General features: G+C 38.3%; 1 protein-coding gene across 3 annotated transcripts; it reads right to left on the minus strand.

Moving 5' to 3' along the window:
- Window positions 1-2862: 2862 nt before the first annotated feature.
- SNX7 (sorting nexin 7) lies at window positions 2863-52458 on the minus strand. Of its 3 annotated transcripts, XM_067538395.1 has the most exons (10): window positions 52241-52458; window positions 39449-39631; window positions 36767-36877; window positions 36194-36358; window positions 34958-35159; window positions 31809-32008; window positions 27784-27870; window positions 13181-13333; window positions 9909-9974; window positions 2863-3270 (listed from the first exon to the last, which is right to left on the minus strand). In XM_067538395.1, exons 1-10 carry the CDS (start codon window positions 52442-52444, stop codon window positions 3190-3192), a joined length of 1452 nt encoding a protein of 483 aa, XP_067394496.1. In that variant the 5' UTR covers window positions 52445-52458; the 3' UTR covers window positions 2863-3189. The 3 variants fall into 3 exon arrangements, with proteins under 3 accessions (XP_067394496.1, XP_067394497.1, XP_067394498.1); XM_067538396.1 differs by lacking the exon at window positions 9909-9974 and having other exon boundaries at window positions 52241-52455; XM_067538397.1 differs by lacking the exons at window positions 2863-3270; window positions 9909-9974 and adding an exon at window positions 11005-11342 and having other exon boundaries at window positions 52241-52457.
- Between the last annotated feature and the right edge of the window lie 65074 nt (window positions 52459-117532).

A 117532-nucleotide genomic window follows, 5' to 3' on the forward strand; every position in this document is an offset into this window, starting at 1 on the left:
TCAACCACCTTGTCTCTCTATACTCTGTTCAGATTTTCAAGGTTTTGGTCACTACCACAAGGGCTAGAAACAAATTTTTGTTTAAAGTGAACACTTGGATTCTGCAGTTCAATTGAATGGGAAGGAGTGCAGAATCCCCAAAACAGAATGATGGTAATGCTGGCTAAATGCATCTAAAAGTTTGGATTTTTTACTCAGCCAGACCCTACGTGCCTTAAAATCCATTTAGTTTGGGGTTCATCTTTCTAGAGTCTATCCAAAGTCAGCAGACAGCAAGGAAAATACAAAAAATATAAGTGGATAAGCCCTGGTGTTAACAGAGTAGTTGAAATATTTTGTAAGCTTTAACCTAAGGAAAACAAAGACAACATGAAAGGAAGCTAAAGGAAAAGTGTCCAGAAATAGCACTAAACATGCAATAAATTGTCTGAAAAGTTTCTTGAGAAGGATTCCAAATGGTATTCAAGAGTGCAAGTTATATAATACGATAATGGTAGTGATATTTTCATATTAAAATATCTTGTTTCTACTTTACAATGATGCTATTAATGGATCATAAAAACAAAATCTGCTATAAATTATGCAACTTAAAGAAAAACCCATAGAGCAGGCAATATATTGGTATGAAGGAACACCATTAATTGATGACTAATATGTTATTTCCTGCCACAATGTATGGCTTTGTTAAATCTGAATAGTAAAATGAAAAGTAAATAATGAAAATACACCAAAGCCCAAATTTGTTAAAATACTAAGTGCTGCCAATGTCCTCTCTTTACTGTGGAGGTCAGAGACACAAATAGCCATTTTTCAAATTTCAGAGTTGGTAACGTTCATCCTTCATATAATCTTGTGGATCTGTGATGCCCAATAAAGGAGCTTCCTGGAGGTTATTCCAACAGCACTTGCAGAATCCATTACTGAAAATACATATAAGGTTCTGCTAATCAGAGATCACACGTTACCACTCTTCTCTTCTGAGCTTGAATCACTGACATTCTATGTTATTTTTCGGTTACATATTCACTCCTTTGACTCTTTCATCCATTGTACAGGGCCAGGCTGTGCTAAAGACCTCTTTCCTGAGCTATGCTCTGGCTGGCATATCGGGCACTGATGCAACTTACCTTTTAGGAGTCCCATATTGTGCGTATGGTCAGCCAGTGCACATGACTTTTCCAAAATTTGCTGAACACCACCACCACCACCGTTGGTCCTCATACTGTTTTATAAAGCACATCAATCAACAGGTCAGGCTGTTGTCTAGCAATAATGAGCCTAATGTGGGCAGCGCGACATGAGGCATCCATCGAGTCAATCCAGCAACTGGAGTTAGTGCAGAATGCAGCTGACCTTTTACTAGTGCTTCATGTGGACAACATATAACACTGAGACTTCTGGAAACACGCTGTTTGTCTGCAAGTTTTCAGCTGAACACAAAGGGCTTAGAACAAGCTTCCTGACACTACCTCTCTCTTTGCATATTATGACCTCAGTGGTAATCAGAGGTGGAATCCCTTAATTGGGGGTGGGTGGTGGTGGAGTTTGCTAGCAGATTATTCTCCATTAAGAGCCCTCATTTGTAGTGCTCACTGTCTACATCCTGGTCACCAGAGCCTGGTATTTGTTAATCTTCCATAAAACTAATGTTTCCCTGTCAGGTGTTCTTGGAGTGAGTGGGTTAAGGACTATGGGATAGTTAAATATGGGGTTATAAATATACATCATGATGGGCCCAGATCCTGCAAACCCATGTGTGAGAATTCTCACCAAGTTCATGGTGTCTGCAGGATTAGGGAACACAGTAAGCAAGCATTATACTATTGTATGGCTAGTTCATTATATATGCAGTGAGTTTTTCATATTGTATTATATTTTTTTAAATCTTGTAAAAGTACATAGGGCCAGGAAGAGGTGCTTAATAGACATGAAAATACTGAGAACAACAGATAGTAAATAAAATTGTTATGCAGGTTTGGTAAGCTCATCAAATTTACTCCTTAGTAAATTTCAAGTGGCTCTGAATTCTTTAAATGTTTATTAATTTAAAAGAGCATCTGTTTAACTTTTCGCACAGAACACATTGATGTGAACTGCTCCTCTGTTCCACACAAAGTGTTGTGGAATGCAGATTATTGCACTGTGTCAAGTAATATTTTGTTGCCCTGAGATCTTATTTTTGGTGGACATCAGGCAATATATCTAAAATTAATTTGGGATGTCAAATAATATCTTTTGATAAGTCATTCTCACAACATTGTGTCTCTATGGTACTGCAAGGTCTGTGCAGATTTTAGAGTCAAAACAGCTCCTGCACACACTTTAAGAAGTTAACATTCAACTGGTGGTAAAGTTCCATATAAACCAAGAACCAAAATTCCAAATGTCTGCATAAACTGCTCTTAATAACTAAATTCACTACTTTAACCTCCAAAAAGTCAGTCTCCAGTTTTCTGAGGCTACCAGAAATCACCCCTCCCCCACCCCACCAAATATATATATATATAATTAATTTCTAAATTAAGTAGTTTTTGATACAATTTAAGTATTGCTCAAAACTTCCATAAAAATTTTACCCTAGCATAAGATCACAACAGAAAATTTCAAAGAGTCTGATCTAGATTTTGTAGAGCAAGGGAAGGTCAAAACCAGACTTGTGATAAAAGCTAGCTACCACCTACACCATGGAGATAGACCAGCGTAATCAATAAAAAAATTAATGATCAACTACCTGAAAATTGTTATATGTTGTTTTACAAAATGTGGGAAATTTATCTTACAAATAAAATGCAACAAAGCATGCTAAAATGGAAAATTTAATTCTTAATGATTAGGAAAGAGGATTCAAACAGAATTTTTTTATTAAACTTTTTATTAAAATGGAGCGCTTTTTTTTTTTTTTTACATATTTAAAATATTTTTATCCAAATTACACAATATTTAAGAAAACAGTTATATGCAAACACTTGCATAAAAATGTAATATCATTACTGAGTAATATATAGCAATATATAATATGATCCAAAAATGTAGGTCAGGACACTAGAATACCTGAGTTTTCAATTGGCTGGTTTTCCAGATGTCACTGATTCTTACAGTTTTATTTCATAATGTATCTGATCTCAGATAAAGAGCACTTCTTTGGTTGGGAGAAACTGCACTGAAGAGGAAGATCAATCAGAAATATATTCAAGGCCTATCTTCAGAATCTTCTTCCAAGTGAAGATCCACTGTTTGAGATGTCAGGAAGGACTCCCATGTAGCAAGGCACTTAAAGAAAACAGATACTTATGAATAAGGATATTTTCTGTAATACTGGTAGCTCAGGAGAAAATTATAAAAGACATATATATATATATAGTGAGAGAGAGAGAGAGAGAGAGAGTGTTTACCACAAACTGCTTCTGTGAGGAGTTACAGTGAGGAATAAATATGGTTTCCTAGACAGATCAGTGTTATGCTGTTAGTTAACATGCTGAGCTATGAATACAAATCACACTTAGATAATGACAAGCACACACTGCAAGCATCACAAATGTCCATATTAGCATAAAGGATGACATGGTAAGGAGTTTTCCATTAATTATGTTCTTCTTTAATCTCCCTCTTTATTTACAGGCAAAGATATCTTCCAAACAGAGTGCATCAAATTAAAAGGAATGTAACATCAAACTGTCAGTTATATAGTTCCTTAGCAATCTCTATGGATTCATACTTGGAGATCTAATATCCTTTCTAAGTTAAATTAAATCCATTTGTTTCTAAATACTCATAGAAGTCACAGGTTTTTCCATGCATTAAAGAATAGAATCAAAAGGAGGAGGAAAAAACATTGCTTTTCTAAGACAAACATATATCTCTCCTCATAGCAAAACCTATTTTTAACTTTGCAAACTATTTTTCATTTTATGAACCAATGTAGTACATATTACTACAAACTATCCTAAAATCTTTTTTTGGCTCCTGTTGATTTGTATGAATATCTGTAGCTCAGAACATGAAGTTGCTAGGCAAACCATTTTAAGTCGCAGGTGAATGTTAAGGTTTCAGCAGCATGTCTCATAGAAAACCTATGATTAATGTTCTGTGTGTGCACCAAGTATGTCAGTCACTACCCAAAGCTTTCAAACTTCCAAAGTTTCTGCCACCTAGAGTGAGCCATTAGGAAGGTGTTGTCAATATGTTGTGGTAGCTTTATCGCTGTTGCTGCTGCAGGAAAACCTGAAATTGTGCATACTTTCATGAAATGTAGCTCTCTTACCCAGACATCTATTAATGCAGAAGAGTAACACCTTAATTACTACTTACTTTACACATTGTCTTTAAGAAGAATCTACAAAACTGATATTAAATATGTCTTCTGAACATCTATAGGGAAAATTGTCTATTATATTAAATCCTGAACATATGCTCCATTTACTCAAACTTAGTATTAATTCCAATTGCCCTGAAAACGGCATTGTTCCTTGTGTGAAAAACTTCTACCATAAGCTATTCAAACTACAGTAGTTTACTACACCTGAATAAAATAAAATACGTAGCATTCTCCTTGCTCAGAAGTAAAAAGGTCATGATAGTTGAATCTCGCTTTTGTCTCATTTTTCACATTCATAGGGAAAACTATCAAAACTCAGCCATGAAATCTCTATTTATTAATAATGATAGATTTGTAAGTGTCACAAAAGCCCTGGATTCCATGATTTTCAGGTTTGTTTGTTTGCTTGTTTTAAAGTGATCAAGTCCTGGTATTCCTGGATCCTTGCATTAAGGCAGGTAAGGGGAATGGTGAAAAGATCACAAGTAATCTTGAAAGAAGATCCTGAAGGTCAGGATACAGAAGCAGCACAAGAGAACAAAGAGCAGAGGAATGGATCAATGACAAACACAAGGGACAAGACCCATGGATTTATGAAAAATGAAAGAAACATGGGCTCAAAAGGATGACGTAGGATATAAAGAGTCACTACTGAAATGCCCAGAAGATCAATAAAAGGAAATATTTAGAAACCTTATTCTGTATGGGTCCGTGGTTAGTACAAAACATACTAGTGACTCTAGGGTTTGTATTTATTCAAAAGGTCGCATATATCACCCCTTCTGCTAGAGAACCCTCTGACTCTCTCTTGATCTTTCCCTCCTAACAAAGTCCCACTTCCCGCTTTCTCTGCTCCAAGAGGTAACCTTGTATCTCCATTCAGGAGACAGGTACTTCAGTTTTGAGGGAGGAAGGGGAATGAAACTATTAGATAGGAGTCATGTGAAGAGCTGCATTTCTGTGTTGAATGACTATTTTGGGGAAAGGTTACTCTGAGATGGAGAAAAACTGCTGCATAAAAGGAGAGAAACAGCAAAAAGCAAAGGTGCCAGCTGACTTCTGGGTAGAATTTAAGGTGGGTTTTGACACTCTGTATGAAGTCCCTAATGGATGGAGTTCTTATAGAGTCTCTCCCCCCCCTCATATAATACCACAGCATCTAAGATGCTTGAGTTGGAGGCTTCCTCCTGGTGTTAAGTGACCAGGGGATGGCTACTGGCAGGGTGTTTTCCAGTGATGATTCTAGATTCTCGGACCTTGGTTCACCAGTGCCCAGACTCGATTACCTTCATGTAACGTTGCAAGACACATCTGTTTTCCTAAGCTTTTTCTGCAGTTTGAGGAGGGTGCTGAGTCAGGATATGTATTGAGTGCTGTTTGCTGAAGAGTCTTTGTTTGGTACTGGGTCGCTGTTTCTTGAACTGTGGTTTAGAATTTTGTCCATGTGGCTAAAGATTTCAGAGTTCATACATCTGAGTAACTTAAATATAAATAGCAGCACTGGTTGGAAGATAAGCGTGACACTGTATTACCACTGCAAATTGAGACAAAACATAGGTTTTTAAACTAATTCACAGTACATTTGCTCATCTTTACAGAAGCAGTCTACTGAAGTTTTTCAAGCAAAGATGTAAAGCATCTTTTTAGTTATTCATGTTATTCAATTTAATTTATTCTCATTTATATAACCAAATACCATTTTCCAAAATATAGAATTTACTGTGGTTCATTTTGCTGCCAGAAATCACAGTGGTGCTGCAGCTGACTAGATTTATAATTTAACCATACCAACACAAAACTAGATCCCTGTGCCTTAGGCTCAGTGAAACATGAACTGCATAAAATCACATTACTTTAAAATATGTACTTTAACCATTCTTCCAGACTTATTTTATTTAGTTCTTCTAGTAGAGAAAAAGAGGAAATTCTAAATAAAGAATTATCAACAGGCTTCAACCAGGAAGATAGAGAAAAATATTAATAGGAAGTTTAACTTGCATGTATAGAATTTGTAATTTTGAATATTTGAATATTCATAAAATTATAGTAGATCACAGCAAAAAGCTAAATATACAAACTTGGAACAGCAAGATCTTAAGTAATCTTACTTTATATAAAGCTAAAATGAATGTACATTTCATTAGAGACTGTGGTTACATATTTATTTGCATTATTTTTAGATAGAATGCTGAAAAGGTCTCCATATTGCACAGCTCTCTGTCTAATTCACAATAAAATATAAAAATAGAGTGCACAATAATAATGGCAGGAGCAGCATGAAGTATTTAAAGATGCATAATGGTTTCCATTCCTATTCCCCCCATCTTCAGTGGCTAACGCCATTCTTAAAAAAAAAAAAAAAAAAAAATTAGGGGAGGGTGATGTTTTCTAGATTGAGTTGGTTTTTTTTCCATGGGATTGTGCATGTACACTTCAGCAGTTCTTGAGCACAGAAAAGAATGTGGGAGACAGAGGGATAGGAAAAAGCCACTTCCCATGATAAACAAAAGAGCTTTACTTTTAATTCCTATGGTTGAAATGACTGGAGGTTGGAAGGTGAAATCTGGCATCAAAACTGAGCCCTTCTGGAGGAAAACAAATTTTGATTTAACCACGTTTGGAATTAAAAAAAAAAAATCTTACACAAAGCATTTATTAAGATTATAAAGTAAAGCATTCGTAAAGCTTATAAAGCTCCTAAGGTACATGTGAGGCATGTGAATGTGCAGCTAACATAGCTATATAATCTTATGACTAATCAAATGTGTCAATATGAAGACATTCAGGGTGTACTACAAATCTCATTTGTTTTTTAAAAGTTTTTTCCTAGGGAGAGGAGATTGAATAAAGTTTTGGAATTGGAGGGAGAAGTTATTTAGGTACGTATGTGGCTTTTTTGCCCCATTTTGCATGTGTTTATGATTGTACAGCAGCTAGGGTTGTGGATAGAAACTTTTCTATAAATTTGAATCAATAAATAAAAGATTAGTACAAGAAAATTACTTAAAATCTCTGAGAACGGCAAGCAATTTCTGCACTGATAAGGATATGACTGCCCTACCCATGATAAAGCAAGCTTTGCTTCTGACTAAGCTGCAGTGGCTGAACAGGATTACTTTGACACATGAAAATAGTAAAATTAGAAGCTACTTTTAAAAACCAAGCCTCATTCGTGCAGAAGAAAAAAATATTTTTCTCTCAGTGCCAAAGTTTATGAAATTTCATGTGTCATATCTTATGAAAGGACTTCTACTCTCCACATGGAGTGTCTATCATACACTGGAAAATGCAAGCTCTGGGATGTACAGTAATTTGGTCCTACGATGGCTAAATCTTGCTGGCCTTTAGGTTTTGTTGCAAAGCCCAGCCATTCTGGCTGGTTCTGACTTCCCTGTTTTAGATGAAAGAACCGGTTTCCATGTTTTGAGGACCTGCATGCTTATTGGATTGGACTTGTTATAAATGCTTTATAAACAGTGGGAACTCTAGTCCTGCTCACGCATAAGACATGGCATCATAATACTGGCAGGATGTGATGCTTGACAAGGATTGTACTTTATGGGTCTTTGTTTATTCTTCTTTTGGATAGCATGATATCTGTCATATCTACGTAACAAATGACTTGACTGAAAAGCCAGCTATGCCTGAAGACATTCCTGAGGTCTGACCTCACTGGTGGAAGAATAAAAGAGAATACACGATCCATTTTTTGGATATGGTGTAGCCATATGTTATCCATGAGTTCCTTAACCCAATGTCAGAGGCCTTTACAAAAAATGTATGTGTCAAGTACCATCACACTGGTTCAGCTGAACAAATAGGGCTTTCTAAGTAATGTCTTACAAAGCTCTTTTTATACAGATATATTATGATTTCTTTGAGAAGTCTGGGTGGGATAAGGAGCATGTGGAGATGGAGATTTCAGGCCTATAGAAATCTATGAGCCACTTTTCCTGTCCTGTGAAGATGTCCTAGGAATGCACCATTGCTGGTGACCTGCAAATTATTTTAAAAGGGTTTGTACCCTTTTCTGCCTCATTATAATGCCTGAAAGAATTTATTTAGAGGGAAAGATATTTGGGGGGTTGGGAGCGGGGTAGAAAACTTATAAACATTGGGTGCCACCATCATTTTATCTTAACAAAATGTCAACAATACAGTAGGAAGCAGAAAAAAAATCGCTAGAGATATTCAGAAATGAAGCATTTCACAACAAACATATTCCTTCAGCCTAAAACATCAGTCCATCAACAGTGTATAGTAGCACCCACGGGAGAAGGGAATCAAGGAATCAACATGGTACTATAGCATATTTCATGCAATAAATAATGCATTCTTCTGTGCAGCAAGCTCATTTTTTAAAATTTAAAGATTTTGAGCCCTATTCAGTAAGAATCCCTATTCAGTAAAGCACCTAAGTACGATTAATTTAAACATGTGCTTATGTCTTATCGACTTTACTGGGAATTATGCATGTGTTTAAATGCTTTGTTGAACACAGACAGACTTTACGTACATGCTGAACTGCTTTCTCAAACTGAGGTCTTCCTGATTACTCAAGACTGACTGTTGGCAGACCACCTACAGTGGATGCACACTTAAGCTCATTCTTGGCTGTTAAATAATGTTAACTATACATGTACTGTAAAATAGTCAGATGGTACGAGCCTCACCATACAGTCTAGTTCCTTACAGATCTTAAGAGCACCATATAAACTTATGGCATTTTATATTTTTTATTGTTCATAATACAGTAACATCTAAAGACCACAGGTATAGGGTTCTGTTGTGCTAGTAGCTGTACAAACAGCAGAAACTCCCTCTGCTCCAATTAGATGACAATAGTAAATAAGCTTGAAAGTAAATTAAATACCCCTGTTCGCTTCAAATCACTACACTCAGTGAAAATTAGTTCACAGGTAAACTTTTAATCAGCACTTAATAGAATTATATTAATTCCACATAAGGGGGGATAAAGACATACACTTTTACACTAGCTAAGTGATGCTTCATGTGTTGACAGAAAAATCTTCAGGCAAAAGTAGTTAAGAAAAAGCTGAACAAGCATAAAGTGATATCTTTTCTCTTTTGTTAAAATATGGGAAAGATCTGAGAAATATACAAATGCATTTTGTCAAGCTGTGCTGCTGAACATGATAATCTTAGTTTTCATTGTATGTAGAGGCATGGCAGGAACTGGGAGAATTACTTACTGTACCCACCAGGAACACATTAACTCTCTCTTTATCTCTTTTTGGTTTTCAAAAGTTTCAAGGGGTCTCTAAGAGGCAGTAGTGATTTCCCTTTAGAGGTGCATTTGGGAAGTCAGAAAGCCACAAGGACTGGGAAAAGGAATAACTAGAAGGCAGATTAGTGCAGAATGAAGGAGAGGGTGTTAGGGAGTTAGGTGGAGAGGTGGAAGATGTGAGCTGAGCATGAAAACAACAGCAGAAGCTGGATGAGTAAGGGGACCTTTCTGGGAAAAGAGAGAAGTGAGGAAAGACTAAGGAGTATCAAGAGAGGTGAGGGAGCCAGGAAGGCAAGAGATGATTTTGGAGGTAAGTAGACAGAGGAACTATCAGGTGACCCATACCAAGAGCATCATCAGTAGCTTCCAGCAGGTGAGGGAACATGCTTGGACTGGACATCTGCCCTGCAGCTGGAATAAGCAGTATATGGGTCAGTAAAGAAGACAGATGGATGGGCAGGAAACAGAGATGAGAACCAGAGAGCAGCTGCTACAAAATCACTTTTGTAAACATCAAATGGTGTGTCAGAACCAAGAGGGATTAATTTAACCAACTTTAAATTTGTGTACATATGAGAATGGATGATTCAAGTATGGAATGCAAAATTTTTCACTGAGGTCACCAGTTGATATCCAATGTAGGTTGGGTGGAAAATGAAACTCATTACCATCAGACAGCTGTTTGGTAGACTGAGTGAGCGAGTGGTTACCAATGTCAGTGAGATCAGAATCTCGCCCATTAAGGAAAGAGACAAGCTTTAAAATAAGTGATGCATTTAATAATTTCTGTATTTGATATTTATTGATTTCTGAATGGCAATAACCATTGATTGAGCAGTTTCAGATTGTTTTTAGTAGACAACAAAAGATAACACCACTACCGGCACCCTTTGAGAGCTGTGTCAGCAAAACAGCAAAAGGCTGAATGCACATGGATGCTAAACTATCCTTTAAAAGACTTTGTGGTCCTATTAGAATGGGGTTAAGGCATACTGCTGGGCAATGTGGCAAAATTTCATTTCCTGTTATGTCTATTCTTGATACAGCACTTCAGTTTCTTGTGCTGCTAACCTGGCATTATTCTCAAGCAGTATATTTGCAAAAAAGTTAATATGTACAATTTTGCTTAATGAATTAGATGGGGCAACTGGAAACACCACTTTGAAAGATTTTTGTTTTCAAAAGTTTAAAAACTAAGCAACTGTGAATGAGCTATTTATGCGTTAAGGAAAAATGCTGTTTCTTATGTTGCCCATATAAAGGAATAAACTAAGATTTTAATGGGAACTATGAATTACTATTGGCTTGCTGCTAAATTAAGTGAATTAACATTAAAATAAAGATGATTTTAAAGTTTAAATGCTTAAAATAAAGTGTTAAATTAGGCACAGAATGGTTCCCCGAAAAGTAACAAGTTACAAATTAAGACTTCAGGTTTCTTTTAATTTTTTTAAATAATCTTTTATCGGTACTTTCTGAAGTACAAAAAAAATTAAGAAGTGCCCATGGCAGATTGTGAGTGCAATCTCAAAGACTGGACATAGAATTCTTTAAAAAGAGAATGAAGTAGAATTTTGTTTATTGATTGAAGCATAGGCAGCCTTCTAATACTTGTAGTGTTGTTATCAAAAGGTTACTTGGTCTCATTCCTGAAAGTGCTGATCAGTCCGTGCAATGGCACAATGTTTCTTTGTTCACTGTTTTCAAGAACAATACACCTGTAGTCTATGTACGAAGGCCACTGACAACTGCCACTGCTTCTTCAAACTAAGTGCCAACCTAAAAGAGAAGTTCCAAAAACCCCCATGTTTGTAAGCACCCACATTTTACCACATCTCTAGGACTTCCTGTCTAAATCAATGTGCAGTACATTTTCTACATATTAAACATTGTAAAAATTATTTTTAATCAAAGAGGGATTGATACATTCTATGTAATTTCCTTTTATGATCACAAAACCTAGATAGAGAGCAGTAACAGAAGATTTTTAACAATGTAGTTCTATCCAATTTAGTTACAGTTGCAACAACTTCATTTACACTAATTTAAATATCCAATTAATATTAAAAAAAAAAAAAAAAAAAGATGCATCAACCTGACCAGCTGGTCAATAGCTTTCTGTGAAGACTTCTTCATAGTTATAATGGTAATTAACAGCCTTTACACCATCTAATGTTCATAATCTCAGTTTCATCCTTCAGGTTTTTTTGATATTTAAAATAAGCCCTAACTAAACTAAGACGATTTCTTTTCATGAAAGAGAATCCAGGGACTATATCTGTGTCTCAATTTATCTACATGTGAACAAGATATTCCTTTATAGTTAACGTTTATACATATTCTTGATGTTAAGTCAGAGGTCACAAGGTGATTAAAAAAGAGAAGGATACCAAAAATCTTTACTGTCTGATTTCAGCAAATACTTTGATCTTAATATATAACAGCAGATTGTCAATGTCTGTGCCTCCCACGGACAATATATTAATTAAGTGGACCTGATTGTCACAAGCTCTGTCTTTTCAATTATATTCTATTGCAATGATTTGTAAAATCAGGACACAGTCATCTGTTTAGGGCAAGCCAATAAAAGCTCAGAAAAAAGAGATTACAAAGTATCAAAATTGTATTAATAAAGGAAACAAATGATTTTTTCCCAGTTAACAAATAGTTTGCTGGCTACATTATATTTTTGAATATAAAGAGAAGATTTTAAACAAAAAACAAATGAACATAAAAGATGAAAAAATCACACAAATATCGAGCCTACCAGGATTCTTACAAAATGTGCAGAGAACAACACAGTTTTGATTATGAAGATGCTTCACAGAATACTTTGCAAGCCTTGTCAAATGTTTTCTAGTTCTCCTTATAAATAAGTATATACACTCTCTTTAATTAGAGTGTATATATACTTGTCAAAGGGGGTTATTACAAAGACCATTAGAAACCATACATTTGCTGATAAAAGTCTTGGGATGACACCTTTTGCATTCCAGAGTAAGAGAGACTTTAGTTATGTAAAATCCCAGTGTATCTATTTGTTGTATACCATTACATAAAGGACACAGCTTTAGTAGACTTAATTTTTTTAAAGTTTATAACGTATTCTCCATGTAATTTTCCCAAAATTTTATCATCGCTATTTTTTGTCGCTTGTTTGCAATTTGAAGGATATCAGAGGTCTTTCCTAGTTCATAAAGTACTGGGAGTACAGTTAATTTTAAAAGATGAAAGAAAAAATTAGTTTTCTTTTATACAAAATCATTTATATGAGTCAGTTTCAGGGAAGGATCCTTGTGCAGCCCTAGTAAAAGGTTTTCCAACTGAAATACAGTAGCTCACACTGAACAGAAAAAAATATATGTTCAAATGTTTGTGCTTAGTAAAACAAGACTGCCCTCTGTTGATGATGAACTCAGGATCAGCATGCCTGGGCTTAAGTAAAATACATACCATGTATACTGGCCAATTAAAGATCAATTTGAAAAAAAATATTTAATTTGAACTTAACAAGTTCAAATGAGGATACAGGCAATTATTTTTAGAAACAATACACTTCTAAGCTGAATCAAAATAAATAAAAAGTAATAAAAATAAAACAAAAGGATGTGTTTTACCTGTTCATAATAGTGGATATTATTTTCGGTCACATTAAGAAATGCTGTTTTCATATCATGTTGCATGTTTTGTTTCCATCTATCCCAGTCAGCTTTCAGAGCATTATTGGCACATTCTACTTTATCTTCAAGTTTTCCAATCTCTTCTGTAAGCTAAATAAAAATGTTTAGTTAAAATTATTTAGAAACAGTCATTATTTAAAATTTGCTTGAAACCTGGTGGTCATAGAATAGTAAGCTGAACAGGATACAAGAACATAGTATAATATTAAACTCAGGGTGAAGAAAGTCCTGTTCTTAGATTTTATACAAAGCAAGTACCTCAATACGATTTCTCAACTAATATGACACAAAATCCAGACAAGAATTAAACTGTTACCAAAAATAATCTTGTCAATTGTAAAGTTAGTCTTGGTACCATTTGCACTTAAGAACAGATATGGATTTCCCCACTGCCAAAAGAAATACAAAACAATACAAGACACACTCCACCACTGTGGGACTTTATGGAAGCAGAATGCAATTATTCAAACTGGAATTTGGCCAGGCCATCTGAGACAATTATTCTGGGGTATTTAATGATATCAAGCGGTTGCTATCTGTATCTCCTCTGAAAGAGAATTCAGAGAGAAGGCTCTTGTATGCTTTTCTTTTAAACTTTCCACTTTCCTGTATTCCACCTTACAATCTGACTGAGGAACTAATCAGCCTGGGAGAAAAAAAAATTAAAATGAGGGTCATTCTGAAGAAATGAAAAGCCTTCCCAGGGAGCCTGGATTTGCAACCTTCAGACTGGTGAGCAGATAGTTTCTTCTAATTCCTATAGATGCCAAAACTGAGTGTTGAGCCTGGTGAAATATGAGACATTTAACAGGGTAAGGTCCTCTACCTAATGCATCTTCTAGCTCTCCCAATAACTGCTCTTACCTTTTGTACCTATTTCAATTTCTGAATCAAGCATGACAAATCTGGCAGGCAGCAAACATGGAGATAAGAGATAAATCTTCTAGTCATGGAACAAATGACTGTTCTGGGATGGCACAATGACCACTGGTAATATATACACTCTTTTCTGAAGTAAGTATCTTTGTTGTTGTTGATTTGCTTTGGTTTAAGAGATTAAGTGCAAGTTCTTATCTTGATAGAAAAATTTTCTGCTAATTCTTCAATGAGTGAAGAGCCAAGAATGAGAAAACTGAACACAGCAACTAGAACTTACTGAAGGAAAATAAATATAAACGTTACCCCAGTAGACCACAAAGAGCCAAAGTTCTATATTTAGCAGGCGCACAGATGAAGAGCAGCTCTGCAGGGGCTTAGCTGCAACTCTGCAGACTGAAACTCAGCTGTGCCCTAAAGACCTGGGAAAGTCAGGCAGAAATATTGCCAGTAAAGCAGCTGGTAGTTTCGTCCAGTTCTAGGGGAAACTCCACCTCCTTCTGTTCCCTTCACCGTGGCCCAGACCCCATTATGTGCTCTTCTTATCATGCATTCTGCTTCTCAAACATTCTGCTCTCGTCAGGTCAAGAGCTGAATAATTCCTCTGAAGCTAAGAAACTCGAAGGGCAAAATATCTCAATATGAACCTCCAATTTTTTAAGTCTGCAATAACCACTGAGGCCTTTAGATAATTAGGATTCAACTGTAATTTTACATGCACAGAATGTGTCTGAATCAAAATTCAGACCACACCAGTGTGGAGAGCTTGAGGTGTGCACTCAGTAATCTAAATCAGCCATGAAGAATACTGGTCCAATATAAGTGGTGCCCTGCAGCACTGCACGCTTCTTTAGAACCTCAGTAAATGACTGTCTGAAACCCTAGCACACCAAGAGACTGCATCTGCCATCGTGATACTCTGTGCTGTGTCCATAGATGCTGACAGCACATGAAAATCTCTTGCTGTAAGAAAAATACTGCCTTTGTAACCAAGTGGAGACAACCTGAATTAACCAAGCAGCCCCACTACCTGAAACATTTCCATTATATGAGACTATGTGAAAACGTCTCTTTGCTTCCTATATATCTTCAGTGTAACACGTCACCAGTCTTTTATGATACAAATGGCTGGGCCCAGTATGAAACAGCTACATCAGTGCTCTCATGGTTTTGCCTCTTGCTTTAGCCATCACAAATAATCTGTAAAAGCAAGATGTCCAGAGAGCCATAAAGAAGACATTAGAGCTACTGTATCAATGGTCATGGACCCGATTCTAAAGCCTAATCAATCCACCATGTTGTTGGGAAGACAGTGCACTCCCTAACAGCATCTGGAATCTATCAGGTTCTGTCTCAGAGAGCAGACCATTACAACAGGTCCTTCTTCCCGATGGATAGAAGCGCCTCCCCTCCCCCAAGACCAAAGTGTAGAACATAAAGGTTGGTCTGTTAAAATATTATAATCCTCACCTTTCTGACCTCCAATCTCAACTCAGATTAGATTCACAATGGGGCAGGCTATACGAGTAGAACCATACTTGTGTGGCCAAGGGGCCTGAGACACCGTATCCCTGTGGGCACAAAAGGTGCAGGAAGGCTGTGGGCCTGGCTTGGTAGAGCAGAGACCCCCAGCCACAGGGGAGGCCAGTCTACTGCTGAATGGCTCCAGTCCAGGGCCGGCAAATGGCCCCTGCAACTCCTGAGTGGGTCTGTGACTGTAGTGTTGCAGGGTGCTTCCTGCACAACCGAGGCCCGAAGATAGCATATCCCTGCAGGCGCTAGATGCAGGGAAGATTGCACTTGCCAGTTCTTTTGCTGGGTTTTTTTAGTCAATTTCCATGTTTCTGGTGAAAATATGGTTTACTGACAACTAATGGTTTAAAATGAATCCTTCCAAATCTACTCATAAATTGTAGGTGCAGCAGCCTTCCCTTAGGCTGTCCTGGCTGTCTTAAGGTATTTACTCCATGGCTGATGACACACTTGTGTAGCACGTTCTAGGAAACACATGCTGACTATTTCTGCAGCAGTGCAGTTGCAGTCTTAAGGGTATGTCTCCACTGCAAATAAAAGGTGTTTTCTTAAATCAGGTTAACTAACCTGGGTTAAAACAGCAAAGAAGAGACAGCGATTTGGTTTTTAACTCGAGTTAGTGGCTCAAGTTCAACCCCAGGCTCCTATAGGCTTTAACTCAAACTGCTAACCCAAATTAAAAGCAGCGATGCCATGTCTTCACTGCTATTTTTATCCGAATCAGCTAACCACTGGTTAAGAACAAACCTTTTTTTGCAGTGGGGACATACCCTTCAAGCTATGTTCTGGCTCCAGATATGCAGCATACACATCTTCCAATGAAGTCCATGGAAAAGTAGGACCGGCAAGTGTGTGTCAAGGCCAGAATTTCGAACTTAAAGCAGTATGTTCTATTTTATTATTTTGTTCAACGAAGCTCAAAATCTATGTGTAACATACCAGAAAACAAACCAAAAATCAACACTCACTTCAGTAGAGAGCTACTGAAGCCAAAAAAGCTAGCCAGAACACTGGAGATCAGGAAATAAAGGCCTGGTCTCTAAACAGTAACATGCACGTAGTATGTTGCTGATCTATAAAATACCTTTTTGTTATTACAATTTATCCCCAGAGGTAAAACTTGGCTATACATATATTTTGTTATGCCAGCCTTACTGAAGCAAATAGTTTGATAGCTTAAGTCTCTTACAGAGTGATCACAGCAGAAGAACAATATAGAGTTCAATGGACATTTCATTATCAACCAAGAACTCATATTCCAGACTACGGGCAGGGTGAGAAAGTTAGTTTATTATACAAAGCAGTGGTTATTCCCAACAACGTCTTTATTTGACCTAGAAGTTTCCACAGCAAAACCACTCAACACACTGAAGAATACATTATGCAGACTCAGCTAACCCAATTATAGCACGCAATACAGCTTCCTTCTGACCCAGCATTTCCCAGTAAAATTCCTTTTATTGAGGCAGCAAGAGTTGCATAAATTTCTATTTGGCTTTTAGGGGCAGCACATGAATTAAATAAAATGGTTTATGTTGCATACTAATAGTGAACCTTTCCAGCCTGGTATTAAAGTAAAATATATAGCCTAAATACAATAAAAGGAATGATAGGAAGTTACAGAGCTTCACTTTTATGCTAGCTCAAATCCAGCCCTGAACAGTAGAACCAAAAAGCTAAGATTTAATGGTTATTTGGTGGTCTAGGTTAAGTAAATTTCTGGTCTTCATTCAGGTTAACTAACCCCACATCAAGTAACAAGGTGTACTAATTAGCACATTTGTTGGCAATTCCTGGAAAGAGGCCAGGAATTACATAGGCATGAAGACTAAGGTCATCTTTCCAGAACAAGGCTGAGCTACTTTGGAGGGCATGGTGGGGTAAATTCTGCAAATAATCTAGGATTCTGGAGGACACCAAGTCCCCAACCACCAGAGGAATTGCATGCCCTCTCTTGTGAATTAGAGGTTTTTTAATAATAATGCAAGTCTTTAGCTTCCAGGGCCTAAAATCTTAACATATTTTTCAAACAGATCCTAAAGCTCTGTTCTCCTATCAGAACAGAAAGCTCACTAAATCCTACATTTTGTTGCAATGCAATGCTGCTTCAATGTGTTTTTTATCATGCAACATCACAAAATAAACTCAAAACACCAACCACAGGCACATGTGGTGCAACAGAGCACACCATTAAGCCTGTTCCTTCCTCTGGCATCCCTGTTGGACACAGCCATGTTATCGTATTCTTGGAAGGTTCCTCATTCCCTCTACTCTTTCTTGTCCCCAAAAGATTTCACATTTTTCTATCCCTACTTCCTCATCTAGTGCCTCAGTTCCACCTCTTCCTGAAAGATGGAACTGAATCTGTTGTGGCTGGTAACTGCCTACTTGCCAGTGGAATCTGGCAGAGATACCGACAGGCTAGGAAGGGGATGGCAGTATAAACAAACTCTACTCATAATTTATAAAATTAAAAACAAAGCCAACATTAATGCAATGCAAAGACTGCACAAATATAATTACAAAAAATGAAACAAACATGTTGTGGTATTTGGGTAACATTGTAGGAACCTTAGCTTTCACATTTCATAGGTGAAATCTTGGACCCATGACTCAATTTGAACTGTGCAACCTTAATGTTGTATCCACACTTTAAAAAAAAAAAGGAGGGAGGGAACCACAAGATTGCCTATGGTTAACATGAACATTTAAATGGTCTCAATTAATTTTGAGTTTCATACCTCAGTGGAGCTGAATAGGGTGGAGGTATATTCATGCCTTTGCCAGTGCTATTTGGCTGAAGACAATCTTCTGTAAAGCTATGTTTAGAAAGAAGCAGCACAGGATCACACTGTGATACCTGAATCTCAGTAATGTAATGGTAGAAAATTAATACTTTTTAAATGAAAGCTTAGAATCTGCAGAATATTGTAAAATAGAGCAAAAATCAGAGGAGGCCTAATACTGAAGGATTTATGATTCCCTCCCCCCACCCCGGTCTTCCCATACTCCACCTCAAAACTAAGCATACTGTGTTAACTACTAAATAACTTAAACTTGGATAGGTGAGGAGTTGCTATGGTCACTACAACCTATAAATAATTATGAAGTGACACATAAGTAACTATACCAGAGTAATACCCTTTTTCTACATTATGAAACTTTGATTTTAATATATCGTACCATGTTTGGTAACAGGTGGCACTAAACTCTAGTTTGTGAAGGAGAAATAATCCACTTGACAAAAGCATTGCAAGAGACTGGAATGTCCCCCAGAAATAAATGAATAATACAATGTTTACAATTTAAAAGATATTTTGAAGGTGCTGAATCAGTTGCTGAAACAAAAGGGATGAGGACAAGACAAAGCTGATCTAAAACAATTATAGACTATCGTGAAGACACCACAGAACCGAAAAAAAAAAAGAAAAAAAAAAGAAAGGGATGGGTGTGGGGCCTGGAGTGCAAGAATCTGAACTGCAAATACTACAGAGGAAAATAAATAGGCAACAAAATTCAAATAGCTATTGTTGAAAGATATACAAAGTTGAGCCTAAAAACACTGTGGGGCCCTGTTACCTTTAGTATATTAAATGGGAAACAAAAGATTCTATTGTAACTCTGAATTCTATGCTAAGAAACACAAAAAGTGAACAGAAGTAGCCACTAGACTATTTCTGCTTTAAAACAATTGTATTTTAAATGAGTTACCTTAAGGTTTGCATGCATTCCTGGCTTTAAAATGTATTCCTTTAAGGAAGTTTACTGTGTTTAGCAAAGATTATAGATGAAGAGATCTTTATTCTGTGTATTTGAATAAAATATAGATGCTTGAAAATTAGGCCTTAGGAATCTAGAACATTTACTGGCTAATTTAAAAAATGTGATAAATACAATAGTATACTTGCAGTACTTTTAATAAGCATATTTACATAACACACTAAGATCAAGTAGTATGACTCCATAATATAAGTGACAAAATTAAGAAGTTACGATTATTTCAGTAGAACTGACAAAAACACTGGATGTACTTCCTAAAGCAGGCTTTGCAATATCGAGTGGTCTGTCATCTGACTTGACTCTTTCTAACCTCTCTTGATTTCAGGCCATGTTTTTTTGCCATCAGTGGGATATAAACCACAGAATGCTGACAGCAAGACCTAATTCATTTGTTCCAACAAGATTCATAACTGCAACTTTGGCATTTTAGATTTATTTTCCAGATTTTTTTTTAATAGTTATCCCAAAATAAACCTTCTGTGAAATCCCACACTTAAACCAAATTCAGTACATTTTTATGTGAAAACACAGCAAGGGTAGCAATAAATATTCTACACTATTGATTTTCTTCAGCTATGTGTTAAATCCCATTAAGGTTATATTGTTATGCAGAGAGACAGGGTTAAATACAACGAGCTTGTGTTTTTGATTTACTCAAACAGAAAACCTTAATGTCATAAAGTTCACTTTGTGACTCAAACCTATTTGAATGAAATCAAAAAGCCTCATCTATAACAGCTGAATTGACCTCAAAATATTTTGTACCCTATATAACCTCCTGTTTCTTAAACCATTCAGTGGCCAAGAACAATTTAAGAACCCATCTAAAGATTTTGCACTAGCCTTTTATCAGTACTAATGGCAGTTTGTGATTCAATATCTATGGCAGAAATGTTTTTCAAATTAGATTAGAGTTCATGCCACTCATCATCAGCAGAATTTTTTACTACTATATTGCACTGACAAGTTCAATCTGACATGCGTGGAGATCATCAAAAGTTATACAAGATCTGCTTAAAAATAACTTTAAAAACCATACAAAATAGAGCCAAGCTCAATGGTGAACATTAATTATAATGACAGCACCAGAGTAAAGTGCCTTCTCAATCGTAAGCTTCCACTTTCAGGCACTTCTTTTTAACAAAATACTACATCCTTTTATGCTTCACTTTTGTTAAAAACTTCAGCATATTTTTTAAACATAGTGGAAGTCTTAACTATTTAAAAGTCATCTGAATAGGAAAAATGTTTTATATATTTTACAAAAAGAAAACAGTTCAAAACGTTTTATGCTTCAAATGTGCTAAATCAGTTTCATTTTAAAACTTCAAACTTGTCAATGACTTAGTCTTCATTGAGAACACACTTCTTAAGACAAGCTGAACAGTTTGTTTGCTTTTAATAAAAAATTAATTGTATGCATTATGCATGAACTAACTTTTTAAACTTGACCCAAAGTAAAGCGCATATGTTGTATTTGCAGCTCTGCATCCAAAATCAATCATGATTTCATTTTGAAATCAGTTTGCTACATGCCACATAGGGTATGTCTACACTGCAATTGAACACCCAGGGCTGGCTGAAGTCAACTGACTTGAGCTCATGTAGCTCAGGCTAAGAGGCTGTTTAATTGCAGTGTAGATGTTCTGGCTCAGGCTGGAGCCGATGCTCTGGGACCCTGCGAGGAGGAAGGGTCCCAGAGCTAAGGATCCAGCCCAAGCCTGAATGGCCACACCATAATTTTACAGCCCAAGCCCCGTGAGCCTGAGTCAGATGAAAGAGGCCGGAGTGGGTGTTTTATTGCAGTGTAGACATACCTATACCATACCACTGAAGTCAATGGGAATATTACGGTTTACTTCAATAAGAACAAAATCAACCCGTGTTAATTTAATTTTTCTGTTAAAGCAAATTCAAAATACAAAAAACATTTATATAGACTCTGTAATGCGGGAGGTGCTCAACAGACAAATAAGATTAAGTCTCTGACCCAAGAAGATTAACTTTAAATAAAAAGGGTGGGAGAAAAGGGATGTGACTAAGAGCAAAACTGGCTGAGTAGTGAAGTTTAGCACATATCTTGTTCATTTTACTACTATACTTATTTACTACAGAATGGTTAGGCTCAGAACATATATACAACTTATCAGCTGTGGTTCTCACAGCAGTCATAACTTGGTGAAGTTGCACAAATAGTATGTGGCATAAATTAAATAGCACTTGCCGTAATATAAGTTCTTAAGAGAACCTAGTTATAATTGTTTTAAGAATCATAATATTGAATTATTTGATTTGTGCATGGAAATTCAACTATAATCTTGTTTTAACACCTCTGTTAATGGTATGTTGCTGCTATTATTTTAGTTTGGCTGCAGGGTCAACAAAACAACAGTGCACCAATTTTTGTAGCCAAGGCTACGTTCACAACAAGAAAAAGCATTTTAGTTCTAATTAAGAAAAGTTCTTGAGAATACAATTACCACTCAGTTATGTAACATGGAATGTGAAGATCAGATTAGATACAACAGACATCTGTTCTAGAGCTCTAATGAAACTGCCAAGCAGAAAAGGTGCAGTTTTCCTTTATTTTTTCACTTTTGAATATGGTTCTTTGCTCACTCTTCCCTTTCGCATATTTTTTCTCTATACTTCTGACTGATAACCTACTGGTAATCTCTACACTTCCTACTGGCAATCCCACTAAACAAAGGTCCATTATAGCATAGAGCAACTCAGTTAGGAATTATAATTTCATACAATTTATAAAGGAGAGGCAGACACTATTGCTGCGCAAGAAGGATATAGGTTTTTAGGCTCCAAGTCAGGACTTCAATTGTCTCATTGATTTCAAAATGTGTATTGACTTCAAAAGGAAAATTCATATATGTGAATAACTTTAAATACATAAGTATCAGAACAGATTGGAAACATGCCAATGATTTAAAAAAAAAAAAAAAAAAAAAGCTGACAATGCATCAAAATCTAAAGATTTGCAAATATGTGTTTTGACTAATTTCCAATGTATCCCAGGAAGATTTCTGTCAGATCATCTTCTGCTCAGCAACTCAGCAGCCAGGGCTTTCAGGCTCCCACCTCCTCAGTCTGATGGACTATCAGGGAACCAAGAGCCTGGAAGCCCTAGTTCCCAAATTCCCATTTCCTCGGCAGCCCAGGCTCACAGGGCTTTAGAGATCCATGACTCTGAAGAAGCTTGGTAGGTGGACTGCTTAGAATCTGGGCTCCCACTTCTCACCATTCAATCTCACAGAGAATTTCTAAATTTGGGGGGTTTGTTGCAAATCAGAATGCAACCAAATTGCAAAATAGTGAAGTCTTCCACAAAATGAAATTAGCTTTCTCCTTACAGCTCTAATAAACACCTTCCTGAACTTATGGCCTTGATCCAAAGTTCATTAAACCAGTAAGAGTCTTTCTGGTTACTTTAATGATCTTGGACCAGGCCATCAATCAGCAGTCCCTCTAGTTTCAAAGTAGTTTTCATGCAGGTTTATTTATTCTGATATAGTAAGGATCATGTAGCAGTCTAGCAATTGTAGACTTTGCTACCCAAATAATAGTGGTAAGATGAAGATCATGCAACTACTTCAATCACTGACCATGCTAGGTCCTTTTTTGTTTACGTTCTTCTACATTTTTAATGGCATATAAACTTGGTATGTAAACTAAGGAGGGAAGATGAGAGAAAGGAAGTACTGAGCAGATCAAAGACAGATGAATAGACACAGCAGCAGCAGAATGAGAGGAGAGTAAAATAAATTCTTACTTCATGAAAACCAAATATATGTATTGTCTCCCAAGCCTACAAAGAGACTAGAGTTCAGTTACAAACTACGTAACAAAAACATATGTACATCATTCCGGAATATATCGTAGGTATCAAGAGACACCAAATAGTAATTTTGTTTTATGTTTAGTTCACTGCCAAGAAATCAAATGGGGAATAAAAAACATACACATTTTAAGTGTCAGAATATTTGAACACATTACATGAAAGCAGATTATGACACTTCTAACCAAAAGCATTTTGTGTCAAATCTTTGCTGTGTAGAAACAAATGCTGTAACTTTTTAGTATTTATTTTTATATACTGTTTATAATGTATATTCATTAAAATAAATTATTTGAAAACATTATTTAGGTTGCAAAGTCAAGCACTGAAAGAATAGGGAATGCCAGAATTACAGTTTCCTGCACAACTTTATTTTTGCCCCTTTGCATGTCCATCCCATGGAGTACAGAGGCAGGGGTCCTGTGGGAAAAATCATGTAAGCGAAGACTATCATAATGCAGTGTATGGTGGTTGTAGTAGTGTTAAGGAATGTGCATGTGGCTGGAAGAATAGAATGTAATAAGTGTGCACAAGGGGGGACAAGCAGGGGCACTGGCCTCCCCAATAATCAGCAGGGGGCATAGAGTTCCTCCGAGACCCCAGCAGTGGCACAAAATGTGCTCCTCCAAAAGTGCTGAAATTGAATTTCCTGTAGCCTAACTTCTCCTTACTTTTGTGGATTTGTGTTGGGGTGGGGGCATGTGTAGCAACCCTAACTGCTTCACAACAAAGGGTTGGTTTTTTTGTGTTTTGCGGGGAGCTGGCAGCTACACTGAGGGTGCATGCTGAGTGATGGGGACACATTTGTGGCAGGGCAGAAGTGCAACTGTTGCACATAAACACTTATGTGCCAGCTGCTGACTATGAACATTTCTGCATTGTAGTATAAAAATCAAAAAGAGCTTAGCTGTTTACAGAGATCTGGTATGTGCCACAAGAGTTTATACATGGACCAGAGAATATTTATTTAGCTGCACCACTGATTCATATACTTTCAGCTCTGACACATAGCTAAAAAATGATCCAAAATGGGCATCAACAAAATCTAAATATTGTATCAGATCTACTTTAGACAAATCTAACTCTCATATTTTGTGAAGACAGACTGTGATGGGACATATCCCATCCCACTGATAGACTGACTAATAGCATTCATGCAATTAGGCACACCTGCAGAACAAGCGCTACCTGGAGAAGGGGAGCTTAAAAAGGTGGAGGAGGAGGGACTGCTAATAAGCTCCAGTAACAAGGGGCACTCAGTCTGGGGTAGGTCTAGCTTCCTCTTTTCCTTCCCTCTATTTGGGGGCCAATAGACATTGCAAGCCTGATAGGTGCATGAGGCCATGTAAAGCTGATCCCAGACCAGCAAACTGTGGCGGGACCTGGGATGCACCACCAGGAACTAGAGGCGATTGAACTCAAAAGCGCCCCTGGGAGTGAGCTGAACTCCTGCTGGGAACAATGAGATTGCTCTGGAGTGGAGGGGTTCCTGTTGGGGACCCAGGGCAAGAGACTGAACGAGCCAAGCCCAGGCTGAGCATCAGACTACTACACAGACAGGCAAGGTTTTTAAAAGGTATCGGAATTGAAAGCTTTGGCTGCTAAGGACAAACATTAGTAAGAATGCAATTTTGGAGAATTCCTATTTAAAATTTATACAGAGAAATCAAATAAAAGCTGAACAGAAAGTTGAAAGGGAATAACTACTGTGGAAGTGCAAACCAACAGGCCACCTATTTCTAGAGAGAAACCAGGAATTTATATCTTATTTGCCAGTGACATCTTGTGTGATTCTGGGCAAGTCACCTAGTCTCTCTGTGCCTTGGTTCCCCATATGTCAAATTGGAAAGGGCACTGTATAAGTATTTCAGATAGACAGAAGCCTATCATAATGTTCTTCCTTTCAGTAAGACATAGTAAGCACCAGTACGTTTCCCTGCTATACTAGCTTGTTCATTGCAAAGAACAAACTGTGCTACCTTGGCAGTGTTCCCTTTTATTACTTTCCTTCAGCCTTTTCTACCTACTATTTCCTAATATAAATTAGCAACACTCATACCCTGTACACAAAGGTAATTTCTATCAAGGTCATTTGGACATCAAAAATAGTTTGGCTTGCCTGCTAATTTCCTATTTACAATAGGTTTCAGGCAGTTCTGAAAAGTTGGGTTATGTAGACAGAGGAAGAACAAAGCCATTGGTGAGCAATTTAACACTTCCTACCCATCTTCTTGGCAGCATGTTGCCTAAAGAGGGCTTCTAAAGCTGTAAAGAGTCTACTAGAAAAGCAACTACCAAAATAAACAGAGCCATAATGAGAACCAGATAGAAAACCCATGGAGACAGATTGCTAGACGTGTGCTCAGTGAAGAAATAAGCTAAACTGGTATCAGCCATCTTGTCTGCCCTGCACTGCAGCTGCTCACATTCTGAGGCAGTGTCGCAAAAGAAGCATGATCTCAAAGTAAGAAATTAGCTTATAATATAAAATCTGAGGTTCATTGCTGGAACCAAAATTAAGTTACTGATATTAAAGAACAAGCCTGAGAAATAGTCCACAGTAGTAGGAGCTTGGACACCTTGCTCCACCACTTGCTTGACAGATCTCTATTACCCACTGTCCCATGCAAGAGGAGAAACTCAATCGTTCAGTGATGATATTCTCATAGGAGAAATGCCTCAGCTCATGTCATCTGATAGACTGTTTTGGATCCAATACGAGAGTGGCTTGAAAATAAGATTTCTAGACTAACTTCTACCTTTTGTACTACAATTAAATAGCTATCTGGGTTGGCAAATGATTTTTTAATTGAAAGTAATTAAGTTCCAATCACAATTCTCTCTCAAAGCATAAAACTGTATCAGTTGATTTTTACATAATAGGATTGTTCTTGTTTGCAATATGTGATATGGCACTGCATCAGTTTAGTATATAACACAGTAGGCCTGGTTTGCTCGGTGCCGCAGGGGAGCGGGACGGTTCTGAGTCTGGCCAGAGCGCAGACTCCATCAGGATCGCTTTGAGGCGAGCGTCCCGCTCCTTCTGGGTGTGAGGCTTAAACGCCTTGCAGATCCTACACTTTTCCCTCCGATGCTGCTCCCTGAGGCAACGAAGGCAGCTGTCATGAGGGTCGCTGGTAGGGAAAACCTTGCTGCAGTCATCGCAGGCTTTAAAACCCGTTGAGCCCGGCATGGCTTAACAGAAAGCCCTGAAGGGCAAACTTATCTTAAACTCTAACTATTATCTACTACTTAAGAAAACAACAAACTCTAACATACTAGACTAACTATCTGGGATTGCTACCTGCTTCGAAAAGCAAGGGGCAGACGTTCCAGCTACCGTCAACGGGCAGAAAGAAGGAACTGAGGGCCTGCGGGGTCGGCGGTGCCCTATATACCACGACATGAGCGTGGTACTCCAGGTGGCGCCTGAGCCGACCCTACGGGGCTTGCTAGGGGCAAAAAAGTTCCGGAGACTAGTGCACGGGGCGCACACTCACCTATGTTGGAATGGATATGAGCAATCACTTGAAGAGAGAAGCTATTATTTCGATTCCTAGGTATTTGACTCTCTCCCCAAATCAGGTACTTAAGATTTCCAAGTAACACCAATTGCACCCTCAAATTTATTACCAACTGCAAGCATACGAAAGTTGATCAAGCTTTCGAAATCTTACCCAGTGTCAACGGAGGAGATATTACAGTCATTTTGTTAGAAACTATTTAAGACATTTCCCTATTAAAGCCATAGGATGGACTTCCCAAAAGCACTCAGTACTTGGCCTAATTCTGCTTCCACTGAAGCCAACAGGACTCTTACCAGTGACTTCAATGGGAGCAGAGTTAGGTAGATGTCAAGTGCTTTTGCAAAGCCCACGAGTATTATCTAAAACAAAACTCAAACCTACGAAGGAAATAAGACCAAGTGTCCATATTTAAGGTCATTCCTGAAAGTGATGAATATGAACCACTGTAACACTAATGTGGTTACAGGCAAAAGTAGCTTGAAGTTGCTGGCCAAGCTCAGAAAGTAAACATTAAAATGTGAAAGTCTAAAGGAATAAATGGCAGTCTTACAACGATGAAGTAGTCAACTTACAGCTTTATTGCCAACTGTCTAACTTTGGCTCCTTGTTAGGGAGAACCAAGAAGCTACAAACCCTAAAAACAGCTTAGGAGACTGAGCATGGAGATACCCCACCTGTTCTGGTGACAAGGGCCTAATTTTTTTTTTTTAAATAAATAAAGCATAAACAAGGAACAAGTTTGACCATCCTAACTACCTCTTCTAGGGCATTTCAGCAGCTGTTAATACATGTATGTATCCATTCTTATTTCCTGTGTAGTGCATGAACAAACTCTTTTAGAATAGGTCAGGGAAGTGTGCAGCCCCAAAATATGGCTTTTCAGGGCTTGCTTTTGTCAGAGGAACTCCTAATTTTTAATCAGAATAGGGTCCTTCGTGATACAATTTAACATTCAGAAAGATGTACATACTTACCAGATCCTTTTCTGCTTTTTTATTGGATAAAGCATCAACTTTGGAATCAAGCTCTGCTTGAGTTTGGTCCCTTCTTTTCAAAACACCCTTTAAAACATTTGGATGAAATAGATTGTATTTAATTGTAATAATCTGTTTACAAATACATCTTGCAATCAAGAGTACACTTAACATTTCAGAAAATGTAGAGATTATGCCTTCAATAGAATTCTCGGATTTAAAGATATTGGCCTAATATGACTATTCTACTTAGATAACTTTAAAGCATCTATTGTGGATCTGTTTTTATAATCCCAATTTTTTACTGAAAGAATTGTTAAGAATCCTGCCAAAGCCAATGACAACGAGAATCTGTCAGACTATGTCGCTACAAATTATAAAGTAAGAATTACACAGTGAGTCAGTTTATGGAATAGTCATACTATTTTTAATCCTTTACAAGAAACATGATTTAGAGATGTCCCATTACTGAAAGTACTTTGTTTGAGTAAAAGTAACAGCACAAGGGATAGAATTCAACTCAAATGATACATCAGATACTACAGGAAATATGAACATAAGGCTACAATGTTATTTTGTATGTGCCAGAGTTTGGTGGTAAAGGACGAGGAAGATTATCAAAATTCTTTATCTGAAAATAATCAATTAAATCCATCTACGTTAGCAAGCCCACTTTTATTTAAAGTTGAGGCTAATTCAATAGATTTGATTCTTAGCAGAATGGCAAAAACTAATATAAAAAGGGAGGGAATGTGGTCAGACTACAGGACCAGTAACTATGAGAGTTTATATTCCAAACTGCTGTTGATTTGCTGTGTGACATCAAGGAAGTCAGTAAAATGGTCTGTGCTTCAGTTTCCCCATCTATAAAACTGAAATTAAACTTCCCTCACAGAAGTATTGTGAAGTTTATGTCTTTTTAAGGGGACTCAAAAGAAAGATACTATTTACATTTACTATGTAAATACAAATTTCAAAACTTTCTCTTTGATAATCCTGTATGTTACCTTGTCCCAATAGGTTCTACTCTTTAATTTAGATATGCTCAGAGATTTACAGTATTCATCCGTAGCACAGTACGTGTTGAACAGTAGGACGTAACTAGTCCTAGTTAGAAGTTTATTTTACATATGCTAGTTGCCAAAAAGCTAATGTTGAAAAGGAAATATCTTGCCACTTTGACGAGTACACCATGATAAATCATATTCAACAAGATGGTTTTCAGACAGACATTACCCCGAATTTTTAGTAACTGGTTTTGGTCGATTATAAATAATACCATTCAGTACCTTAAATTATCTCCTGTTTGATTACAAATATAAAATATATGGTACTAAACGTAGAAAAAAAGCAAGTAGAAATGGGTTAATATTCCTTTGTATAAAACTTTTTCCCCCTTTTACCTCCTCTTTTATCCTATATAAAACTATAGTAGAAACTATTAGAAATTCTCTATTAATCTGCCATTATAACAAATATCTATTCTAATTCCAAGGTCAAATTAATAATTTCAGTACTAGTGTGTGCCAGCTATTATCAAATGCTGATTTTTGTAAATGGTGAACACAGAGAATATTCATTAGTTCTCAATTATCTTCATATTTTTATTAATTTTATAAGTCAAATAAACAAATATATTATTATGCTTCTACAAGTTCCTCTGCTGTTCTAATCAGTAGCACATAAAGGTTTACAAGTCCTCCAAATAGCAGTACTCTGACCTAAAACAAATTTCTTGCCTGTTAACTGTTTTCAGAGACATAGTGGTGGTTAAAACCCACTTTCCCCTGGTTTGTCATGTCTTCTGTCACTCAAGGAGGAGGGGTCCATTTCAGATGCAAAGATTTTTAGTTCTGGAACCACCTCTTTAGGATCAACTTGCATCTGCTTCCCCATTCAGCACTTCCAAAGCTGACAAATATGAGGATTATCCTGCCTTCCTGACAAAACCTTTGCCTAGGCATGCATTCTTATGAGGACATCCTGAGATGTACTAGCACTGCCATGCCTCAGAAAACAGGTTTTTCCAAAGTGTGGCTGCCATCAGTGCATTCTTAGTCTACCTAGGAGGGCCTAACCAGGTGCAAGCATGGAAGAAGTGAGCACTAGAAAAAAATATCCAGGGTGAAAGAAGGGAGAGAGATTAGCATGGAAGAGGTAGGAAGAAGTCAATGGGTGAATTGCTCATGCCTGCCTAATATTGCACTGGAAGGATTGCACCAAGAACTCAGTACACCAAAAGGTATGAGAGCTAATGTAGAGACACCGAGGCAATATTAATTTGAGAGGTGTGCATGAAAGGCCATATAGTCACTCTGCAGTTTGTCCACAGAATCTCTCTTTTCAGCCCACAAAAAGCAACTGTTCTGATGAGATGGGCATAGAAAACTGGCAGAAGGACAGGCCAAACTGCAAAGAAGAGAGTTCAATGGAAGTAACAAATATCATGACTGGGGAGAAAGTTCCCCATTCCCACTCCAGACTATCTTTTTATACTGAACAATAAGATTGGGGGAAGAGAGGTGTCACCTGCTATGACTGCTATCTCTCCAACCTTCAGGCAAAGTAATAGCTGTCTCCTAGGACAAGCAAAGGATAGAAATGAAATCTAAAGTCTTGAAGGAGCACAAGATACATAACGTGGTCCCAGGATGGAGGTTACTATTTGCTATGGTGTGGATACCCAGTACAGAGGCTGCCACACTGAGGTAATTAACTTCGCCAGGCCACTGTCTCTCTCTCTGTGATGTCTTTAGTGCTATCAGGAAAGAGATGGACAATGCAAAGAAATCAGCCCTGGGCCAGATGACTGTGAACTCCCTGTAATGTTAAGGCTTTGGGATCTCTATACAGGCTGCAATGCTTGTCCTAGCTGGTGATTTGCAATGGATGCAGAGTAAGAGAGTGTTGGTTAAACTGTCCATCTAGTGGAACACCCACCCCATTGTGGAGTGGTCTTTCTCCTAGAATGATTTGCTTACAGATTTGTGCATGCTGGGATATAAAGCACTCTCAGGAGAGGACTCTCCCAAAAAGGAGCCACATTTAGAGCACCATAGCTATTCACAAATGCCACTATCACAATGTTGTTGATTTGAATGAGGACAAGGACATCTAGTCAGGACAGTACAGCCAGGCAGACAGCCCTTAATACTAGGATGTAGATGTAGTGGTTCTGATCTTTGCCCAACCAATGTCCCTTAACTGACCTACACTGTGTTTTTATTCACCAAGACAGTTTCTCTACCAATTCTGAAAGGTAAAGGTTTTCCTAGTTGTCTCCCACCAATGGGAGAATCTGTAAGAGAAACTGTTATAAGGACCTTGAATGGAATAAAATGCATGGTACCAGGCCCTGGCATTGAAACCTGAGGGTCCATGGGGGACATTCATGTCTATTCCAGAAGTTCACTGCTATTCTGGAAAAGAGAAGTCAGGCTCTTAAGGTTTAGAAACATCTCCTGGGAGGGAAAAACCTTCCTTTACTTTGTGTATTAGTCTGCATTCCTAGATGAGTCCATATTTGGACAGAGACAAGATAGCTCTTCTGTATTCATCATGAGTTGTGGTTCCTTGAACCCTTCTACAGTCAGGATAACTGCTCTCTCCACTAGCATGTAAGGCTTTCCTAAGGTGAGACAATTTCCACAAAAAGGACACACAACCCCTGAACCCTTAATGTTGCTGTTATGAGGAACTAGTTGTAGGAGGAAACTGAAGAGGAGTCACCAGCGTGAAATAAATCTTTTCAAGACTGGACACATCTTGCCTGATTAACAGAGGAAAGAAGAGGAAAAAAAGATTCCATGCAAGAGGGCAGCCACCCTCAGGAAAAATATTTTTTGCCTTTATTTTTTTTAAATAAGCTTTTTTTCCCTCTGCAAGTCATTTATGTCCTCAATTAGTAGTAGAAAGACACACTGTAGCCCGCAAAGAGTTAATGCAGAATCAATCACAAACAAAGCAGACTCTCTCTTCAACGGTCTCTCAATACACTGGAATAAGTAACACTTAAGTAGTCTTACCGTTAATATTTCACTGTAGAGAACATATTCATGTAGAACAGGCAGCAAATTTTCTGATAGTCCTGCCATCTGTTTTTCAGTAGCTTTGCAGCACTTGTCAATGCAGCTAGCAACACCTTTTAGCGAATCTACTAGATCTTCTTCTGATGCACACCAAAGAGTATAGATTGGACCATATTCCTTCATTTCATAATAATACCCTTAATAAGAAGATACGTGCATATTAATACTCAAGTCAATGGTAGATGCAAAGCACAGAAACTGAGGCTAGTTTAAAAATTTGGCCAAATGATCCCCAAAAGAGGGAGATGTTACAGTAGCAAATCTTTCTTCTTCTTTGTTATTGTTGTTTTTGGTCAATGGAAACATCTCAAACTTGTACTCATTAATGCTATAAACAACATATTGCTAAAAATCAAATCAGTGAAAAATGATCTTTTTGAAAAAGTTGTACACACACCACAGATTCAGCGGGCGCACTTAAGTTCATCCCAGTTCTGGAGTACTAGTTTATTATTACTACCTCTTCTAATAGTATTTCTCTTTTTAAGTATAGGAACATCTTCAAAAAACATTTACTAGTTCTATAGCTCAATAAAACTTTGTAAATGTGGCCACAATACAGTCTCAGAAAAAGTAAGGTCCAGATACTGCCACGCTCATAGAACTCTACTTTGGAGTAGTCTCATTAATTTCAATAAGGTACTAAAGATGAGAGAGGCAGAATCTGGCCCTATACAATGTGTTCTAATTAGTAATGTTCATGTGTGATGGATCAAGGTAAATTGAAGTGGCTAGATGATGCTGGATCAAGTCCACATTGCTCTAATATCCCTTTCTAATTTGATTCTGACTGCTGAGGTTTTCACAATCCCTCCACTTTTGCTGCTATCTACAACTTGGTCACAGCTGACTAAAGAAACATCCAACAGAAAGAGACATGAAGTAGCTGTGTGTAGAGAGAGATGCTTGTTTTGAGTTTAGTTGGTCAAAAAAGCCTGTGAAATCTTAATGGAAAATCCTAGATGGGGCTACAACTAGCAGGAAGCATTACTACTTGACAAGTGACAAATGGTTCATTGCTGCAACAGAATAAGCTCTGCACATGACAAGTGTCCTGCAGATTACTGTTGGGAAAGGCTAGACAGAGCAACATCTGGGAGCACGTGAGAGTGCATAAAACTCCATGAGGCTTTACCACAAATATTTTGGTGCTGGTACTTTAAATGCGTACCAGGAACTTCTCCTCATTATACACCTACTACTTCTAGAGAAATGAACTGCTAAGACAAAAACACCCCCAATCCCTTTGATCAATATGTATTTCCTTTATGCAAGGAACATCCAGTCTGGTCAGGACATGCTGAGATCTGGAATGACAGAGTACTACTATAAGCTAAAGGAAACAAAGCCTTAGTTATTATGGAACACAGTGCAGCTATTCAAAGTATTTTTACATGCATGAGAAAAACCTAAAGTATTGACCAGTGGGCTTTTTAAAACATAGGACCAGTGTGATATCAGATTCTAGCTCAGAAAGTATATAATTTAAAGATTCAAGTAGGTATGCAAGCTACTGTTCCATTCAGAACAAACTGTTTTCTTGATAATCAAGGAAAATTCTAACAAGAACATAAAGTTCAAACAAACCCTCTGACAGATGTAATGACCAACGAGAAAGGTATTATTTTTCAAAATTCTCTTTCATGTGACAGAATAAAGATGCAGAATGAACCAAAAGAATGGATGGGACAGTGTTACATGTTCTGAATTAATAAGGCATGTCAAATAAATAAAACTTTAACTGGGTTGGTTAGGTAAGACAAGCAATCAGAACTTCCTACAGCACTTTACAGAATACAGAAAGAAAAGTATACTTTACCAAACCCTCTAATTGGTGAAGAGTTGGGGCTTATTCACTTCCAACTAACTTGCCAAAACTCATCACTTATACGCTAGTTTAGGACAAAGAAAATTTCTTTGTAAGGAAGGAAAAGCTACTTTCCTACAATTGATCCCACTATGTGTTCTGTTTTTGATATTTCTATTTGACTAATAACTTATGGAATTTTTATGGTATGTCAGTTTACAAGACAGATCAGCTAAAGGAATTTCTAACCCAGTCATATTACTAACAACATCTGTGGCAACAAGCAATTTCTAATGAGTAACAAGTGTCTTTCAATGGGTCATTACTTCATAAACCACTGAAAACATCTGCAGTAACAAATATTCCTTATCAATCATAGAACATATTTATATTGTAAACACCCTTCATCATATTGTTCATTACAACACATATCTATAGTAACAGGCATCTTTTATAGTCACCAGGGAGCCCTTCCTGAACATCTCAACAGCATTTCATTGTTGATTCTATACACTCCAGTATTTGGATACACACACACACAGACTAAGGTTCAAAATAAATACAAAGAACTTCTCAGTTTGATAGGTAAATTAGATTTGTAGATACAAAAATCTTGAATTTATACACGAAAGGGATTCTGATTAATCTATATATAAAAGAATTTCTAGGGGTTTTAATATCTACAAACAGCTGGGATTCAGAATGTGATTGGCATTATGCCAGTAGGAAATAAACGTTTATATTTCACTTTAAGTAGTAGTCACCTGTATACAACAAATAGCATTCACACAGTTCTTCCAATTAGTATGGTGAAAAGCCAGCCACACATTTAGGTGTTCTTAATTTTCAGTTTCTTGTCAGCATAGTTGAACTACCTTCCCTATTAATATATTATTTATGCTGATTGTGTCCGAGGAGATTCCAGATATGTCTCAACAATGAGCAAGGTAAAAGTGAAGTTATCAGCAAGTTACTTTCCTTCTTCTCTCTTGACAAATGAGCATGCTACTTCTGCAGTCATCCTAACAATGTCAAACCAACCACAAAGGCTGCCAGATGTGGATCCCCACATAAGTTGCACCCTGGGCTACCAGGATTAGCCATTGAAGGAAACAAAGTAAAAAAATAAATAAAACAAACAAATCATACCTTTCTTATTCTGTTTCTTTTGCTAGAAAGCAGTGTTTTGTCTGGAATAGTGAAACTGAACTAACTTATTCAATATATTAATTTCTGAAGTCAATAAAAACAGAAGCTTTTGTTCATTATTTCTACTTACCCTTTTCTTCCTTGTAAATTCTTTGGGATATTTTGTCTAGCAAGCTTATTTTCTGATTAAATGTTTCCATATAGTCATTTATATCTGTAAACATATCAGGGCGATTTTTAACTCCTCCTTTTACTGAGGATGCTACAGCTCTTACAGTTTGTCCCATCCTGCTAAATAAGCCAGGGCCCTGCTTCTTGTGAGATGAAAGTTCCTAAAAGTAGAAAATACCCTTGTGAATATTTTAATGTTTTCTACCCTTTATTTGCAATTAAAGAAAAACAAATTAAAACAATAAAACTACACAGACATATATATAACTACTTTAGGTTTTCATTTGCTGTTTAGATTTATTATGAAGTTATTAGTTATGTAGCAATTAGAACCCTTTACTGAGGCACACTCTCTTCCTCCTCACCCCCTTTGTTAATTTTTCTTTTTGTAATGTGATAGAAGGCTGTGTGGTCAAAATTAAAACATTCTGTGTCACAGGCTAGCCCTGCTCTATGAAGCAGGGAGCATGGAGGGGGACTAGAAGAGAAGGATTAAGACAGTACAAACCTCTTCCCCTTTCAGTCTTAAGGCACAGCCAGCCAGCATGCAGCCTTCTGGGCAAGGAAACAGAGGGCAACACGTGCAGGGAGGCGTCATCCAGTGGGGAAAACTATTCTCTTACTGTGGAAAGCAGCCCCTCTCTCTCTCCTTTTTACTCTTCTTCTACTTCTATAAATTGCTAGTGGAATGTTTGGTTAAGTTCAGAACTGTGCTCTTTGGAGAACAAAATCCTTGCTTTCTTTTCCAGTGGATACATTTTGCACAGCTACAGTGGGCAATTAAATGGTGGTTTATTGGCTGCATTGTCAATGAACAGATTATTATTATGTTTAAAGAATAAGAGCAAAAAGGGAGAGAAATGTCAAGCCAAAAATTTATTTTAAAATCATACACATTATATAATCCTGGACATTTAGATGGATAGCAAGAACATCCAGGATTAGAAGAGTGAGAATAAAAGATAAATAGGAGTTTTGGAAGGGATACTAATCCTCATGCTCCAGATCATAAGACAAACTCTAACTGATGGGTATCAGAAACAAATTTTATAGCTACCTGTTGCAGGATTCCTCACACCTTCCTATGACACTCTATAACCAGCCATGTTTGGTAAGAAGATATTGAATTATGCAAACCCCTTAATAAGGTAGTTCATAATTTCTTATAACTATGCATTAGAAATTTTTTTTTTACCCAGGCTTGTGCCGTAAGAAATATTTTGAAGTCTTCATTAAAAGTCAAAGTTGGATGCTCAGCAATTCGGTTCAAAAATTTATGCAATGCTTTCCTTCGAGTCTCAATGAATTCATCACTAAATCGTTCCACTATTCCTTTCATTATAAATTTTTCAGGCAATGGCTGAGGGGGAAAATAAATAACACATTTTATAACTTTGCATATTAGGTATATTACAATAGTTCTACTACCCATAAGATGGTAGACACAGCTTATACAATTCACTGTGTAAAAAACAAATTATAAAATTAACACTAAGCAGTTTTACAATCTGGTTCTAGCAATAGCTAGTGCATCAGAATAGATAAAAAAATCAGCGAAAGGAAAGGGAGATTAGGTTAAAGAAAAGAGAAATGCCCTTATTTTTCTCTGAATTTTGTAGATCCACATAAAAAATTAATCAAACTACATTAGCTTCTCAATGTTTCTTAGACACCCAGAACCCTGAAAGAGACTTCTCCTAACTCACTACAGATAAATGGAACCATTTAAAACAAAATACAAATGTAACACAAAATCTAGCAAACCTACAGGAATAATGAGTGTTGGGTGTGCTTCTTCAAGTCTGCTCTTCAACCAAAGGAAATCTTGATAACGTCTTCGAACTTCATATTCACTGGAGTCAAACTCACCACGAGATGTCTGAAAATCATAACCACAAAATTAAGATGGAAAATCTAAAAGTATACCTGCACTGCAAGGGGGGAGGTTCTCAGCTGGGGTACACTTGGTCTACTTGAGCTAGCGTGCTAAAAACAGCCATGTAGCCAGGATAGCACAGGAGCAGGGGCCAGCCATCTGAGTAGAAACACATCCAGACTCCCTGGATGCATACTTTGGGAGCTAGCCTGAACCACCATTTGTGCTACCCCAGCTACATTGCTATTTTTAGCACAGTTGCTCAAGCTCAACTAGCACATCTGTCTACCTGAGCTCGGAATCACACCTCCCAGCTGCAGTATAGACATATACTCTAAGAATATGTACAATATTTAATAGTGTAGATTGATCATTTTGGAATAAAAATGAGAACTCTCAGGAAAAAAGTTAATTAATGTCAGTTATTCAGTGCTTGCCAATTACTATTCTTCTAGTAAACTGATCTAACCTAGTAAGAGGTTAAACAAAGTGAACTTCTAAAAGGAAAGTGAACTTCTACTGTGGAAAAAAAAAGGAAGTGCCAAACTGTGCATAAGAAATATCTTATAAGAATCAACCTTCTAGTTTTTTCCAAAGGGTTCCAAACATTACCTCAACATGAGATTTTCCTTCCAGTTAAGATGGATATGGTCTCAATTTAGGTTGGTCTCTTTAAAGTGACGAAAAATCCGAGTTTAAGGAATGTCCATTTTGTAGCATTTGAATAAACTGAAAATAACTGAAGCATGTCCCTGAGATTGGCTGCTATCAATCACCTAGCCACATGTTTCAGATGTGAAAACCCGGGCATTTCATATAAACCAGGGGTGTCCAATCTACAGCCTGTGCATCATACATAGCCCATCAGAGCATTTCACAAGGCCCACAGCTTGCTTCAACACAATATACTAACGGACGATTCATTAGCGTTTTGTCATTATATTTACTCCATTTTAGTTTACACAAGTGTGTAAACAGGCGATACTGTACGTAGAAACAACCTATCTAAATACATAGGAAACAAGCTAAACTTAAAATATAAATCAATACATGTGACATGAAATCTTATTAAAATGTGTGGAATCTGTTTGGCCCACACAAAACTGTGCTTAGGTTTATGTGCCCCTCCTGTGTAATATGGATGGGCACCACTAAAACTATATATACATTAGGATTTAATGGCTTGCCCTACCCATCACCAACTTCAGTTTTGTACCCCACTAATAGAACCTGCAGAGGAACATTTAAACTAGTAAAATTGCATGCCTATTACAGCGCTGCCAACTCTAATGATATTATCAAGTTTCATGATATTGGTGTGGTTTTTGCTTGTTTGGGTTTTTAATAGGGAGGGGGGAAACTAAAAAAACCCTCCAGCTCCTGGAGTCAAGAAATTACAAGAGAATGTCAGCTTTAATTAAAAAAACAACAACAACAACAACAACAAACCTCCTAGCCATTAATGGTTGCAAAAAAGCTTTACAACATGATTCAAGTGATTTCTAAAGGCTCAGAATCTGGAAATAGAAAGAAACCCCCCACACTCTATTTTCCTTAATCTTGTCATTTCTGAGCAAACCTCTGATGGACTGAGACCTGACTCATGATTTTTGAATGCTTAGGGTTGACAACAGAGCTTTCATATCATCATGAATTTATACTTCAAATTAATCATGGATAGGAAAGAAGGCAGAAAACATCCCTCCACTCCCCTTCCCCACTATTGTCCCCTCTCCCTACAGAAGCCCTCTCTCTTCTGAATAAACAAAGGGAACAATTTTCATTTGAAAATTTGTTGTAAATGAACTTTCAGCAACAAGAAGTCAGAGTAAAATAAACAAACGTAGGAGTTCTCAAGTGTAGGCTGTGCAGTACTTGCTGATAATCCCCAGGAAACTGGCTGGGCTAATAATACTGGCTTTTCTCCTCTCCAGATGACAAACTGAATTCAAAGACAGCTGAAAACACATTAAATAATTTTCTAATATTACCTTTTAATTTAAGAAATTGCTGTAGTTGCATCTGAAATGTTATTAACTGTGAATGGGGGAGAGGGGGGGAGGAGACTTTTCTTTGCGCTAGAAAATGATCCCAGTACAGGAAAGCAGAATTGAAAGGGTGGGTAGTGAACAAGGTACCACATATTGACAACCAAGAATAACGAGAACTTCGTTATGGCTTTCCCATGCTCCACAAATATTTATGCCAATATAGTCTCTTCAAACTGCATCAGGTTCCTATTGTTTCATGTACTTGTCAAGGGACACAATAGCAAATGCCAATTTCACAGAAAAGGCTGATTTTGCAATAATTAAAATAACTTTAGTTATTCCTTTAATGATTTCTACAGCACTCAGTCAGACAAATATTCACATGAGTAACCTTACTCAGGTTAAAAATGTTTTTAGAATCTAACAACTAGTTTGAAATACTTCAATACGGCTGTTAACTCACTGGAGAATCAGAATATAATTTCAAAATGTTAGAAAGGTTACTATTCCAAACCCTTTAAAACACTAACCCTTGCAAAGTTTTACTGGACACAAACTATCAGGACTACTAATAAAAACTTACCTTTGTAGCAACTCTATAGGTAATGAAAGTCTCAATAGCAGTAATGTGACTTTCAGGATCATCGACTGTAATGAAGAGATCCCTTAATTCTGGCTCATCTTCAAACTTGTATTGGTTTATCATAGAAGACGGGGATGTTGGTATCAAAGGACTGAATGAGTTTGCCTCGGTCAGTGATATATCCTATAGATAAATAAGACATTCGAAGAAATTCTCATTAACATATAAAGGTGCAGGTTTCAGACATCAAAATAGCTCTGAAGTGAACAGTTAAGATGGTAAAAGAGAGAGCAGATAAAACTGTTAAACTATACAACAAACACGCTTATTGTCCTATTATCCTTTTCAGTACTCAATTCAATGAACAGATAAAAAAGCAAGAACGAGACCGATGAGAGAAAAGCAGAACACTACATTTGATGATGACACTATGGATGAGTGAAAACAGAAGTCACCTACAAATACCCAAACTAGTTAAACTAAGCACCCACTAACTGTACAAGAAACTTACAGTTACAATCTTATTAAAGTTGTTAGAGCTCAGTTAACCAGGACTTGAAATCTAAATTACAAATACCCAAACTAGTTAAACTAAGCACCCACTAACTGTACAAGACACTTACCAATCTTATTAAAGTTGTTAGAGGTCAGTTAACCAGGACTTGAAATCTAAATTATCTCTCACAATCTGACCAACGCCCTCTTTTTCTCTCAGATATTTTATGAAATACTGATATCCCATTATAATTTATGTAAAGATGTTTATTATCCATAATATGTTTTAAAGAACCTTGAGTACAGTTTTTAATTGGAGGATCCTTAAAGTTGGAAGGATCAGCAGTATAAGAACTAAGTGTGGTTTTTTTTATCCAGTGGTACTAAGATTTATGAATTACAATTATATATACCACCATGACTGAAAAACAGACATCTCTAGAATAAAGATAGTAGCTATTAAAAACCAGCATATAGCAATGCTATGGTAGATAGCTGTTTAGGACAAAGATGGAAGGACACTGCACCCTAATAAAAGAATTCCTCTCCAATTTTAGTTAGAAAGTTATATTATTACATTGAGCAGCCTTTTTTCAGTAAGTGAAAAGAGTATAAAAATCACATTTACCACTTCCATTGTCTGGCTATGTAGAATGATGAACAGGAGACATTAGATGAGGTTTAATTAGGCCACAATTTTATTCCTAAATGTCAGTCCAATAATGATTCAGAGAAAGGAGCATATCTAGTAAATATTCCTTCCATCAAAGTACAAACCACACGAGACCACACATTTATGTTAAGAGATCAGACAAGATTGATATAACAAACCTCACACTCATTACATGCTCAGCAAACCATTAAGGCTTATGCGGTTCCTACAGCAAAAAAAAAAAAAAAGCATCAACTAGTCCATATTTTTTGCCAATCACAGTCTTACAAGGGTCTCACTACAAAGCTATATTCTTCTTCCTCCAGCTTCAGGTGGCTGGCAGCTTTATTCACTTTCTATGGGGACATTCCAGCACAAATCATGAACTTGTTCTTGCTGACTCTCAGCTCAGTCTGACTCAGAGGGTCAGTATTTTTTTTTCCTTTTAGGAACCTCTCACTCTTCAGGACAGGAACTATATTTTATTCTGCATGATGGATTGGTTCATGTCTGTATCAAACTGGGACCTTCGAGTGACACTGTAACTGTCATGTTGAAGAATGTGACCTATATTTTGAGTACGTAATTGTAGCTGCATAGAGCCTTCAAGGACAGACCAATGGAAGCTTACTGGACACCTCCCTGAAGAGCTAATACAAGAGTCATCAACTGTGACAGTCTTCCAAGTAAAGGGTCCAGCCCTGAAACAATGGTTCTGCTATAGAGATGAGCCAGGTTTTTCCTAGTTTGGACTCCACAGTAGCTGGGACTTACTAACCACTCAACTGGAGCTCTTACTGGGACTTACTAACCACTCAGTAGCTGGGACTTACTAACCACTCAACTGGAGTTGATCAGTTCATCACTTGAAAAAGGGAGCAGAAACCTTGTTTAAGGTCAGGATCTGCTTTCAGGGCTCTCTCTCTCTCTGGGCCAACCATCCCCAGATAGCAGGATTGCAGGAGGTAGAGGGAATAGTGAATGACCGCACCAAAATGGGTGAACATAGATTTGGGGGAAACAACATAGAGGCTTTTGTTTTTCCCTAAAGGTCTGTAAATCTTTTATGCTTTAGGAGTAAAAGTTACTGTGGTTAAGACACTCCTGTAGCAAAGCCTGTGTTCCTTGCTTTAGCTGCCACATGGTTTCTGGAGAGTTAAACTGTAAGCCAGAGGTAAGCGCTGGGGGAGCAGGCATAAGTGACTGGGGAGCTATGGGAAGTCCCGGCACTGGTTCGGGGCCCGAGGCAATTGGACTATGGAGTCCCACATCCCAAGGAAGGATGACAGACAGTGACAGTACAACCTGCCTTAGAGGCTCAGAGTTAGAAACAGTGCCTAGACTCTGCCCAGACCCAACTGCCTTGGAAGCACATGGGATCCAAAGGTTAAGTCCAATTACAACAGACTGGGGATACTCCACTAGAGGGACTCAGCTGAGCCTGCAACACTCATTTTGTATTAGCAAAATAGGGCCTTGCACCTGACTGGGCCACCTGACATCACCACAAGCACAAATAAATAATAGGTCCCTTTACTTATAATGAGCTATTTAAAATAATACAGAAACAGCAAACCACTGCTCTAGAGCACACAACCATTTCTCCTTTACATAGTAAATGTTTTACAGTCTTTTTCTTGTAGGCACAGCCAATCTCAAAACAGTATATGAAATCCCAGTTTGTTCAGCCAACAGAGCTATGGAATGACCAGCCCCATGGTGTCTATTCCCTTTCAAATAAACTACTCAACTATAGTAGGTCAGGAGAACTGCCCTCCTCATGGTCCACCAATTTAAAAAAAAAAGGGATGTGTGTGAGGGGGGAAGAGAGAGGGGAAGGTTGAGAAGAACTTGCTAAAGTAGCAAATGTAAGATCATCATTGGTCAACCACTATGCTAGCATCCCTTCTCCTGTATTATTCCAAGAATTACTCACTACTAAAGTTAATGTGCCAAGATTCCTCCCACCTTTAAGTGCAATTTTTTAAATAAGTAAACAATAGTGAGACAGAAGATTAGAGAAGAATGAAGTTGCCTTAAGACCTTCAGTAACTATTAATTATTATGCATGAGCTTAACCGTGTGCCTAGCAGAGTGATTTTACTGACTTTACCTAGTCTCGCCCCAGACATTTCTACTCCATGAACGGCATACTGCCTTCAAAAGCATTCTATTTACTATGGCACCTAATCAGTATTGGTTTGAAGTGTGGAGGAAGAAAGAGGAGTTGTGCTTTTATATTTGCATAACTGCAGTTGGCTAAGTATGGTAACTTACGTGCAGAACAAAAGCCACTTTAAAATATGCTAGATTGGGACACCAGCGCGAAATGGCCATCTGCTGAAGAGTGACACAATTCAAGACTTCTGGGGAGGGGAGAAGAGAGCACATCACCACGGAAGGGATTTGAGTAACCATGTACAGTAGTTGAGAGGGATGTTCAGTTTGTGGGCCTAAAATTAGACCAGCCAGCTGTGTTTTGGTTGGCAAGTTATGTTGTCATCATTCATCCTATTTATAAAAGAACACAGGCAGACTATTCAAGTATGCAACAATTCTGCTGTAGGAACCTAGAAGGAATATAACACATGTTAAAACCCTGTTGACTCACAGGAAAATAGGAAGGGTGAAGGGAAGACAAAGTTATCCATGATTATGAAATAAACAGCATATCAGGTTTATTATTGTAGGGTAGTTTTAGGGTTAAAGGCATCATCAATTTTGGTAGGCAAATATATCCTCCTTCAAAATGTGTAGTGTTCTTACTTTATCCTCCCCTGATGCTTTTTATTCCAGTTGACTCCCTAAAATCTCTTTAAAGTCCCGTAGTGCAAACACACAAATATTACAATATGCTGGACATGCAGCAAATGTGGTTACCACAGGAGCAGCAATCAGAGCCAAGCATCTGGATGGAGCTTGCAGTCTGCCTCACGCTATATGCTGCAGTTGTGGAGGAACAGAAAGAAGCTGCCATTAGAAGCCTCTGCAGATTAAGTGCCTGGGACTACAAGAGCAAGAAGGAAACCATCATCAGTGGCCTGACCAATTAGAGCCTGTTCTATCAAAAAGGAGAGCTAGTGACAGGCTACTCAAATACCTATCAGACATACTGGAGAGTTGGAAGTTTTCAATAACCAGGTACAGGATTTGTATAGACCATATGGGAAACAAGAGTTCAGGAAGAAACTGAGAAGGAGAAAAATGCAGGTAAACCAGCACTGGGGAGATGCAGGGGGTGAGGGGAGGGAGGAAGAGGGGTACAGGATTCACAAGGAAAAGTAAAAATTGGCCTGGGGCTTTATGGTTTTAAGTGCAATTACTGAAGACATAATTTGAGTACAGAAGATGAGGCTTTTTTCATGAGGCATGGGTAAAAAGGTGGTGCTTCAGGCATGTAGGGGTCAAGAAAGAAGCAGTTGCTCATTCTGAAAGTTTACAGATTCAGTTTACAGATGACTGTTTCAACAACTGGTGAAGTGTAGAGTAAGTTTCAATACATAACAATATTTCCTGTCTTTATGTAAATGTCAGACTCCTTGATAAAATACAGCACTCCGCAGTACTGACAGTCAGAATAGATTTTCCAAGCTCTCTCAGATACTGTGGCTGACTCAGAGAGGATTTCTCCACATGAATAGACCTGGCCGGGCATAGTGAATTTCTGAGAGGAGAATATAGTCAAGAATTTGAGTTGGTCAATAACCAAATTCCTGGCAGCTTTGATTAACACTGTGTCATCCATTAATAATGTGGTACACATTGATCAACATAACTTAGTAAGGAGTATCATGTGTATCACGAAATTCAAGAAAGCAGAGGACGAAGGGAAACTGAAGACACAACCTTGATTTGACTTTTGACTCAAACAAACCTTAAAAGTTGTCATCTCTGGAATAAGTTTCAGCTCTCTTTTAGCTGCTGTAACAGAGGTGAATGTAAAAAAGCAAGCCCTGCACTTTGAATATTACACAACGCCCAATCAGGCTGACCATACTGGATGCTTGCCTTCCATATTCTCTCTCAAGTTACCGGTTGAGGTTTCTGTATTAAAGAGACTGTGACAGGGCACAATTAGTAGTGCCCTGGTCACTGATGTTGCTGCAGCATGCAGAAGGTCACACACTCAGCTATGAGCAATTAAACCCTTTCTGTTGTGGGATTATGAGCACCTGGGTGGTAATTACTGGGCTTATGGTGTAACTGAAAGGCTATAAATGGAAGGAACAGGAAGCAAGGGAAAGCTCAGAAGGTGAACCTGGACTGAGGAGTGAAGGCTATGGAGAAGCCTCCTCTCGCTGTAAGTAAGTCTGCATTATACTATGAAATTTGGTAAGGGAAGAATAAATACACAAGTGGTGAAAGAGTAACAACCTGTGTGTGTTTGTGACTGTGAAACCACATGAATTGGTCAGATAGTGAAGTACACTGAGTAGCAATGGAGCTCTTCCTTTGACATGGATGCTGTCAGGCTAAATATCCAGGTGTTTGTTTTTTTTGTTTGTTTTTTTAAATAGAATAAATGCCTTATGTTTATGTTCTGAATAATACCTTTAGATTAAAATTGATGATTTTTAAGAATCTTATTTTTCACCATTTAACTATCTAGCCTATTTTCATTGCCTAAACTGAATGAAATTAAAAATGAAGTCAAAACTTTTAGATGCTCATATATTAGCACAAATACATTGTTTAAGTTGACTATATGTAAAATCACAGCTACATTGCATCTAGTTATTTTCATTATTTTAATAGAAGCATTTTATAGGGTTTGGAACAATGTTTTCCAAAAGTTAACTCTGAAACCAAAATTCGCCTCGTAGTTATCCTTTAACAGTAAGTTTATAACAACTACAAGGTATAAGTTAAGACCAACCAGCTAACAACCTAGGTATTCAGAGAAACTGAAAACAAGAGAGCAAGTTTATTTGGGAATCCAGTAAAAGGGCCTGATTTTGCAAAGCACTTAATGTGCTCAACACCCACTGAGTAGAGAAGGAGTTGAAAGTATTTCAAAACCTTGCAGGAGACTCTCACTACCAAAGAAAATCAGACCCCAAAACTGCATCTTAAAGTAAACTGTCTTCCTTGCCTATGAATGAACAAAAAAGCAGTAAGTGCAAATGTTCAAGGCAGAAAAGGGAAGCTGGGCTTCTAAACAGTGTAAAACGTTTATTTTGCTCATAAAAATAAGTTAGCATTGTGCATTCTTTTTACCAGCTGTTATATTTTCTTTTTGATATAATTAGGGATACATTTCTGCCACTTGGATTCTTAACAACTATCAAGTTTATATAGATATCCTTAAATATTTTTTGCAATCCATGTTTTATATAAAAAAATGTGATATAAGGCCTTATCCCTTTGATAAACAAGCAACAGCATAACTAAACTAAGTACAATGGACTAGCAGTTATAAGGTATGTCTACACAGGGATAAAAGCCCCTTCGGCATAGCCATGGCTGGTGGGGTTCCACTGACTCAGGCTTGCAGGGCTTAGGCTCACATGTCTAAAAATTGCTGTGTGGACATTGAGGCTTGGGCTGGAGCCCAAGCTCTAGCGTTCTCCAGTCCAAGCCCAAACATCTATACAGCAATTTTTCAGCCCTGGAGCCAAAACTCCATAAGCCTGAGTCAGCTGACTTGGATCAGTGATGTGTTGGTTTTTTTTTTTTTTCTTTTAATCCATAGGTAGACAGATCCATAGAAGCGAATGAGTATTAGTTACTGAATAATTTCCTAGCTTAGACCAGTGAAGCCAAGATCACACAAATAAATAAAAAAAACTAAGTTGTTTTTTGCACTCTGTTGCACTAAATTGTTTGAGTGGACTCTATTTCTTGATGTCCTCAAATATTCCTGAAAGATGTGCTGTAGTATAACACAACTATTGGGCTCACTACAGAGGTAAAGTGGATAGTATAAACATATAGGAGGTCAGACTAGATGATTTAATGGACCCTTTGGGCCTTACTTTATAAATCTCAAACTTTTTGCTATAATACTATCTCAAACACAACTGTTTCATAGTAAATATGAAGTCTCTACAGTTACTCTTCTAATATATTAATTTCTTCCCAATCCTCTCTCCAGTGCCTAACTGTGTTTACAGGAACACTGGTAATGTGCACTCAAGTAAATGTTGAATTACAGTCAAAGCGCTATAGAAGTACATGTGACATCAACGCCAAATGAGTTTGCACCTATTTAGAGACACAAGGTGGGTAAGGTAATATCTCTTATTAGACCACCTGTTGGTGACAAAGATAAACGTTTGAGCCACATGGACCTCTTCATCCTCAGCTTGTCTGTCTCACTAATAGACGTTGGTCCAATAAAAGATATTACCTCACCCACCTTGTCTCTAATATCCTGGGACCAACACAGCTACACATACACTGCATTTGCATCTACTATTATTTTAGTATTAGTTAATTTGTCAGGCTATTATTTTGGAGCATTATCAAATTTTCATGGACAATTTGCAGCTTGTGAATGATTAACATTTTCAATCTCCATGCAGTAGCTACAATCTAGGCAAGTCCAGCAGCTAAAGCGTGTTTAATATGTAAAACATTCCATAAATTTCTGTTATAAAAACATCTGTAAAATATATTTTCAAAACAGGAAAATATTTGCTGCTTCTACAACTGTACACATAGACATTCCATTGTTATCACCCCATATGCTATTTTTTGGAGATTCTTATCAAAACTGGCTAAGAGCATCTATTCTTTACCAAGTTTGAAGATTTGCTTCAAAAAGAGACATTAATAATGACACATCTTTTACCAAATTAGACACAAAACAAATTATTACAATAGCTGAGTCCTAGATCTTCCAAGCTGCTATCTTGGAAGAATTAAAGAATACCAGGATAAAGAAAAATCACTTTTAATGAGATGGAGGTAGCCTATTTGTACTGCCCAACACGTGTCCCCACACACTGATTATTTCCTCTAGATTTATGTATTATTCTACACTTTAGAATAAGCACTGGATAATACAGCAGCTTTGAAAATCTATAACATTTACCAGACAAAGCAAAAATGAATTAATCCATTCTTTATAACTGTGATATTCAGGATGGATTGATTTAAATCAGCAAATGGAAAGCCTCAATTTAAAATCACTAATTTTAACCAACTTTTCCATTTGTACTTCAGTTCTTTTCTACAGAAAGATGTGTTCTTATTGATCAATATAATCACTCAAACATATTGATTTATAACTAAATAGAGCCTTTACACTAAATCTGGTACATCTTTTTGCTAAATGGGAGGATACAATACAAGTATACATTTATTTAAATTACATGGCCTAACATTTTCAGATTTTTACTAATTGTACATTTTAGTATGTTAGGAAATAGTGAATGATATATTGCTTATTTACAAGATAATTGACTTTTTGCTCACAATTTGTGTCAACTTGCATTAGGATGGTAACTGGAATTTAAGGAAACACACAACAGCATATAATTATTTTTATTAAACAAAACAACCTTAAATGTTTACAATTAAATGATTTATTAAACAGAGGGATTAACAGTAGTCATTGAAGCAAATTGATTATTTCAGGTCAGTCTGGGAAAATTTTCAAACATGCCTAAGTGAAAGTGACTTCAGCTTAAATTCCCAGTTCACCTAGGTGTCTTGAAAATGACAGTCTCCTAAGTTACTCAGGCTGACCTATTGTGCCATATTTATAAAACTCTATCTCAAAATTTAGAATCAGGGTGTAAAGCACAAAGGATTCTTTCTCCAAGAATCAGGCAGCACAGACAATACTGAAGAGGTTTAATTCATGATACTGGGAAGTCTGATAAATCAGTTTCAACTTCCTGGTGTTCCGTGGTCAATTATATACACTTATCGATTACATAGTATGTTTTAAATTCTTTATCTATTCACTTACAAATACAAACATTGTCCCATCCGGAGAGAACAGTGATAATACATGCAGAAACACTTTAATCACTCTACTTACATCAAGGATGCTAGGGCTACACTCGAGGTGGGGGTCCTTACAAATAGGTGGCAGATGAGACAGAAATTCTAAAAGCAAAGATGCTGTTCTCATTGGAATTAGAATCACTAAGAGGACATCTGGCTTCCTGAGCCATCAGATGTTTACACTAGCCATTATCCTTGAGGTTCAGGTATTTTCATTAACCATTTAAATGAGTTTCGACCTACAACTTGTTAGCTGAAAATAGCCTCAAGCCTTACAAAGGGAAAAACATCTTTTGTTATATATAGGAAAGCAGCCTATAAGTTTTTGACAGAGGCTCATGGATTCAGCATATTTATTTTTAATGTAAGTGTTTTGAGAGAGAAGTTTAGGCCTTAATATATATTGTATTAAATTCAGATTTCATTTTAAACAGGTTTATTTTTTTAAAAGTTTATATATATATAATTTTAAACAATCGAAGTCTAATTTAAATAAAAACAATCCATTTTTAAAGAATATCAAAACAATCAAACACTTTTTATCCACTTTGGTGATCTTAACTTTTTTCTTTTTAAAACAGACAAATACATCTACCCAAGGTAAGACATCACAAAGAATTTTACAAGGCCCTAGTCTTACAACAGAAACCATGTGAGTGGGCTCCAGGAAGATCTACATCAGTGGATCCCAACCTGTGGCTCGGGGGCCAAAAGTGGCCTGTGAGGTCTTTCAAAGTGGCCTGCGACTCCTGGCTGCAGAAGAGAGCCACCACCTAAGGAACCAAGCGGAGCGCGTTGCTGCAGGGTTAGAAGATGGGTGCAGTCTCCTTGCTGCAGCTAAAGAGCTGGGAGATCAGTGCTTCCCTTCCCCTGGTTATAGCAGGGCACATGGCAAAGCGCTCTGTCTGGTTCCATAGGCGCTAGGGTCCTTGGGAGGTGAGCACTGATGTCCCCTGGCTGCAGAAGGGACCCACTGCCTCTAGGGACCCAGATGGAGCGCAAAGGGCTACTGGATGTGTGGTTTCCCTGCTGCAATGCCAGGGGGATGGGAGATCAGCAAGGAAGCAGCATCCTTGCTGAACTCCTTCCATCTGGCAGCACAGGTGGGGAATAACCTGCTGATGGAGCAGCCAGGACCCACCATGCTTGAGGAGGGACAAGACTCTAAAAATCAGTGCTTTTCGGTTGGCCTGCACTTAGCAGATCACCCACCATGACTTAACTTGGTGCCAAGCAATGTGCTTCAGTGTGTCGTGACAGTCACTCATCTACACTACAGCTTTGTCTGTGAGTGCGTGACATACTGTGAGTAATTTGTAGGTGTAAAATAGCGAATGTAAACATGAGAACAGTAGCATTAAAATGTTTACTTTAAATATGTAGTGATTTGTAGTCGTTAATGGTGTATACATCAAAACATCTGAGTTGATAGACTGGTGGCCCTTCAGGGCTGTAAAAATATTTGTGGCCTTCTAGCCAAAAAGGTTGGGAACCACTAATAGAGATTAGAGGTCAATTAAGTGATTGCCATATTTGGGGTCAAGAAGGAATTTTCCCCCAGGTCATATTGGCAGAGACCTGGGGGAGAAAGGGAGGGTCACCTTCCTCTGCAGCAGGGGGCATGGCTCACTTGCAGGTTTAAACTATCATAAACAGTGGATTCTTTATAACTAAAGTCTTGCATCATGATTTGAGGACTTCAGTAACTGAGTCAGAGATTATGGATCTCTTACAGGAGTGGCTGGGTGAGATTCAGAGGCCTGCAGTGTGCAAAATGATTATGATGGTCCCTTTGGGCCTTAAAGTCTGAGTCAAACTCGTATGGATTTAAATCCAAGATCAGGGCACAAAAAGACAAGGAGTTAGGCCCTGAGCCTGCAAACACTTAAATGTGTGCTTAACTCTACCACTACTGCCAAGACCAAAAGTTGAAAAATCATAAGTCAGACCTCAATCATCAGAATAGTTTAAAAGTTGTGTGGTTTTTTTTTGTTTTTTTTTTTAAACTGAGTTCATTTTATTTTCTGGTTTCTGAGCTTCCAACATGCACTCAAGTCACGTTCTCACATTTTTTTCCTAAAACCATGAGGGCTAGAAACTGATTTTTTTATAACATCACAGCTCTTGGCATCAAGTGCCTGGGAGAATCTGACCTTTTATTTAAAATAAATCACAAGATTCATGACAGTTCAGAGACTACTTCCATGCATGAAGTTAATCATATGTGTAAGTATTTGCACAATCTAGGCCCTATACAGAATTTCAGACCCTAATCATTGTATCCCCTTCCTCTATCAAAATGCATGTACATTTAAATGATACCTAATCTCCACTTGATTTTCATACACAACAATGGTATGCAATCTTAAACTGTTTTGAGTAAACAAGTTTGAAACTTGTATACTTGTAAGGTTATTTTAATGCTTAATATATGCTGTATATAAGCCATGCCTCTAGATTAAATATGTAGGTACTATAGGGGTTTTGTATATTATTGGTACACATGATGCATAATTACTGAAAATGTCAAGGACTGTACTTAATGAAAGATAACTAGAGCTTTCATGATGCAATAAGATATCTACATAAAGGCCCTGCTCCCACTTTGGGGCTGTACAGGGGAGCCTATGTGAACCAGGGCACTTCACACCACAAGCTTGGGGCCCTAGGTCAACTGTCTGTACAATAATAGACAGGTGTTTACACCCACAGGCAAATTTACCATCTTACCTACTTGCTTAATAATGACTACAAATGGCAATCACTGTTAATTATGGAAAAATGGCTGAGAGGCAGAACACAAGCTCCCAGTTTCCAAAATTACCATCCCTGGACTAGCATTTTACACAAAGAGTAGACACAAAGTGCTAGCGAGGATAGGGCGAGCCTGCCACTGTTCATTCTCTATTACTGGCACAAACTGAAGAGAAACTTAAAAGTTAGCAAATTTTCTTTGAAACCACATTGTAAAACCATTAGTGTTCAAGAGATGGTGAATTTCTGTTGCCAAACATCTCCCTGCATGCTAGGGAACTATTAAATGCAAATTCCTTGGGAGGGGGCATCTTCCCCTCCTGGTTTAATGGCTATTTGAACCACGAGGGGAGAACGACAGACGCCTGCAAGAAGGAGTACACTACCTCCACTTCAACCTACTTGGCAGAGAACTAGCCCTCTGCCTCCCCGGGGCGGTGCCCAGCATTCCTGCCGTTATCTGTCCGTTAACAACCTGCAGGGCCGTGCCAAGCTCGAGGTCGCTGCACCTGGAGCGTCGCACCGCCTCCCTCCTGGCCTGGCAGCGGGGCGAGGTGGAGGATTTCACGCTGGGGGAGGCCAGGGTCCGGCCTCCCCCGCTGCGAGTCTGCACGGTGCAGGCTGCCCTGACCGCAGGCGCTTTGCCCGTTCCGGGAGTGCAGGGTGGGCAACGCGATGAGACGAGCAGGGGCAGCTCCCTACTAGCGGCGGCCTGAGGGCCGCGGACCCCCCTTGCCCGTCACAGCACCGCCGCTCGGGAGACACACCGCGGCGGCAACAGAGCGGGGCGGGGCAGCGCCCGGCCGGGGCAAAGTGCAGCAGGGAAGGAGGCCGCAGGACCGGGCTCTCTCCTCCCCCCAGCTCCAGCCCGGCGGCTTCACGGCCCCGCCTGGGAGCGGGTCCCCGGGCCGAACCGAGCCCAACGCGGGCCGTACCTTGCTGAACACCTCCAGGTCTTCCTCGTCGTCGTCAAAGGGCAGCTCCTCCGGGGAGCCGGGGGGGCACGGCCGGGGCGCAGCAGCTGCTGCTCCTCCCTCGCCGCCAGGGGGGGAGCCGGAGAGCCGCGACCCCGCGACCCAGCGCTCAGCCTCCATCCCGCGGTGTGTGTCGGCCCGGCCCGGCGCGGCGGCCCCTGCCATTGGCTGCCGCAGCCTCCCGCCGTCCCTCGCCAGCCGCAGTGCGCAGGCGTGGAAGAGGCTCCGAGTCCTAGGCTAGCCCGGACCCGTCCCGCGCTCGGCGAGAAGGGGAGGGAGCGGGGAGGAGACGCGCCCTGGCTCGTGGCGGAGCGGAGCTGAGCTGTGGGTGCGCCTTGCACTCCGTGACAGCGCGGCTCGCCAGGCCGCATCTGGCTGGGTGTGGGGGGTGGAGGGACGTGGCCAGCCCGGGCTCTGGCTGCGCCGCAAATCCCGGAGCCTGCGGGGAGGCGCCGTGACCGTCTGCTGTGGGGGGCAGACGACAGAGGTCCCCGAGAGGTGGCTGGGGGGGAAGCAGGTTAGGCCCCTCTTAGCCTCTGGCGTCGGAGAAGTCTCTCCTAGAGGGAAGCATCCTTGCAAGGGCTGGAGCAGCGCAGGGTGAAGGCAGCAGCCACCCCGCTGACCTGAGGGGAGGGGGAAGTGCCACACAAAAGCTGCTCTAAAGCCTTACTGAAGAAGAGCTTTTGGGGGTAAACTTGAAAGCTTCTCCCCCCCCACCCCCGAAGTTGGGCCGCCAATAACGCCTCTCAGGCATGCGGAACTGCAGCGTCTTTGTTAGGATCTGCCCTTTCTCATTCATCTTACCTACAAAGTTGCCTTAATGAGCAAAGAGACTGCAAAGAGAATGTTAGTGCTATATTTTATTGATAAACATAGCCAACGTTGCGCTTTTGGTCCAAGCAGTTAGCTAATTTTGTGGGTCTTGTAGCACTGTTTCCATTGGAAGGAAAAAATTGATGCTACAAGTCAGGTGTGGTTATGGTGTAATTTTATTTATAAAAATGCGTACACAAAGTTCTGTTTCCCAAAACGCAGGTAGAAACAAACCTCAGCAGGCAGCTTCTGAGCTCAGCAATGTGCTTCCCAGGGAGCTCTATGCCTAGGAAGCCCTTTTTCTTTTTCATTCTTTGGGTCACACTCACATCTGTTTCTTTGGCTTTCTGCCACTAATACACACAGATTGGAAAACCAAACTTGTCCCTGTGTTTAAAATTTAGAAAAAAAATACTCTTATTCTGCGTGGTTTAGCTCTGACCTGCTAGTCCCTCTACTGTTTGAAGCTGTTTCCAGTATATGAAGAGATTTAATTGCTCTTCCCAATGAGCCTGAAAGAGAGTACTTGGCACAATCACTGATTTATCAGGTCAAGATTCACCTGACAGCAGCCATCAGCACCTTTCAGTATAACCATGTATTACACCCCTAAAGAAGGTTGTTGAAAGATCATGAAGATTACAAAATTGAGCACTCAAAAATTAGGAAATACCCATGCAAGCTTAATTCAGGCACCTTTTGAGTGTGTGTTATAATATAGTCTTTAATTACACCCTATTTTTCCACAAGTCCCCTGCCTTCATGCACAGGTTGGATGGTGCTTTGGGAATCAAGGTTGTGGCGTGAAGGAGGCTATTGCCTATAGGACTGACCACACCTGCCTTGTTGCAGAGTGTTGGAAGGTCTGAAATGAATAAGGCAGGGGACTGCGGGAAAAGAAAGCATAGTTTCAAGGTTAAGGAAGTTGAATGCCATCCTCTAGAGCTGGATTCTCTTTCTGTCTTTGCCACAGGGTTCCTATGTGATGCTAGGAAAGGCCCATAAACTGAATTTCACTGCTGGCTACAAATTGCATGTGCCTCTTTTTCTGGTTGCCCAGTTTGACACCCTTGGGCCAGATTTGCAGAAGTCCTGAACACTCACAACTGCAAGTGAAAAGTGTAGTGAATTTGAGCTGTGCTTTGAACATATGAAGTACGGTACTATAAAAAGATTAAATACTCTGAAAAGTTAGACCCTAGATATCTCAAGTTCGACACCCAAAATTAGTAGACAATTTTGACAGTTTTTGCCTTAATACTTTGTGCCTCAGCAACTCAGTTATAAAATGGGAATAATTAAACCATATGATCTGTCTGGGATGTTGTGAAGATAATTATTCATATGTGATGCGCTCAAATATTATGGGGAACGTACCATAGAAAAGACCATGAGGAAATTAATAATTCTGTATTCAGTACTGTGCGTTAAGTATTGTCTTGGTCCACACAATGAATGAGGCAAATGAAAATAAACATTGAGTGAATGAGTATTATTCAATGAGGCAGGGGGTCTGTGGAAAAAATAGTATAACATCATGAAATTAGAGACTATCATAATGCAGACTCAAAAGGGGCGTAAATTAAGGTTGCACCCAGCACCCTTTCCTGACTTTTGATTGCTTGACGTTGCAGTCTTAACCATATTGTTTTAATATAGTTTTAAATGTAATTTCCTGTTGAAAATAAACAGACAAAAAATACAGAAATTCTAACATATTGACTCTACTTGGATCATGAGCAGAGTTCACACTTTTATACCCACAGCATAGGCCTCCTGAGCTGTTTGCTGACAGCAGAGAAATGTAGTTTCAGGACTCCTGGGTTCTCTTCCCAGGAGCATGTCTTAGTGATAATAGACCTTTCTATCTCAGTGCCCCAGGTCTGCTCCCCTTCCAATCTGCTCTCTTTCCTTTCAATTCCTATCCAACTCTCCGCCCATCCCTTGGCTCTTGCTCCTCTACTCCTACCCAGATCTCAACAGCTCTTTCCCCCTTTAGCTGCTATCCAACCTGCCCCAACCCAGCTCCTGATTAAAGTTGGCTAATGTGAGCAATGTATTGGAACGTGTCTTCCTGCTCTTCTCAATCTTATCCTATCTGCATCAATGATAAGACAAGTTATAGCTAGTCTATTATCTGATCATTCCTCTTTAATATGTGAGTGGTTGGTGAGTTTTCTTTCCTCAGTTTTCCTTTCATTGGCGTAGAATACATTACACTGTGCCATACCCCTGTATGTCTTCTGTATAGAGAAAGTATCTACATACTCTGTAATGCTATAATTGATAATTTGTTTATATTCAGAGATTATGCTGTGAGACAATACCAAAAAAACAATAAAAATAAAGAATTCCAGGCACAATACATAAGCAGTTAGTTGAGAAGCCTAATAAACTAGGGGACAATCAGTGAGAGTATAAAATGGATATACAGGATTCTCAAATACTAAAGCTGTCATGTGTATCATTCCAATTTTTCAAAGTTTTACTGGTCTCTTTGGTTCTTTATTTCTGTTTGACAGAAATTTCACAAGATACTTTAATTGGATTTTTTCTTATTATAGTTTTGTTTATTATCTCATCAATCAAGTTTAAGAAGATACTATATTTTAAGGTTCCTGACTGGTAGTGCATATCTTTCTAGTTTTATCTATATTTGAAATACGTTCTGTGAGGAAAAGGTATTCATTGTACTTTACTTGAGGAAATTGTACTCTCCATGTACCTAAAACAGTTTGAATTGTAATCAACACACTGATAGAAAACCAGAAGCGATGTTACCATTGCTGGCTCCGTGGCCTGCTCTGATCCCTCAAAAAAGGGGGAGTCACCGAATAAGGAGTAAAAGTGAATTTAGAGCAGCATCAACTTCACAGATGTTACCACTGGCATTTCCTCTGGATTGAGATGGGAGTCTGTTACGTAGAGCAGCAATTCTCTGGCTCTGTCCCAACCTATGCAGGCCCAGTCAGTGTTTGTGGGAAGGACTGCAGAGGAGGGAGGAGTATGCAGCAAGTTTGCTATCCCTCTGTAGCAGGGACACAGGCTTATAACTTTGTATGGCTGAATGATTGTGTTATTCAAACATATTGTAGATAGCATAAACAGAGGACTGCATTCATCAGAAAGAATTTATAAGTTGCTGTTGTATTGTTATTCAAAAAATAACTCGCTATGATCTTCACTCTTCATCAGTTCAAACTCTTCAGTGTGTTTGCACAGACCCATTTTCAGTCAGCTCCATGTGTTCCTCAAGTACCTGAGACCTTCATGTTTAATATAATTCCCTCTGTGAACATCATGGAATCAGCTTTTGGAAACATTTTCAGCAAGATGCTATCATAGCTCAGCTGCCAGGAAGAATTCAGAATGCTAGAATTACTTGTAATTTAAATTAAAGTTCTGAATAAGATGTGTTAATATGTACTTAGTCCAATGCAAATTTTGTATCTGCAGCATTTTGCAAGTTAAATGCGTTTTCCCTTATACCACCAAAGTGATTTTAGATATCCTACTGATAGGGCCAACCCTATATAAATAGGAAATCATAATTAATAACCACTGATTCTTTATTCAATCAGATTTATTCTAAATCTATATTAGTGTAGTTTCTGTATAGTTTTTCTTTCTCAACCTGGAGTCTTGTTTTTCTCCTGTTAAGTATGCATCCTACATCAGATGTTTTGTAAATGCCTCAGACATTCCCCCTCAATTGCTTGAAAATTAAAAAATGTTCTCCCCTTGCACGGGGGGCGGGGCATCACAGCCCCATTCCTAGGCCTAGAGATATTGAAAAAGAGATGGAATCTTAGGAAGCAATAAGATGTGGATATGTAGAGGGGAATGGCCAAAGAATATTATTAATAGAAGACCCTAAAGATGTTCATCCAACAAAAGGACAATTAGTCAGATTTATTTTCATGTCATGAATAGTATGATTTCTCTGTTTATTTAGAAATATATATTTATGCATTGAGAAAAGATACTTGACAACATTTTTAAAATCAATATTTTGTAATATTATCTAGGTTTCTTAATAGCTATAATGGCATTATGAAATGTCCAATGTCTTCAGGTCCTCCTATCCTTGAAGACAGAGTAGAATTCATGTGTGATTACTGAACTAGCAGTGCCTACCCCTTTTATTTGTTCACTTAAACCAGCAAAACTATTTTGTACAGCAATAATGTCGATATCACTCCTACTTGCATTTTTTCCTCCCAGCTCGTAATCCCTTCCAGAGTTTTTGAACAAATTAAATTTACAAACCTCCAAGCAGAACCAAACTATTCCTTCTTCCTCATGTGCAGGCTGCATGTGATCCCTTTAGGCCACAATACCACTTTGAATACTTAATGTTGACTTGTCAGGTTTCACTGACTGTTCAGGTATATAGGCAGGGTTAAATCTGCTTTTATTTTATTTGCTCTCGTACAAGGAATTCACTCTCTTCCACTGCTGAAGTACAAATAATCAGCATATTAGTAAATCTGCTGACATTCAGCTCCTTGGATCAAATGAGAAATTTCCCTAGATTGGAAATATGTTCAGAAGTGGAATTATTTTCATGGATGTACACAGTTCAAACAAAAATCATTGTTTTCAATATCAGCTATTTTGGTAGTGGATTAAAACCTGACCTTTACATTGTAACATTTATTATAGGCAATTCCATCTGAAGATTCAAAACAAAGTTAGTTATTTGGGCTCAGCCCTCAAACTAAAACTGGAATGGGAAAGATGAAGCTCTCTAGCAGTTGTCAGCATGCTCAGATTCTGCACTACCAATTAATTATGTTTGAATAGAAGGATAACCATTCAACATTTTATTATTATTAAAATTAGTTTAAGATCTGAAGGGTCTTTAACTGGGACACAATAAAACAGCTAATCTGTCAGGCAATGGGTAACTTCAAGGTTTGTTTTTTGTATTTTATTTTTCATTTTTCAATTTATAGAAGGAAAAACATTAGCTGACAGCCTGCATTTTTCTTACTGCCTGAGGGAAATTATAATGTATTGTAGCATAATCAAGTTATCTGTTTTATAGCTGCAGATCATTTTTATGACATTGTAGATGTTTTAAGCCTTTGTTGAATCAATATCTCAAAGCTTCCCATCCTTTTAAGTTATGCTATGCTGCCAAATTTTAGACATGAAAGTATTCCAGGTAAAACATTATTGGGTTCTATAATTTTAACAAGATCTAAAAACAGTTGCCAAGCTCACTGGAACTGGAAACATTGATTTTTGTAATGGTTTACACTTTGTCAAATGGAGTCCATCCATTTAAATCCAACATCTGCTCTGCTGCTGAAGGAACAGTTTCTTGTTTCCATGTAATTGGAATTCTCCTAATTTTTGATGAATACTGTGTTTAGTAATCTATAAATTCATCCTACAATCTAATATTTGAGTAATTCCAAATATCTGATTCATGAGTTTAAGCCCTGTGTTCTTACAGTATAACTGTAGTAGCTGTGTGAAGACTTAAAATGCCCTGCAAACATAGCTCAACCATTTAGTAAAATAAAAGAACTTTGAATACTGCAGCTCAATTTAACACATCTAACTACAATCTAGTTAGTCCAGTTTGCTACAGCATGAAAAAGAAGACACACAAATATATTGACATTCATTATTTAGAAATGTGTAGTGATGTTAATCACCAAGCACCTGAGTGCCTTGCATCTGCAATGGAATTATGAAACAGTAAAATACAAGACTTCCGTTCCAGCATCCATACAACGCTCACCTTGCAGCCACACTCATTCCAGAACAAAAATCCTCCAACCAAACTAAAAACTGTGAACAGATTACAAATTAAATCTTATACTGTGCCCTTCGCTCCATGGAAACACTGAAGAAAACAAGTGCTGGATGTGTAGGCCTTCCACCAACAATGCCCTGCCATCGGCTAAGGGGAGTTTGACAAAAGGTACTGACAGTGAGAGCAACCTGCTGTTCTTACAATAGGAAAATGGGCAATTTCTGAGATAACTGGATTCCAGATCACTTAGTGCTTTTCAGAGCATAATCACCACCTTGAATTGCACTCTGAAATGAAAATATAGGCAGTCCATGAGAGTGAAGGACAGGTGTTATATGCTTACAGTGTCTCACCCCTCACTCAAAGTGAGACTGCTGTAGTCTACTACCTCAAGTCCCCAGGAATTCTTCAAAAGGAGAAGCACATTGCAGTTATAGTTGGTTTTGAACACTAGAGAGAAAGGATGGTCTTGTGGTTAAGGCAATGGAGTGGGGCTGAGGAGTTCCCATCTCTGCTGCATATCCCCAGTGTGAGTTTGCACAAGATGCTTTTTTTTTGGTTCAGCTTGTGTTGCTTGGGAAAGAGGTTTAAGCTAAATTGAAAAAAACCACTCTCATACTGGAATAAGAGTGTTTACATAGGACTTATACTGTTATAATGACGCCATTTAAACTGGTAAAGCTTTCTCATGTAGACAAGCCAAACTGAAAAAAGACTCTCTTACACTATAATTTAGCTCTTTTCCTGTTTGTAAGTTTTGCAGTCTCATTTGCTAATGCAAATTTGTTTATTTGAAGATGGTCAACATATAGTTTTAACGAATATATAACTGAATAGGCCCATCTGTCAGTTGCTTATTCAGTGTTCAGAATTCCTTATGCAAGCTCTTTGAGTGGCCACCTAGTATTGTTTCTATTCCATGAGTGGATGACCTAACCTACTTCTACCCGTAAACTGAATTTCATTTACTCAGAACAAATTTCTCTTGGTTAAAATAATATTGGCTACTGACTCAAAATATGCTGTAGGAATATCTGTACGAATAAAATGTTAGTCATACAAGACCACACACAAACAGCAAATAAAGAAGGGTGAATAGGATGAATTGAAACCCGGTTTCTCATCTGAACTGTTCACAAACGTGATTTTGCATTATTCATCCAGCTCTACTTGCAATATTGCCGTAAAGTAGCTTTGAAGTTACAAAAGTCTGGATCACTATGGTAAGGTCCATAGTAGAAGGAAATGGTCACAGCTGCTGCCAGGCATACATGAAAAAAGCATTATGTGCTGCAGCTGCAACCTGACCATCCAGAAATGGGTCCAATATGATCATGAGAATAAAGATTGAAAGGGCAAATGTTGTACATACATCCCATATGAGGCAAACTCAGAGCCCTGGCTTACTTATCTAGACACTTCCCCTTACTTGGCTGTACCACTTTTCTCTTATCTTGGCCACATTATTCCACTCAGTACTACTATCAAACATGGGAAAAACACAAAAAGTGTAGTATCCAGCTTCAACAAAAAGGAGATATCAATCTGCGCAACATCTGTGTATTGAGACCTTGCAAACTGTTTATACATTGTGAATAGGATAATGGACAAAATGGAACTTGGAGGAACCCCACAAGGAATTACTTACCCATTACCGTCTTTGGGTATATCTCAGTCAGGAAGTAAAAAACCTGCTGACAGGTACCTCCACCCAGGACTCTGCTCATATCTCTTACAAAATTATCACTGCAAAGAGACTATTTCCTGAACAACAACTTGCAGCCATGTATTACACCATCTACATGCTAAATCCATGACTGAAAACAGATTGGTAGGGTTCAAGGACACCCATGAGATCAAGATGTAACCAGCTATTCCAGCACAACCTTCTTATGGTAGATTAGGGACTGAGTAATAATTTGTTCAGTGTGATCATTGGAACAGAGGGTTACCACTGGTTGCTAAGGGTCACTGGCAAGCTGCCTTTACAAAATTCCCTTGTAATGATTTAACAGTTTGCTATATGATTGTCCACATCCATATTCAACGGTCTTGAAAGACTTTACCGAAAGGATATAGGTGTTGATAGGTAAGCTTTGTAAACCAATTTGAGAGTCACAATAATGGTCAAATTAAAAGCCCAGAAGTTATGATTTTTTTTAAAAAACAGTTTTTCATACAGAACCACCATATGCTTCTTTTCAGGCTCTCGATTCCTGGAGGTTAGCTCTTTAGAATCCATGAAATAACTTTTTTGCACTTAAATTCCAATTTTGTACTTTAACAGTTAATGTAAAATTGGGGTACTATGAGTGACCTAATTAATGCTTTAAGCATCACTCATTAAAGAAAAATGTGAGTGGAGATATTGGTATCAAATAATAGATGTTTTATCTTCTATAAAATGTGTACAAAGCATATCTCACATGACTAAACTGCTTTGAACTCTCTCATTTTTAGCCTTAGCTTCAGTAAAATCTGTTAAAAACCCCCCAATATATTGTAAAGGAAAGCAGTTTGAGGTAATACTTGCTAAAAATTGAACCTTTTGTTCTATAAACCAGATTTTTTAAAGTCCATTCTAGATAATATGTTGTGAACTAGAGACTAGAATGTGAACTACTCTTCAACTGATGAATGGAATTTTAATAATAGAAATGAAACTGCTAAAATGAAAATCGCAGTTGAAGGAAGTGAGCCAGCACTTGAACTATAATTAATACCCAGTTTAAGTAAACAATTGCAATCTCCCATTGTTAGAACAAAATCCACATATTCTGACAGGAGAAGTAAAATTTCTTTAGGTATAAATTCTGAATACACCTCATGGGCACCGTTTAGGCCATTTGTGACATACAACTCTCATTTTCACATCTGCCAGGCAATAAATATCTCATGTAAATATATGCAGAGATGGTATCCAATCCTTCCAAACAAGTTGTGTATGTTGGAAACACCGGAAGCTATGGAACAATATTCACATGAAGTGAAAAGTGCTGAGGTTCAGAAGCAATCAAAAGGAACTGCTTATAAATATTATCAAATATACAACATAGCACAGGTAATCCTAACTGTAAAGGCAAATTAGTGGTGTCTGCAATGTTTCAGTATAAATTACCTTAATCAATATATAAAGTATTAGAAATGTTTCTCATGTAGTGAATTATATGGGAAAATTACAAACTCCTACACCACTTCAGCAAAACAGAATGCTATGTGAACTAAACTAAAACATTTAAGATATTTTTGAAATTCTAGTTTTGTCTAAAAATATTTCTGGATTTCACATGGTGCACATTTTTCAGAAATGCATTTCTTTAGTAAATTAACTGTGTTCAATCAGATTTTAGAAATTTGATTTAAATTCTGCTATTTTGAGATTTGCTGAAATTGCACAAAACATTACCAATCACATTTAAAGAAATGCTGCCATGTTGATATGCTAATGGGAAGCTTATTAGCTTTAGGCTTGATCTTACTTTCCTTACTTGGGCAAAAGTATAATGAAGCTTCCAACTGCATCCAGTTCTCCTGTCTGTGGATCAATATACGTAAAACAGAAAGTGTATGTTGGCAGCTAGTATCCCAGCTCTTACCCTGTTCATTTACATCTAACACAGCAAAATAGCTTCATACTATAAAAATGTCAGTTGCTACAGACTGCATTTTTCTCCTCTCCACTGGCAATGAAGTGCATTCCAGTCAATAACCCTTTCCAGATTTTTTGAACAAATGAAATATATATGTATCTAATGCAGAACCAAACTATTCCCTGTTTCTTGTGTCATGCTGAATGCAATTTCTTTGGACCACAGTTCTACTCTGACTATTAATATTGACTATCAGATTTCAGTGACCATAGTTATATGTGTTATGTGGACACAAATAATTATTATTTGATTCTATTTGCTATGTAGCCATATAATAGCAAGATACAGTGGTCTTATGGCATTGCTCTGTTTCACTTCTGAAGTGCAAGAGATCAGTACCTAGTAAACCAGCTGACATTCTAGTAAGAATTCTCCTGAGATTATCAATACAGACAGAAGTCATCAGGCAGAGGTATTTTTAAATACAAAATATTTTATTTGAGTAGATTAAAAACTGGTCATTTATTGTTCCACTTACTAAAGTTAAGTGAGTTTGTTGATCTTTAAGTCCATTCCCAAAATCTGATCTAAGAAACAGTATAATATATACAAGATTCAAATTGCATAGTAAGTACAGTAAGTAATCAATATGTGCAGAAACAACATTGTATCTCTACGGGTCTGATCCTGCAATCTGTAGGCAAAATTCCCACTAAAAGTCTTGCATTAAAACATAACTTTTTACTCTTTATATTACCCTTCAGCATTTAAAAATTTGGGATGTTTTCAGTCTAACATTAGGAACAAGTATTACTTAAATCCTAGGAAAGAAAAGTTGCCAAAACTTATTATATCTAAGGGTTTTATACTAAGGTAGAATCCAGGCCACAGTGCAGGCTGGCACAGGCCTATAAGTCTGCAGCTGCAAGAGCTCTATGTCAGACTGGGAAGGATGTATTGCAAGAGGTGGGTCTAATTTATTTAATGGCAAAAGCACTCTCACCCAACCCCAGGACCAGTACCAACAGTTCTCCTGTCAGGGGTAAGCGGAGACTGGAAAGACTATAGAAACCCAGCTTACTGGGAACTCATGTAGCTGGGCCTAGTTTTTTTTCTTCAATCTCCACCCAATGAGATTTTTGCAGGTTCTACCCTCTGAGGTTGCCATCCATGTCTCTATGAGGGATGATGTAGTAGAGAAGAACCTAAGAGGCCTTTCACACAATGTGATTGGTAGAGAATTGATTCCTAATGAAAGTCCATAGACTGATCTTGGTCTATCGAGCACTTCCTTGTGCTGTGCAGTCCCATAGTGCTGGCTGTGCTTGTTTTCAGCTGGGAGGGGGAATGAAATGAAAAGCAAAGGGGGATAGTGTAAAAAGCATTTTCCCATAAGGACCAAATGCTTATTGCAATACAGACAGATAAAAATCCACAAATACTTTATTTTGCTTTATTACTTTTTCTAGTAAGCAATTGCTGTAGTGGCCACAGAGATGTTACACCATTGTGAATGTGGAAGTGGATCCAAGAAAGCTTGAATGGTCCAAAAAACAGTGGAGTTACACACTGTCAAATGGTTTCGGAAGCATGGAGATCAGTTCCTTCCATTTTTAAATGTATAATTCTGCCTTCCTTATCTGTGAAGTGGAGCCACACACTTTTCTGCTTTACTGATCTTCTGAAGCCTAACAGTACATTTCTTCCATGTCATATCACTTAAGACAGCAAATGACTACTGTGAAGCATTTTCTTCAGCCTGTGGCCATCTATGCTATAGTAGTTGATTTTAAATTTGGTAGGATTTAGTTTGATAAATTTAGTGGATTTAACAATCCATACTGGAGAATTATTTGCATTTTTTTTTGTTTTTTCTGAAATGGGAGAAACAGGCTAGAACGTTAGATCAGTGACATTTCTTGTTCTGATACCTGAGGAAAACAGCCATTTTAATAAATTATACTTTTATTTTATAAATATAATATATCAGTATAAGTACAAGTATAAATAAAATATACTTTTATACAAAAAAAATACTTGAAGATACCTGAGGAAACAGCCATTTATTCACTTGATGGTAGTAGGTCAGATTAAGAATTTCATTGTCACATTAAGCCTTTTCAAGACAAGCCCCACATGCTGAATATGTTATGAAAGTCTCTTTTCCACTTGTACAATTTGCTCTTCTCTTCTGACAACATTGGAAAGTCACTTTATGACCACAAAGCTCGGTTATTATAATTCTGTCTTCACAGAGCTCTCAGTTCCTCATTTCAGCTTGTTCAGGATGCAACCGCACATTTTCTTACTCACTGATTTGGTCAACTGTGAGTATAAAGTGCCTACATTCCAACCTTTAAATTGGTTGCCTATGAAATGGCAGATTGATTGTAAGCTGGCACAGCTGGTTTTAAGAGTGCAGGCACTGCCTATATTTCAGACCTAATCCTTCAGCATTTTCTTTGAATTCACAAATACATTATCTGCTTTTTGTACTATAAAAATAATAAATAGAAAACCTTTTCTATTAGCTACAAAGTCTGTATCTTTTTTATTATGCTGAATAATAGTCATTTTCCCCACAAAGGGCTTTGGTTCATGGCTGACATGTTTGCTTTCCCTGTCTGTTGTTTTGCATTCCACCCCAGTAAATAGAACAATGTTTGAAATTATCAAAGCTGAGGGTTTCAGGGATATCCATTGCAGTGGTACATGCCTGTGGAAATCATAGGCCCAGTTCATTGTTGCTTTGTGGCTCTTTTACGCTGATTCTGCTGGAGCGGAGGAGGCATGAGTCCAGGCACTAGAGAATTCCTCTGGTATGGGGGGAGACTCCATCTCCATGTGAAGTATAGTTGGTATAACAGCTCTCCTCCAATTACCCTAATAACCCCACTATGCAGGAAGCATGGATGAAGAAAAGGATAAGGCACTGCTGCAACTATTCCACTCCAAAGTACTTATATGATCCCCATTCTCCATAGTATCTGACCACCTCACAATTTTTAATGTATTTATCCTCACACCGTCCCTGAGAGGTAGGGTACAGGTTACAGATGGAAAATGGAGGTAGGAAGACTGTTGTTTGCTCACGATCACACCAGATATTCATGCTAGGTGGAAGTTGAATTTGGCTCTTCCAGAGCTGAGACTAGCACTCTAACGACTGGAAGATCCTTGCTGGCTGTTAAAATGGCTCCTTGGGACACAGACTGGGTAAGGCAGTGCTGTTCTAACACGCACCACAGGTTGAAACGGCTCTTAGCTGATTGCAAAATAAGTCAGGGTATGAAGGTTGTATTATAGCTACCTTTGCCCCATCTCTTGGATCCTGCTTCCAGCAGAGTTCTCCTACCCCCCAAAAATCAAGCCCCAGAAACCTAAGAAACTTTAGGAAATATAAATCAGACTGTCTTGTTAGGCAAACCAGAAATTGTTCTCAAAGATGTTGCATTTGAAAACAAATACTTTATGCCAGCTGTTCTCTGTTCATTGTTGTGTGTAATAAACAAGGAGGGGTACAGGACTAGACAGGCCTCTGGGTTGTCCCAGTATGGCAGCTCTTATACTCCTGTTGTAAGCCCAGAGCTACAAAATTAAAGCTCTCTGCTCCCTTTATAGGAGAAAAAGGAAAAAAAGTAGCTCTGGGGGTATGTCTACACTGCAATTAAACCTTCGCAGCTGGCCGTGTCAGCTGATTCAGGGTCTTGGTGCTCGGGTTAAGGGGCTGTTTAATTGTTGTGTAGATGCTCTAGGACCCCACGGGTGGGAAGGGTCCCAGAGCTCAGGCTCCAGTCCAAGCTCAAACATCTACGCTGCATTTAAACAGCACTTTAGCCTGAGTCAGCTGCCACGGGCCAGCCGTGGGTGTTTCATCGCCCTGTAGACATATCCTAATAGGCTTAATTTACATGACTATAATTTTGCCCCTATACATTTCTGTGCAATTTTCTATGAGTATTGTTTGGAGCTCGTTTGTGTTATGTTTTGGAAATGATGATCTCCTGCACATAAATGTATTTATAATAAGGGGTGAAATTGTGAAAGGCATAGCCTGAGGAAAGTGGGTCCCCTGAGCTGATAGATAGTGGACTCTGATTAGTAGGCAGCCCCGATTCAACCAGGGGAGTGGATGGGTTCCATCCGAGCTGGTAGGGTCTCTGTTGGAAAGATTGGGAATCTATCCAGGGGTTTTCCTTTCTTCTGGGTTTCCTGCCTACGGACTCTGAACCCTACATAGAGCTGACTTTGTGGGGCAGGACTGAGCAGCAGTAGAGCTGATTTTGTGGGACTGAACCAAGCAGTAGCAGAGCTGAAGAGCTGCATCCTGACATCTACTTGATCGCGACTGAGTCTAATTGGATTTGTGAGTGGATATTGTTTTGTAAGTCAGATTTCTGGGCCTCAGCAGGCTGGGCAATTACTCACTGTGACTCTGAGGTTGGTCAGACTTCTCACACCATTTGGGTTTGCTAATTTTATTTTATGTAAATATATGGTTGTGGTAGAGATTTTCCCCAAATAAGTGTTATTCATGGTTTTGTATTCCCAAGGACAACTGAGTATTTGAGAGTGGGGAAGAAACACTGGTAAATATGTTTTTTTGTGGGGGAAAGTGGATTAAATTTAAAATTCCTAAAACTTGGGAGTGGATGAGTATATGGATGGGGCAGGAGCCAATCATTTTATTTATTTAAAAGAGATCCTTAGACAGCATTGACCCTTTTCGACTTCCAATGGCACCTGGAAGGACTACACTTCCATGGACTACCTTGTGTGTCCCTAGGGTTGAAAATGCAAGCACTGCACCTGAGAAAAGACTGAAACTGCAGGGTCTACAGTACAAGAGAAATACAGCTACATGCCATCTGCATATTGGTGATTAAGGTGACCAGATAGCACATGTGAAAAATCAGGATGGGAGTGGGCTATAATAGGCACCTATATAAGACAACGCCCCCAGAATTGGGACTGTCTCTATAAAATTGGGACATACTGGTGATACTCCTTTTTAATAAGCCAGCATCAACAAAATAGACACCAGTCTATTTTGAGAAAGTGAACACATGTTTGGAGTAATATGTTCCAATCCTTTATCACATGTAAATGGTTTACCTTTTTAATGCAATAAGTAGTTCTAAATCAGAAATCCTTATGCTGATGAAACAGTGCTCATGAATGGACTCTGGAATAGTCTCCTAATCTTTGCAATTGGTGACAAGTTTAGATAATATATAACATTATTTTAATAAATTAAAAATAAAACACTGATTTAAAATTTGTTCATAAAAACTTGTTTAATGTTTCAGCTTTCCTGAAATTAAACATACAATTTTTATGACAGCCTGTAAAGAAATGTAGTAAGAGTTTCAAATGTACTCCTCAAAGGAGTGGTTTCATCATTGTTATCAATTGAAGGGGTGAATGTATCATGTCCAGAAGAATTATTCCATATCACTGGCATCCTTTGGCAACCTGACGTGTTTTCACTTGACATTGCTGTAACCCCTGGGAAAATAAACAAGACCTGCAAGACATGAATAACTAATCACTGGGACTTCACATTGCATAACAGTACTTCTCTTTTTGGGGGGAAGGAGGAGGAAAGCAAATCCATGCAGTTGATTCTACTATTATCCTGTCTACTTATCATTTTATGAGCATTCTTCCATTTAGGGAGTGCTCAGGGAGGGACTTTCAACAAAGAGCTAATTCCTGTGTTGCTGGTTTATAAATTAATCCTCATTATTTTTCACTGGGTTCTGGGGCAGCCCAGTGGAAAGATGCTGACTCAGTGAGGCCCTTCTGGGAATACTGGACTGTCTGGAATTGGAGCAGTGTCTGATAAATAGACTCATTCTCAGAAACCCAGCTAAGATGCAGAGTATTTCTGATTTGTAAAATGTGCAAAAATATCTCTCTTAATGGCTGTGTAGACTCATTGTTTTATTATCAGTGACCACAGGGAGTGCATAATGTATACCTGGAAGATGTAGATAAAACACTGTTAGGATCTATGGACTTCCTTATTCTGGAGAACTTGGATCTCTTTATTCAGTCATGCATTAAAGAGGGTACATTTAAACTGATGAGCAACATGGTTACACCCAGTAAGTCTGGCTGATTTTAAGTGTTGCCTACCTGTCTAACATCTGCAAGTCTAGCATTGTGAAAAGTTTGTATTTTCCATGTAACTGGCTAACATCCCTGTAATGCTAATGAGTTTATGAATTCTAAATTTCAGTATTAGACCAACTTGTATTTTTCTTATTTTAGCTCATTCTTTTATAATTTGGCCTTTTTGAAGGTATCACATATTTCTATCAGTGGCAGATTTTCTAATGCTTTTTATTTTGTGTCAGCAGCAGATATTTGATTGTTTACTGTTTCTTCTAATACTTACTTTGTCTTGTTTGCTAAAAAAGCCAAGTTATCTTTTTAAATAATTTACTTGATAGCAGCCTGAGCTTTTCCTTTATTCTTATGTATAGCATCTCATGTATTTGAAGGGCTCTTTAGTCAGCTGTTCCTCTAAGAAACTCAAAGAATTTCTGGTATTTTATTAATCTGTCAGAGCAGAGGTTGCTTCTGAATTTATCTTAGTATTTCTGTCTGAAACAGCTGTGCAGCCTATGTTTCAAATTGCCAGCGTTAAATCAACATTGTTTTCCTAGTCACTCTTCATCAATTTGTCATATAGATAAGCCCACTACCTGCACTAGCAATCTTCCATTATCCACAGTTCTTGCTGTTTTTCCACATTCTTTCATCAACACCCACAGAGGTTCTTTACCCTCAGATATGTTCTGTCTCTTTTCTGTCTCAGTTACTTAAGGAGACATCATCAAACAGCTAATATTTCTAAAAATGGAGCTTGTCACATGACTTATTTTGCCGGTGAAACAATATTGGCAATATTGACAAGTACTTGGGAGCATAAATAAATAAATAAAAATAACACAGGGTAGGAAAAAATACTAGACAATTTAGAAATAAAACAAGAAGGAACCAGACCCAGCTTTAACTGTGGCTGTAGCTGTGTGAGGTGTTTGCACACAAAGACTTTAAAAGAATGATTCCCCCCCCCCCCCCTTCAAATAGACAGGAGATGCTGGTTCCCTCTGCTTCCTTATGGCTGTTGCTGCCCCAGGCATTTTGCTTTGGTGCAGCTGTGCTCCCTTGAAATAAATGATACTTCCTGGAGACCACATCTTTAGTTATTGGTACAAGAATCATTATAATGTGCAATGAAATATTTGAATAACAATTTCAAATGACTATTAAAACACAACACTGCATAATAAAGTCATAATGGCACCAAATAATTCCTGAAGACACAGGATCCTAAATTGCTATTCCCTTCAAGGGGGTGCTGTTACAAATTCCCCCCCCCCCCCCCCCCAAAAAAAAAAAAAAAAAATCTCAGCACAACAAAGAAAAGGAGCAAAAGAGAGAGACAATGGTATGGCCTGTCCCTTGTCTGTCTTCCCCCCCTCCGTGCCTCCCATTTATCTATTTTGGGCCACTATCTCTCAGGATTAAGCTTCCACAATCCAACACAATATGTTGTCTCACATCACATAGGGTGGCCATTCCTGGCAGAGCAAACATTCGTTATCATGAAATCTGTTGTCTGGAGAGCAGGGAAAGTGTGTTCCAATACCAATCTGGATCTTCAAGAACAGCTTTTTTTTTTTTCTTGATAAAACTATGGCAGGAGACGGGGAGGGGCAGGATACCATGCTCTAAGACTCCATTCATCTTTTTTTGAAAAACGTATCTATTAAATAGTAATTACGTGATAAAAGAATGACTATTTTATAATAAAGACAAAGGAATTTTATTACATAATTAAAATCCATATAATAAAGGAATCAGCTAAAGCAATTGTAATATAGAAATCTAGGAAGCAATTACCCTTCTCTTTTCCAGTATGCACCATTGCATTAACACTGACAGAATCAACCAAATGTAGGTAGCATATTCTAATCAAACATACCTTGGTTACTCAGGCCCTGATCCGTAACATGCTAAATTGCTTCTGCTAAGTGCTCAGAGCCCTCGAATGAATTAACTTCAACAGGGTCGAGGGCACATAACTAGCAGAATTAGATTTTTTTAAGGGGGTGGAGTTTGCAGGGTTACTTTGGGGGTGGGGGCAGATTGTCAGATACTCATGGTACCTTTAAACACAGGAAGCATTTGATGTCAAAATTGCAATCCTATTTTTATTTTAGAAACTAGGTTGAAATCCTGGCCCCACTGAAGTCAATGGGAATTTTGCTCCAATGTCAACAAAAAGGCATAACTATTTTAAACACCAGGATCCAGGGGATATCTTTTGAGCAGATTCTATGCCCTCAAAATGGAGGGAATTCGGACCCTTCCCACTGAATGCCTTTCTTTAACACTGCTCCGTCCCCAATGAAACTCCGTAATGTACAATAGACAGTCTATAGGAATTCTTCTCACCATGTTTTTCTGATAGCTGACCCTTTGCACTCTGGCAGACAAACATTTGCAGCTGCTTCTTGATGCATCTCACTCCATCTGCCAAGTATTCCCACTGTTTCTCCTTTTTCTTATAATTGAAAATGTGATATATCCTCATGCAGATCAAGTACCTTTATTCAAACTTGTCTTGTTTGTAGATTTCATTGCCGTTTCCCAACATTCAAAAATCAGGATATTCCCTATTTATGATTTTTCCTAGAACAATAATTCACCAGATCTATAATACTTACTTTATAAGCAGAGCAGAATAATTCATAGAGTAATTTTACACTCCTTATTTATTTGTTGGTGAGAAGATTAAGAAATGATCATGATTATGTCAAAATTATTTGCTGACATTTTTTGTAACTAGGTCTTGGTCTGTAGCTAGTTTGAGAGCAGTTTACCATGAGTATTTGAATTTTGAAATGTGTACTGCTTTGCTTGAATACACATAATATGCCATGTTTCTGTTCCCTGACTGAATGAAAGTGTGACATGATGTACCTCCAGGTAGCACCCAGTAACCCTCATATTCATCATTTGTATTTGGTTGTGATATTTTATACAAAGTATGCCATGTAAAATACCATATATAAGGTCATGATCTGCTGAAACTCATTGTTCTGTCAAAATATGTATATCGCTATTGCGTATGAAGTTATGAGATTTTGCTATATAGTTGTTATTGAAATGTGTTGTGAGTTTGGGAGACGTCCACTGCTAGCTCTTCAGTGACTAGGAATGTGGTGATCCACACCCAAACAGGCGATAAATGTCCATTGATCAGTGGGGGAATGGTAAACAAGAGATTTACAACTCAACAAGAGACAGTTAAGCAAGCACTACACAGTGAGGATTGCTCAACTTTATGACTCAGTTGCACATGTACTAAGAATATAAAATAATGGACAGTGGCATCCTGAGACCACTTCTCTCCTCCCCTACCTATGCTGAAGGCAACAGAAACGCTGGAAAGACAAAGACTTTGAACTGAGGAAATTGATCACATGCAGAGAAAGAAATTCAGCATGTATATTAAAGAACTGTAATCTACCTGCAGCATCCAGTGGAGTGAGAAAAACTGCTTGATTCAAATATTGCTTAGTCTAATAAGGTTTGGGATTTAGACTGCATGTTTACTTTTTATTTTCTTTGGTAACTATCTCTGACCTTTATGTCTACCACTTATAATCACTTAAAGTCTATCTTTCTGTAGTTAAGACATTTATTTTAAGGTTTTATCCGGACCAGACTACCAGTGAATTTATCTAAAGTGCATAGGAAATCTGCTCAGGTTATAAAGGCTGATGCATGTCTACTGTCCTTTGACGAAGAGGTAAACTAATTAATAAGCTTGCATTGTTCAAGAGAAGGTCTTGAGCAGTGTAAAATGGTATATTTCTAGGGTGCAAGGCAGTGGGGTTGGAAGATTTGCTGGTGTTTCCCTTTGAATAGTTCATGAGTGGCTTGGAGAGTATTCATGCAACTTAGCTGGGTTGTGCATCTATATGTTGGTCGCTGAGTGATAACATTACCTGGAGGGGTTTGCTGTTTGTCACTGGCAAAGCATTGTGAGAGACAGCCCAGGCTGGAGAGTTAAGGAGGCACAGTGGTCCCACAATTCCAGGGATCCTGTCACAGAGAGTCAGGTATCAAGTAGGTATAATCAAAAATTCAGAAAGGCCACTTGCATTTTGTTTCTGCTAAGTCGTTCCACCAGTTTACAGGGAGTTTTGCCTGAGTGAGAACTACAAGATCAGGCCCTAAATACACTTACAGTCTATTAGTTCTAATGTACCCCTGTAGAACATTCATACTTCAAGAAAACCTAATTTGTTTTCCTACAACTTGAGTTGATTTATAATTCTCTGTGAAATGCATTAAATGGGCAAGGTTTGAATCTACTCACTTCAACCATTCTTTTGTGTTATTTGGAAGCAAAAATCCTGACCAGAACCCATAGGAAAAGTATATATTTTTCACTCTCTAGTAACTTAAATGTATCAATTAATTTCATTCTAGCTTCCCAAAAATAAAAAACCTTTGTACTTGAAACAAAGTATGGACAACTCATTCCACAGGAATTTGCTTGAGAAAGTTATAAGCCTCTGAGAAAGGGATGGTAGAATGCTATGCACTTTGTCCATACTAGTGACACAAACAACTGCTTTAATATTGAAATCTATACCTAATATCCTCCTGATGATTCAGGGCAGTCTGGAAAATACAGTGCTTTTAAAGATTAAATCATTTTATGAAGTTGTTGAAATCCTAGATGTTTTTGAAATAATCTGAATTATGCCTTCTATATTTAACTGGATAGACTGAAGTGCTTTTCACATGCAGTACTGAAGCCAGCTGAAAAACAAGTGCTAATGTGACTATCTATATAGGACCAAATTTTATCTGAAATCTAGGGTGTTACCATGGCAATTCCATTTGTTGGAAATTTTTCCCTTTTGTGTTTCATTCTGACATTACATTGTGAAGTGATGATTATGAAGAAACACACAATCCAAAAGAGGAAAATTATTCCTACGTTTGAAAAAGCAAATCATACTTTACATTAAATCTGATTTTTATTAAATGCTGCACGTGTGAACATTTTCCTGTTCTTTGTAGCCTTCATGCACATTTTTATTTTTCAGCTTGTTGTCATATTTTGAAATGTTTCTCTCAAAATTAAAAAAAATGGCTATAGTCAAAATAATAAGCAGCTCAGATGATAAAATCCCATCTCCTATTAAAGGAATTCATTTCCAATATACTGTATTATAACACTAACATGGACATCAATATTACTTACTTCAATAAAACTACATATCCAAGTTGAAACACATTGTAGTTAAAAATAGAAACTTGCCAGCATTGTATTTATTTACATGTGCCATATAATCCACCATACAATCAACTTATTTCATAATACCAAATAGATCAAACATTCAATTTCTAGTTATAGTTATCTTTCTATTCTACCAACACATCACACTATCAGAAAATTCTGAGATCTGAGATATTCCTTGCTAAATCTTTAATACACAATAAACAGTATATAAAATCACCTTTATATGTCCAACAAGAAAAAAATGAAAGGGTAGAGCTCAGGTTTGTGTAGTACTGCAAATCAGATGGGGTGAATGATGTAGAATTTTAATGTTTAGGACTTAAGAACAGACACATTGGTCATCAGCTGAAAAATCACACATGCATCATGGAGAAGAGAAATCATAATCTTCTTCAAAATTATTAACAACAATAACCACAATAATGCATTTACATAGCACTTTTCATGTAAGGACCTTTGGGTGCTTTACAGTGGTAGGGAAGAATTATTATTCACATTTTAAAGATGGGGAAAATGAGGCACAGACTGGTTCTGTGACTTGCTCAAAGTCAAAGAGCAACACAATGTAAGAATCTGGAACGGAAACCAGGTTTTCTTACTTCCAGTAGGGTGCCCTATCCAGTAAAAATGTTTCCTCCTAGAATCAGAAAACCATGGACCTATAGAGCTTGATCTAAAAGAGAATTTTCATTAGCCAGGGAAGTTGTTAGAAGATAAATGTTTATCAGCTTGTAAATATCTTGAGTATATCTGGCATGCAATACTGGGTGGTAATGCACATAAAAAGCTGTGTGAAATATTCACAGCAAACCTTGAACTCACTGAATCTGAGCTGTAGACTTTGTGTAAGGACGTTTGCATAGTGTAGATATTCATAAAAACCTTCATTTTACCTTATAAGGCTCCATCCCTAGGACAGTTAACAAAGACACCAGAAGGCTGCCATTAGGTTCAGGCATTATTAGCAAGGAGGAAAGCCTATTATACTTCTTTAAAGGGAACAGTGGAGGCTATGGAGCTTACTGGTGAGTGGTCACGAAGCATAGAACTTGGGAGGGAATGGGATGTGTTGCTGTAGGTTTAAGATTGCAGGGGACAGTTCACTGCCACCCCTTCACAAATTGTCCACGAACAGCCTACAATTTCTATGGATTTATTCATTATTTGAAATTATTCAATAGTTCATTCTTTATTTAGGTACTCAGATTTATATACAACATACACCAGGACCTATCCAGGGATCTAGGTGTATCAAAACTACAACCAAACTAATAGAAACAAAAATAAAGGAATAGATGCAGCAGCCTCCATAAATCTAGGAAAGGAGAAAGAGCAGCAATCCACCCCAAAGACACAGAGCAAGAATCTAGAATGGGAGCCGGGTTGCAACATCTGAGGAAGTAAGCAAGGTCCTGCTTTCACATGAGCAATTAATCACTAAGCATTCACAGTGAGTACAAGTAACTTTCCTTTTTTGGGAAGACCAAAGCCAGATAGCTAGTGTACTGCTGTCTTGCCCACCTGACTGTTCATATGCATTCTTTCATATAGGGATTGGGGATCATTTCCAGCACAGGACTAACTCTTGCAGTGCTACATTGCTGCTCTATAAATAAATCCACATTGTTTCTTTTCTGGCCACTGTGGAAAGACACTGACTCAGTGAGACCCTTCCTGAGAATGCTGGATTGAAACTAAAAGTCTGGTAAAATACAGCAGCCTTCACAAATTCAAGAAGGGGTGAAAAAAGCCTCTCTCTCTAATCAGAGATCAGCCCTTGGTACATAAATCTCAGCCCTCAATTTATCCCTTTCCTTCCCAAAAGCTTGGGAGACAAGCTTTGCAATATGCTCTGAATGTCAATAAATATGGGCCATATACAACCAAGGGAGACAAGCTTCACTTTGCTGGCATAGTTCACTATAATTTCCTAGTGAACTACCTGCTGTGGCTAATGCTTAGAATATTTGTTATTCATAATTCTCTTTATGCTGTCCAACTAGTCTCTTCATTACTGCTTCTGCTTCCTGATTAGATGAGGGATCTGATGATTTACATGTGACTAACAAGAATTTAGTGTATAACATTAAAAGCAAATCTCATCAAGATGTGCACATCCCAAAATAGACCATATAATATATAATAAGACCATATAATCTTATAACTGTAACCTTTATTCTTTAACACATACCTATACTATTGCTTGTTACTCTCATGTGTTGCATCACACCCAAAATTAGATTATAAACTCTTCCAGGCAAAGATCTTTTGTCTTTGTTCTGTAAAGTGCATAGCAAACTATTGGGTTCTAGATAAACAATAACAACTCAGGGCCAGGTTTCAGGATTCAGTAATTGTCCGATTGGTTTCCCGAGGCTACTGTTCCTCCACCAGAAAATGATAGAGACCAATAAAGTCTGATTAAATGTTTCTGATGCTGTCTACAAAATATTTCACTTTCTCTTGTAATATCTTAGACTAAGGGTCATGCTAGATAGTGTTTTTAATAAGACAGCATTACATATAGCTACACTGAATGCTGAAAAGGCATGTGATTGTTTTGTGTGAAGTTCTTGTGGAAGCTATTTGAAAAGATCTATCAAATTTAATCCAATCTATTTTAGTCTTTTTAAGGCACCAATCATCATGATACCTGTGTGTCAAGAAAATGATGAGGGCTAAGGGTTTACAAAAGATGCTTTATGGCTGGGACTAAGTGATCAGTGTGTCAGTATTAAATTACTGTGAAATCAGTATATTTGTAACATCTGAATTGCATTTGAATCTCATGGGTTAAAGTCTTGCAAGTCTGAGACCATATTGTCCATTTACGGAAAAATTTATCAAGGAGCTCAATGTTTTTCTAATGTAAAGAAACTGACTGCTTCAGAATCACTTAGAAAAGAAATGTTCACTGACAATGTATTTTTCAGTTCCAGAGGGGTAGCCGTGTTAGTCTGTATACAGCAAAAACAATGAGAGTTCTGTGGCACTTTAAAGGCTAACAAATTTAATTTTTGTAGGTATAAGCTTTCGTGAGACTCAGCTCACTTCATCAGATGCAGAGGTAGAATGATACAGTAAATAGGAAACATAGATATACAAGAGCATAGAGAATAATGGGGGAGATGGATGAAAGCCGGGTACTTGAGGGCTAATGACAGTCATTGAGTAGGAGGTGAGAATGGGTGAGCAAAGCAGTTTACCTCTTGTAATGAGATAGCCATTCCAAATTTCATTTTAAACCCAGTTTGAATGTATCAAGTTTGCAGATCATTTCTAACTCAGCAGTTTCTCTCTGAAGTCTGTTTTTGGAGGTTTTTTTGAGAAGTACAGAGACTTTCAGGTCAGTGACAGTGTGCCCTGGGAGATTAAAGTGTTCTCCCACTGGTTTATGGATGTTATTATTTTTTATGACTGATTTGTGTCCATTTATCCTTTTGCATAGTGATAGTCCAGTTTGGCCAATGTACATTGCAGAGGGGCATTGCTGGCACATGATGGCATATAGAACATTTGTAGATGTGCAGGTGACTGAGCCCCTTATGGTCTGATTGATGTGGTTAGGACCAGTGATATTGTCACTAGAGTCGATGTATGGGCAGAGCTGACTACGGGGTTTGTTGCAGGGATAGGTTCCTGGGTTGGACTTTTTGTAGGGTGTATGGTTGCTGGTGAGTATTTGCTTCAGATTAGGGGGCTGACTGTAAGCTAGGATGGGTCTGTCGCCCACTGCCTGAGCGAGAGAGGGATCATCTGCTAGGATAGGTTGTAGATCTTTAATGATGTGTTGGAGAGATTTTAGTTGGGGACTGTAGGTGATGACCAGTGGTGTTCTGTTGTTTTCTTTGTTGGGTCTGTCCTGTAGTAGGTGTCTTCTGGGTACCCGTATGGCTCTGTCAATTTGTTTCTTTACTTCTCCAGGTGGGTATTGTAGTTTTAGGAATGTTTCATAGAGATCTTGTAGGTGTTTGTTTCTGTCTGAGGGATCGGAGCAAATCCGGTTGTATCTTTAGGCTTGGCTGTAGACAATGGATCGTGTAATGTGTCCAGGGTGAAAGCTGGAGGCATGAAGATACGTATTGCGGTCAGTTGGTTTTCGGTGTAGGATGGTATTAATGTGACCATCCTTTATTTTTATTGTAGTGTCCAGGAAGTGGATTTCTTGTGTGGACTGGTCCAGGCTGAGGTTGATAGTGGGATGGAAATTATTAAAATCCCGCTGAAAATCTTCGAGGGACTCTTTCCCGTGGATCCAGATGATGAAAATGTCATCAATGTAGCATAGGTAAAGAAGAGGTGTTAGGGGATGAGTTTTGAGGAAGCGTTGTTCTTGGTCAGCCATAAAAATATTGGCATACTGTGGGGCCATGTGGGTGCCCATAGCTGTGCCACTGACTTGGAGGTAGAGATTGTATTTTCATTTGTTCTGTAAAGCATCTTGAACTCTTTCAGGCACAATAAAAGTAATAAGAAGAAAATACTTACCAGTAGTAGTCACCTAAGTGTTGAAAAATATAAGCAAAGTTTGAGACATATTTTATTTTGGTCTGTGAAGAATTTTCACATTTTGGAGATGGTTACAGCTCTTTGGAATACATATGAATGTAGACTAATGAAATCCTTGAGATACCATAGCAAAAGCTAGAATTTTATATGAGTATGATAAGGAAATCTACTAACTGTTAATTGATTGCCTCTTTACATTAATGGAGATTTCAAAACTAACATACACATGGCCAGATTCTGGCCAGTTCCTGATGTATACACATGGGAGGAGAAGATTCAAGGACTGAGGGATTAACAACTTCTATACATGACTTCATCTTTACTTTCTTTCTCCCAAAGTCCATGCTTTTATAAGTATCATATTGGTGTCAACATTAAAGTATTTTTTTCTGCCACTGTGATAAAAGATCTGATGTTATAATGATGTATAGCTTTAGAAGTTATTACTTTAAATTGTTTTATTTTATGAAATCCAGTAAGACACATTTCTTTTTTTACTTTAAAAGTGCATTTTTTCTGACCTCTATCTTCCTGTTAAGCAACTAGTTTGACCAGTGTCCACTAGATGACACTGTTGTATAAGGGCATGTTATTCAGGATAATGGCTTTACCAATAATTTACCTTGGAAACATGTATGTATATAATTAGATATTGTCAATGTCTTTCTTTTAAAATAAAGTAAGTTTAACCTATCTAACTGGTTTCATCTGATAAGCTGAACTTTATTTTAACTGGGTAAAGTGATGCTACCAGTTTAAAATATGGCAAAAGATATATTTATATCTGCTTTCATAGGTTTTATTTTTTTTAGTTCTTACAATGAATTGATATGATTACCAATTTTAAATTGATGTTCTTTCAAAATGGAATCGCATAAATGATTGTGTTGTCACCATGGTTTTACTGCCATTGTTTTTACTGTGCTAGCTTTGTCAGTAATATCTCTTGCTTAATCTCTCCTGTCTCTCCCTTATCCCAGTGATTCTGATCTTAGATCTGCACATTCTTAGCACCAAAAACTGAAGTAATCTATTTAAAGGGCCAGCAACAGCCTCTTCACAGGACTATAGCTCTGCCATGACACTGCAGTCTTTCAAATAGCATGTTAGGTCAGTGATCCCTGATTAATGCATCTGTGCTGAAAGCTACAATTGAAAAACATCTGATTTATGTGATTTTCTTTTTACATATATTTCCACTAACTCAGAGATTCTAATGGAAAAACTAAAATGTACAGATATCAGATTAAATTTAGCAGTGGCCTAAGTGGAGAAAACTCAGATTGCCTTCCCCAGGAATTTCATTTACGCCTGAATTCAGTTCATCAGAGGAATTCACGACAGAGCATAGAGAATTTCATATCCATAAGCCAATTAATGGATTATGTTTACCCATTTGCATTGTTTTCACATTTGTGGCAGATTTAATATGGAAGATAGTCCTCATTTAAGTCTTGATTCTGCAAACATTTAAGCATCCTTCAACTTTACTCTTGTGAATTTTTGCATTGCTGCAGATATGCTAAATTTGAACCATTCATAATCAAACTTCCCACCTCAGAATTGGCCCTGTGTACTAAATCTTGCCATGATCTTTCAAATACTAGAACAAGCCATTTTTGCAACAGTACATGGCTAAAAAAGGTTAAGGGAATTTTCATAACATGATGTACAGCTACCAATATCTCAAATGTGATATTGTCTAAATCATCTCACATTTGTGCAGCATTTTCTCTGCCGTTCACATGTCTCACATGCAAAATATGATGTGGAAATTACCCTTCTTGAGGTTATTATAGCAGGGTAAAATCACAATCTTAATTATAGAGAATAGGTATATTCTTCAAAACATATCTCATTACTGAGCAGAGCTGGTTGAAATTGTTTTGAGAATTCAAAATGTTGGCAAAAAAATTCAAAAATTTATACTATTGAGTGTTAATGCCAATATATAAGGAATTCCCTATCACCTGACACATTAAAATACAAATTAACCTATAGAGACAGACAATTTACTTGGAGTATTTGCATTTGCATTTGCATTTGGTGTAAATGTAACAACAGCTTCTTCATGTATGATATCAACTGATGTAACTTTCAGAACTCCATGTTTGAGAGAGCAGATATGGATAAAATGAAGTAGAGATGTCAGAATGGAAAAAAACTCATACAAAATGTGAGAGAACATTGCAGAACTTTGCTCCATGAACTGAAAGATGTCACACTGTTTTTTTCAACTGAGACATGCTTTAGCTAATCAGCTAGTTGAGAAGTGTTCTGCATGTCAGAAAATGCTCCAACCCTAAGTGGAAATTTTCATAATACACATGCTAGGTTACAATAGTATTTTCTGAGTTTTATGTCATTAGAGATTATTGCAACACTGGTGAATATGATATGAGAAATAGGGACAAATGGGACATACATGTCAGTCAGGTCAGATGGGATCAGACTCTCTGATCTGAAAAGGGATTGGTGTTCAACCACTGATTAAGTTTTCCGCATCCACAAAAGACAAGAGTAGAGATTTCTTGTAGAGTTTGACCTACTGTTGTATTTGTGATAACGGAGAGTCCAGTACAGAGCGTCATGGCAATTCCTTTAAATAAATGAGGCTGAACTGATATAGCAGCTTGTGTAGTTTCCTCTGATCTGTACCAATTCTCTGCTGTATTCATTCATATGTTCTTCTGTGAATTGCTGATGCACCTGGCCAATGAGTTTTCTGGGACTTCAAAGCCAAACCTTCATTTTGCCTTGTATAAAACATAACCAGAAGCTGGGTATTGAAGAAAACAAGCTGGGAAAGATTACTTACTTTAGATATAAGGATAACCTAAGAAAATGCTTTCCTAAAAAGCATGCCAATGTCTTTCTCTTCTTCATGATAAGTTTTACTTAGCTTTTTGGCTCTGTCACCCATATCAATCAAAAGAGGACACTTATGTGGTAAAATGACTGGCACTATGTAACTAAGTAGGGTAGCCAAGATTAAATCCCTCTATAATTGCTGGAATTCATTGATACATAGTTAAGGGGCAAGTAAGAGATACCATTAAGAGTGAATACTACATGCTACGCCATGTATTAGCTAGAAGAAAAATAGTTTGGGTCAGCCTTCAAAAAATGATAGGCAGCCAGGTTGGCAATCATTGGCTTTTCTTAAAGCTCTCAACCAGCCATCAATCACTCTAATGTGTGTTGGCTATTATGATATAAGTCACAACTTGACTTTGTACATTGCTCTGGCAAACTAGTAAATTGAGACCTAGGGTAAAATGTTCAAGAGATTTAGAAGTCTAAGAACTGGCCTACACTACCAAGTTAGGTCAACCTAGCTACGTCACTCATGGGTGTGAAAAATTCACTCCCCTGAGACATAGTTAGACCAATTTAAGCCCCCACATAGGCACCACTAGATCACCAGAAGAATTCTTCCATCGACTAGCTACCTCCTCTCGAAAGAGGTGTATTTACTACAGCAATGGAAGGGGTTCTTCTGTTATTTAGTAAGCATCTACACTGTGGTGTTTCTACTGTAAACATACCCTTAGTCTTATTGACTTTCAATGACATTTAGGCTCTTAAGTGCCTAAGTCACTTTTGAAAGTGGGACTTGGGCTTCTAGTCTCTTAGGTGCTTCTAAAAAAACTGACCACAAGTAAATACAGTGCAACCCCATTTATTCAAAATGGTTCATGAATTATCCAAGATTATTCAGATAAAATGGGAAATTATTGGGTAACTAATTCAAATTGGGAAAAGGAGACATAATCTAGACTTGGATAAAAGGGATTTTCAAGTTAAAAGGATTTAGATAAATGGAGTTTTACTGTGTTATGGCCGAGATCCAGCAATGTATTTAAACTGGTGACTACTAATTTTAAGCATATGAGTACTCTCATTAAAGTCAATGGGATTACTCGTGCTTAAAATTGGCACCTGCTTAAGTACTTTGCTAAATCACAACCTTCAGAATCTGTGGTCTCCAAATGATCTGTACTTTTTTCTTGTTGGCATCCAATTTTTGTCTCGTGACAGACTTGCTAATATTCAACTTCCTAAGTGTTTGGAACCAGCTCCTGCTTCCCTCTGCCATGGACCTTTTCTCAGTAGAGGTTCATAAAGTGTTTTTGAGATAAGTCCAAGGAACCTAAAAAAACCCCTTCCTTTTTAGCTAAACAACTTTTTAAAGGAGTTGATGGAATAACATCATTATGTAGAGGAATGTTCAGTATCACAGTGTATCACTAGCTTTAGCTGGCAGCAAAATAATAACTTGGCCTCTGCCTTCCCAAAAGAGAGCAAATTATTCCTCAGTTTTAATAATAAACAGGAAGTTTTAGAGTTATTTCATTTTGAAGATAAGAGATGATGGACTTGAGTCTTCTCTCACTTACACAATTTTTAGACCAATGTAAGTATTGACTTCAGTAGATTTACTCCTGACTTACCCCAGTGTAAATCAGAGGAGAATTTGTCTATATGAGAGATGAAAGAGTAGTGCAAAAATTTATCTATGGATATTCTTATTAATTCAGAAATTATTCCAATTTGGTCATGTTTATAACCCTTTGTGTTCGTTTTCTGTGAGCATTAAAACACTTGAGAATTACTAGCATGAATATTTGGGAGAAGCAAATTTTAAGTTTGAGCACTGAGATATATACGTTGCTAGTGAACTTCCAAATCCTGATAGTGCGAGCTATTTCATATGGTCACATTGCTGCACAGATGTGGAGCCCCACTGACTTCAATATGGGTCCAGCAATATTGAACCGTTTACAGGATCAGGAGTTTAGTTACTTACATTAATCTTCCAATCTGAGAACAGACACAATACTGCAAGACTCCTGTAACTAAGCAACAGATTATCAATTTCAAATTTCTACTCCACAGGTTTCCAAATGTTTTTATACTGTGGACCACGTCTTCACATAGAGGTTCCTGGAGCAACCTCCTCTCCTGTTCACGATCATACAGCCACCTCTGGTAAGCACAACAATTGCTCATGAGGAAAATTTTAGGAAAATATTTATGTTTTTAGCCATCTCAGTACACAAGATCAAAATGTTAAGACTGAGTTTCCTTAAGTTAAGCAACTAAATCCATTTTCAACATATAATTTAAGTAGTTCAATTTCCAGAGGTGCTGAGCTTTTCACTTCATAGTGATATGAGTGCAAATAACCAACAGAGCATGCAAACTGTGAATATTCCCAACTGTTTTCAAGCAAGCTGCAAACCAGAAGTTGTTTCACTGAAGAAATTGGTGAATAATTAAAAATATTGAATAGATTTGAGAATTTACCAATCTGTTTGTGGACATTTACAAACAAGAAAAAATGGTGAAATGTATCGAATACATTATTTGTTACAGATTATTCACTCACCTCTAGTTTCTATACTATAGGAATCAAAACAAAGTGCCTTGAAGGCATATACTGCTAGGGCTCTGATCTCCAATGTTAAAGCTAGACAATATGATAATGCAGTTGTACTACATATTCAGTTTTGATATGTAACCTTTGAAATAAATTGGAATATTTTTTTCTTCTACTCTGGCACACACTGCAAGATCATAAACAATAATCTTATAAAGGTCACTTGCTCAGTAAACACAACTCATGGCAAGAACTGTATAGGGCTATTAAAGAACTCTTTTTCTGAGAGTCTTAATTTTTTTTTAATTGCTTCAAGCTCCATCAGACACACATGCTCTGTCTCCTTCCAAACTGTGGACCCAATTGTGCAAACTTCATTCACTTGGGGCCTTATTCTGTCACTCTTATGCTCAACACATAGTACTTTGTTCCACAAGTAATTCTATTCATTTCAGTGGGACTACTTGCATAGTAAGATATTACTCAGCATGAATTTGATTGGCAGAACTGCTCCCCAAGTGAGTAAGGATTGCACAATTAGACTGGGTAGCATGAAAGGCTGCAGAGCTTGTGTCACTAGAGTTTCAAAGCAACAATGTCCTCTCTTTTCATTGCTTTCAATAGGCTGTGGATCAGTCCCTAAGTGCTTACCAACATGTAAGTGCACGCCATGCAACTAAGTGTTCACCGACATAAATAAGGATTGTTCAAGCAGGCCTAATTAAATGTGCACAAAGTTCCAGATGGGGCCTCTGCACTCAGTAAAACTTCTTTGCTAAAAAGTTCAGTATTTGTCTAGTGCCAATTACTCTTGTATTCATAGTAGGTGTTAAGTCTGGCTGCAGAACCAATTTATATTGGTTTTGTGCATGCCTCCTGAAAAATGCATATGGGGATGGAAAACTCCAGTGAATGTGCTCTTACTGCCCTTGTGTCAAGGCTGGGTCATGGACAGCCAGACCTAGTGGTCAGAGTCCACAGTCAGGAGTCAGGATACCTGGGGTTTAGAGGCAGGAGACAAACCAGAGATCAGAACCATAAGTCAGAAGCCAAGACAGGTTGGATGCTGGGAAGTCAAGTCATGGGAGCGGGAGGCACAAGGTACACCATCCAGAGCAAGGTGGATCCTAGTTGTTCAGACAGCTTCCTGTTCTTGGTGATGGCACTAGGAGGACCAGCAGGCCAATCGGCTGCTCTGGGACTCTGCCAATAGGACTTCAGGGTAAAGCCTCAACCTGGGCTGGGCTTCATGAGTCCTAGTTGTCAGCAGGCTGCTAAGTGGAGAGTTGGAACATGACTGCTCCTATGGACCCAGGTTCAAGGCCCATGGGTCATGACATCTTGTACCTTGCAAAACTTTTATCCCCATACATTAGCCTCAGATGAAAGTTGAGAATAGCTGCACCCTCTGGTACTCAGAAACAAAGACATGTTTTGATACAAACTAACCTTGTATAATACCTGCTGGGTCATTTTGTTTTCTGTCATAGACAAGATAGCCTCAATCAATACTCTTCTATTTTCAGACTTTTATTACTTTAAGGAAATCTGCAGCTACCTTGCTGACAGACAGCACTGGGAAAAATCATTCTCCTTGTAATGACATCAGAGGACTCGCTAAGTAGGCTAAATGGAATCTATCTACTGCCGTTAAACTGGACATATGTATATGGCATTCGAACAGTTCTGTACAAGGAGAGAGGAAAGTAGAAAGCTAGAAATTGGCATGTTTTAAGTGAATGAAGACATAAAAATGTGTCATCCTTACCATTTCAGTACACTGGTGTAAGGCCATCCAAGTTCAACAGGCTTTAAAAAAGGACTGGACATTTATATGGATTTCAAGAATATCCCAAGTTTTCATAATTAATAGCAACACAGATTTTAGAACAGATATTAAACTTCATGCTTCGTGGCTTAAACTAATCTCTAGAGATCAAGGTGAGACTCCTGTGGGAGACAGATTATCCCACATCAACTACTGTAGAGTTCATCCATCTGCCTCTGCAGTATCTGGGAAACAGGACACTGGACTAGATAGGCCTTGGGCCTGATCAACTATGGCAGTTCTTGTGTTCCTAAAACCCCGAAACATCTCAATGAAGCCCACAAAATAATTTATATACAATGATTTTATTTTTCTTTCTGTGATAAATCCTTTACTATCCGATTCAAAGCCTTTATTTTCTTTTCAGGTCAGAATCCCAGTCCTGCATCAGTCTGTGCGCACAATTCTCATTGACTTCAGTGAGAGTTGTACACAGCAAACAAGGGGGAATGTGGACCTGAGTGTTTAAATTACCCAGATGATTCTTACTGCCCTAGCAAATCTCCTTTGCTATCTGTGTGAGCCAACCTGATAGAGAATCAACATTTCCCATTTGTAAAACACAAATAAGACTTTGCTGTTAGCACTTACTGTATGAGCGGAGAAAATCCTATTAACAGATTATCCATTTTATAAGCATTTTTATATCTCTTGTAAATTTTAACATAGTCACATGTCAGTATTTTAAGCAAAGAAAGACAATTTAAATGGCATAATGTTTCTCATTAAGATTATAAAAATAAAATCTAAGGTAATGTTTGCCCCACTTTAGTCCCCAAACCATAGCAAATTGATTTCTTTTGAAGCTAAATGCAGCATATTTGGTCACAGTTTTGGCACCCTAACAGTACCTGATGCTCCTTAATTGGCGCTGACCTTACAGCTTTTACACAGGCTGTACTCCCCCGACTCAGAGGGAGTTTTGCTTAAATATAAAACTGTGTCATCTAAGCCATAAAGGCTAAGACTTCAATCTCAGACTGAGGTAAAAGATACAGCTCCCATATGATTGAGAAAAAAATCAACATACAGCACATTTACAGGGATTACTCAGTGAACATTAGCTGAACATTTCTGTGGCTAGAAACCATCAAAGGTGGCAGTTGAAGCAATTTGTAAAGGAGTCAGAAAATGAAAAGAATATCAAGCGCAGCTTACCTCAGGAAGAAAGAGGGCAAATTCGTGAATGAAGAATGAAAAAAGATTTTTTTTAAAGTCAAGTTAGCAAATTAATCTAAGTGAAGGTGCCTTTAGTTTACACCGAAGTCTTCTCTGCAAAAGATTATCAAACATTAACATTTTCTGCAAAAGGCACTAACTATGCTATCAATACAAAGGTTAATCTGTATGTACTCTTAAGAACGCTCTGTTCATTTTAAGGATGATCTCAGGTGTATTAGGCACAAACATGTCTTATTGTTCCAGCTACTTCTTAAATTATAAAGACTGGTTTTGGAGCCAATATAAAAAAAAAATGAAATTTCTGTGAAGTCTACTATATGTCTGAGTGTGTAGCCAGATACACTAGCCCTTTACGGCAGAGCAGAAAGTCTCAGAGGCCAATTTAACCCACTTGAGGAGTTCAACTTCAGACAGAGACACAGGGAATGACAAAGGCAGATACTGGAAGTGATCCAATGGTAACAGTTGGTGTCTGAATTAAAACAAACAAAAACAGGTCACTGGGACCAGGGCCTGGTAATGTAGGATGGGCTTCTCTCTCTCTGAGCCAACCAGGCCAGGCTCTGGGAAGGAGGGCAGCATATGATCTGCTTCTTCCTTCATAGCAAGGGAGATGCTGGTAGGAAGATGATGGGTTACCAGCTCTCCCATGGACAGGTAGAATGAGAATGAGAGCAGACTGCATGGACTCCGTTTTTGAATGTCCTCTGCAGTCTGGAGGAAAACCCTCCCCCCAGCAGGACAGCTTGGAAAGGATCCCATCAAAGAGACACTTTTGATGTGTGTAATTTTCTTTCAGTTGTCAGAACCTGCTAGATTTTGTTGCCATCCAGGGGAGGATCATGGTGGAGGTTATTTAAAAGGCCCATTGTGTGTGAGGCCGGCTGTGGGCTGCAGCTGGCTAGAGTCCCTCTGTCTCTTTTGTTCTATCAGAGGACACTGATGCACTGCAGTACCTTTTTAAGTGTCTGTTTCTCTGATTCTTTTTGTTATATAGATAGAAGGCAGAAAGGATATTTTAAGCTATCAGTTACGTGAGTAGGTTACTCTATTCTTCCATCTCATGTTAATGAGACCTAACATGTACATTCCATGTGTTACACTGTGCCGTAAAGCACAGCCCTGAGCAAGGAGTGGTGCGTGAACTGCTATACCCCGAGGGCTGCCCTGTCTGGGCATTGGACCCCAATGACATCTCTCTGAGGCACAATTCCCTCCCTGCTTCTCCCTTGCTCTAGGAGTTAGTAATATGTTGCTGGCCTATATCGGCAGCAAATGGGAGACACACACACACACTGGATCAGCACGTTTTGGGATGGGGAAATGGCAATGCTGGGCCCATTTCCCACTCCTCTGCTCTGTGGAGGAGTAAGCAGCACCCACTTCCTTTTGTTTGCCTGTAACAAGCTCTAGGTAGCCCATGCAGGGGTGTGAGGGTATTCTCACTCACCTACTTAGGCAGGTACTTTAAGTTAACAGTCTAGCTCTACATTAGGTCCTGTGCAGTTACCTTCTATAGATAAAGGAAAGAGAGACAGCTTTTTCAGACTTAGGCACGAATCTATATTTAGGCACATAACTCATGATCACAGGGTTATTTAGCATAGCATCTGAATGCAAAATCAATGCATCTAAAATATTGCATATCTTGTCATCTTAAAATGTCTCCTAAGTATTTCTAATTAGTCTCACAGTCTATATTCTTCAGACTATATCTCTTTTATAGGGACCCATCTGTGTGGCTGTACCTCAGCAGTTAAACAGCATGCCACATGTATCTCCAGTGATCATCTTCCCTGACTAGGCCTGTAACAAGAGGCAGAGCAAGACTGAGAATGTATAAGAAATACAGAAGATAGAAGTACAAGACAACAGGCTTCATATTCTCCCTTTTCCCACCTCATACAAAATTTGGCAGGGAGTTTGGTAAGGAGCTTGTTGCCTTTTACAGGCAAGACATAAACTTGGACCACTTAGTCTCAGACTCAGCCAGCTTGTCATTCAGCTCATGCATTCAAGATGCTGTTCATTAATAGCAATCCTGGATAGTTAGGGGATGTGGGTCTTTCCATCTATGCAAAATAAGCCTCTTGGCACTAAGAAGTGCAAAAGAGGCCCAGACAAGAAAAAAAAATGCATTCAAGAATTGGTCTGGACAATCTCTGCACAGATGCTGCTGTGCAGATGCATATTTCATATATTCCTTTTACTGATTAGCATGCAGGAAACACACCTGGTTTGCTGCCTAGAGGAATCACATTAGAAATGAAGAAACACCTGCATGAATCATTTTTTTCTCTTTATGATACCAAGGCTATACAGATATCCGCTGATACCCTTTCAGCCCTATTTTGCTGACTTGTGCGGCCTTATAAAAACAGACCAATATTTTTAGTATATTTCATCCATGCTACAGGTGAGATCTTACTAGAAGTGTGCGAAGTGGGGAAGAGTGGGGAGAGAATATGGAGTGGTCCTACCCATGCTCACAGTACAAGTGCTATTGGGCTGGGGTAGGAAGATGCACTGCTAGGACCAGTGTGAAAAGTGTGCACTCTGACTTGCAAATGCTCCAGGCTGCAGTATACATGTAGGCCAGCTTGGACCCTAGCTATAAACACCACTCCTGGGGACCATCTCCCCTTGAGGCTGCAGGGAACTGGTTACCATGGATGTCTGGATCCTCATCCTTGTGCTCCCTTGCATGCTATGATGAAATCCTGCATGGGCAGGGGAAAGAGACTCCCTTTGCTCTTTCCCTCTCTGTCCCATCCCAGCAGACCCCCATGGCACAGAGTAAGATTTGGTCCCAATTGTTTTATAATGTGTGATTTGGGTGGATTTCCTATATATATGTGTGGGTGTCTGATGTAATTCACAGTGTGAGCCACATTTTTCTAGACACTTTGCTGTGTATTGCATAGGGCAGGGGTTCTCAAACTGGGGGTCGGGACCCCTCAAGGTGTCACAATGTTATTATGGAGGGGTTGTGAGCTGTCAGCCCCTGCACGTGTCAGCTCCATGCATGGCTGATAGCCAGAGCCCTTCAGAGTTGGGTGGCCAGAGAGCAGCAGCTGCTGACCCTGTTCTCTGAATGCAGCGCCATACCCAGCAGCAGCACAGAAGTAAGGGTGGCATGGTATGGGGGGGTGGAATGGCTTGGGGGGGGTCATCACTTTTGGGGTGGGGTTGTCACAACCTGAAATATTTTCAGAGTGGGTCCCAGCAAAAAAGTTGGAGAACCCCTGCCATAGGGCATATACAGTTTTTGATTTTTCAATTTTCAGAATCAAAAGTTTTCTTTCCATTCAAACAATTGCTTCTTCAATACGTTCCATGTCTGGAGTTTGCAAAGTGCTCCAATGAACTTTGTATTATGAGTATGAGAAATGGTACAACTAAAATAAAATAAACCCCTTGATCTATGGCCAATACTAGCACTGAACTGAACTCAAACGTAAACATGTTTGGAATTTCAGTAAACCGAAAAAAATTTAACACTTCTACATTTCTTGATTTCTGGCAATGCTGAAGGCATGAGTCCTGAAATACTAGTGCAAGAAGACTGTTCCTATGATATTCCTGGCCCAGAGAATATCCGTCCGAAACCTGATTTTGTGAGACATAAACACTAAAAGAGTCTAGATATATTTTATTGTGTTCCTCTGAAATAAAACCTACTAAATATTTGAGGATTGGCCATCGGTATTTTTTTTAAAAAACCTCCAAATATTTTCTAGAGAAAAAAATCTTCTTAATTTCTTAAAACTGAGAACAGTTTACAATCAAAACTTTCCATTTTAATCTGAGATCTAAAATGGATCATATGGCAGTAACTAGTGTTTGCTGTTTGGTTGAAAACTGCTGTATGAGACATTTTCTGACTCTAACACCAAGAACGGAAACGCACTGTAGATAGGCCTTCTATTTTCCCTTAATCTGTCTAAATCAATTAGATATTTGAGTTGTGGTGGTGTATTTCCAGGAAGCTTCATTGCTTTCTATTATCCTCATGACAAAAATAACCATACCCTTTTGAATTCATAAAGGAAAATGCATCCTATTGAGCTGATGCTGTGTGTGTGTTATATGTAGAAACATATGAGTAATGAAAGATGAGAAATTATGGATCAAATAATGATGTTGAAGCCACTTTCATAAACAATAAAGAATGTTTTGGATGAACTCCAAATATCATTACCATGGTTTAATTTCTACTCCAGTCCTGCATCTGCCTAGACTAGTGTCAAAGATAATAATTTCACCAGACAGATACAAAATACACAACTAAAATTACACAGCTCAATTATTCTGTTTACTACTGGTGTTAAACCACTGTTTTCTATCTGAATGATTCAAAAAAGCTATGGTTTTTCCCCTTTAAATTCCTTTGAAATGCAGCAGTTTAGTATCAATACCTATTTCTTTCCAAATTATGTTGTACCAGTGAGTTTGATAGAAATCACCATGGTGAGGAAAGAATAATGGGATTTCAGGTAAGAGTTTTTATAATGAATTCATTTCTTACATCTTGTTGACACCCACACACAGAATTATGGACCTTTGAAACACAATGCGGCAATTTACAAGAAATCACAAAACACCAATTATAGAATTGGACTGAAATTGGCTGCCAAATCATCTATCCACAGTAAAAGAGAGACAAAAGCATGCCTGTACATTTTAGCTCCTTCACTAAAACTTCTTTTCTGCATGTTATGTACTTTCCTGGTGGTATGTAGGCAGAGAGCATGTGTATGACATGAAAGGCAAAAAAGTCCTAATATTTCATTTTGAATACAGAATATGAACTTAAATCAGATTTATCTTATAACAATTTAACACCAGTTCATTGACTTTAATGGCATTTCTTTTCCTGATTTACACCAGTGAAAGAGGGAGGAGAAGCAGCAGCATCTATCTGTTCATGTTTAGATTTGGTAAAGGAAGGAAAACCTTTAAAGACTCAAGTGAAAAAACATACACTAGAGGTTATGCCTCTGAAAATGTTTTAAAAATACAGTTAACATTCTATAAAGAACTCTTGAATTCTAAGGATGAGACTTGTCTACTTTTACTGGTAGCAGAGCACCAAATTCTAAGCAGAACTGAGCAGGAGCTGCCTTTCCATCACTGACAGTTAATAATTAAATCAAACATTATATTCAACAATAGAACATATGCATCAGCTTCTTTCAAATTGCATTTCCTTCCTGTTAGGTCCATTAGTGTAAACCAGACTGCCTTTAGAATACCCCTTATTGCTGCTGTCTTTCAGCACAGTTCCTGAAATGGATAATGTGGTGCATATTATGGGCAATTACACAGAACTCCCTAGTGATAGGGTTTGAGAGTTTCAGAATAAAACAGCTGGAACCACAGGGCTGTAAACTAATCTGAAAAAGAGACAATAGTAAGACATTCAATGCACATTGTTAGAACATGGACAAAGACAAGACATGAAATACTGCATGGCCTTTAAAGATATCATACTTACCATATCATAGAAACAGCACAGACACTAAAAGGTCTAATGTTTATGCTTGGAAGCTACGATAGTCCAAAGCTATGGATTTTACGCTGACCGAAATAAATACACACATGCTCTATACACCTCAGGTAAGTGGTGAGCATAAAGGAGACAAGGCCAGATCCAAAACTCAGTCTTTCAATTGATTTTAATGGCCTTTGAATGAGACTCATGCAGACCATTTTCCCATAAACCTCTCCAAAGAGAGGGAACCTATTAATTAGAGGCAATATTACTGATGTTCCTTGGAGCTATTTTTCCGGTTCATTTTCATAAGGCTTCACAAAATGCTTGAAATGTAGGACCCCAGCCACACATTTGTGTCTGGATATTTGAAGAATGGTCCTGAAGATTTAGGGGGCTTGATCCTGCATCTGTTGAAGTCAATGGCAAAGTCCCCATTGATTTCAATAACACAGAGACTGAATTTTAGAATTGCACATGCATAATTTGCAAGCCCAATTACCATGATTAAGTGTATAATCATGGTAATTGTGCAAACAGTAACTGGTTTGGTATCTGACTGCCATTCAAAAATCAGCTACTTTGACTGCACAGTAATTGCTTGTGCAAATTCTGAAAATGGAGTATGAAAAATGTGTCATTGTGTTTGTTGTCTATACCAATATTTGTATGCAATTGGAACGTATATATTTTTGTCGTTGTCGGAGAGTGAAAAACCAGGACGAAAATAAGGAACTAAATTAGCTGAAATGTTTCATGTGGAAAGTGAAAATGGCAAATTCTGACTTTTAATTTTTGAAAAACACAACAATTATTTTCATTGGTGCCATTTTTTTGTTTTCTTATCAGTGATGTTCAATGGCTATTGGCAAAAAGGGAATCTTTTGCAATATTATGGAAAAATGACTGAACAAATGGAAAGTGATGGCCTGGTACCAAAAGGAGATAAAAATGAGTAAAACTGAACACTATAAAAACTTTCAGAAAACACTTTTTCCATTTTTCAAACTAGTCTACATTTTCCCCTTTTTACTGCAAATATCGCACAACCTGAAAACCAGATGTTTTGACTAGCTCTAGTTAAAAAGCTATTTTTTGCTCAAAAGATTGATTTTTATAGTCATAACTGTATATATAAATACATTCTTTATACGTAGTGATAAGGTTTCAAGAGCTATCCTTTTGTTCAGCAAAGTGGCAGCAGGAGAAAATTTGACAAAATATTTTATCCAGCTGTCCCTTACAGTCATTGCTTCCTTCTGGCCTTTGAAAGCAATTATTCTGTTTTCCTTTTCCAATTAAAGCATTATTACTGTATGTCAAATTGAAACAAGGAGATATACAAATTGGACCTAATTGTGTAACATTTACTTTGTGGAATAGTTCCATTGAAATCAGTGGGGCTCTTCATGTGAGTAAGTACTGCAGGATCAGGCCCAAAGCTAGTATAAGGAAAGGGGGAAAAAAGATGAAAATTAACAGGGACAGCATGTCTTATCATTATAAAACAATAAGAACACTAATCACCGAAGTATAATAAAAATTCATTTGTTTACATTATTGAAAGAGAATGCATACTCTTTTGGGGTAAAGGGATTTTGGTAGATTCTAGTCCCTTAGCCACTTGCGTGTGTCTCGCTGGCAATGCAAAGAGAATACATTGGCATAGGGGAATTCCCATGTGGTACAGAGCCAGCCACGGTTGGATTGTCCTGGAGAGTGTGCCGTTTGAGCTCTGATCTTGCCATGGGGGTTCTCGCTTTTCTGAGTGAGAACCTAAAGTTTACTCTGTCCATTTCATTCAGAACTGCCATTTTGTGTCCCTCCTCAGTGTATACATACATGCCGTTGCTACCCTACATTATGGCATCTGAATTGACAGCCCAAAGGGCTGACATGCTCCTCAGAAAATGTAATGCTGCTCTCAGGTAACTGCCAGGGAGTGCTCATTAGCAATGAAGCACATATGCTTCCTCAAAGGATGAGAGCATGAGTGTTGCAAGCGTCCAGCCCCTATCTGCCAATTTGTGGGAGTCCCAAATTTAGCATGAAATGAAACCGGCTCTTCCACATGGCAGAATGATACATTGTCTACTGAATTTTTAGCTGGTCCCACATCGCATGGTGCTAAAACCAGAGTTTTTTACTGAGTAGCATACATTGTATTTTCCAGAGGGAAAAAGAAAGTACAATTTACTAGAATGTTTGTAATAATAGAAATATGTTACAAGCTGACAAGTTCAGACCAAGATGCTGACCATCCCATCCCAAATTAAGGTGAGGAGTTGGAAGTTAGATCCATTGCAGAGTCTGGTACAAGTAGTGAATTCAGATATAAATTTGGATTTAAAGTCTACCTAACCCTCATCTCTGAATTTAGGGTGTTTGGTTCTGGGTTTTCATTTAAGCCATTTCTTGCAGACACACACTGGGATTGAGAGGCAAAACACACTCTGCATTTAAAGTGAAAACTATATGTAACAATTCTGACTTCATCATTGAATACAAGGCTGGATGAGCATTATGAAATGCGGACATTACAGTGTGAGTTCACTATTAGAAGCACCAGCCAGTCGTGTTGGTTGAACATGCGCAGTACCCCTTTTGTGAAAAGAGATATAACCTTGTGTAATGGTATAGGAATGGAATATACCATTGTCATTATTGGGAGAATTCCTGCATAGTTTTTTAAAATTTGCTACAGTACTTGAATTACTTCTAAAAATCTGAAAATTCTTTATTATGTATATGCTGATAATTGCAACAAATTTTGCTCTAAGTTACATTAGAGTAAATGTGAAATAACGTCATTTAATCAGTCAGAGGAAATTTCAGGTAGGGACATTCAGCTAAGCAACTTCCAGTCCACAGTATTGTTAATGGGAGTTGCATCACAAGTGGACTGAATTCAGTATAAAGCATTAAGTATCCCTTTATTCCTTTTTTTATAGTAAAGGTCCATCTACAATTTTGGAGCCTTAAAATCCCATCTGCTCTATTGGGAAGGAGTGTCGTATGAACAAGATTTCAGTGCTATTCACTGGCATTCACCTTATAGGGCAGGAAATCCCCTGAGAGCAAGAGGAATTTAAAGCTGCAGGACTTGAAGTTAGTGCAAAGTTTTCTAAGAACAGTGCTTACAGACACTTCAGCATATTCGTCTATTAATGCTATGTGATATGCCATCTCTAGAGGTGTGGTGGCACTTTAGCTGTTAATTCCAACATGAATGAAATGAAGCTAAAACAGGATTTTCAAAAGTATTTAAGTATTTCATTTAAATATTGTACTAAATGCTAACTAGCACACTAATTGAATTAATGCAGCTTTCCAACTTGTTCTTTTATTATAAAAAACTGTATGGAAAATGTTCAGACCCACAGACTGCTTTTGATACTGAGGTATGGATGGCATCCCAATGTGAAATTATGTGATAAAAGTTCTTTGCAAGACAATTTTATATTAGCATTAGTGAACTTCATATACCACCTTGAGAACTTTAACCTTCTTGGACAATCATGGAAGATATGCTCGTGGATAAGGGATGTAGTGTGTTGTAAATCAAATAAATGATCATTCTCCAAAATGTATATGTGTGGGTGTAAGTTTCCATCTACTTATCTTCTAGTTCGATTTCCACAACAGTATGGGTTGAAGAACCTCAGTCCCTCCCGCTTCCTTAGTTGCGGTACTGAGATGTGACTATTTCTTATCTGTGTGGCACTTGATTACTTTAGTTATTCTGCAAACATAGGGCCAGATCTTCAGTCCCTTCTCTTATCTAATGCATATTGTACAGTAAAAGTAACATAAAATGAGCTCTGTTTCACTCTTTAGATGATGCTCCGATTACAATACTGCACAAAGTGGCTCGAGTTATCCCTGAAACAAGGCTTCTGAACTGGATAGTATTTGTTGAGAAAGATCAAAACTCTGTGAGCACTTTCAGTTGCCAGTGCAATTTTGTATAAACACACAGAGAGTCAAATTATGTGCAGGTGCGTTATGAGGGGGAGAAAGTGAAGGGAGCTCTCCATTTGGAAAATGTACTCACGAGGTAGCATGATTGCAGGTGCTGGGGAGCACAAAAGGATATATGTCAGCTAGTGCTACCGCCAGTCTTCATGGCCCCAGAAGAGGCAGATAAAGCCATGGCCCAACAACTTTACACAGCAATGTGCTGGTAGGAGAATAATCGAGGGAAGGGAGAAAGCTGCATTTTAAAGGTGCAGCAGATCTCGCCGTTCACAGTGCTCCTCAGCATCCATTAGACCATACAAAGGCATAATGCATTCTTACACCACAACTCTCCTCCCTCTGCACTGTATCTCTGCCTCAGAAGAAACATCAATTAGCCCATTTCAGGTTTTATCTACTCCATAATACTTTTTCCATAATCTTTTCTTTGTTTTTATAATATATTACTCTTTAACGGAGAAAGAAGGTGAAAGATTAGGTTTGACATGTGCTTCTGCACCATAATTTTTACTATTATAAGAATGTGGCAAAGATATACTAAATCCAGGCAATAATAATTCATGTAGCACCACTGCCAAGAGGTATTTGATGAGGTAGATAATCCTATAAATACTTGTTTGTGACCATGTGATAATGCCTGATATTTCATCGTATGTTATTTCTAACTTTGTCGTTACTGCCTAAATGTATACATTAAATACACAGAGACATATCTATACTTCATTTTGTTAAGATTATCTCATGCAACATTAAAGTTGTGTAAATTTAGCTAAATAAGCTTTTGTTTGCTCTTGTTAGTCACCAGAAGTCTGGTTATTTCAGTACATTATCTGAATTTCTGGGCGCTTTTTCCCTTCATTTACAGGAAAAAGTGAATGCTGAAAGACAGTCAAGCCACAATGAACTTTTGGACCAGTTATGCAAACATGAAAGATAATATATTTAATCAGTGCTGTGGTAAAAAAAAGAAGTGGGTAAATTAAACTCCATATTCCCCAAATGAGAAGTGGTAAACTCCGTTTACCCATTTTTTGCCCTTGATTAAACTACTGGATTTACTATAAACATGTCAGGCACCAAAGGCCTGACTGCTTTTTAAAACATAACTATTTTGGAAGAGTTTAATGGATATTTTCAACTGTGTTCATTAAAGGGAAAATCATTTGAAACTATAGGCTCTATTCTTTTATCCCTTTTTTTATTTTATTTTTTATTTTTTATTTTTTTGCCTTGCAGGCTGAATTGCAACCCTTTGATGATTTTTTTCACCAAAAAATAAAAGTAGTTATGAATTTATTTCTCCAACGCATTTCTATTTTTGTATCAATTTACAATTTTTATTTCCTTTTTGTCAGCCCACATTATTGTATTTGAATAGTAGCTAAAGTCCACAGTTCTGTGTTTTCAGACCATGAGGATCAAGTTCACTAAAATATGGTTTTCTGGCTGCCAAGATTTATTTTGTTAATAAAAGATTAATAAAATGTATTAATACTTTGTTTAACTGCCTTCTAGAGCAACCAACCCCACTAAAGGTTATCCAATCTAAAGTATTGGAAGCCACTCAAATTGAGAAAAGTTAACATATATATTATTAATCCACCTCAATAGGTATTAGTTATTGTAAGGGTTCAGACATGAAAGTCATTTAGGAAGCCAGATTCTACTGTAGAATTTAGGCATCAGTCCTGCAAACATTGATGCACATTGTTGACTTTACACACTGGAAGTCTGTTCCTCCTCCTGTGGATGTCAATGACAAAACAGGTCCTTGGTGCCAACTTCAGCATCAGTGAAGTCAATGGGGGTCTTTCCAGTGATGACAGTGGGCATTGGATTAAGTAGTCCCAAGTGTTTGCAGGATCATTTATTTTTTAATTTATACTCAAAAGTGTATAAATCATAAGTAAAATTCCAAGATTTGTGCACTTTTCTAGCTTCTGAAAAATAGGAATCTCAACACAATCTGAAACCAGCTGTCCTTGCTCAGGCAAAGCTCACATACATTAAACATTAAAGTCGTGGAAGTTTTGCCTGAATAACAACTACAGAACTAACCATCACAGTGCTCTTCCTTTCCAAAGAATAGCAAGATAGAGAGGGAGAGATTGAAGAGGAGGAGAATCAGACAGAAAAGAATGCAAGGTTTTTCAGTCCCATCCTTACAAGGATGCATTTAATTTTTGTTCAAAATTACATAATTATTAATTTAGGATCAAATTTACTTAATTATTTTGTGACCGGTTCAGCAGAGGAAAGGAAGCTTAACAAATGTGATGTACTGGGGACACCACAAAACAAAGACTGCTGCAAGTAACATTTAAACGATTTTTATTGAGCTCACATTTCAAATGTTATATAATAAATTAAAAAACAATAAGTCAAAACTAACATAAGCCAAGATACATTTAGAAACAACACAATACAGTTGGAATTAATGTAGATATATTTATACATAAAGCAATATAGCTTAAATCATTAATTCTTTGATGTCTCTATTTTTGTTCATGTATGAACAGGTTTGCACTAGTTTGTATTAATTAAATTTTAGTAGGATTTCTGAGGCCAGATCACCATTAATTCTGCAGACCTGATTTAAATCTGCAGTAAAACATTTCTCCATTTAGTCTGGTGCTTTTGTGTCATATTTCATATAGTAGTTGTCTCTTAATTAAATCCATGATGGCCCACCAACACAGACTATTAAAATAACTGTACTTTGCACTTGACATATTTATGAGACAGATTCATAAGAGTATAGTCTGATACTTGAACTACTCACTGAGAAATGCTAATAAGATTATGATGAAGGTAAGATTAGAACATTCGTCTCTTTTCTCTTTTTTCTTTTTAGAGATTTATTTTTGTAGCTGCAATTCACTTTGTCTATTTCAAGAACATTGATGTTGTTGTACACACCAAGAGCTCTTTGAGTGTAGAACTGCTGTGGAAATGAAAACTAGCAAACTGTTAATTTATGGCACATCAGGAAAATACATAAGTATAAATTCTCTTCTCATCGTGTTCCTGGAAACACAAATGTTTACAGATATCGGTAAAATCTTCTCATGGTTTGACATTTTCAAGATATTGGATATAAGCAAATGAGATTACCTAAGGGGCTGGGCTGAGATAAAACATTCATTACTACTGAGTTCCAAATTGCTTCTTGAACAGTCCTGTTGAGTTAAGCCTCATTCTAGCCCTGCGTGAGGAAGGACCTAACAGTTACAATGAATGAAATATTTTGCTACATATCTAAAACCTGTACAGTGCCTAACATCTTTTGTCTTCCAGACGCAACACAGTATATTTGTACATGTTGGGATTTACAGCCTATTATAGGGATTTTGAATATTATTTAATGTTTTAAATTTTGAAATTGCATAAATGCACTCAGAGCATGGTAAGCAGTGCTTAAAAAAAATAATCAAACAAATCAATAAAATTGTGTTACTTTAAGGAGTGCTTGATGTAGTTATTATGATCTGACTTGTGTATGTGGACATCTCCAAACGCCCTTCTTTGTTAGGGGCAGCCAGTGATATTTCTGTTGCTTGTTTTATAACTCTAGGAGGGGGCTGAGTTCCAGACTTTGGAGTTTCTGATTGGTTACTATAATTCAAGTGGAAGCAAAACGGGCAGAAATAGAGATGCATTAAGTAATCTAAAAACAGCATGGCTCTATCATCTAATAGAAGTAAGACATTCAACACAACTGAGTACATCTCTCTCTCTCTCTCTCATTTATACATATGGGCCTCATTCACCCTTAAACTAAGGGTCCTTCACACAACACTGGCAGAGTAAATGGATCTTAAAGTGAGCATAAGCCCACATGAAGGCCCCTTTGTGTCCACATGAAGGCCCCTTTACACTGTCAGAGGGGTATAAAGGGGCCGTAGTATAAATGAGAAACAGGTCCATGTGTCTTTAAATAGTAATACACTATCACATCATTACTTCATGCCAATTTTCACTAGTAGAAATGTCAGAAGAATTGAAGGTTGGACTTTCACTTAAAAATAAAAATACTTATTAAATACTTCATCAGCTACAGTAAAGGGAGCTTCACTAAACACATTAAATCTAATAAAATCAGCCATACATACTCCTGACACCAGTAGTAATTAAAATAACTTGTTTCAGAAAATTGGTCCAATACACAAATACTTATTGGCAATTATTTTTACATTCTTCAAATCAAAACTAACGTAATTTGATTCACACCCAATGTCCTTGTAAATGTGGTTCATATTGGAGTTTTATATGCAGAATAAGACTGTTAGTTGCCATTTTGAGCCTCACAATAAAATAGAATTCAATATGTTGCTTTTTCTCGAGCATTGAGCAATGTTTGAGACATGCTTGTCTTGGTCTAATCAACTGTGAATAATTTACATTTTGAGTCCAACTTTTCAGTATAAGTAGATTTGACTTTTCTCAAAGCTTATAAAGTCTAATCAACTTGTTACATCCATCTAATTAAAGAAATCTGTTGCAAACTCTGAGGCATGATTTCATACCAAAAAGCTTTTTGTTGTGAGCAATTCACTCTTTCATCATGGTTTTGTTTTGTTTATTTAAAATGTCAGGCCGCCTCTTCCAAACAAATCAATAATATGATTTTATAATTCTATGAGTCAAGGTGTCGAACTTAAAAAATATTTTTGGATTCTCCTGCCTCTTGATGGACATACTGTGTAGCTCTCTAAATTTATACAGCTGCAGTTTTCCTGGAGGCTTTTTTAGGCTAAGAACAGGTCTCATTTCTGAAATAGATTACAAATATATGTGAGGACAAATATTCCCCTCCACTCTGAAGAGTGAGAGGATGTAATAAAGGTGTGACTTGCAGGAATGTGATTAAGAGGCTCACCTTTATTTTCTGGCCCGAGTCCCCTGACACAGACCTGGGTAATAAAAAGCTAATATCACTGTCACATGACAGAGACCAGTATCCACTGACTCCAGAACTTCCAGGGAGATCCCACAAGATCCCCCAAGGTTTCAAGGGGCCAAACCGCCTGCCATTTCCTTATGTGGAAGACAAACCGCAATGCCCAAGGGACACATTAGGTAGAAACACTGTAAGTGCTCAGAGCTGTCATTTCCCTACCCGTGGAAAATCCTGAATAGTAGAAAATTTGATTCATAAAGTGGATGTAGACCAGCTATTGTTCATCACATGCTCAGCTACATTACTGTTTGTTGGCGATCACAGAGACATGAAGTGTGTGGCATAATATAACTGGAAACTGCTCTTTGTATCTACGAATGCTAGGATTGCACTGCCATTCCGCTTTGCACAGGGTTTTATAGGTTGGAAAAGATGGACATAGATTAGGATCGAATCATTTGCCCATTAAGTATCCTTTTATATGAGAATCATTTCAGATCCATGTATTGTTGTCTAAACAACGAACTGAGTCATAAGCCCATTGTAAAAATTATATACTGTTTTTAAATCTAATTGATGAGAGAGAAAATGTTCATGTACACATTGGACGCACACAAGCATTATAGGCCTGAGAATAGAACCCTTAGAAAAATTCTGTTTATACATTTGTTTTGCTCCTTCATATTTTTGATTATGGCCGCACTCTAAGTTGAAGCAATAACTACATATAGGCATAAGCATCATCAAATGCTATCCTAACAGTAATTTATGGGATATATCACAGACGCATGAAAACATCTGGAAGAAGCAGAGCAAGTGACTTTGGCAGCATCAATAATAGAGACATAATTAGCATTTAGAGATGACCAAGAGTCTATAGACAGACCCCCAGAAGTAGATTTTAGTGAAAGTTGCAAAAATTATCTATGAATATTTTTACAATAAAAACAACTAATTCATTTCATTAGTATTTGTGGTCTCTTTTGTTTACTTGCTGCAAACATTTATAGGATCAGATTTTCTGAAAAGTTTTTCATGAAGAGAAAAAGAGTTGAAATGACAAATACTCACGTACTCTTGCCACAATTAGCAGCCACCTTGAAAGCTCTTTGTGAGTTTGGGAGACATTTACTCAGGGAGTGAAAACAGCACCATGTGGCTTAGGTGGGCAATCAAACAGCACAGCTAGCAAATAATCAAACCTGTAGTTACGGTAAATAGTACATAGTCTGCATTATGTTACGATAAACCATTAATTGACTAATTCTAACTTATAATATCAATGTTTCAGATGGGAATGGGCCTCAGCTAATCTAAAATATTTGCTATAAATAATTTCTGCAGCACTAAATGAGGATGATACCCTCAAGAACTAGGGCAAAGAGAAATCTAAAAGATAGGGAGGAGAGAGCACAGAGCAAAAAGGTGAGAAGTCAATGCAGGCCATGTACTTTTGTGTGAAATAGAGCATTATTCTGTGTTTGTACAGCACCTTGTACTATGAGGGCCTGGTCCATGACTGGGGCTCCTAGGTCTATCACAACACAAATAATTTATAATAATAATTAATACGTCAGCTTGCAATAAGCAGAAGGGATAACGTGAGGGGACATGCAGGAATACGCTCAGGATTATCTCACTGTGAAATAATATTTAAGGTTGTCTCCTTCCTTAGTAATCAAAATTTCAGTAAGGATTCTTATGTAACATCTTTTCCTTAATTCATTATCATCCACATTATCATTCACTACAAGCACAGACTTTAGATGCCTGCTTATTCCTGTATTATCTCAAGCACTTTTTTCTCATGTTTTCTTTGTTTTTAAGGAAAATTATTTGCCTCCATGTGAAATACAACATGTCTAGCAGAGCTCTTGGGCTGAATGTTCCATCTCTTTATATAACACTTGATGGTTTTGTCCTACATCATTGTACCTATTTTATGAACTCATGCAAATATTCCTTCTAGATTAAAATGAAAATTGTTTACCAGGGTGAAATTAAATAATGTAGAATTTAAGAGTAACTTGGCCTATTCTAGTCTATATAGCTTATACCATCCGCATCACTGAAGTACCTGAATGCCTTCCAGTAGTACATAATGCAACTTGCCTCATGTTCATAAAGTCACATACAGAAGCATGGGGACAATCAGAACATAGTTTGTCATTGGTAGATATTGAAATTGCTAAACATTTTATTTTTGTATCTATAATCACATCTTTATAGGAACAACCTTTTCTTTGTTCTTTAACTATCAGCGTTCCTGACTTGGGATTAGAATCACGTGAATTTACGGCGGGGGATCTCATGCACAGGGTGACTCTATCTTTTTGAAGAAAAAGAAATTCTTTTCAAAGGGTCAGGGTTCAGATCTGAGATTCATGGCACACAGCATCATGTAGCTATATGAGGATAACTCTACTTCTACTTCATGTCCATTTCTGCTCCAGTCATAGGCTCAGTCTCTACATAGTTTACAAGTGCAGTTGGTGAAAGAACGGATACTACTTATCTGAAGCACTGCCTAGTAGAGCCTGCACTCTGTTCGATGGTAGCGTACGTGGATTATTGGGCGATGTCAAAATCACCAAGGAGATTCATCAACTAGTTGATCACAGTGATTTATTTTTCATGTAACACAATTGTTTTCTCAAAGAGTAGCTTGTGCCCATTGTTTGTTAAACATATATAGAGCTTCTATTGGCATGTTTTATGATAAATATAAAATTTAAATAATTGTATGTGGTAAACCATCTTGAAAAATAGATCCATCTATGGTGGATCATCATTCAGAGAAGAAGTGAGATCTAAGCAGGGGGAAGGGTGAACGACTGGCACACAGGAATGGAGAGAGAGTTCTAGGCATGGGGAGCCACACAGAAGAAGGTACAAAGATGAGAACAAGAGAAGAATACAAAGAATGGGTAAGCAAGGAAGCTTGTGCAAAGGGAAGATAGCAAAGGGGGGAAGTAAGAGGAAATGCAAGTGTCTAAAGAAGAAGATGAGCACCAAGTGGGATTTTAAAAGTGCCTATGCACCTAACTCGCTGTGAAATTCTGCATTAAGAAGCACACAACAAATTTAATTCAACTCCTTGTCATACCCATGAAATTCAGACATGGGTCTAATTAGCAAAGTTCATATCTAAATCTGATTTTTTAAAAGTTCCATTGGTGTTTGAATCAGGAGTTTGGTTCGTTCTATTAAAATAAAGATTAGGAGTTAGTGTCACAGTTTAAATCTGGCCCCCAACATTTGCAAACCTGGAAGCTGTTCAGTGGTATCTAATTATACAAGGGCCTTTTATTACAGTATCAGAAAATATTGAGCAATGTGACCTAGTGTTCAGCAAATATTTATTTATAAATACAGGTTACTCAATAATTTCAGTAAAGTTTCTTAGTTATATATACACAGGCAGTATGCAGCCAGGGAAAACATGGCAAGATCTGTGTAAATGTTACACAGCCAAAATAGTTATTATTCTTTACTTTTAAAAATGAATAGATTATTGGTAGATGCAAGCATAGGAGAGAGTGGTTCATATTTGCATGTTAATGAAAAAGCCATTAATTGCTACGTAGAATAGCAGACATTTTTTTTTTAGTGGCCATAAAAGCTGTCTCTTTCCTGAGACACACATCAAATCACCCTTTGCAATATCTCCAGATGGAGGGCAAAAAAATTTCCAACTCTTTAAAACAGACTCAAAGTAAATGAGGTAGATTTGTTTGTGCTGCTTTGCAACATGCAGGCATGGCAGCTCATTTTAAACAAAAGAGCTTTAATAATGTCATTACTAATGTCTATTTGGTCATTTCTCTGAAAAACTGAATTTTAATATGAATGTTTCATTTTAATAAATGGCAGAAGAAGCAGGTTGCCCTGAGTCAGCAGGAAGTGGCTATACACCAGAGAACAGACTGATTGTGTTAGATTCATCCAGAACATTGAACAGCACACAGACAGTCTGAGAAAAAAACCCAACAACTGGCTTTATTCGAATGATTAGTCTTACTGCTGCTGTGTAGTGCAGCTTCACACATTCTTCTATTATTCCTTGACCTTGGGCCAAAAACTCCCACTTGAAGCAATAATTAGAATTAGTGTTTCCAGTGCATGCCTCCATCTACCAAACAAACAGTAATGAATTGTGGCTTTTACAAAATATGCAGTTAATTAAACTTTTTTATAGTTTGTTTGATTAATACAGTTCAACTGTACTAGCCCCCTATTATGCCTGTCTATGTCTGCCATATGTTGTTAAATCACAACAAATGCACTAATAACAACACTAGTGAGGTCTCAGAAACTTACCCTTTAAAACTCCTTCTAATTTTTCTTTCTTTCTATTTGTCTCTTTTTATATATATGAAAATCTTGGAATAAACTGGAGAGGCAGCATGTTTTTAATCATTTACTTCATATTTAAAAGACTATTATTCTACATGTATTATATAGCTATTATGCAAATACCCTTCATATGAAAATCAAGCACACACATGCTAAACACTTTAAGACAAGTGGATTTCTGAGTGAGCTGTTTAGAAACAGTAATACAGTTTATATGTGGTTCAATACTGTACTGCATTATAATACTGTGCAAATAGAAATTCTGCTTCCATTGTTGATTATAATATTTCATGGTTTTTGGTGATGGCTTTAATCATCCCAATGATGAAAAAGTCTAGTGTATGATTGAGAATGCCACACCCCCACATCCTCCCAGCAGATATGAGGCTTCAAACTGTTAGTAAGATAAATCACTACAACTTTATAACTTAACTACTGTATGATCAGAGATCCCATACATTGTTAGCTTGAATATGCATTGATCCTTAGTTATGAACATTTTAGGTCTAAATTCATTCACACTGTTTGAAGAACTATAACCCCCTTCGCATTAAGAAACTAATGCATTTTAAATAAGCAATTCCTTAAAACAACTGGAAATAATCATAAAAGTCTTCTGTTTGCAATCTGCATTAGTGTGAGTTATTTCATCACTTAAGAGAAATCCTTTTAGAGAAAAACAATAAAAAAAAAACAAAAACCCTCTGACAGCTAAGAATCTGTGGCTCAGCCATTTTAGTAATGAAGCACAGTTCCTCCGATTTGTGAATTTCCAGATGATACGACAGGAAGCAAGTTACATCTTGGAGAAATTGCCCTCAGGAGAGAGGAAAAACTATTGCGAGGTTGACAAAACAGCCTTGTACCAGCACTGTTTTCTTTCCCTAGTGGTTCAAGGAGTTCCAAGCACCCTTCTGTAAATCATCATCTCCAATCTATTTATTATCTTCCAGCCCAGTGCACAACACTATCTGTTACACACGGATACCAGCAATATTACAAGGTGGGCTCCAGGGATAAGAGACAGCAAACACTGTACTACTCTTATTTCTGAGTCACAACCTGTATAAAGACAGGTTCTGTTAATTGTGTGTACTATTGTCAGCAGTCAGATACAATGAGATATTATGCTTCAGATGCATTTTCTTTAGTGATTTCCAGAATTGATTGACCCCAACTGCTGAGGCCTTTGTATTCAAACAAAGAGCCAAAATTTATCAGCATAGCAATACACGCAAGGTCTATGAAAATATTGTTGTTCGTTCAATCAGTGACATTTGTAACATTCTTGGTGTATTTGAAGGAGGCAATGGTTACACTCTGTAGCCCTCACTTTGGAATATGAATAAATTAATAATAAATAAAGCTTATGTTCTAAACATTGGAAGCGATTTCTTCAGTGGATGGCTCAAAATCACAGCAAACTGGGTTTTTTTGTTTTTGTTTTTATATTAAGATGCCCCAGATTGTTCCTTCAGTTTATTATGAGTAGAGGAAATTCATATTAGGCATGGGACTCCCCGGGACATTCAGAATAGGAGAGTGCCACACTGGGTCCCCCATCCTTGTCTCTGGGACACCAGAGCAGCTCCTCTTGGGGCACACCACAAGGCTGAGGCAGCATTAGACCATCAAGTAACTAACTCCTGTGGAATTCCACCTAGAGCTACTGTAGTGCAGCTACCGCAGAGGACACAACCAATAGTAACATGGTTCCTGTGATGGAGCCATGAGCTCAGGGTGCAGCAGGAAGCTCCTCCATTTGACTGTCTCTCATCAAATGAGGCTCCTCTCCGATGGATTCCCAGGATTCATGAGATCTGAATTTCATGTCGCTTCCCTCTTCTATGTCTCTGGCCTGAATTCAACCCTCCCCATAGGATGATTTTATGGAAATGTTGCCAAGGGCAAGCTTATGGAATTCCCCAGATCTGTCTCCCCCTTCAGTAGGTTCCCCATAGTAGATGACTTAGTCCATTAACCTTAGTAGCAGGACACGTTATATATTGCAAACGTCAAGCCTACAAAGAAAATTGATTAAGATTAGATGCCTTTCTCAGAGATCTGCTCTAATTCAACCACAAATGGTTGGGCTCCCTGCAGGAATCACAGAGTGTTATGTTGACCCAAACTACGCAGGAGGTCAGACTAGATTATTCTAACCCTCCTGGCCTTAAAATCTATGAAATTAACCAGAAGATAAAATGAAGTATAGTACTTTGTATTCCAATAGTCCAGTTGTGATACAGGAGCTAAAATGGTAACATCATAAGTTACTCAGGTACACCTGGTCAGAAGGCCAGAAGAACAAGCACTGCAGGTATGCAGTGCTTTGTCTGATTAGAAAACAGCATGGCACAGATGTGATTTCTGCTTCATATATCAAGATATGGCAGGCTTTTGCTGTTTCATCATGAAAGCATCTGAAGTAAAATAGGTTTTGGAACATAAAGAATGACAAATTTGGAAACAATATCTATGTGCCAGATGGGTGTAGGAAGAATCCTTGTGGCAAATATATTATTAAGGCAATATGCATAAGGAAAAAATCTGTGCCCAGCTTCTCAGAGGATGGACAGAGGAGAATTTAACATCTCTCTCTGTTGCTCTCACGCTGTCTAATGCATTTTCATCTAATTTCATTTGTTTAATTCTAATGCATCAGTAACCCTTCTGCCAATAAGATGGGCAGCAATAAGGGCCAGGTTCAATATTTAGGGGTTCCTTTCAACAATACAACACAAAACCAGCTTGATCTCCCATCCAGTAACCTGAGACAATTACACACCACCCCCTGGGCACCTCTGGAGGTCCTTCATAGCAACCCACTCATAGGTATTGTCCTTAGTCAGGGCAGACCCAGAGTCTAGAGATGCAGCTGCAGAGTTCACCTCCCATCCTGGTTATGGGGAAGGAGAAAGAAGGCATCTTGCTCACCCTGCTGGCCACCCACCACATTCCAGCCACCCTGCCAGCCCCTCCGCCAGCCGCCCTGTTGGCTGCTCAATTCTACACAGGCTGCTCTGCCAGTCGCCCACTAGCTGCCCCGCCAGCCACTCTGCTGCACAATGTTACCTTCTGCTACCACCTGCTTCTCCATTATGACCTCTGCTGGTTCCTCTGCTGGTTCTTGAGATTCCATCCAGTTTTCTCATTCTCAACTCTAGTGACTGTCGGCTCTTAGTCAGTGAACCTCAGTGCTGAAGCTGAGCAGGAACTCTAATCCTGCAAAAATGCACTTAAAAGTGAACGCAAAACACTGTTGGACTACCCCACGTTATCCACACATGTAGATACCAGGCATTTTAAGATTTAGGAAGATGCTATGCAAAGGCAAAGGCTATGCAAAGCAACATGTGTTTCCAATAGCCATGCAAACCTCAGCTGAGCTTCTCTAAGAGTGCTAGAGAGGAATGGACATTCCAGAAGATGCTATAGAAAATAGTTCTCCAGAGGCAAAGAGAACTTGCACTGCATTTGGTGACCTGATGGGATGATTTGTGTTTTGAGCCAGTTATAAACCTACTGAAGCCTTGTTATCCCAGGTACAAACAGAAAAGCTTAAGAGCAAGAGAAAATTCTGATAAATCTCCAAAATGCTATTCATTTATTGCAGATTTGAAGGCACAGAGCAACATCACACATTGTTTTGGGGGGCTAACTGCACACTGGGTAGCTAAGGAGTTTATAAGGAGAGCAGCAATTAGATTTTTGACAGTAAACACACAGTGTGACTTGTCTTCTCTATGCTGTTTTTTTTTAAGATTCTAATCTCCTTGGGGGGAAAGGATGATCTTAATTCTAACAACATTTTAATAATTAACAGCAGCAATGAGCACACTGTCACTGCTAAACAGTTTTCATTATTATTAATAATAACAACAACAATAATAATGTGATAACAAAGGAACTATGTTTGGATACATTTCTAAGCATGCTTAAAAATGGCAGTTTGCCAGAGAACCCATCCACAAGATGGCCCAAGACGACAGAATTGATGTAATGAAAGGTTGTAATGACTGTAACAATTAGGGAGACCAGATAGCAAGTGTGAAAAATAAGGACAGGGGTGGGGGGGGGGGGTAACAGACACCTATATAAGACAAAGCTCTGAATAACGGGATCCCTATAAAATCAGGTCACCCTAGTAACACTTAAAAGTTTGGGATACTTTGTGTACCCCTTGTATCTCTATAACAAGGGTGCATTATTAAATCAGTAATTGATGGGGAATTTGGTTTCTATGAGCCAGAAGTTAGAGGAAAGTATTTCAGGATCTCCTCTTTAACTGTCTTCAAGTTACAAAGCACACAAAGGGAATTAGGTTTCTCGGTACTCATCTGCTACAAGATATCATGCCCAGATGGAAGTCCACTTACAAAACGCTTACTTGCATGATAGAAAATAAAAATACTCTCACTAACTAGGTGACTCCATCCCAGTGGAGTCTTAGAATATAATTCTAGTTGTAAAGCTATTTGAGGAACTAATTCAGAAGATACGCTCTGGCCAAGTCAGCATATTTCTGCTGATCATCCAGTTAAATCAATGAGAGCTGATCTAAACAGCAAAGCCCATGCTTCTGCAAAAGCTGTCACACTGAAACCATCTAAAGAAAACATGTATCGAGACTCTTGAACTGGAGATCCCTCCACAACAAACAATGAAGAACTATCCAGCAACCTACAAAGGAAAGCAGAGATGATGCTACAAGTGTATGCAGCTGCTAGGAAAAAAATATTAAATGATTCCCAAGGCCTCATTCTCCTCTGGTTTCCACCAATTTTAGAGCTCCATTAACTGTAGCTCCATTAACTTCAGTGGAGTTATTCCAGATTAACACCAGTATGAGAGTACAGCCAGGAGCTCAGTGTCCAGTGTATGAAAATGATATAAGAAAATGGCTTTCCCCAGGGCTGACAGTTGACTGTGCTATATGGATCGAGCCCCATAGAAAGTTGGAAACAAAACACAATCAGACTTCCTAATGTTTCTTATATCAAGGTGTGTTTCAGGTAGCTTTGAGAACAACGTACCCTTAAACTGTGCTGAGAAAATCTATTTTGCTCATAGAAGCAGATAGCTCCTATGCAATGAAGAAGGATTATTGTTCTTAACATGTAATTACATACAGTGTACATACATTCCAATATTAAATGCTGTTAAGCCTTTCACCTTTATAATTACTTATTGCATGATCACTTGAATTGAAATCTTGGCCCCACTGAAGTCAATGACAAAACCCCCATTGACTTCAGTGGGGCAGGGATTTCACCCTTGGTATGTAGCATAGTTTGAGTGTATTTGCTCTTAGTGCACTTCTAATATATTGCTCCTTTTCAGTGCAAGTCAAGGGGGTTTGTGTGCCTGCATGTGCACGCACGCGCGCTTGCAAAGGTGGCTTAAAGTTTGCTTTTATGTTCTGCGGATTCCGGGGTGGACATCAGCAAGGCCAATCTCCAGGTTCAATGAGAGCACAGCGATGGGGTGATCCCTCCTGTAACTGGTTTTCCCCGCCTGCTTTGTGGGAAACATCCACCAAAAGTGCATGCCAAAGCAACCACATCCCAACTGGGGAGCTGGCCCAGTGTAGTTACAAATTAAATGACTACTCTGCTGGTGTATTCCTTTTTCTTCAGTGCTGATGAACTGTAGAATTCATCATTTTTGCCCTGGTAAGCTTTAAAATGTGTTAATTTCCTCAGTGATTGACATTGGGTTTTCTTTCCCGTTGCTATTGAGTTGTCAATGAAGCAGAAATGCTCCACAGACCTTCAGTTGGTCATTTAAACAGCACAATAGATTTTTTCTGATATTCTGAAGAAAATGCAATAGGAAACCTTTGGATTACCAGTTCTCTGAAGTAAATATATTAAAGATATTCCATTCAAACACATGAATTATCAACAAATTCAGTGGCTTCTAAAACCATTACATTTTTGATTGATTGTTTGTTTTACATGCAGTCTTGGCATGCTTTCTAATTTTATACAGTGGCCAACTTATTCCACCTACAATGCATATTTCTAACACAGGGTTGTCTCAAAACTAAAGATAAATTATACGTCTTCCTGATGTGCTAGATTACCATCAATCTGGTTCTATTTTCTGGCAATGGAAAAAATATCCCTTTTGAAGCCTGATTCGGTTTATTTTGAAGTAAATGGCAAAATTCACTTTGATTCAATGGGATCATGCTCTGGCTTTTTATGGATAATTCTACATGGCGGCTATCCAGCATGGAACAATACCTAACAATATGATATAAACTAGGCAAGCAAATTGAAATGCAGTGTTTTGAATAACTAGAATGCAATAATTATCAACTACAAAAAAGATATTAAATGTTTCAAATGGAAATGCAGGAAAATATTTAAGAACAGCCATATTAGGTCAGACTAATGGTCCATCTAGCCCAATATCCAACACTTCCAACACTTCCAATTTCCAACACTGACCAATGTCAGGTGCTTCAGAGGGAGTGAATAGAATAATCATCAAGTGATCCATCCTGTTGGCCATTTCCAGTCTCTGGCAAACAGCAATCCCTGCCTAATCCTGATGAATAAGTGTTCAGGTTCCATAGTATACCTTTGATTATTTTTAAAAGGGCTCATCTTTAGATTTTATTGGGGATTTCTGCTTAGAAATCAATGGCAGTGGCATACCGAAGGGGGGGTAGGGTGGGGCCAGGCCCCTGGCCTGTGGGGAGGTGTTGGACCAGCCCCCTCCCCCCAGACTGGGGGATGAGGCTGTCCTGTCCATGCTGGTGCCGGGCTGTGGAGTTGAAGCATGAGAGGCAGGTGCCGAACGGCTGGTAAGTGCAGGGAGATGGCAGAGCCAAGTCTGCATTTGTGCCTCCCCCCAAGGCGTCAGGGCTCCCCACCCCTCCCCCCTCAGGTATAGACCCCCTACACCCATGGCAGCTGGGGGTAGTGCCGGGATCCCTCTTGCCCTGGGGGAGTGGGGGGGCATGAGGCTGGGAGGGAGGTGCAAATGCAGGTTTGGCCCCTGGGTGCCGGAGACCCACGGTATGCCACTGATCAATGGCATGATATACTTCAAAACTCTAAATTTTGCCAAAGTGATATAAGAAAGGCAATTATTTCATCAAGTCATTCTTTTACGAATAATCGTGGGTGGCTCATGGTGAAGAGGGGCATCAATCTTGCCATTATAGGAAAAATATTAACAGTAACGGGGTTTGTTTCCTTACCCCGGATAACATTGCCTGGCTGCTCCCTCCTTCCCCATCTCTCACCCCCCCACACCTGACCAAACAACTAGAACTCTGTCTGTGTGACAATAACAGCAGACAGATTTGAATGGAATAGAATAATGGCTATGCCAGAGTCAGCCTTTGTAAACTCAGCCGAACTCCCCACAATTAATGTTTGAAGCTTTGGGGGGCTGGAATTGTAATTCTCACAGAAAAGTCACCAGTCTGCGCCTGTGTCATTGCAGTGGCTAGTGAGGTGCCTGCTCTCCTGTGAAGCCAAGGATGCTATGTGGGAATTCTCAATGTATTCATTTACGTTGGTTCAAGCGTTTACCCTCATGTCTGCCTACCCCTGTGCACAGACACCAGAGTCACAAGGGTCAGGGATTTTAAAACACCAGACATGAAGCTGAGGAAATCCAGGGCTTTTCTGAGAGTCAGAAATAGAAGGCAGCCATGGAAACTGTGAGGTTTCGCCACTGCTGCGAGTAAAGGATGGTGCCGAGCTCCACCACCTCATGGAGAGCTCCGAAGCCGCTGGGTGCTGATCCCAACTGTGCTCTCTGCCTGCTCTGTGGGTGGATGTAATAGGGAGACAGAACCATGGACCCTCGTCCTCCCTGACTATCCCTGTACTCTGTGGGGCACGTGGAGGGACGGAGTAATATTTCCAGTCTCTAAAGTGCGGGAATTTGAGTTGTGACTGTTCCTTCTGCAATCCATGCAAGAAGGAGCGGGGGAGGCTCCTCACTCTCTCTCAGCTCCCTCTCCCCTACGCACCCACAGAAGCGTTAGCGAGGTAGTTTGGCCTGAGCTTGAGACTACGGAGCACAGCAGTTACAAGTTTAATAATGTTATTTTGAATTAATAGGTACTAATCAGATTCCCACTAACTAGAGGTTAGTGGTAGAACATTCTCCATGAGGGTCCCTGAGCACTGCAGCAGCCTACCACTCCCTATCTCTCCCAGGCTGAAAATAGCCCTGGGGCAAATGGGCTTAGGTTCCTGGGTCCATTAGGCACTTTTGAAAACTTTCCCCTTGTTCTGTTGTCCTTCAGAGCACACTGCGAGGTGCATCTGTTTGCACAGGCTGCAGCAGAGGATGAGGGTTAGAAGAGAATTTCGTGTTCTGCAGGCAGTTGGGGAGTGAATAACTGCTCTATTTCATTTCTCTGCTCGTAATTTGTGTCAGAGCTGGCATGAGCCTGAGATAGGCCTCCCCCCTTTATTACTGTATAACTCTAAAGAAATTAATTAAATAACGTCACAAAAAAACTTGCTGACTGTAGCCATGGGTATGCTGAATAATAGCACAGTGATGTGCAACTTCACCCGGACCCCAGGGTATTTGATAAGGATTGTCTATTGAATTCAGAGGAGTTGGATCAGGCCAAAATTGTTAAAAGTACAGCGCCCCTCCTTACTAAAGTCCTGCTTTCAAGAAATGTTGTCACTTTATGTGACTAACTGGAATTTCTCATGTCAGAAATTAACGTCATTTTAAAAAATACCAGTCTTCTCAGTAATAGCAGTAAAACATGTCAATATTCACCACCAGCTAAAAGTGACAGGGGCAGCAGAACATAACCTATAATCTCTCAGGCATTCAAAAGCATCTCCTTTCTCCATCCTAAGTGCCTAAAACCCTTTAAAAATATAAAAATAAATTATATTTAGGCTCCCAAATCAGTTAGGCATTGTGATGCTGAACGCAGCAACCCCTAAGTACCATTTAAAGATCTGGCCTTAGACCACAGTCCTAGCAGGTTTTCCAAAACATGATTCTTTCAAGATGTCCTTATTTATTTTTTAAAAACTCATTAAAAAAGGTTATACAGCTTGCCTGACACATTCTGATTCAGAAGTGTCCATCTTGGCAGGGTCTTGAAGCCGAAGAATGTTTGTCTGTCTGCCTGTTTGTCTTTCTATGGAATTTATGATGTGCCCATCTCCAGGGTAGCTAAGTGTGAAGCAGGGTACTATCTGCCTGAATGTAGCATTGAAAGGAATGGTAATTGAAAAAATTGGGCCTCGTTCCATAAAGATCCTGCCTGGAGCAGCTGCCGAATCAGGCCTTTACCGGTAAGGTTATTTGGCATTGTCTGTAAATGTATTTTTCACTTTTGTTTTATGTAAATTATCCAAACAGATTCAGAGAATTATGGGTCCCTCCAAGCAGTTGGGGTGCCTAGATTCCCATTTAAATAGTACTGCATAATTTCTGCCCCATATATTTTGGGTAAGGTAATAGAAGGCAGGAAAACAAGGCTCTGGAAGCAAGGCAAAAGTCACAACATTCATTTCATGATACATCTGGGATCTCACCACCTGGGTAGGCTTGAGACAGCCCTGCAAAATAGAAATAGAAGAATAATAAACAATAACAGTGAAGAGTAGTAGCAAGATATTTCAAAATGTACAGCTTAGAGAAGTAAAATCGTGATTTCAAAATATAAAACTCTGTGATTGGTGTAGAGGGCGGAGTGTGGATGTGTGGGGGAGATGACTCAAAAAGAAATCAAATCCAGAGAGCAAATGCAAAAGCTGTAGCTGTGGAAGCTAAGCCTGCTAGAAGGCAAGCCAAATTTATGCATTTGTTCTGTATCCAAGGTTCACCTCCATGCTATTCAGAAGTCATTGATTAACTGACATTAGTTTGAAATGGGGCAATTAGACAGCACAAAATGTCTACAGCATAAATTATACAAGGAAAAAGTGCTTAAAGAGAGCATCCTCTTTTGTCTCTAAGTCCTGCCAGATGTTTCTTTTCCTTCCCCATGAGTGTTGCTTACCTTCTTAGACGTGCATATTCCTCTTTTCCCTAAATGAATCTTACGGAACTGTACTGATTATATATCAAACAAAATACAGCTATAAGGACCATATACGTTTTGAAAGCCTCAGTCAGTCCAGTGGCGCAACAACAGTGAATTGTATTAACATAAGAGAAAGTTGATCAGAAGCTGATAACACTGTGCAGGTATCTGCTACAGATATGCCTCCAGGTCAGGATATTTTAGAGCTTACACATGTGCTTAAGTCCCTTTGAAGTAAATGGAACTTACGCAGGTGCTTCAAGTTAAACATGTGCTTAACTGCTTTGTTGACTTATGGCCTTAGTCTTACATTGTGGTAACCAGGAAAATTACAGGTCATTTGAAGCCCTCTTATGTTTATTTACAGTGAGAAAGGCAAAGCAAATAGGTTACTAATCTGCCCTCCTGAAAAAAAGAGAACCTTGTATATTGATGCTTGGTAGCTGTGTTGATTAACTGCTATTCTCTTGCTACAAAGCAAAGATTCTCAGCTATCAACACAGCATGCTTGTCTACAATGAAAACAAGAAAATTCCCTTTCTGCAAAACAAACATTTTAAAAGGAGACTGCGGGGGAAAGCTCTTTTCTTGTGTGTTGTACAGCACTACACATTGTTGGCACTCAACAAGTAATAACCTCTGCACAAAGAAATACCTTAATATTCCATTTTGGCTGTATGTTTTTGAAAAGACATCCTTCTATTCTATTTTCTTTGATGCGATGGGTCCTTTCCATTTGGAAAGGCCTCCTTACTAGGAGCATATTATTGCCAATGCTCTCAATCATTCAGCCTTATCATCCATGTGGTGTTTATGGCACCACTTCTCAGTCTCTTGATAGCAGCTGTTGTTTTACAGTGTTTTAGTTATAGGTTCTCACCCACTGAAATATCTTCAAAAGTCCTAAACAAATGGTGGCAAAAGCCTGGACTGATCTTTTGCACAGAACTGAACACAGTCATTATTAGAGATGGGCACAAGCTGCCATTTTCTGAGGTAGATTTCACAACACTTACCCTTTTCCAGATCCAGATGTGCTCCGGTTTGGATTTTTTATTACATCTATAACATACATCCAAGGGACCAGCTGCAAAATCCCTATTGGGGTTTGCATTTTAATATCTTACAGCATTCTGTGGGCTTTAGATCCAGAGTTTTGGTTCATAGCTAGTTCTAGGGATGTTTAAGTTGTACTCTATGAGCCATACTCTGGTCTCCATTAAGGCTGTTTTGGGCCACTCTGGCAATACAAAGCAGCCAGAAAGTCAGAATGTAGCCAGAAAGCTACATGGGAATCTCCAGGCATAGGGGATGACAAACAGAAGCTGACAATCCATACTAGTTTCACCCTGGGTGAGGAATGCAGGATTTTAGCCACTGTCTGTCTTAGTGGCAGTAGAAAAGAAAGAAGGTCAGAAGCCTGCAGCATGCAATTATAGGCTGTGGACTGGCATTTTTCAAGTGAAATGGCCTACGTGCTAGTTTTCAATTTCCCTTATTCACAGAGAAGAATCATGTGGACCCTTTCCTGATGTGGCTTAAGCCCCTTCCATGGTGGTCACTACTTGGAGAGTGGCTTCTCCCTTCTTCTAGCATGGGTTGGATCCTGGCTTCCTTTTTGTGATGCTTGGTGCCTCCACCCAAAACGATACCTCACTCTGCTTGGGACACCGGGTGCTGTCCTTTGGGGGAAATGAATAATGCTGCTACTGCTGGCAAGGAGTATAAAACCCAGGACACGTGGAACAATAAAGTATATCAGCATAAATGCCAGTAAAGACACATTGCACCCAACATAAGAGTATAACAAAGGGTAACTTTATTCAAAATTCCCCAGAGCCAATGGCTCATCAGGCTGTTGCAGTTAAGGCACATCAGTTTCACAGACAAGGGAGTGAGGTGGCCAGCATCACGTCCAATCACCTTTGATTGCCCTAACCTGATGGTTCCGGTGCCTATTTTTCAGCTGGGTAAACTAGAGGTGTGAGATTGACCAAGACTCAGAGATCCATTGGCTTCAAGATTGCTGTGAGTGCCTTAACCCCTCAAATAGGATTTGGGGTTAGGGCTAAT

The sequence above is a fragment of the Emydura macquarii genome, unplaced genomic scaffold, assembly GCF_026122565.2.
Source record: "Emydura macquarii macquarii isolate MOO-44397 ecotype Brisbane River unplaced genomic scaffold, CSIRO-AGI_Emac_v2 contig_480, whole genome shotgun sequence".
In the NCBI taxonomy this organism is placed as follows: Eukaryota; Metazoa; Chordata; order Testudines; family Chelidae; genus Emydura; species Emydura macquarii.

Bases quoted from the DNA above. Each gene is read 5' to 3' on its own strand.
- SNX7 (XM_067538395.1), bottom strand. From the start codon at position 52,444: ATGGCAGGGGCCGCCGCGCCGGGCCGGGCCGACACACACCGCGGGATG. The intron at 35,160-36,193 runs GTAAAAAAAAAA...TTCTACTTTTAG, and splicing joins TTCTTACGGCACAAGCCTGG to GAACTTTCATCTCACAAGAA. The intron at 32,009-34,957 runs GTAAGTAGAAAT...CTTCTTATTAAG, and splicing joins AATTTACAAGGAAGAAAAGG to GGTATTATTATGAAATGAAG.